At 41.9% G+C, this 144,179-nt stretch overlaps 2 protein-coding genes across 2 annotated transcripts; one reads left to right on the forward strand and one right to left on the reverse strand.

Annotated features, from left to right (window-relative positions):
• Nucleotides 1-23,768: 23,768 nt before the first annotated feature.
• On the reverse strand, nucleotides 23,769-93,679 carry FAM120B (family with sequence similarity 120B). Its single transcript, XM_050895027.1, has 12 exons — nucleotides 93,432-93,679; nucleotides 92,069-92,239; nucleotides 90,541-91,586; nucleotides 87,095-87,275; nucleotides 80,863-80,958; nucleotides 74,474-74,646; nucleotides 70,282-70,374; nucleotides 51,311-51,517; nucleotides 47,278-47,386; nucleotides 45,892-46,005; nucleotides 41,700-41,757; nucleotides 23,769-23,820 (listed from the first exon to the last, which is right to left on the reverse strand). The coding sequence occupies exons 3-12, from the start codon at nucleotides 91,558-91,560 to the stop codon at nucleotides 23,769-23,771; spliced, it is 2,103 nt and encodes a 700-aa protein (XP_050750984.1). The 5' UTR covers nucleotides 91,561-91,586; nucleotides 92,069-92,239; nucleotides 93,432-93,679.
• An 8,787-nt stretch (nucleotides 93,680-102,466) lies between these two features.
• On the forward strand, nucleotides 102,467-110,564 carry DLL1 (delta like canonical Notch ligand 1). Its single transcript, XM_050893911.1, has 11 exons — nucleotides 102,467-102,614; nucleotides 102,837-103,148; nucleotides 103,411-103,471; nucleotides 103,732-103,989; nucleotides 106,444-106,504; nucleotides 106,989-107,119; nucleotides 107,265-107,434; nucleotides 107,573-107,789; nucleotides 108,511-109,303; nucleotides 109,423-109,537; nucleotides 109,929-110,564. Exons 1-11 carry the CDS (start codon nucleotides 102,555-102,557, stop codon nucleotides 109,932-109,934), a joined length of 2,184 nt encoding a protein of 727 aa, XP_050749868.1. The 5' UTR covers nucleotides 102,467-102,554; the 3' UTR covers nucleotides 109,935-110,564.
• Nucleotides 110,565-144,179: the final 33,615 nt, after the last annotated feature.

The following is a 144,179-nucleotide window of genomic DNA, read 5'->3' on the forward strand; positions in this document are numbered from 1 at the left end:
ATGCGACCTCTCTGTTGCTCAAAGGGATTCCCAGTTAACCAAGCAGCAAGAAGAACAATGGGAGCAGCACCCTTTTGACTTGCATGGTTTTCATCTTTCTTTTGCTTCCCTTGGATTTTCTAAGGCAGGCTGTGAATACTGAAGTGTCACCACTTGCACTTAAAGACTTTGCAGGTGATAGCGCGATGCTTGTTCACACCAATATGAGAGGAACCCCACAGCAGGAAGTCAGCTCTTTCAGACCTCTTTAGAAATGTGTGATAATCTTATAGTGCATCAACACTTTCTCCCTCCCCTCTCTCCCAGCCTCTCATTTCTCTTAAACAAGGCTATGTTAGTCTCTACATTTTGATGCTGCTGCTGACATAGCTCTTCTTTCTCTAAATTTGCTGGTTCACACCTCACTATCCCATATCGTTGCACTATTCAGTGCTTTGGGGACAGGTTTATGTATTCAGTCTACACCTAGCCTGCTGTGTTGCACTCTTCATGATGCTTTTTTCCACATGCTTTGGAAAAGACACATTTGGTGATAGATATGCAGGTCTTTTTATTTCTCTTTCTTTTTTTCTTCTCTTCTTCCCCCTTGTGCCTTGCCTTCTCTATAAGAATTGGTCCATATTTAAATTTTGCACTTATGCATCACATTCCTCCTGTTCTTACTATGTTCAAAGCCAGTCAGATTTATTTTTTTTTTTAACACAAACAGCTTTTTTTTAACTGAGCACCCCAATTCTGAACAGTTTTCCAGGAAAGGAAAGCCCCAGGTTCAAGTCCCTCTATGAAGTGACTTAATGGCAATTTGAATGTGAATCCACATCCCATAGGAGCACGCTTACCACCAAAATTATGTTTGTTCTAAGTATGTATTATTTGTTTTAATTACTAATCCACCAAATAACCTTTGAGAGATTGTTTTATCTTCATGTGCAATAAAGCTGAAGGATTTGAGAATAGTTTCCTGGCCAGCTCTATTTATATCATTGTAGTATCTGAGTGTCTCTCAGAGGTTGATTACTTTGCTCATGCAATCCTGCAAACAAGGCAGTAACACATCAACTTGGGTTTAGAGTTGGGCAATAAAGACGCAGAGGACAGGTAAAGCAATTTTCCCAAGGTCACACTCAAAATAGGAATGTGCTCCACCACGAGACTCTCTTTTATGCCAGACTAATACTTTATCTCCAAACTCATCATTTTTAGTTAAGTACCTAGCAATATTTATGCCATCACCTGATAGCAGAGCACTGAGACTTACTGAACGTTTCATTAAAGCTGTGTATAAACACTAAATTCTCACAGTGTCCATCTGGAGTAGCAGTCACTATTTTGTCTCCTCTGCAGGTTGTGACACTGGAGGACATATGGGAAAGACGACATAACCAAAACTGTGCTGAGAATCAGCAGGGAAAGTCCTGTCATCGTCCCTGTCCCCCCCACATGCACACACTGGGTTCCCTGTAGAGGACACCAGGTTCCCAGGCTGCTTTTCATTTGGTTTAAACATTGGATGCTAATACTTTTGTGTACCTTATTAATCCTGGTGAAGATCAGCATTTCCCTCTTTGGTGCAACTGAGGTGTGTTAAAACCCACCAGGATTTACACACCACATGTGGGCCTCTTTCTTTTAAGAAGCTCAGCTGTAAAAATAATTCTCATCACACATTACAAGGTTGACTGTGGTGTTAAACACAGCAGACATTTGGTGAGGTGTACTCCTGGACAGGACCAAGTAAGCACGCCAAGAAACGGTTCTCTCATTCAAACAGAGGCCACCAAAATGGTTTTTGAATAAGAACTCACTGGTTTTTCTTCACCCTTTCATCTTGTCAGGAAATCTCTGTGAACTTCCCTCCTCTCCATTTGCCTTCCTTCCCCTTTCTCTGCTGTCATTTACCAGCCGGGCTATTTTCTTCAAAGTACCCTCTAAATGTCACAACCACCAAACAACCACAGCAAATAATGGAAATGCCCTAGTAACCCTTCCCAAAGCACTTATATACCAACGCTGAATAATTTGACCTGCTCTCATTCTTGGGAGCATATTTCACGGCAGTGGCAGAGGAAAGAGAACGGGTTTAAGATTTCGTTCCCTTTTCTCTTGGTTCTCTTCTGATGTAAGCCAGCTCTACAAACATGAAGTAGAAAAACCCTACTGCCCAAACCAGACGCCCCTCGGAAGGAGTGTGCCAGCTAATACAGAATGAGGAACATTCCCATTTTGAGTGCTGTTGCACATGCTTCACCGTGTCCCCCTGATTATAAGAAAATTACTTAAAAGTCCTCAGGGACCTCTAAAAAAAAAATCCGTAACAATAAAGGGCTTGGGTATAGCGAAGATGTGCACATTTGAACACAGGATTTCACCTGGGAGAAACAGTCTGTAATACAGGATTTCAGGCAGAAATGCAACTCTTACTTCAGTTTTTAAAAAACAGGAGTTTTTCAAAGTGCCGTGAAAACTGTTCTTTGGCTGATTCTTTCTAATGTATCAAAAGACACTTGCTTGAAAGACCCACACAAGTAGGCATTTAACCATGTTAAAATATATTAAGATACCCTACTTGACTAATCTTGGGATTTCTATACAATTTCATTCAGTGTTGGTTAAAGGTCTCATCTCCCAAATGACTTATTTCTATCTGTTTCTTTGATCACTGATAAATATGAATTTCATGGTATTTTGTATTCAAGATGTGCCTGAAGCAATATCCTCAAACCAGCTCCTACCCAAGATCAGAAAACAAATATCTAAGTCAGCGCTTAAGCTTTGAAGATGATCTTATTGCAGTCCCAGCAAGACCTCTGGATCTAATCTAGATCAGGGCTTTGGTCGCTGCCCCCTTTCTCTTTTACAGGGACAGAACAATACTGACTGTATTGTCTTTCTAACAATAGTTTTCCCTCCTTCCCTTCAGGCCTTTCACTGTACCTAATTTGCCTTACCCTAAACAAGCAACGCTGACCTTATCTTCCATCACTAGAGAGACACTTCAAACCTAACCCGAGTTACTCACTCTGGCTTACAGGTCCGGAGTGAACAGAAGTGTTCAATTCAGCTCTCAGAGGTGTGGGTTTAGCAACACACTTATCTGCTCACACATAAGCTCCTTCTGAACTGCTTCGCATCTACAGAAAGCAAAACAGCAGCACTGACAGTGCAGCCAAACCAAAGTCTAGGTGCTTCCCTGGACATGGCTGGAGTACACAAGTGAAGGAAATTCAAAAGAAAGATCCCCTCCACAAATTAAGCTACCTATGCAACTAGGTAATGAAGACAAAAATCGTTTCTGGATCCCAGCTGTGAAACTTGAGGACTGACTTAACCCTCCTGCCTGCAGACCCATTTCCAGGCCTGCACTGGAAACTCCTCTCAGACCAGCTACGGCAGCCAGGAGTTGGAGAATATTCCTTCTTCTACCATTGTGATTTTGCCAGGAAAAGCCCCTGTTTAGATACACCTAAATGAGCAGAAGGATTCATTGCTACTTCTGCTCAGAAAACAAGCAGGATCGATACCGGACAGAGGATGTGACGGCCGGTAGCTGGAGGGCTTGCCAACACGGTTTGGGGAATAACTACTCCAAGATCCCCTCTGAAGCACAGACAAAGCCTTGTTCTCCTCGCTGTGCAGTTGCAGGAGCTATCTGCCTCCCTGACACCACGTGGCAGTATATTCCTCTGGTTAATTAGAAGCATCATAAGCAGGAGATGTTTGTACACCCAGTCAGCCCCCTCTGTGTCTTACACAACTACTAAGGAGACAAATTGGTCTTGTGGTTGATGGCACTGGCCCGTCTTGCCAGAAATGTGTTGCTGCAATACCCACGATACTCGTGTGCTGTAGCCCTTCATCCCTCGTCTGTCAAGTTTGTGGCAAGGACGATCTGGGCATGTGTGGTGCCCAGTACGACATGGCTCCCCTATCAGCTGTTGTTTCTGAACGCTTCCACAAACAGTTGCTAATGATAAGAGATCCTTTGTCCTCAACTGTATAAAAATAAGCAAACAGTTAAAAGTTTTAAATGCTCAGCTCTGGCTTTTGTTGAAACAATGGCAAAATGGTCAGTGGAGTTTGAAGGAAGGAGGCTCAAGTTCTTCAGCAGTGCCCTCACTCAGCTACCAACACTGCCTCCTCCACTTTCATTGCAGCCTCTTTGACTGCAGGGAGCTCTTCACTCAACCATTAATATACTGAAGGTCATAATTTCCTAACCTGCCCTGTTGGCTTCCCCGTGGGATTTACAAACTCGCTCCTTCTGGTGATCTGATTTCCATGTGTATGAGATGAGGTGAGAGCATGGCCATTTCAAAGCCTCGGAAATGGACCTCCATCACTGGGATGCTGAAGGAGGGCATCAGCATGAGAATGTTATCCTAACACCTTGGCAATAATGGGAGCCCTCACACAAATGTTTATTCAGAGGCAGAGGGATGGCCTAGCTGGGCAGCATTTTATTTTTCACTCCTAGGAGTGTGAAAGGAGGACATGTAAAGAAATTTACAACTTGTAATTCCCCTCCTGAGACCTAAAAGTTGCTACAAAGTTGTGGAAAAACAAAAGGCTTTTAAGACGAGGGAGGGAATTTGCTGCTTACAGTGAGCTTAAACCTCCAGCTTGTTCTTCTGACTGTTTGGGCAAAACCTAGACAAAAAGCTGATGTCAGTAGAAGATGGATCAGAAAAGAGCAACAGGATTTTACCCAGTACGTGGCTTTCAAAATCAAATAAGATCCTTCTTGTTTGTGGCTGGGAACGCTCAGCAGCCTGATACGGCATGGCCGCAGAGCTGTGCAAGGGGTGAGAGATCTAACAGGAAATCAGCAAATCTGGTCGAGTAATGAAAGTTACCATCTGCCTAGCAAAAGCTGTGAGTACTTATCTGGAGCTCTTGAAAGAGCACATGGCATATTAATTGGTGTCAGACACTAATGAAAGGCTAGCCCAGTGATTACTGCTGAACCAAAGCAGTGGCTGCTCCTGCTGCTGCTCAGCGCACGGTGCAGGAGAATGCAGAGAAGGGTCTTGTGTTTGGGTCCAGCCTGACCTGGTGTCCCAGGAGCTGCCTTCAGCTTCCAATAGCCCCTCTCTCTCCTGTCTTCCTTCTGTAACAAGAGCAGGGCACATGGCTTTTCACACTAACATATCACACCTTTCTCCTGGATGAGTACACACATAGGATATTTCTAAACATTTTTTCCAACTTTAGGAGAGTTTTGCAAAAAAACCAAGCCTCTTCTGCCCCCACATCCCTTAGGAGACCATCCTGTAAGTATATTTGACATACGTAGAATGACAGCCAAATATAATTAGAACAAACTGTATCTAGACAGGTGTATTTCAAACCCAGAAAGCCAATTGTATTTTTCTGACCTGAACACTTGTGTGTCCTAAGCGTCCTTGGCCATGGAACTTCAGCCCATTCCTCTGTACTGAGCAGGGCTTTCACTTCGGAAAGATGATAAATTGCTGTGCCCTGGTGGAGATTAAAAGCAGGTAAACAGACAGCATGGCCTTGACCTATTTCTCATACATTTCACACAGGTGAGTTCACCCAGTTTCTAAAGTTTACCCACCTGTCAATGATAAGCAGTTTACATTAGTTTCCTGTTTTAACCACCAGCCTCTGGCTACCTTGTGTTACAGGGTCACGCTTCTCTACTCCAGATCAGTAAGTCTGTCCCACGAGCGTGCTTCTGACCAAAACTGGACCAGCTGAGGAGGAACTGAAGTAACAGGCCTAGCACAACAGCTTGATCTGATTGCCCAGCCTTTTAGGACAACTGAATGAGATGAACGTACTCATCTGGACATCAGAAGATGGTGGCACCTACTTCTAACTTGTGTTAATGTGACTAGGACTAACATGAGCAAGGCCACTTTTATAGAGCAATGTGTTGGCAAGTGACAATTTATTATTATATTTAGTTTTCAAAATGAAAGTATCCCACTTTGTTAAGTCTACAGGCATGAGTGTCCGTGTTCAGATGTTGCAGCAGACTATTTTCTAGTCAATATAGCATATATTTTCACTTCATGAAGCAAACCAGCTTGGTAGGTCAAAAGCTTTTGGTACGGCATTTGTGTCCCATAGATGGTAACACTTACAGACTTCCTTATTCGGAAGAGCAACAGGTCCCAGAGAGGGATTTCCAGTGAACTGGCAGAGCTCCGGGGCTCTGCAACAAGTCCTCTCTCCCTCTCCTCCAAAATAAGACTGCAGGAAGGCAGTCTGGTTTCATCCTAACACTGTCTCTCTGAGCTGCCCATTTCTAATGGTCAAAGGAAAACCAGCACTTCCCAAGGGCAGATTCAGGTCTCAAGTGAGCTGAATAACCCTCTGGAAGAGACTGTCTTTCCTCTATCTTGAGCAGAAGCGAAGGGTACAATGAGGCTAACTGGGGTAACACTCACCTCAGGCAACCAAGCCACCGAAAATCAGGCTTCTAGCTCCTGTCAGCACTTTAGGCTCCCTTTACAGTCAGAGACAAAACAGGCACCTGCGGGGACAATTTTCCCACCTATTTTAGGAGGGGCTGAACTGCCTTCTGAAAATACCTGTTGCATCCTGACTGGCAAGCGGAGGAAGACAGAATATCAGTTTGGATCTGCAGCAGCCCAGCTTTCAGACAGCTAATGCTGGGTGAGCGCCCTTAGGCATCATAGGTTAGAGGCCTCCAGCTAGTTGACAGGAATCTGGGCCAAATACTTTTGTCAGCTTCAGAGAGGAGTTTCACATTTTCAATATTGAAACCCTTCTAAAAAGAATCAGAAAAAAATATCAGAAGAGACTAGATCATATTGCAGGCTATTTATTGGACACTTATATTTTAAAATTGAATCATCTTCAGCTATGTGACGGCAAAACAAGAGCAATCAGAAACAGCTGCAATGATTTTAGTCAAAGGACTAAACCTTCCAGCCTGGACTAAGATCTTGCATACACGCTGGTCACTCTGGCTAGTGCTATACTCACCAGCATCTTGGAAGATCAGATGATAAGCTTGCACATCCACATGGAATTTTCCGCAACAGCCACAGGCAAAACTTATTTCAGTGATCCAACCTCAAACTTCCTATCAAGGCATTTCAATTCCCGTATTACTGAAGACAGAGCACAGCTGGCTACTGCTTTTGAGGGCAGTAAAACTGCATGGAAAATTCAGGTTGTAGATTTAAAATACTCAAATAATTATAACTAGAAGCCCCAAGACCCTCCAAGTTCCATGCCTGACTAGCAAGAATCACATGCAAACAACTGATAGTGAACCTAAGAAGCATTATACATTCTCTGCAATGTTATAAAGAAGCATTCCTGATTTCTTTATAAATTATCAAGCTCAGCCCATATCTGAAGATAGTGTCGGGCAACCTGAACGGATAGTCTGATCTGGTACAGCAAATCCCACTTTGTTTTGATTTCAGCCTCTTTTTTTCCACCACCAATAGTTAATGTTTGATATGCAGGGCACTGGGATAATTATCACTGCATCTGTTTTCTCTATTACAGACTGCATTTTTAGCCATGTAATCACTTACAATTGGATGGAGGATTCTCGGAGTGTGTTTACCAAAGAAGTATATTGAGAGGCATCTGTTTCATTTAGTCTGGAATGAAAAAAATAAAAAGTCAAAATTGAATACTTACCCTGGAGCAATGCTGAAATTATGCTACATACTGAAGTCCAGGCTACTGCTCTATTAAAGCAATTTTTAATGCCTCCTTGTTAAATCTGCTAACCTTTCCTGCACCAGACATGCCCAGATTTCCTAAGCATCCTTGCCAATCCTAGGAAGCAACTGATGCTAACCAAGAATAGAATGCAGCAAAATTTAATTCCAAGAGTAAAACCAGCTTGTATTTTGCACTGTTATAATAAGCAAACTCTAATTAAGTGTACTAAGCAAAGCCCTGGCTTGCAGAAGCTCTGCACAGACTACAAAAGCTCTGAAGGGCAGGAGATGCTTTATTTGACAGCTTCTGCTAAAGAAAATAAAAATAAATACTTATATGGAACATTCACATAACCCCTTGCTCATTTCAGAGTCTGTGGTTTGCAGATCACTGCAGACAAACTGAAATTGCAATACTTGGCTAAGTGAATTCCCACATATCTGTCTCGAAGTCTTGTTGTTCTTTGAAGACGGAGGAAGTTTCAAGTATTAAAACCATCTTTAAAATCTTTATGAGACAGTGTGACAAGGTACTTTGTGCTTGTAGGGAGGTGGAAAACCAAAGATCTGTAATTTTTTCCAGCTTTTCTTATGCTACTAATAAAACACCCTTGTACATGGAGATACTCTCCTCTCACCCATCTATTCTCCTCTCACCTCTCATCTCCCTCCCAGTTCCTGGCAGAGTAGCCAGTAGGGAAGGACCTTGGGCTGCAGAGCAGAGACATCCATTATTTGAGAGATGACACTTCACAGGTCTTGGGCATGTCTCAGCTGTGCCCCACGCTACACCATTTAGCCTGCTTGTAGAGGTCCCTAGATCCAAAACCCGAAGGATCAGGTGGACTAAGTTAAAAACATCTCTTCCACTAGGGACACTCAGCCCTTACCTACCTGCATATGTCTTGTTGCACTTCTTTGATACTGTGATAAACTACTTCTTTCCATAGCTGCCTCCCAGAAGCAAACTACCAAACAGGTTTCTGATTGCTAACATTTAATTATCCAATCCAGAGGTTGCTTTGCATGGGTTTTGCATTTGCATTAAAGCTCTGGGATGTATGGTGACTTCCAACAGGATCTGGAACGAACTATCTATCTATCTATCTATCTATCGACTCAGAGCTAGGAGTGTTAACTGGTGTTAATAAAACACTGCATAATATTTCAATATTTAGAAAACCCAACAGCATGAGGTGAGATTTAAATAAAAGCACATGTTTCAAAGTCATAAAAATGACCGTCAAAGATTGACTTCTCGTTACTCTCTCAGCTGGCTGCTGTCAGTGTGAAGAACTAAGCAATTCCATTTTGTAATGCCATGTAAATTATACCGCTGTGTTGTGATACATCAATTAAGTTCTTTGAATAAATTAATCAGAAAATTCTGTAAGGATGCTTCTTTGCTTTCTAAAGGGAAAAAATAATAAACCCAAACACAAACTCAGGCTTTGTGTTTATCTGGTGGTTTGTTTTCCTCTGGAGTTAATTCATGGGTTGAAATCTCCATGCATATATATTCACACATGTAAATAAGGAATGAAAAGCTTCACATTCTGTGTGAAAGGCCTCAAAACACTTCTCATAATTCAACTTAATAGATGTTAGCAACATGCCAACTAAATAAAGTGCCTTACACACATTTAGATGAAGCATCAGTTTTGCAGCTGACTGTCTACTGCTCCATTATTTCTACTAATTACATATTTATCTGCCTTAAGGAGCAGTTTTACTATTGATTCAACTAGAAACAGCTTGCACAAAGCCAAAAATAAAGCAGCATTATGAAGTCAGAATTTTACATGCAAATACAGGACCCAGTTAGCAGAGTATAAAGCAGCAATCATGTAACTTCACTACGAGCTGCACCACCTCGTCACACAACCAAAATTGTCTCATCTCAGGTTTTAACATGAAAGCAGACAAGATGGTTAAAATCAGATGAACTTATGAATGTAACTATGAACATGTGAATGTCCGCTGGTTAGTGTAAACACATCAGTGCTACACAAAAGAACAAGAGTCAGATTCACAAATGTGGAGTATCATCGAAGCTCTCATCATGGCATGAAGAGCTTGAGTCCTTTGTAAGGGAGTAATGCTGTGTTTTGAACAGAACCTAATTTGTCAAAAACTAATAGACTCTTCTCTCTGCTTTAGCACACACAGAATGAGCTGAGATCAAATCTTGGTTATGCCTGAGTTTTGCTGTAGCATGACCTATGTTAAAACATAAGAGTCAACACCTTTCCTACCTAATCCTTGATTGCTTCATCAAACTTAAATCCTGACTTTTAATTTAAATCCTGAATTTCATTTATTTAAATTAAATCATGATTTTTAATGCTTACAGCTTCTCAGGAGTGGCTCTGGCTATCTAAGGAAATGAGTGCAATGTTTATCTGTTGCAGAAAACTCTCAGATGCTGGTTTTGCTTACCCATCTCCAGGTATAATGTGCTTTCATTAACTAATAAAAGGTGCATCCTACCCCTTCTCTCCCCCAAACAATGATACAAAACAAAAAAAATTGAAACAAGGAAGCTTCATCAAATGTCATGGATCCAAATCTCACCTGGCATGGCCCAAAACACTGATGCTGGAAGTCTATGGAGTTGCACTGATTTATGCAAACAAAGAGCCTAGATGCTGAACTGCTGCAATGGCATGCCCATCCTCAAAATCGGTCCCTGTAAGGTTCTCCAAAACTCAAAGCCCACAAGCGAACATCACAGCCAGGTCAGGCAGCAAAAGTTGAGGTCTTGCTGGTGACGAGACAGCGGGAGGCTACCTTAGAGTGTGTTTTTCTTTCCTTTTTTTTTTTTTTTAATAATTAATTTATGTGTTTAGGGATTTTGGCATCTAGCATATGAAGGGTATGTGTGTGATTACTGTATGCAAAGGGAGAAAAGGTATATATTGTATATAGGTGCTGAAAGTGTATGCATGCATGAGTGAGTAAATGTCCATACACGTTATATATTTTCAAGGGAACACAGAAGTGTTCCTTTTGGAATAATGAACAGAGCACTAGTTGATGGGGGGGACGGAAAAGTCTCCTCATCCCCTTGCAAAACCAAGCATCGTCTGTACTGCATTCTGGCAAATAATAAGCATTAATGCCCTTAAACAATGTGTGCTTGAAGAAAAAGGATGGATGCATTGAGGGAGGGGAGGTTTGTAAATATTGCCCGCAAATCATTCAGTACTTCTTTCACAGTGCAGTATTAAAGCCAGACTAAATTAGCAGTCCACTTCCCCCGCTCTCCTTCCCACTCAAGTCATGTCTGTTTACCCTCAGTAATGACAAAACGTAGACAACTGTCTGCTAGGACTGTGGTGACATTGGCACACACATACCAGACAAGCAGAATGTTGTGGGAAACAGAGATTGAAGCATCTTGATATACGAGAAACAATTATCATGGGAATTGTTGTTTCTCAATGCAACAGCTATAATAAATAGTTGCCATATGCTAAGCACAGATGCCTCCTTGAAAAGCAGCTCTGTGATGGCACAGCCCATGTTCTCCAGAGTCCCAGGCTTTGATGAAATGATTGGCTTTTTGCAAGCAGAACTGCTGCCCCAAGGAAAGGTATCTCAGGCCACTGAAGAGCTTAGGGGAAAAAAAGGCTCAGTAACAGCTTTGTGTTTTGCTGGTGGGTTTTGCTGGGGAATCTGAAGCCGATCCCTTCAATCCGGAGAGAGAAACTGGGATGCCTCTTGGTAACATGGATTTCATCTCTGTTTGATTCTCAAAAAACAGATAAATGGAGAGGCACAGAAAACTTAAAGAGCCCAGACCCCAGACCATTAAATGTCTGAAGGCACCTAACTACCAGATTTCAGTGAGAGTTAGAAGGGTAGATCTTCTGAAAAAAAAAAAGTAAAAAAAAAAAATCTTATCTGTATCATTATGCATCAAAAACTTTTAACCCCCCCCGCCTCTGTATTCTTCAAGGTTTTACAGCACTCAGCAGTCTCAACCCTTGCACCATGCTACAAGCAACTATTAATAATTTCTACTTCTTCACTTGTCCTAAAATGGGATTACAGTCTCAATCTGAGCATCTAGGTCTTATTGTAAGAGAAACATCAGGTTAACACTCAGGACTCCACTGCCAGCACACACGAGAACTCACACTCCAGCAGGTCCGCTAAGTGAGAAAACTGGATGAAAATCTAAACCTGCCAATGATCTGTGTGTGTGTGTGTCACTTTAAGAACATGGCAGGGCATATATTTGGAAAGCCAGCTGTAAACCCTTTAGATAGGCTTTGGAAAAGCCAACCCATCATGCACAGCAGATGCTGGCTTCATAAATGTCACAGAAGGCAATGATGTAACCTGCTGTACTGTTTGGCTGACATAATTTATGTGTGCTATCATACAGCATGCTAATAGTTTTTAAAATACATTTTTTAAAAGTGTGAACCAAATTAATAAAACACATTACAAAAATCTTGGCTAGTTTTTCATTTCTCATATGATTAACACATGACTGTGATTAACAACTACGAGAAATTTCCAATAACTTTTCAAATTTTTCATTCATACAGTCCCTTTTAATCAGAAAGTTTCTTTTATCTGAATTCAGCTGTATGCTTTGTTAAGAACTGTAACATCAACAATACCAGGAACTTCCTCATTATTATCCTGTTTATGCCAAGGATTCTGATTGCTACCCCCGACTCCCATCCCAAATTTAAAGGAAAATGGAAAACTGTTAAGGAAAATTAAACCCTGCCGAGTGGTTGCTATGCATTTTGAATAGCCCTTTTGTGCATGTATTATACATACATACATACTACATGAACCTTTTATTGGCTAAATTTGTATCTAGTGTATGTTTATTAAACAGCCCAAAAAAAAGCCACTGTTAAGAGGCTGCCTGTTTTCAGCTTTTGCTGCATTTGCAGCAACACTTACAAGATAGCTGAATAAAGGACAAATGTTCAAGTGTTAAAGATTCTTTTTTTAGCATATGAAGACTTTACAGCTTCACACTTGGAGTTCTCAGAAACTCCCCTGTTTCCAGGATCTTTTTGGGCTCCTACTGAAACCTTTGAAACTATTTTTTTAAAAGCCGACCTATTGGTCATTAAAAAAAAACCAACAGGATTTTTCTCACCAGCCTTGCTATTAGCCTATTAAAGATATTGTACAACAATGACAATATCAATGTACAAGCTGTTTTAACTCTGTGAATTCCACAGCACCATTTTATCTGAGGGATGTATAGACTCAGACCCCACTGCTGCACCTGGCTGCTGACAGAGCAGCCTTTTCACTCTCTCAGAGCTGAAGAGAAGGAATGAAATTCAATACTGGCACCAGAGTCTGCTTTAATTTAGACCTAGGATTGGAGGCATTTTGCAGTCCTTACTTAAACCTTCTCACAACGTTTGCACTGAAATCACGGGAAGCACCAGCTGGAGTAAGGACCCCTTTGGATTCAGCCTGTAGGTAATGCCGTGCAAAACAAACTTGTTGCTGAAATGAGGCTGCCCTTGGCTAGTGTGGCACAAGGAAGCAGTTTAGCCTAACAAGTGCTACCCAACAGTTTAGGTCAATACATGCAGGAGAGAACTGAAACCACGTGAGGAAGACAGAGAAGCGAAGTCCAGTTACTCCAAACTGGAATTTAGCTGCAATGTGCAAGTTGGCACTTGACAGCTGTGAAAAGTACCAGGAGACATTCAGTAAGAAGAAAGAGTCAGGATGCTGGCTTTACAGTTTATTTGAAAGAGAAGTTCAGGCACATCAAACAGTATCTATGATGGACCTGAACTGTGTTCGCAGAGGGCAGGAAGCTTTCCTCCTCTTTTAGTCCATGCTCATTAAGGAGGGCAATTTCCTTCTGCTTCCTCTGGATGAGAAGGCTTGTTCTGGAGATATTTGCAAGTGAAAAATCTGACACTCAGATGATGGGAAGGGTTAGAAAACAGTAGCTGATGGAGTTAATGACAAGAGGTATATGCTCCTGAATGTTAAAACATGGTGTGTCTAAGAGGAGTGACACAAAACACTCTACAGAATAGATCAAGTTGAACAGAATGGCATTAATCTCCTGAGTTACACATTTTGCCAACCCTTTCTACCAGGAACCCTGCCCTAGCCTCCCTGTATAGATCCTCCCAGCTGAACTATCAATACATCACAGTACGCTTCAGGAGCTAAGAGTTAAAGCTTTTAGAAAATATGCAGCTCCAAACAATTTCCTCATTTCTTCTTACAAGCTAAGGTTGAAGCGCTTTTACAAGCACAGTTATGATACACTGCCTGCAAGGACTTCTCCAGGAATCCCTGAGCTTGGATGCTAAACGTAAGACAGTGTCTCCACCATTTCTCAACACCAGCAATGACAGACGTGCTTGGAGCACACCCTGCTCCCCGTGTCCTCCAAGCTGCAGCAGCAGTGAGGCAAGACAGCCATCACACCCATGTCTCACCAGCCTGTGGCTGCCATGAAAGGGACAAGTATGTGTGGCACCAACATGTCCTGCTATGGTCTGGCAATGGAAATACTGAGGGACCGAAGAGCCAAAAAAAGACAACTGCAAAATTGCTAAGGATGTTACTCTTCACTGTTGCCATAGTGCTTCTCTACAGCCAAACAATTTTGACATTTATTCCATCATCTGTAAGCACCTCAGATGATTTATTTCGGGTGTAACATCTGTATTTTCTTGTGGAGGTAAGATCTTAAATATTGTTGCACACCTTACTGGCAGCAGTTATCTTACAGCACTGCTCTGAATGGGGGTTATCACAGCCATCCACAAGCAACAGCTCCGCTCACGTCGCTCACTCGGCTTGCAGGGCCCGAGAGGAGGATGGTGGTTGTTTCTGACTCTCCCTTTCTTTCACCTCTTCTGCCCCAATGACTAATTTCTGATGGGCAGTTCAGCCTCCGGGGAGCACGTCTCAGCCTGCTGGGCCTGGCGGCTATTGTTAGCTCTGCTTTCTGACACGTCTAATTCAGGACAGTCTCTTAAGCTTGCATCTGGAGTGTCAAGAGTTCCTGTAGAGGGATCTTCATCTAATCTCCTCTGGGATAGTCTTAAGTGCCTTGTTTTCCCTTTTCCTCTTGCTTGGGCTTTGTCCTTTTTGATTTGCATGCCGGCTAAATTCTCAAGTTGACAGCAGTTACTGAGAATCTGGAGGTAACTTCAAGTATCTCTTTCACAGGGAGAAATTCCTCCTATTTTCCTCAGCTCTACTTTGCATAGACTGAGTACTTGCCTTGGCTAATTACCTTAATTGTTCTGCTCAAAGACAGATACGGTATCTCTGTTTGACTCAAGTTTTCCAAGGCATTAAAAAAAAAAAAGGCAAGAATAACCAATGTTTTCAAGCACGAAGTGCATGTTTTAAATAGGACAAAACCTCACATTTGAAGATCTATGTCCATGTTCATTGTACCTCACTACATCTTCAAAGGAGATAAGCCGTTTGAAAAAGTGACCTTCACATCAGATTCCTAAATGCACACATCAGCAGATAAGAAAGTGCCCAAAGCATCAAGGAATCACAACTGCAATGAAGTCACTAGGAGGTGATGGAATATTACTGCACAGAGATAAGAGCCTGATGTTCAACAATCATTTTAAGCCAAGTTTACTGAAAAAAGAAGGTTTGTTCAATAATTTTCTGCATGTTTGCTTATCTTCATGTACGCTCAGCTCTCTTAATGGCCTTTGAGTTAATTAGCCAGTTTCCACCAAGTTTGATGGAGGTTGAAATTGCACTCCAAGATATTAAATTCCTGCAAGTTGCATGAAAATGGACACCTGGGTTGAGGAAGGTGGTTCTGTTTGTGCCCTTATTGAAGACAAGTCTTTAGCAGAAGCTAAACCTTACTAGGTGCAAGAAATCTGTATGGAAGACATTATGAATGTCTCAGTCACAGGGAAAACCCTCAACTAGAGCCAACACTTTATTAAACACCAGATTATACAAACACAAAGCAGAAATCCCGCAGAGATCATGCTTCTCCAGTTCCTCTACTCTTGCCATGGAACTTCTCGTCTTAAATTTTTAACAAATTTTCTTAGGTGGATGATTCTCAGCTTTCCCTGTCTTGGTCATTATGGGCCATTTAAAACATCCAAATCAAAGGAGAAATACAAAAAGTATTGTACAGGCAGTCAATCTACCCTATTAATCAGATTATTTAGTCTGTCACCACTTGTATGTTTGTCTGCTCCTTCCACTTACCACCTAAATGCAGGTAATCAAAGAAAGGTGAGTGGGAGAACTGTGCTAACAGTGATCTGCACGGGCAATTGCTTTCTGAGGGTAATATGTATTTCATTTATGGCACTACCAAATACTGCTGGCTACAGCTGATCGGGGCATTTGCAGCCACATGAAATTTAGCCAAATATGTTGTTTTGCTAAGGATGAAATGCTTCCCAGGAACATATCCGTTTCAACAATTTTCTGGTCCAGATCCGTCTAGTCACTTCTTATTACAGAGAGAGTGGAGAATGAACTGAAAGGTTTGAGTTTTCAAGGCTATATATATGAAAAACCAGTAACAAGGGAGTTATCCATCTGGTTCTGAAGGGGAGCCAGAAAAATAATAGTCGTATTAGAGATTTATGTGAGTTGAATAACACAAAGCATTGAATGAAAGCAATCTGTTCTGAGAGGAACCCATCTTTGCATTATTTTGCTGTTGTATCTTACTGAGTTATTGAATTCTGCCCTTTTGCTAAAATTTCACACCCTCTGCTTGGTTAAGAAAAGTCAGGGACAGTGTAAAGAATATCTGTATTCTTCCTCCTGTTACTGTTTGAGTGCTCACCGAAGTGGAAATACAGCACTTTTTAATCAATGACTCTGGGTAGCATTTGAAGGGCCAAATTTTGAGTTAGGGTGGATTTATCTGTATGAATCAGCAGACTTTTCATCATCTCTATGGTTTGGTTGTTGTTACAGAACTTATCTATGTGGTTTAGCAGTTTGATGATAAATTACTACTGTCAATCTGGTTAGCTTTTCCAAGATGGTCACCAAATAAATGAAAACTGAGTACCACAATATCAGTTTTCATTATACATATGCTCATTTTGTTTATGTTTACATGGTGGTGAACTTTGCTGCTGCCTCCAATACATCCATCTTTTATTGCAGATTTGAAATATTAGTGTTATATCAATGAAAGTAAGCAGTGAAGAGAGGAGGAGTGAACATCTTTGAAACAACACAGAAAACGCACACACTTCACACAATTTCAGAAGACCAAGCTCTAACCTAAAGCCACATCTGAACACGCATTTGCAAATGCTCTTCTGAAAGCTGCCTAAATCTGCAACCAGATTCTGTTTCAGGATATTACCAAAGGCTTGAACAAAACCAAAGCATCACAGATTCAGGATTATGAGAAGTATGAATAACCATGGCCAAAAATAGGTCTTTTGGGATGTCTTGTGTCAAAGGAGTAAGGCAACAATGGCTGAGAAGGGAGAAACTTCTAGGAAAACAAAGAAACAGGATCCAAGGAGTACCCCAAAACTTAAAAAACCCAGCCCCCAAAACACGCCCCCCCCCCCCCAATACTTGAAAATACAAAGGACTAGTAATCGCCTGTAAAATGTAATACATTATGTGCTGATACGCAAGTAAGGTATATTGCAAAGAACCAGGATCGTTGCCATTTTCAATAGAGAAACTGTGGCTGCAAGAGTTCATTAATTACTGGTGGTGTTGCTATTTGTAATTTAAAGCAAAGGCAGCCAAAATAACCGCGCTGAAGAATACCAGATGGATAATCCAAATTCTGAATATTCTGCAGGAAAAAACCCTTTGTATACCAAGTGATCTTTGCATTTATCAGAAAGTGTCTTTGTTAATCCAGATATGATAGCGACTTTTATCTCAAAACAAGAGTGGTTCTATCGAAAAAGAAAAAATGTAAACCAATAAATAATATTTCAACTGAGAAACAAAACCTTTGGAGCCCGAAAGACCAGGTTTGAAGGAGACACTAGGTACATATCAGCCAGGGTGACAAAGGGAAAACAGATCACATATCCAGACAACTTGTTGACGGATATGCTTGCCAAAGATAATTTAGTGCTGAACACAGAGCTGAAAGCAACCAAGTAAAAAATCAATAGGCATCCAAGTGGTGCCGTGTAGAGTAGTTTTACAGAGGACAGCAGACATCAAAGTATGCAGTGAGAGTGAGCTGTGGCCTTTTCAGTCCTCAGAACTGAATTAAGTGAAACGCACATGGCTTCTTCATACAATGCTAACAGGATAGAAGGAAGACTTAAGCCCATCAGCAAGAACAGAGCAACGGATAAACCTCTTTGACTAAGACTTAGTTTATTTAGTCAGATGGGGAAAAAAAACGATCCACCAAAGCCCCCCTGAAACCATCACTATCCCATCTGTCTGTGCTATTAACAAAGACTTGTCCAAAGGCTGAGTGGTGTTAACAAGGCATCTCTGCTCATTTGAACTATACGAAGGTGCAGAAAGTCATAAAGTTAATACATTGTTAAACATTTACCAGACAATAACAACAAAAGGTAGTGAGAAATCCAAGAGGATCCACTACCAGCATTTATTTCAAGGACACAACTGCAGGCCACGAAATCCAAATAAGAGACAATTTTTTCTCTTGTCCCATCAGCAAGTCAAACCTCATCAAATTCTTGCTTAAAAGATGGTGTGCATGTGTGTGTAAATCACAAAGGTAAAGTACATCACATCTTTATTCAACTGTGATCCTCTCTTTCTTCCTAACCAGAGACTGCCACAAGAAAACAGGACTTCTTAAAGTACTATTAAAGAAGAAAGATGTGCACTATACTGCATGCTCAAACAACGGGTAAAATTCAGCAGTAATATAGATCTTGGCTAATGCATGAGAAAGTCAGAAAACAGAGACAAAACATCACTCACTGACAGTAATATAATAGCGTGCTCCCGCGGGACTAACGCATGCAGAGTACTGATTGGCCTGCATGTCTTCTTGGGATGCAATGCTGTTAGTGTTTTTTCAGACAAAGGAAAACTGGGAGCCCTAGAGCTCATGCAAAGAAAATGCCATTATCAATATAACTTTTCAGTATTTGGACAACCCTGGGAGCTTTCATCAGGCTTCTTTCAGAAATTACAAGAATTCACATGCCATCTGTTTGTCCCTAAAAGTGCAACAACTGATGCCATTATCAACTCTTCTCTGCCAAAAGGGATGAAATCGACTCCAGCCAGCTTCCCCCATGCAAAGATTGCTTATTCCAGCATGAACTGCATGCTAACTATTAAGCAGGAATTTGGAGATGATTCCTGCAATGTGAACCCACTCTGCTGGATCCAACAAGTTATGGCTGGACAACTGATGCCAAAGGGAATTTGGACATTCAGTGGATGCCTGAATCATCATCACCCAAAACTGTCTTGAAGCTTATGAGTTACAGATGTGTTATGTCCATTCCTGCCAAACTGATGAATGCTTATGCATTAGTAATGGATTCAAATGCACAAAGATATGCAAGTTCCAAGCCATACCAACTAAATGACTGATGGTGGAAAGGAACAGAGTTTGCAAGATCACTTCAGTGAAGATTTGGCAGAGAAAGATGAAAAAGAGAATAATCATGTTATACAAGACCTGTGAAGTAAATTTCTGATATGCTTCCACAGGGGGAAAATATCATGTTGTTTATTGATGGTATATTTAAACTTATCGGTTCCCTACTTGTGTTCAGAGTCTCTTTTTTACCCACAAACTACACACTCACATAAAGTGAGGATCGTCATCAAAAACATGCTTAGCAGCACCGAACTACCCCACTGAGAAAGTTATCACATCCAAACAAAGTCTAGAGGTAGCAACACCTGCAAGGAGCTTCGTAAGAATTTTGACCACAGGAACCATCAGCAAGAGGAACACCTGACCTTGGCTCACCAGCTGTTGGCTGGACCAGACACTCACTTGTACTTTGTAAGATCTCAAATGGCTTCTTTTGGCAGGTGATCCAGCTGCTAAAAATGGGCAAACTGTCCTTACTAAATGGGAGAATAGACTTCAAATGGAGACAATAAGCTAGTGCTAACACAGAAAAAAAGTGATCCTGCTCTCTCCCTGCCCTGGCTGCTTAATTCCATCCTTGGTGGTACCATGTCCTGCCTACTGATACAAGGGTTTGCGTAGTCATGTAATGAACTAGACTGGGGGAAATGGATCCAGCTACACCCCACCCCGCCTCTCCCAACTCCAGCTGAATCTGCTCCAGTTCATCATTAGGCTAGGAAAAGAAAAGTATGGTGAAAGGAAGAGAATAGTACAAGGGTGAGAACAAGCAGCCAGAAGCAGAGGAAGTGTGGAACTACTGCTTTTATCAACACTGATAACTTATACCGGCTTAAAGTATTTATCTGACTACAACCCTGGGATCTTCCAAATAGCATCTCATTTCAGCTTATATACTACCACTCCATAATCCTGTCATCACTGCCTGAAGCTGGTCAAAACACTGCAAGGGAAGAGTTTTTTGGAAAAGAGAGTTTCTTTTTCAAAAACTAAACTCAAGGCTTTCTTCAGGTGTGAAAAGGACTGAATACCTGAAGACTACTCCTGCACATTTAGATCCAGCGTGATCCTCACCCCAAAATACATCTTGCCTCATTGCCCTTGACAAGCACTACTTCCCGATTAACAAGCACCAAAAGTCTAAATCAGAGAACATCCTACTGGGAAGATGACTGAAGAGACTGAGGAGGAAAACCCAGAATAAACTTGGGAAAGCCAAAACCAAATAAATCAATCACACTTATTCAGAGATCAACCTAGCTGACTAACTTAGTTTCAGCACTCCCCTCCCAAGTTACCGAAGCGATAGCCATTACCCATTCCCCTCTTTTCTTGCATGCCAAGCACAGTTTGTTGTCCAGGTCTGATAGCGTGCAAAACCTGTGCAGGTCTCTCACCTCCAGTGGGAAAAAACAAGCAGTCTTCACACAGCTCTAGATCACTCATTTTTGCTCACCAACGGTGTCAGCAACAAGTCCCAGCTTGAAAGCTTTAAGCCAGGATTTTAAAGTAAATGTTTTTCTGTCCATCAGCCCCTATCCCCAGGATGCTTTGATATTTACATTGCTATGAAAAAAACCTCCATTTATCTTACCCTTTTCATTTTGTTCATTTTGGCTCAACTTCTTAGCTTCAAGTCACTTGTTATTGAAGTGGATTGACTTTTGTAATTGAAATATTTTAAACACATTATACTAAATATTTTATTTTAAAAACTAACCATAATCTGCCATATTTTATCACAATGTAATATGCCTTTTAATATTGCATTTTTATGTATTTTAATATAAAAAGCATAAAGAAACTGACATGACTGAAATAAGAATTTCAACCTTACTGAAATAAAAATATTCAATCAATCTGAAGGAATAGAAAGTGGCGTATCTCTCCTACGACCAATATAAACACTTTTGCCTTCCACATTGATTCTGAAAATAAGCATCCATAACATTCATTTCCCATGTACTTCCCACCCCTGAAGACGCTGACTGTGGAGCAGCTGCAGCAGGTACCCCAGACCTGTGTCTGCTGACTCAGTGGTATGGCTGCTGCTGATGATCCTTTGGACAAAGTACACAGCCTGCAGTGCTCTCCCTGAGCTGCAGCTCACTAGTAACAATTTTACTTGTACTTTTTCGTGAAATTGATTGTTGGGCCAAAACTTTTGCATTCAGCACCAGTCCTCTGGCACCTGCATACTCATTTGCTTCACCTGAATCCGAAGTTTCTTTGAGATCAGTGGTTTTTTACATGTGAAACCAACTCAGGCTAATTCAGATGATGATGTTAACCTTCTCAGTGTTCAGGTGATGAAAGAGGTCTCATTTCAACCTAATGACTCAAACCCACTTTTGCTGCAAAAGTCTCTTATCCCAGGCAGCCTACAAGACTGCCTGAAAAACTCTTGGAGCTCTGAGAGTCATTCTCTTTCCCTCATACCCCTCTCCAGGCATTTGCATCAGTGCTGAAAATAACACCAGAAACAACAAGAAATTCCTACTCGAGGGAGGGACCGCGCATCCGGGAGGGAGGCAGGTAATGCAGTTCCCTCCTTCTCCCCGGCAGATCCTCCCCTCGACGGGAGCACACACGAAAGGTTTTATGAAAGTGACATATGTCTAATTGGCTGAAAGGTAATATTCAAAGGCCCGCCACTCCTCTCTGAGCTCAGGGACTGCAGCTGGCAGAGTGTTAAATCAGTTAACAGTTGGGCCCATTACTGCGCTGCACCACTGCTGCTGCTGCTGCTGTTACCGGGGCTGCTGCCCAGTTTGGCTCATTGAGCTCCACAGTCAATGGAGAAGGCATCTCTATTGTGCACCTCAAAGCATGCTCACAGCCCCTGAAAGAGAAACAGGCCCCAAACTACTGGGGCAGATCGTATGACAGGATTACTTGCTTGTTGTTCCTCTTTCTTTCTTTTTTTCTTCTTTAAAGGACTTCTATTGGACTACAGGAAGGAATTACGTGAGGGGGAGACCGTATTACATAGTGACAGCTGGAAAACTGGGGATTGCAGACTAGTAACAGAGCTGGGTTCCTTCTGTGCCGGCTGGACACCTACCTAAGGCATCTTTTAATTAATTTGTGCACAGAGTGATCTCCAGAATCCAGGCAGCACAGAGCAAATCCTCACGCAACTGATGTTAGTGGCAGCCTGCTCCCTGCACTGTGGCGAGGACAGGATTTTTGCACAAAAGCACACACAACGGCCCTGCTTTGCAAACCTTAGAGCACAGCAGTGCAAGCAAGTATTTATTGTTCTTACAGGATCCAACCATCCAGATTCAGGAAATGTGTTAAAGCTGTGATTAAGCAGAGCTCTGAATGCCTAACACTCCAGCCACAGCAGAGATCAGGTTCTTGGCTGCTAAAAATCAGTATTTCTCTAAGGGTGTCAATAGACATCGACCGGCTGAGGAACTTCCCTAGCAGCTGACAGTGCTTCTGTAACCAGTTCTGATACCCCTGTCTAACAAACATCAAACAGGCAATTTATATCCACCCCTCCGCTTTTTGCAAGCCAAAGCTATGTGTACACATCTCAGAAGCCTGTATATGTGCTGGCAATAAAACATCTACAGTTTGCCTTCCAGTGCTGTAGACAGGCACAGCACCAGGGACCTCCACCACCGCTTAAGATGAGGACAGTAACTGTTACATAGCTACCCATGAAGGCAGCAAGGGCATCGCTATCCGGAATTTCAACATGACCCTTGGCTGCCACACTCTCCTAGAAATGCGCAGACATTACAAATTTCTGGTAAAGTACATGCATATGCCTCATCTCACCTTGTTAGTAACATCTCAAAGCTTTGAAACCCTTTAATTTACCATTCTCACTGTTCAAATACCACTCAGTAAAGCCACATTGTAATCTATCTTCTCAGCCACATGTAGAAATCAGTGCAACCATTTAATCAGAGTCTAAAAACTGCACAAAATATGCAGTCCTGTTGTGCGTAAAAATAGCACTTTCAGTTGGGAACTGCAAATCCTGCTGGAGGCTGGGCAGATGGTGGCTCATGCTACCAGTTTTCCTTCACGTTTTTTGATTGAGGGAAAACCAAGTTGTCAAATCTTAAAGCAAAGTGTTAAATTCTGCATTGTTTTGATTCAAAATGCATAGTAGTCCAGGCCTGTAAAGCCAGCAAAACCCCCAAGCTCTATGACATTCTTGGAGGGGAGAAAAGATTGGCCCAATTTTCATCTACGTACTGGCACATTTGCACCATTCTGGCAACAAACAGGGACGCCAAAGTGGGTTTAAAAGCAGACTGGCACCAAACGAGTTGCCACAAGAGAGGGTATAAATTTAGAGCGCTCAGGCTCCATTGTGGTAATTGTGATAAACTGCAGATAAATGCTTTTATCAAAACCACAATAAAGGCAAGGTAAGAGACCCGGCTTGCCACTCGACAAAAGCACAGCGCACTACCTCACACGCGCCACGGAATAAGACCCAACACTCAGGCACTCACCACAAAGCAGATGAGGCAATGTAAATCCCCACCCTTGCTGGCCTTGCGGTAATTTGTTCATGTACTCATCCCCGGGGTGAATAAAACCAGCCTGTTGTGCCAGAACATCCTGAAATAGCAACATATGCTGAAGTTGTACGTTATTATTAACACCTAGGATTATGTCAGTATGTATCATATCTTATCCAGCTCTACCACACACGTCATGTAGTCTCTGAGCACACAGCATTATTGTACTATTTAGTCATTTAATTAAAACAATAATTGATGTATAGGGTGAAAAATAAAAAGCCCTTTTTCTGAAGAGCTTACAAGTTAGCCTTATGAAAAGATGGTATAGATATCTGACAGGATGCATTAAAAAATGGGAAGAGGATTTTTGTGCTAGGAACAGAAGAAAAGAGTATTTTAGAAACATGAGAAGCAAGGGGAGCTGGCAGAAAAGCCAGCCAGAGTACGACTGACTGGCCAGGCTACAGGTATGATTGACAGAGGACTGTGGTAGGAAACAGAAAGGATAGGCTGGAGGAGAGAAAGGCTAAAAAGTTCACTTCTGCTACGTAGGGACTGCAAAGGGACAACGTATCTGAGAAAAGATTTTGGGAAAACAGGAAAGAGGCAAGGCTGGACAGAAGGGAAGGGAGAGAAATGGAAGGATGATGGGAGAGTCTTCGACCCCGAGGCTGGGGCTGAGAGATCACATGAGTGACTGCTGTCATCCAGGGACCAAAACCCCAGGGTCAGCAGGGAAAACACTGAGGAATACCAACACAGAAAACGAGAGACCAAGACATTTCACAACTTCAGAGCATTTAACACTACCGAGCATTCAGACTTTCCGCATCCTAAAGGCCGTCACTTTTTACCCTAGCTATCGTGGTCAGCTTCACCAACAAAATTAATTTATCAGACGCTGCTCTATTCCCTTCACATATAAGATAGAAAGAACTACAGGACACAGTCTACTTGGCCCTCATGTCTGGTATGCAGCTCCTGTTGGCACCATGGCTGAGCTGGGGCTCTTGGTGTGTAATGAAGGGCAATATGGTCTAGTGATCTCAGCAGGCGAGGGCTGGGAGGTGGGCATGCCGCGCTTCTCGTGCCAGCTCTCACACTTTGCTTCTCCCTCTTTAAAATGGGAATACCACCTGCCAGCCCCACAGGCTTGTCATGAGGATTGATTAACGTCTGTAGACATTTTTAAGAGAGGGGGAAAGCTCACCAGACAGAGCTGCAAAAAGGCTGTGTGCGGGCAAACGGTTTTATTATCACTGCTACAGCTTAACACCGCTTTCACTCCACAAACTGAGGCCTACACCATAAAGGAATGGTTACATTTGGATTCAGTTATGTCTGAAAGATTTGTGGCTGTCAGGCACAACTACAACACACAGCAATTACAGAACGAGCGACTCTTAACCAAGGGAGAAGTTGCCCATCTCTTGCCTTTTGCTTGGCTCCAAAACTCCCTCTGTAGCCTTGCACATCTTCAGGGCTATAGGTGTTTCTGTGCGATGCCAGTCACTGTTTCATCACACAAACTTTCTAACCACCACCAGATGTGCTCCCTCGACCCTGGGCTCCCATCGGAAAGTGTGCCTGCCCCTACATCCGAGCCTGTAATGCCAACAGTTTGTCAATCACGGGCACGTTAGCTCTGCTGTACCCCTCTACATTTGCCCTCAAACTCGTAACTTTAATTTTGACTGCGCTCTGCCCGCAAGTCGAGGGAAAAGGCAGGGACGGGGTAACCCGTACCACAGCAGGGCTGCCATTCCGGAGCACAGATAAAAGTGAAACCTGAGCGGAAAATGTTTGCGGTGCCACTGGCAATCAAGGGCCGGGTTGTCCCAGCAACGGGAACACTTCATCAGCTCAGCTAACAGATGGTCAGTGAGCAACAGGCAGCATATGTTCCAATAAGCACTGACATCAGCACAGATGGAGGGTGGGCAGGAGGCTGGCCCTGAAACATAACCTGACATTTCCTTCTCATTTGGTGCTGCATTGTTATAACTCACACAGGAAGATTAGCAGGGAAAAGTGAATAGCATTAGGGAATCTGCTCAGGAACCGATTACTAACACTTCACTGCAGTTTTAGATTTTTACTTAACCAGAGTGCAACATTGTTAACAACATTCAGGGGCAGAAAAGGAAAATGCAGTGGGTTTTAACGATGGGGCTTTATTTTCATCACAGGCAGGTTTTCCCAAGAACACTAATTAACAGATTGCCACCTTCTAGGACTCTAGATCTCCAGTTCCACTGATTTCTACGGCTTTTTCTTTTACTCCTTCCATCCCTCCCCCAACAGAATGCACCCAAATACCCCACAGGATTAAATAAAGCCCCACAACACATTGTCACAAAGGGTATAACTTTCCTCAGCCCACAAATAAACTTTAATGGTTGCTACAAAAGACAGAAAAACAGCCACAGAAGGGGAAAAAAAAAAATCAAGCAAATATCCCTGCTGATGAGCATTCAATAAAAACTAGGAATCAAAGGAGACTATAGACCTTGGAAATCAACAACAGATTGATCTGGGACACAGGGAATCAGCATGCAAACAGGTTACACACAAGCTGTATATTTATAGACTTGCATTGAGGATAATGGGAAAGCATACTGGACGGCTCCAAAATGCCTCTTTGTGACAGACAGCAAGATGTCAAGTAGATACATCCAAATGATGTAAGCATACAGCTGTATCACAGGCAAATATTAAAGAAATGCAACATGTGCAGCAACAACCTTCTGTTACCTCGTGAAATACCTTTAGAAGTCTTTTCCTCCGCTAACGCGTGGGAAAGTTTAGCAGGCACCTCCCTTCAATGCTAATGGGACTTGTATGTACATCCATCTCTTGTGTGAGCAGAAGAACAGACCCTCCAGTGAAGCCAGTCTACAGTCCTGGGGGACTGCCAAGCTGTTTTGGGGATGGCAAACCCTTCCACCTCTGTTCCTTGTGCCTTTCTTTGGAGAGTATGAATTTGATCAGAGGTTTGCAGTCTGGATAACCTCCTGCACACCCTGCTATTAGTCACACAGTTTCTTCTCTGAAGCTTTATGCAGATACTATGCAATCCTATAGCCCATTCACATAAGGATCTCCTGCCCTTCTTCAAGCTATAATCTCTCTGAGAGGTGAATATCGTCAGCCCTCTTTTAGCAAAGAGCAGCACAGGGAGTCAACTGCCGATATTTTCAAGTGGCTTCTAGTTTTGCACACCTTGGTATCTGGCCTCCACATTACAGAGTCCACACATTCAGTGGCCACCCACTACAGCAATCAGTGCCCAATGGATCTAAGCTTCATAGAGACTTCTAAAGATGGCAGGCTGTGCTCCAGCAGATGACAATGGGTGTCACAAGACATTGGTAGGTCTTGACCAAGGTCACAGAGTTAGTAAATGACAGGTCTAGGAAGGTGCAGGGGAATTAATCAGGTTTCCTAACTCTTTCCCATATCCTACTGATTAGACAGAATCCTCTTACAGCAGACCAAATTAGATACTCATCAACTCTGAAAACATGTGTTCAATGAGAACTCCCTAACAAACGATGTATGTCAGTGAGCGGATAGACAATCACACACAAACTGCAGGTTACTGCATAAGTAGCAAGGTGTCCCAAGCACGTGCTCTTGTTGCTCACTTCCAGAGGCAAGCACTGTAACTCTAGTAAAGCCATTTAAGAACACTTTTAACCTGAAAAGACCGAGTAGCTGAACCTTTTTTGATTCATTTCAAGCACAAGGATGTCAGACTGCTGAGAGGTGCCCATTTTATGCTCCGGGCTGCTTTATGCTTTATGCCATCAATGACTTTTAGTGTATCAAAAAGGCAATCTGCAAGTCTGGGATTGTGCTGTCGGAAGCCCACCTCTTTCAGTGCTGTTTGGGGGACGCTCTACCAGTCATAGGGGATGTTTTGTTCCTTTCCTCCACCACACGTAAGCAAAGCTTGTACATACATACTAGTTTGGTGCAGCCTCACTGTCCTGATTACACCAAAGACTTTGTATTTCAAACATCACCATTTAGTTCTTTGGCAAATCTTCACCGAGGTTAAAGCAGCACAGATCTTTTATGATCAACGGTCTTCTTACATGGAAGTTGAAGATGGTCAAAGATACACAAAGTCAAAATGAAAAATTCAAAGCATGTGTTTTAATTGTGGTAATTAACACTGACTGTTTACAAAACAACTGCAGGGTGAGCACATACAGCCAGTGTCTGCCAGTTACTGCCAAAGGACATATGGAATGACATTTAACAAATGAAGCCTTTCAGGATCCAGAAGGATTGGTCTGGTTTTGTATAATGTGCTCTTTATCAGAAAAAATATCTTCTGCATCTCTATTTGCACTACATATGTTCCAAAATACGAGGCAAGTAGGGCACTGGGATTAGATATCCAACAAGACAGGCACTGAGCATGCCATTTCTCCCCATGTATATATCTGTATGAGACAGAGTCTGGACAGAGGTAATTTCTCTAGTAAAACCAGCAGCCCAAGGCCGTTAACATTGCCTAGATCTCCAGAAGACTCCTGCCTCCATGTACATCCATTGAAGAATCAACCTGGCCAAGGTACCTGAGCATTCCCTTCCAGTGATTCAGTTCTCTGGAGCAGTACGGATAAGGGCTTGGACAGATTACTAATCTGAGCAAGGAACAGAAAGAGAGGAGATTGCTTCCACCTCTCCTTCACTCTCCAACTTCCTGATCCTCAGAATGAGCAGGACATTCATGCTTATTGAAATAAAGGTTCTATGTCTCTCTTGTTCACTGCCTTCATTCTGACTCACTGCAGCCATCATTCATAACGTGAGGCACACACTTGTCAAAGGTTAACCTATATTGCTGATGACACTAAACTGGGTGGTGAGATGGACATGTCAGAAAGGAGAGACATCTTACAGAAAGACCTGGACAGGCTGGAAGAGTGGGCTAGCAAGAACAGTATGAAGTTTAACAAAGACAAGAGCAAAGTCCTGCGCCTGGGACAATATAACCACAGTGCCCAGTACAGGCCAGGATCTGTGTGGCTGGGGAGCAGCCTTGCTGAAAGGGACCTGGGCGTCCTGGTGGACAACAAGCTGAACAGCAGTCAGCAGTATGCTGCTGCAGCAACAAAGGCAAATCGGATCCTGGGCTGCATCTGCAAGTGCATTGCCAGCAGACACAGAGACATGATCGTCCCACTGTACTCAGCACTTGTCAGGCCACACCTGGAGTACTGTGGCCAGTTCTGGTCTCCATAATTCAAGAAAGACACTGACAGACTGGAGAGGGTCCAAAGGAGGCCATGAAGATCAACAAAGGGCTGGAGAACCTGCACTATGAGGAAAGACTGAAGGAGTTATGTCTTTTCTCCCTGGAGAAGAGAAGGCTCAGGGGCGACCTCATCACAGTATTCCAGTACTTAAAGGGCAGCTACAAAGAGGATGGAAGCTCTCTCTTCACAAGGAGCCACATGGAGAAGACAAGGGGCAACAGGTACAAGTTGCACCAGGAGAGGTTTCATCTTGATATAAGAAAGACATTCTTTACAGTGAGAACAATCATTCACTGAAACAACCTCCCCAGGTATGTGGTAGGGTCCTCACCACTGGAGGTCTTCAAGATGTGATTGGACAGGGTGCTAGATAATCTCATCTAGGCTCCCTTTCCCATGAAAAGTTGGGCCAGATGATCTTTCAAGGCCCCTTCCAACCTGGGCTGTTCTATGATTCTGTATCTCACACGGCTTAAAAAAAAAAAAAAAAGTTTTACAAAATGCTTTTGGGAAGAGAGGCTGGGTTCACCTTAATGTGGAGCAAGTCCTTCCACTAAAAGGAAGGTCCTGTGTTCCCTCACCTGCTCCCAGCTACCAGTTTCTGCCTCTCCTTCGTGCTGGCACTAGCTTTTGTGCAGCCACAGCAGACGGATCGAGTAACTGATCAAAAACTATTTATTTTTATTTTCTTGAGCAGGTTAGCTTTTCAGTCAAGCCAACTCCCTGACTTTGTAAATAAGGCATGAGCAAAGCAAGTCTGTGGACAGTAGTTTTCAATTTGCTATAAAGCAGTCCACTGGAAATTTTCAGGACAGACGACAGTAATATCAGTTGACTTCAACTTCTGTGGACATGTAGCCACAAAGGTGTCCAAGAATTAAGTGGCAGCCACTGGGCAATGTGGGTCTTGTCTTGAATTTTAACCATTGAAGCTGCAAAGTACTAGCACAGGCAGGACCTACAGCAGATGTGCTATACCTACAAGTAAAATCTCTGACAGGGCAGAGAAAGAAACCAGGGCATTAAAAGTCAGTTCACTGGGGGCATTAAAAGTCAGTTCACTGGGGGCTTCCTGAACATTTGCCTTTGGGACATGGAGAGCAGGGGCCATAAAATACAGACAAATCCTTACTGAGAGCAGATCCTGGAGCCTATGAAAGAGCACGGCAAATGGTGTAGTTGCGTCACCTAACGTCCCTATCAATATGAGGGCTTCAGTGATACGTTAAAGCGTTGCAAACAGAAAGACCCCAGCAAAATTCGCTCTGAGGAAGCATAAACAGAGCAGTTCTAACGAGGCTCATGCAATGTTAGGAGCATATTTGTGCAGGGACTGGCAGTGTTTTACAAGCAATTGCAGGTGCCTGATCTTAATGCTAGCAACCGCTTCTTTTTGTCTGTACTGTAGCCAGGACTTGTGAGCGTGAGAGAGATTGAATGCTTTGTAATGAAGGTATATTGTAACATTTCTCTCCAGGTGGCACTTTGTTAACAACAATTAGATCCTGATTGATCTTTGAAGGGCTAATTCTTATGTGGTTTGCAAGGGTCCTACAAGGAGCAAGTGTTGAGTGGGGGCACTTTAAAAGTATTAGTGAGAAAAAAAAGAAGAATAGTGCCATAAGAAATTTGCAATACAATGCCCAAGCCTCCTTTGCACCCCATAGTAATTTGTTCTTATTCCTGTTATTATCCCCTCGGGCACTAATGGTCACTTTATTAATTAGTTGAAAATTGCATTCTAGGTCAAATGGCAGCTTTTTTCCCTCCCATTGTTGCAAATTGCTAGTGGTATGGCCCAGTAAATGGCAGCGTTACTGCAAAATGGGAAAGATCCTTTGCTTTTCAAGATAAAGCCCATGGACCAGCTGCACTTTCCATGACATTTCTAAGCAGAGCATTTCCCCAGGCCTGCTTTTAAGCAGTTAGAAATTAAACAGAACTCACTGTCATTGTTAAGATTACTAATCATAGGCTGTTACTGTATTTGCTCTCACTCTCCTCACCCTCCCCCCCCCATTTTAATTCTAGCCGAGCCTGTTTTCTAAGGTGCATCTCTGCAGTGCTTAGCCCCATTTTTCAGGAAAGTAGGCAGCGTGTTTAGGTGCCTTCGTTTCTGGTGCTCTAATGGAAATACTTTAGAGACATCTGCTTTAGCAGAAGAGGACAGATGCTTAGCAATTTCTGAGAAATAAGTCCTGTCTGTGGCATCTGAAGTTAGAGACTCGAAAATTACAAATCGCTCTTGAAAATATTTGCTGGCTACTGAATGTAGAAATAGAGCAAACCACAGTCCCAGAAAACAAAATGGGAAATTACAGATTTTGTGAAAATTTTTCGTAAAGAAAACTCCTACTGAGGACAATAGATGTTTAGCCTTTAAACCAGAGGATCAGCCCACCAGAAGTGAACATCAAAGCAGTCTATTTTCCATTAACTACTTTCTGCAGCCTACTGTGCTGGATGCAATCTGTCATGCGAGTTTGTAGTCCAGCAGTCAGGAAAGCTACCAGAAGTCAGAAGGCCTGGGCTAATTTCCCAGCACTGTCAGCCTAACACATCTAAAAGGGTGCAGTTAATCTGAAGACAGTTGCACAAGCCATCCAAGACAAAACATAGCCCTTAATTTCTATTTTTCAAGCAATTCTGCCCTAATCTTCTTCTGTAAAGTTACCTTTACACTGATTTATCTCCTTTTCTGGTGGGCCCAATTCAAACCCAACAGAATTCAGGGAAAAAAACCCTCCCTCTGGCCCTTCAGAGATTTAACTGAAGTCATAAAAAGAGTGAGGAAACTTTTTGTATGGGAGAAAAATGCTAGAGAGTCTCTTACAGAAACTTCACACATGCTACCCTCACACACCTAGAAGTACAACTGTTTTGGGGTTGAAACTATTCCCTCTCGAAGGATAGATCATATCCAGCACACGGAAAGGCAAACACATCTTATCCTCCAGCAGGCTGGGCACTCATCCTCTCAAAATCTAAATGCTGCAGGCTGGCACCAGCTGTAGCCCCTAGTGAGCATTGCACGGGGCAGTTAACAACCCCCTGAATCACTGCACTCCTGGAGCACAAGCAACAGAAGAGAAGCTTCCCCCCACCCCCAATCCTAATTTCTAAAACAACAAGCTATCAGCCTTGCTAGGTTGGGCTCGCTCTACAGACAGATGGGGGTGTTTATCAGGGAGAGGGATGGTGGACTGATTAAGCAATAACACATTAGTGTAAACAAATGCACAATGACAAATTTGGGATTTATTTCATACTCCCAACAAGTAAGTGTTAGGACGCACAAACTGGCTCCTATTAGCACTTAATACTTTTTTCTTTGATGCTATTTTTTAACTTGCTTGGAGCAAAAGTTTCTTACAGCACTATTTGTTGCCAAGAATTAATATAGTAATCAGTAATGCAAAGAAGTAAAAGAATTCCCTCCTCAAAATAAAAGGAGGATGAATTTGCAGGTTATTAATTACTTCTTTTGTTTGACCACTTCAGGAAATCATTCAAAACGTAACCTTTATGTAAAGTATAAACCACAATCGCTGTCTAGACTTGCAGAGGAGTCACACACAGTTACAAAATGAGCCTAGATATGCAGATAGTCAATTAAAAAAAATACAACTGCATGAAGTCTATTGCAAACATGATGGAAGTACAGTATGCCCTAGGTTTCTGAATTGTTTTTAAAACCTTGAAGTTTTGGTCTAGATGCACTAGCCACCTTCTTAATGCTCTGTGCTGCTGTGCATCAACTGTGTAGCTGCTCTCCCTCTTTTGTTTGGAAACGCAACGTTGCTAGTGGATTTTTTTGAACCTCTCCTATTTGCTCCTTTGTGGAGTTTCCCCTCTGCATAGGGAAGGTAGAGTAGAATAAATCACACCTACAAAATGAAGGCTTTGTTAAAGACAGAAGTATTGCAATTTGCCCAAAGATGGTTAAGATTCTGAGTCAGCCTTATCACTATATTTAAATGCAGTGATCTTTCATATGCGTATTACATAACAAGAGGTCTAGCTTTATCACCAGCATGCCTCAAACCTGGATAAACTTTACTCAAATTGAAAACCCTCCAGCAGAATGTAGATCAGAAGGACTAAAGGGTCTGATGGGTAATTAAACCAGAGGGCGAAGATGATTATCAAAAGGCAGCACATTATACGCTTACATCCTTTTAGATGAGCTACATCATCATCACAAATGAAAATTAAAGTATTCTCAGAAAGTAAATACAGAGCCTGCTGGGCCTCTGCTATTAACAAACAAACAAACAAACCTTTGACTAAAATAAAGCTGGATCTGATAAAGCTAACTCCTGAACAGTTACCTTGACTTAAATTTTCCAAATGCCATAAACGACATGGAAGTTTCTCATCATTTTTCTAAAAATTATGATTGCTTTCACTGAACAATGACTTTTTGAGCTACCTACAGTGTATTTAGAAATCACATCTGACATCAGAACAGCTCTTATAGTATAGTTTTGCTCTTTTGAGTCCAAAGGCCAGCTGCATACTTGGCTACCTGATTTTTGAGACAAGGGGCATCATGCTCTATTAAAAAGCCTTCAGTTATCAAGCATTTTCAGAGGGATTATATCCAGGATTGGTTTCTGTGCCTAGTATTTCGTCTTCTGGCATGAAAAAGAGAAGATTAATACATTTGAAATATCAATGTATTTTATATCAAAATTCATGCCTAGATTAAGAATATTAACATTGAATATATCCCTTCTCACCTATGTGACCACTACTAATAATAGGTCATTCAATAAGTGATCTAATGACTAACTGTGGGAGAATAAAAAGAACCAACACAAAGATAAAAGCCTAAAAATATTAAATGTTGTATGCATCTGTCGTATTCTATGTCTCTTCCTTGCTTCCCTAGACTGTGTAATTTTCAGGTTTGTGATTGTATCAGATTAGCAAATCAAGTCCTTTGTCTCTGAAGGACTGGTGAGCAGTAGTTGCAAACATAATCAATGAGGAGAGTAGAGTCTTTTGGTGATGCTTATTGATGAAACACAATTTTGATATCAAATATAAACACAAATATGAACAGTGCAGAATGCAACACTGTGTGACTGAAATTCTGCAGTCAGAGCAGTTCTTTGGCCCCAATTAAATGTCTGCCTCCCTATTTGTAGTATATAGAGATATGGGAGACAGAACTTGAAATTACTACAGCTGAAGGCCTGCCTGCACTCTGATTTCAAGTGTGTTAGAGAGTTTTCAGTTGTGCACTACCATAACTCCTGCTCGTGCAATGAGCAGCACTCAATACAAGATGAGGGCCAGTACTGGGTTTTGATTCCGTACCTGAACAAACAAATATTCAAGACTGTAGGGGTAGGGTTTCTTAATACAATAAAGATGTATTTTCCCAGTTGGCGCAAGCAAAACCAAACATTAGTCCTTAATTTTGTAGTAAGATTAAATGACACATTTAGGCTGGTGAGTACTCAGAATACCCTGCCAGCTGCCTCTTTGTCTTTTACAGACAACTCTTCAACTCATCATGTGTTGTCTCAACTACAGACCCCTAAGAGAACTACACACTTCCAGGTAAAAAATCCTAGCCAAGACACTGTAGGTTAAACTTAACACCTAATGTCCTACCTAGAACTTGAAAAGCAGTACAAGCCAGCAGAACTCTAGGAATATCAGTTGCAAGAACATATTCTTTAATAAATGAGCTTCCATGTTCTGAACCAGCTTCACATTTGTGGTGTGTAACATTGAAACACGGTGTAGTCAGTAGCCTGATTATGGGTGAGAAAGGTCTGGATGTCAGCTGCAAGGTCTAGGAAAGCAATGAATGCAAGGTCCTGATTGTACAGAGATACACAAAGACACTTTGCTGGTTGTAGCTGTTTTCACTCTTTCAAGCTGTTTTCAGCAGCAAGTAATCCCACAGGCCATATCTATTGTTTTGACACTCTCCAATTACTATGGTAGTTACAACCAAACTTTCTGACCACCTGTGCTGTCAGGGCCTCAAAGCCCACTGTCACGGAGCAGCAAGGGGGGGCTGCTCCACAAGGGAAGGCAAGCCAGCAGCTGACTGGCAACGCAGGTAGGGCAGTGACCTCCCTGGTGAGGGTGCAGTCCCACTGTACCTGAACAAGAGCAGAGCAGGCCTGATGATGGTAACCAGGTTCACACAACAGTCCTGTGATCACTGGACAAGTCTATGGCGATGAGGGATGTCCCAGGTCAAACCAGGAAGTCAAATCAGCAAAGCAAGGGCAGAATCAGCAAGGTGCCAGGCTGGACACAGGCATACCTGCAAAGTAGATTAGGCAAGGACCTGGGCTTAAATGCAGCTCTTAAGCCAAGGGGCAGAGGCCTCCCGTGAGACTTTTCACAGCTCTCTCACACAGGTCTTTCTCACACACCAGCTGGATCCAAGGTCACCCAGCTGCAGGCAGCCAAACCCCTTTGGGGCCAGGAGGAGAGCCTGGTAGAGCATTCAGGGTGCAGACAGCCATGTGGCTGTCAGGCACCTCTGCACCTGGGACACTAGGAAATACCAGAGCTTCTATACTCACCATCACTGAGCCCTGTCCTGAGCAACCTCAGCAAGTCTGAGTGACCTACATTCAGGAGCAACCTTACCAGGTCATCAAAATCTAAGAGGGCAGGTTCACCAGACTCACAAAACGTCATGGTATCCCTACACTCTCAAGCACGATATGCCTACGTGGCACAAACAAGCCAAGGTTTCTGCTTATTTACTGGGCTTACCATGCTTCTATATCACCAAAACATACTCTCTAAGAAGGGGACTCTGCATCACAGAGGAATCCTAGGGAAGGAGCACATACTAGCCTGCCTCCCAGCTTAGCCGACAAGAGGGAGCCAATGTTTAAACGTGAACACGTAAACTTTTGATCTTCTTCCCCAACATTTAATTAAAGACCATCTTGCAAAATAATACCATGTGTTTGATTATCCTTATAACTTTGCCCAGACAGCATGGCACAAAAAGATTTGTAGAGCTTTAGCACTGCTGTTCCCCTCCACCTCAGCGCAGCGCTTGCTATGGTAGCAAAGCAATTAAAACTGTAGTTTCCTGTTTTATAAAACAGGCATAACCTATATGTTTTGATACTTACAGTGCCACAGCATCATTAAGATTAACTCAGTCTTTCAGTGTTTTCTGCAGTCCAAATTCAGGTTCCCAGTGTGATGGTGTCACAAATGAGCAAAGTAATGTAAGATGAAGGATACATAACAAGAGGAAAGTTGACAACTGTCTTCCTGTTGGTCATTCTTTCTCTCACAATGACCATGTCACGATTTCTGTTGAGTCATGGTTGATTAAGTTATTGATGTTAATGAATGTTCTCCGAATCCCCTTCCAGAAGGGGAATAAATAAAGCTAATAAATAAATCCACAATTTCAGTGAACATTTGATGAAAGGCAGCTAGCCGGTGCACAGGCTAGAGAAGTCAGTAAGCAATATAGCCAAACAAGAAATAAGAATGCTTTTCTTCACAAACATAGGTTCCTTCACTTCAAATCCACATGTCTGTTTTTCCTCTGTCCTGTACCCATTCAAAGTAACCCTGTATTCCACATATTAAGGAAACCCTATTAGACTGGAATTTTTAAGGTCATGTTCTTGTATATGATTTCCTTCTACAGTCCATAAGCTTTATGGTACTCTGACCAATTTAAAGTTCAGTGAGACAGGAAAGTAGCACCTCCATGTTTTGACTTCATGCTTCTGCTTTTGCTCTATGATTCCTGGTGGGAAAAAAAAATCTTTCGGCTTGGAAATAATAATAAGCAGCTTCTGCTTATGGTCTAACATTAGGAGGAAAAAAAACCTCACAGAGAAGCTAACAATTCTTCAGTAGTCAGGGTAATTATTACCAACAATTCATAACATACCAGAACTAGCACAGCAAAACTCCCACTCTAACTGTATTTAACTTTGTTTATTGAGGCCAACAGAAATCTTTTCTCATATCAAAGCCTGAAGGGGGAATTACCAACAAATCCTGGCACACAGTTACATTCTTTTCAAATACACTATTATACAATATGAGATTCCTGAAACTAGAGAACTTTCCATAAAACTCAGACCACATTATTCCAAAAGGTTTGGGAGAAAAAAAAAAAAAAAAAAAAAGTGGTAGTACAATTACAGTCAGTGACAAATCAATAGAAAAAGGACGCAGGAATGCCCCTATTATGACAGGATCCCTGGAACACAAATCAGACACTGTGTTGTGTAAAAATTGTGTCTGTTCAAACTTTTAATAGAACTAGAAATCCGGTATTGCTGCCAATTTATTTGTTTAGCTGGACTGTTGCTACATGCAGAGTATGAAAGAATATATTTATTGGGTTACAAACAGAAAAATACATGTGAGGAAATTATAGTATTGAGCTGCGTATGTCTGAGAATACTACTCACTTTGACATAACATGTATACTAAATAGGAACTAACTTCCACTGAAAGTTGACTCAAAGGAGTTACCAACACAAGGCTTAAGAAACATTAACTGAACAATAATGGATTAAAACCAAAAGAGTTTAAATCGGTAATCATTGTACCATAAAGATAAGTGCAATTTGTACAATAGCTATAGTACTTCTTCTGAAAATAGATTTCAAAATTAGAGCTAAATTTTCTCTTTCAAATATAAAAATAATGCTTTTTCCTTGTGCTAAACACTTCTAAAGACATCTAATTTCATGTGTACTTATGTACTATTCTAAAAATACACATATCTCCAAAGTAGTAATAAAGTCCGTGTGATGAATAACAGACCAGTGAAAATTAACACAGGAGATACCTGACTGACCTATGTGTACTCTCTTCATTTACTTAGATCTCTTGGGACTACCTTATGAGTATGGAGTGAAATCATGGTGTCACTAATATCTGCAAAAGATGCACCAATGATGTTAACAGGGAAAAAATTTTACTCTGTGTCCTTCAAACAACTGCCACTTAGGAAAAAAAAAAAAGAATGCATTCAAAATGTCTGTTAGTTTCCCCTTGATTTAGAATTTCCTCCAAAGTTATACTGGCCAGAGGCTCACACTGACACCTTTACTTTGAGGCTAAAGACAGATGTAAGGTCTGGCATAAACCTTAAATGTTTCATAAATGACTCACTACATATGGAGGAGAATTCTAGGTATTCAGAAGAGGACTATGCATTTGACTCAGCTCTGAAAGGCCCCCAAATAATAGGATATTAAAGCTGTAGCAGTCTTGTACATAGAAACTAATTTAATAACTTTCCGGAATGTTTTAGCTACCCTTTTCTCATTCTCTGAGACTGAGGAACTATGAAAGTCAGCCACATGACAGAAAAGTGACATTTTTTAACCATCATATGATTGTAAACACTTTAGAAGTACCCTTTTTTGTCTGAGACTGGGCACTTTCACCCTCATATAGCATAAAGGTTTAACAGAAGAGGCGTAATAGTCTTCACAACAGAATCAGGTGAATTAATTGAATTTTTGCAGCCTTCTTCAACACCGAGGACTGGCCTCTACTTTTTAGACATAATTTTTAATGATCATTTTTCATAACTGTGTCAACAAGGTTTTTGTAAAGTGCTCCAAACAATACTATCTGGAACCTAAATTACATAATAATTGTTTTACAACATTCCATAATTTACTTCTCTAAGCTATAGGCTAGAAAAAAAAGTATACAAAATAAAATGGAACTGAAAATGAGGCATAATAAATTTGTGATTAGAGCTTTCCCACCACCATGTTTGAAATACTGATGAAATTTTTATGATCTTCAGCATACAGCACTTCATAAAAATGTATCTTGTTCTCTTATCCATTTTCATCCACTTCCAGTAATGAGTAGGGTCACCTGGGTGATCTAAAAGACAAACAGTTGTGAGGAGCCAAATAAGACACATGAACATCAACACTGAAACAATTTTAGAAGTTACGGCCTGTTGCAGGGTAAGATTTTGTGATCTGTATTATGCAGGTGATTAAACTACCATAATGATGCATTCTGGGTTTAGTGATGTCGTGGTTTAACCCCAGTCAGCAACTCAGCACCACGCAGCCGCTTCCCCCTTCCCCCTCCCAGTGCGGTGAGGAGGAGGAAAAGAGAAAAAAAAGTAAAAACTCGTGGGTTGAGATAAGAACAGTTTAATAACTAAAGTAAAATATAATACTAACAATAGTAATAATGAAATATAATAATAATAATAGTAATGAAAAGGAATATAACAAAAAAGGAAGGGGGGGAAGGAAAAAAACCTGTGATGCACAATGCAATTGCTCACCACCCGCTGACCGATGCCCAGTTAGGTCCCGAGCCGCGATCTGCCCCGCCCAGCCAACTCCCCCCTATTTATATACTGGGCATGATGTTCCATGGTATGGAATATCCCTTTGGCTAGTTCGGGTCAGCTGCCCCGGCTCTGCTCCCTCCCAGCTCTTGCACACCTGCTTGCTGGCAGAGCATGGGAGACTGAAAAGTCCTTGGCTTAAGATAGGCGCTACTTAGCAACAACTAAAACATCGGAGTGTTATCAACATCAGTCTCACACTAAATCCAAAACCCAGCACTGTACCAGCTACTAAAAAGAAAGTTAACTCTGTCCCAGCCGAAACCAGGACAAGTGATCTATGTATTAATTATCCAGATCAGCATTTATGTTTTGAACCTTAAGTTCTGCAAGTCTTAATGCAAGCATTAGGTTTTATAGCGTCTGCTACTCTCTGTTAGTATGAGTCATCAGATATAAATTTAATTTTCAAATGCTTACAAAAATAAATAATCCTGGCAGTAATACAATAAGAAGCCTAAGACTGAGATACAGTTTCTGTATCCGTAAAATCTAGAATGATGAGTATGAGAACTACACTAACAAGATACTAATCAATATTCTTCAAAACAAAAAAGAAAAATAATCCAAAAGAGTGGATTTGCCAACATGATAAACATTAAGGCCACAGTTCTCCACGTAAATACAATGTTTTGTCCATGTGCAACACCACTGACTTCACTGTTTGGAATAGTCATCATCCTCAATAACTAAATATGCTCTTACGAAAATCTGCAAACTGTATCAGATTTCAAAACTTGCTCTTAACATTTTGCCTCTATCTTTGGATATCCTCTTTTTCTGCTGCTCACTCTTTTTTGAGAGCAGGAACAGGACATCACGCTTTCATTTTTCTTTCATCATATACTTCCCGTATAAGAAGAAGAGAGGTTATTATATAACTTCATGTATTGAAAATGCTGAAGTATAAACCTAAAGATACTGTGATTCCAGAGCACATGAACAGATGAAAACCCATCAGTTCCATAAACATCCACTTGAGCCAACCCCATTCAAAGATTGCTAGAAACCTAAGAAAAGCATGAAATTGTTGAAGATTACATAGATGGAGACAATTTTCAATTACGTTGAGACGCAGATCAGTAAAGAGATAAACACGGTTCTAAGTGTGTCACCCACTTTCTATGTGACATAAGTGTTGTTGACACTTTTTTCCCCTGGTACAATTTTTACACTTGATGATTTAAAATGGGATTTCTACGTAACTGCCTAGTTTTTTTTGCCTGAAGACAGTAATTAAGTAAAGTACCTCTGATTATTTTTAACTGAATGGGTATGCAAATGGAAGACATAAGAAAGTTGTTGTAATCTCTAAAACAGTTTCTTAAAAAACACAAGTAATGACTTGAAGAGGGGCTTTTGTGGTACCGATTTACCAATATATGATCCTATGGTGCTGTTAAAAATTGCATGTGCTCTGTTATTTTACATTTTTAGTACTATTTATATTAACTCTATTTAAAATGAACTAATTTTATAATTAAAGAAATACATACATCACTGAAAATTAATCACAAAGTGAAATATATCAATTTTTAAGAAATAATTCTGAAGATGAGTGTTTAAATTAGAATTCTGGACAGGAAAAAATACTTAGTTCTCATAAGTACTATTTATTACAGAAGTAAAGCATGACAGATTCTTTCTCTCCTCAGCAGTGATGTGGTTCACTCCGCACAGTCAGCTGAGATGATAGACAGAAAAAGTTGCTTAACTAGAAGTGCCAAAAGTAATAGCAATTTTTGGCTCTTGTAAGAAAGCGCTGCATTTTACAGGAAGGTCATTTTGTTTCACTGGTAGATGATATTTACATCAGTGATGTCATGTTTCAAACTTTTCAACAGGTTTCAGTAACAATGGTATAACCCTTAAGATAAAGATATAATCCACAATTAAGACACAAACCACAATTCAGCATGAATATGCCACATTATTCATGGTGAGAAAACTCTTGTACTATACACAACTATAACAAAAATATGCAAAACTTAATAGTTTAAGTCTTAAAACTTATAGTCAGGAATATCTAACGATGTTGTAAAAACACTTCAGACTTTCCCGTGTCAAACAGACAAAACTATATAGCTATACTGGGATGCTACTGTGCTTCAGCTGGTTCCTTTAACTTAAGTTTTAGTGATTCCGGTCTTATAGCAAGCTTAGACGTAACATGACAAGTGATTTAACAAGCTGAATAGCCTCAGCTTTGAGTGATTTCCTCCACAGTCACGTGGTTCAGTTACTCTGTAAAGTTCATAAAAAGAGGCTTCCATAGACAAAAATTATCTCAATGGTAACTATTCCATCATCTCAGTTTGCTACCTGTACACATGTATTCTTCACCGAGGAGGAAGGTGGAATCTTCTCCTCCGGTCTGGATGTCCCAATCCATATTCTCTACCTGGAGGGAGTAGGAGAGGAATTAAATACTTTTTATTAACATTAAAGCAGGAAAACAAGAGCTTATTCAGATAGTCTGCAAGAAAAATTACATTTATACATATTTTGAAAAAAGAACATGTCCCTTTCCAGTTAGTGTATAATTACGGCTAGTATTTTGAGATGTTGGAGGATAAAGTCTGTGGCGGCATTGCTGCTCTTAAAGCTCTTGGGCCACTGTAACTTTTAAATCTAGTCCAATTAACGGGTTGGGATAGTGAATCATACAGGTCATACACTGTGGTTGGTAGATCAGACTGTATGAATTCAGGAAAGGAAAATACACTATTTAGAACCAGACATAAGCTATATTAACAAACATTTTCATACTGGTTTAAATGTGCCTGTGTAAAATACTGCTTTAGTTATAGATTCCTATAAGCAAAGTAGTACTCAAACTGTAAATTAAATCTTTTTTTCAGCACTGAAGTTCTACCAAGTCCCACCTACATTACAGTTCAATCAAAATCCTATTAATCAGAAACATGCTTGAACACAGAGTACACAACACGAGTGTGGAAGCCTTGATTAAATACCTAGCAAATGAAAACTTGCTACAAACTCAGATCCTTCAGTATAGTTGTATTATGTTCAGCTACATGGTTTACAGTGTGCTAAGGCTGAAGTGAATGTGTCCTTTTGATGCAATTACATTCCATGAAGAAATGGGACTCTGGATAATTCCCTTTTGTCCTGGACAAAAGAGTTTCTCTTGAGTGAGACATACCTCCAACAATTCTATTTTTTCCATATCTTTCCTTGACACTCATCTTTCCTTTCCCCTGAAAAACTGCTTTCAATTTTCCATAAAAGCTTTTCTCCAAGACATTGTTTTTAAAGAAAAATAAATCACTTTTGAAAAAGTGATATTTTCTAAGTTGAATTCTTTAAAGCTGCCCATTTCCCTTTTTCTCTTCTTTTCCAATACAGAGACGGAAGAAAAACAAGGCAAAGGTGGATGGAAACAAAGAAAGCAAAACTATTTTTTTGGAGAGAACATAATTTTCTTAGGCAGAATATAGTTGACCCTCAAATCCAACAACTTCTAAATGCCAGTATGAAATTGTCAAACGCTTCACTATTTCCCCATCTCACTGTTTATGATTCTGGTGGTAGATGACTGGTAGCTGAAATTATCATCCATTACTTCTAGCTCTCTGACAGCTCTTACTCATTATGTCCTCATCTGTCCCCTGGGTCCATCATACAGAGAGTCCTGATGTTTACCTTATCACCGGCAGAAATTCTACATCCTTGCCAATACCTTTCACTATTTCTAATGTATTAGGATATCCTTGATTTCAACCATTCATGTAGCTGTTATAATCAGTCCCATAGACACTCTCTCCCCTATCTCCTTCCCTTATCTTCAGCTCACTTTTCAGACAGGTTTTCAAATACTAGTATGAGAACCATTGTCCAAATCACTGAAATTTTAAAATATAGCTATAAAAGTATGTAAGACAATGCATAGATATGGTTAGACTTACGTTTTTATTCTCTTTTTTTGCTATCTTTTGTATGTTGATTTAGATGAGGTGGTAATTTGTATGCTACGACAAACAATCTCAGTGTTTATCAGCTGGACTGCTGAAGAGAGTGACAAAGACACATGATTCTCAATAGTGATTTCCATAGTTCTTAGTGCTCAGTTTATTTTCAGCTATTTGTAGAATGAGGTAACAATTTGATTCAAAACAATGTATTAGTGGTCTTAACTCCTAATTAATGAAGTTTTGTCTACCAATAGGCTATATGGCATGTGGTCTGATGTTTCAGCCACGAACCTAGAATCCGTAAAGTCATACTTTATTACAGACATCTATGCTGCCTCAGGCAAGATTTTTAAACTCAAAGCACACAGATTATGAAGTGCTGCAATGCAAAGTTTTACATCTCAATAACAGAAGCCTCATCTTAGCTTTAAATTAGATACCTACGATCTGTTTAACAAGCATCAGAATAGACAGACACTCAGAATGGCATACACAAAAGTCAGCATGCTAAATAGGAAGTCTTCTAAATTAACAAACAAGAAACACTAAGGGAAAATCTACCTCTCTGTGAGGCTTAGATGTCCCGCTCTCAGTTACATGGATGCACTCTCCATTTGTGACACACAGCCAAGAAATTTATGAAGAGAACTTAAAATAAATAAATAAAATCAAACCAAAACAAAAAACCCCCAAACCCCCTGAAAACCCAAAAAACCCACAGCTGAATTCCCTTCTCTCAAAATACAGCTAGAGGATGAGATGTTAATTACAACAGATCAGTGGTTAGTATTCACCATAAAATGAGGGATGCTTAAGTTCAATTCTTGTTCTGCCTGAGGGGATTCAAACCATCATCTCAGAGAAATACCAGTGCTTCTTAGGTTTATGCTTTCTGGGTGGAGGCACTCTTTCCTCCACTGTTGAAGTTGAGACATTGTCATGGAATTCTTAAACATTAACTGATAAGAGAGAGCAAAGGCCGCCTAATCATTAGGTACGCTCCTGACACAGAAGATATGGGTCCTGTGGTTACTGTTCCATTACTTTTTAATGCATTTAATACAATGATTTATATATAATATGCAACAGCAAGAACCATAACAGTATAACATGGGAAGGTATATAAAGGATGGGATAGAGAGATATCAGTAATATTACTAGGAAGTTTTATTACGTAAGCTATCATGGAACACAAAATCGCTACTTTTTTGTTCTTTTTTCTCTCTCTTTGGTGAGACACACACATATAGCAGAGACAACAGCTACATAATGAAGCAACCCAAATACCTGTCTTAATATTAGAAAGCTTAGGAAAAAGAAACTTTGTCAAAATGAGTCATCTTGGCAGATCAGTTTAAAAGGAGCTCTAAAACATCGCAGGTCTCTTTTGTAAGGACATATATATTTTTCAAATAAATCCATTTTACTTGTAACAGAGGCAATTTAACTGCACTTATGGGATCATGTTTTAAGAGCGTCCTGAGGGTAGTAAATAGGGCTAATGTAGAGGAAGTCAAGATGTTTTAATAATGCTACTGAAACACATTTATAGCACAGTTCACCACAGTTACTGTGGAACATACTTTGTGGAATACATCTAGTCGTAAGATCTCTGGAGCTGGTCAGAGATGACCTGACCCCTGAATAGCAGGCTTCTTGAGATGGTCACGGTAACAATGACCAGTTTTGGTTCTGCTTACAGTCAGCATACACACTCTGTATTTTAGCTTTACATTTTACATACATGATCAATCAATCTTATCTGTGAATCAGATGATAGTATCTCACTCTCAAGCATACAACAGTGTCAGCTGAAACACATTAAAGACTTTACTGTATTTATTTATTTTTTATCCTCCCTAATCACATCATCAATCTTCTTTGAAAACCTCACCTGGAAACACAGAACAAATTTAGGTTCTGCAGACTTAATAAAATAATTGCTCTTTCTTAGACACTTCCCTTCCATTTTCTTTAATCTATGTGTAGATGCTTTAATTCATAATAATGAGGAAGTAAAACTGAATTATGTCAGCTCAACAGTGTCATCCACAGTAATGCTTCATTGAAATGCCTGTTCTGTTCAAGAAGTGAGATTGGTGAATGACTTAAATTTAATGCCAAGACAAGACAGAACTTGGATTTGTATTACTTAGGCAATGATCTAGAAGCTGAGACCCTGATCAGAAAATCACTTAAGAGTGTGTTTAACTTTATTCACATGCTTCAGTGTTTTGTTGAAGTACAAACTAAGATCTGCAGCTAAAGACTTCAGACAGACATTTCTGTGCAGCTGTGTCCATTTGTTTTAGAACTATTACAATTTTAAACACAGTTCAGCTGAGACCAAGCATGGAAAGTTTGAATACCACATGAAAACTTTTTTCCCAGAACACTGTGAGTAAAAGACGACTCCAGATTATAATGCTACACGCTACCTCATCTTGCAGAGTTAGTTTTTGCTAATGGTAGTACACAACTATAACTGATACAAGTTTTGTTACTGACTGCTGTGCCCACAGGGTATCTGCATATAGACACAGAGCTGTTATATTGCTGACAGAGACGATTCCACACACACACGTGCACATATTTTTTACCTTGTGGATGAGGATTTCTCCATAGGAACCCCCTCATCTGGTTATGATATGGAGGAATAAAAGAACTTCTGTGTGTTTGTTGGAACCTGGGATTAAATTCTCTTTGTTGTGTTCCTGAAAAACAGTATTTACTAAGCAACACTGACTGTATATAAGATTAAGTGAAGAAAAAGAGAGACACCATATTCTTTTTCGGGAAACAACATTTCTTAGTTTTATGCCAAAATACTTATGCACAATTACGATTTTTCCAAACTGAAGTCAGCCTAATAAGCATGGTTCTTGTCCTTGTTTCCATCTATGCACATCATGATTACAAGCTGTTAACAAGTGTATTTAGAAACCAGATCAAAATTTTATGACACAGATTTGGAGACTGCAGTCATTAAAACAAAACAGAAATCTCTGTCCAAATTGGAATCACAAATCACAATTAAAATGATTAAGTACAGCGCTCAAGCAATAGCAGATGCTAACAAGGTCTGGTATCATAAATCACCAACAGATACCCTTAGTTTTGAATGTCCAGCACCAGTATGGTGTAGTACCACATCAGAAGTATTGCTGTCACATAATGCAAAGTACTGAACTAGTAGAAAATCATTCTGTCTGTTGCAATTTGCTCAAGGAATTTTGAAGGGGTAATTTTTATCCTCACAAACATTATAACTGATCAGGTATTAAGCAGGTAATAAACATAATACCAGCATAAACACTGACATTCAGTGTGAATTATTTCAAAGTCTCAAAAGCCTCAACGTTCAGGCTGATCTGTAAATGATGCTGAAAACCTTTTAGATGTTTTTTTCCCTGAAGGTCAGGCAGATAAGGTGGCGAAAACAAATGTCTTTAGTAAACAAAGCCATAAAGTTGGGGAAAAAAAAAGCAAGGTCTTAGGCAAAAAAGCGCCATCCTCCAGGTTGCCCAAAAGCTTTCTTGTATTTTGAACTGTACCAGTCAGTCCAATAAGGAGTATTCTCTCTTCAAGGCCTGACTCAGACCTTCAACTATCAATGTTAAAATAGCTCCCCTGACGGAAAGGAAGAAAAAAACTCTGAGTCATCTAATTCCTCCTATAAAAATAACTTTAGTCGCTGAGTAAATAGCAGTGATGTTTCTGTAATGAATGGTATTTTATTTACTGCATGTATCTCACTAACTATGTAGCTAGATGGAAATACTATTTTATCCAAACTTGGGTAATCAAATTCAAATGAATTCCTAAAAACAGGAAATATTTTCTTAGACCTCTCCTTTGGTTTCTTGGAGAAAGACCTTACAATTTAGTTAGCTTGATGGGCTGTCTATGTAAATGCTGCTGCTGTTGAAGGATAATTGAGCTCATCAATATATTGACTTTATTGAGAAAATTAACACAATGCCAACCTGTGATAAATCCATTCCCTCTTGGTCTGCTCTGTATTGTTCTTTTCTTCGCCATGCAAACCTTGCAAATGAAAGACTTCAGATTCTGGAAGGGTGTATACAAAGACTCCTGCAGACAATAGGGTTAAAAATCAGTGACTGTTCTGCTTTTCTCTCTTCAGGTGTAGCACAAATCAATCACATATACAACAACTAAAAGAATTTTCTTAGCCCACACTCATATGAAGGTGGTAGATCTGGTTCGCATTTTTTCAGGAAACAAAGTTCAAACATTTCATATTAAAAGTAGATCCTTGGAGGGATGAGTAGGGGTGCAGAAGGAACGTTTTCCCCTTTCTCAGTGAAGTTTGTTTTTCTTCTCTGCTCACATCTGTAAATCACTTGCTTTCCTCTTCTATTACCTTGCACCTGTAGCTATACTTAACTAGACTTCTACCAGCAATACCTCAAGCAGAGATGGTTAAAGCCTCCAGATAAGGACTGATGAACTCATGGAAAACACACCAGTGAAAATCGAAGTATCTTAATCTCATACATTAGAAACAAAACTTAACACAATAGTAATACATCAGCCCCAACTCCTGACTGATAAAACATAACCAAGTCTAAAGAGAGATGGGGAATTAAATAAAAATGTTTACCTTGTGGTGTGATGAAAAGTTCTACTGTCAAAAGGACAAGCTGAAGCTATTTAAAGACGCAATACTAAGAGATGTGATATATCCTCAACTTTCACTGATTTCAGTGAGCTTTGAAGAAGTGTCAGATCTTAGAATCTTTTTCTTTTTTATTGATTTGTACTGGGCATGTGGGCAGTAGTACACGTTGAAAAGAATTATGAAAAGACAGATTTTAGAGCAATAGCGTAATTTGTGATTTTCATAAAACTGAACTGATTTTTACAGGATGACAATTCCTTTTTGTAACCACCAAGGCAGAGGGGGAGCAGGAAGGACGGGAGAGGATTACAGGACAAGGTAAAAATCCAATAGGTGGCAAGACTGCAACAACTAGAGAGGTTTCTTAAATCAGAGGTAGAGTCTGAATCCCTGAACCCTCCCGCGAACTTCCCTAGCACATTTTTTGAGTTAACAAACCTCTTTATAGAGCCTTAAGCAAAACCCACAGATTTCCCCCCCCCAAACTGACTACAGTCTGTGAAGAACACCCACTAATGGGAAAAACCTTTCATTGTATTCTTGGGAGAATAAATTCAGAATGTGTTTATGAAGGTTGGATGAAAGGCATGATCAGAAAAGGACAAAACATATCACTTATGCTGACCCCATTAGGTAATTTGGTTTTAATTTAAAAAAATTGATCATGAACATACTCATTAGTGAGACGCACAATAAAAAGGCTAATAAAGTGATAATATCATTGCCTCACTGCTTTATGAGACTATTATATCCAATTTTCTGTGTGGATAAACAAACTAATATGATTACTGTTATGAAAAACAGAGAACTAGCATAATATGAGCTTAGCATATTTTTTTAAAAAAGCAAGATGGCTCTATTTTTGATTCTTATCAGAAGCTTTCCATTTTTTATCTTTAACAGCTGCTAGGCTACAAAGAGCTGAGCTACACAAAAACTTGCCCAAAAATATATCAACTGCATTTAATTTATACATTTTCTTCTTTTGGTACAAGAATCTGTGGGAAGCAAACCCTAAAATGTTCAAGATTTCTGGTATACATGCAAATATTTAACCAAGATTGTATTTCTACTGTAATTTTCATAAAGCTATTAACTGTATTTAAGCCCATCATAATCAAAACAACACTGATTCTGAGATCTCCTGAACTCCCTAAAGTAAGGTAACTCTCCAGATCATGGAGAAGGGACCTTAGGAGTTAGGAGACAAGCACTGGACACCAAAAGGAGTAACTTTTTCCCATTAACAAAACATCCCACGTAGAATAACTTTTTTCTGAATACAATGCTGTCACTATCATCAGATTAGATTTATGGTGCTCAAGGGTAGATTGTTAACAAACAAGTGCTGAAAGATCTTGGCTTCCAGCAGTACATTAAGCTCTGCCAGGAACTAAGTACCGGTTTTATTTATTAAAGTTGGACTTATAATAATAGGAGAAACCAATCACATATGCTTGTTGCCTTGCCAGTGTCCCCAGCTAAACTGGCATCTCTTGGCAATTCTCCCAAAAACAGATTCTTGCCTCAAACTGATAAGCTGGAAAGCTATTTTATTAGTCTGGGAGCTATCTCTGCCATATATGTACCATAAATTCGTATCTAAAAAAGAAAAAGATATTCAAACTACTCTAAAAATTCACAGGGCTAGACTATTTTTCCCCACAACAGAACAGTTTATCTGGGGTTTGTTTAAACTAGAGTATCAGGTTTTTAAAAACCCTAACCTAGATATTTTAGTTGATCAAGCAAATTTCCAACTCTGTTCTAGGGATCTAAGCATCTTCCTTCATCTTTCTTCTAAGACAGGTTAAAATATAACTTTAACCTGACCACATCAAGATTTTCAAATATTAGCTAAAACATGCTACCTAACACATTTAAAAATACCTCTCAGCCAATATAAAATTTGTACAGATTTAGATACATATTGTAAAAGTTATTCACTAACCTGAATTCTACCTAAATGGAAAAGAAGTATCAATTTCACATAGATCTGTATAGTTTTACATTTTCCCATTTGTTCTTTAGACACTCTATTGTTCTGCAAAAGTCCTACACGAAAAACTGGATGAACCACTGGCCCAATCCAAAATCTACTGAAATCAACGGATCAATTAATGGGAACCACAGGATTTGGATAGAGCCTATAGTCCTAATCATATGATTGGTTCCATATGGAAAGGATTATCGTCCTCCTCCATGCTGAAAACACATACATTCCACCCACCCACACACGTTCCACTCATCACTCCAGATTAGGATGGTACGTAACTGGACACAAAATTAGAAAAGAAAACTAATTATACAACAACTGATATTGAATGCACGAGATTAAAATAATTCAAAACCGAAATCTTTTCTCTCTGTAATCACTTTTATTTATTTTAACCTCAAGTGATATATGTAACAGCAGATAAAAACATTTCAAAGGTAACATTTTCAAAAGTAATTAAACAATACAGGATTTTCAGTTCCACATTGAAAAGAGACACATTAATCAAAGGTCTTAAGAGCTATCTACACAGATGAGTACCAAACTACCCAAGCATCCCTCCACATATTCTGCGCTGGTGGGGCACGAGCCAGGTCTGGTCCGAGGCTTCACTAGTGCATTAATACAGGCTTGCACCCAGACCCTACCTCTGAGCCTGGACATGATGCCACCCTAATGCACCAGATATGGCCCATACCCAGCAAGACTCTGCTGATATCTCTCTGCTCTTGCCTGGGCAGACATGTTTTAAGTCATACTGGTTTTTTGGTAACATAGCATTCAAATTGTACAAATCCCCAGCTTCTGAAAAGTGGGATTGAGAACTACATAAGTACTTAGAGGTACAGGAAGGTACTTGGTGAGATTCTAAAAAAAACCCTATATATATACCTTCCTCTGATTTCCAGTTCCTCTTTGAATTCACCAAACCTTCATCTCAAACTTTAGGTTCCTTAATACCTTTAAAAATATCACTCTTAAACATTCTAAAAATTATACTCAGTATGCTTATTTAAAGACATTCTCAATACATTGCCTAAAATCTTACAAGAAAAAGATCTCATTAGTATCTTAGTACTAGAAAACCATTACAGGCATTTTCATTTTTTGAAATTGACAACCATTTTGACACTTCCTTATATTATTTTCTGAGTAAGGGAAACAAAAATAAAGGTAAAATTATAGCTTCCTTCATAGTCTCAGTATTTCTACCTTCTCAGGTTTTTTTTGGCGGAGAGGATGAAAAAGGAATAAGCAAGAGAGGAAAAATACAAAGAAAGGGGACCAACGTAAACATGAATATTAAAACAACAACCAACCATGGACAGGTACATTTTTCAAATAATACAGAACTGTCTAAGAGGATGCGATTACTCACATTGCCTTCCAAAAGGTCTTCCAAAGAGCAACCTCGGTGCGACTGCTGGTATTTCTCTTGAAAAAGTTTTCCATCAAACACTTCCCAAGGCATCAAATCATCCATTCTGAATGGAAAGCCACAGGCACTATTGGCCATGAGCAAAGTTGTAAGGCCACGAACAAAGACAGCGCCAAGATGTACAGCTCTGGAGTCCACTTGCGCAAGCTGTTAACACATACACACACACACACAAAAAAAAGGTAGGCCTCACAAATCAGGAAATATAATATAAGCAATCTTACCATCACATATAACCATGCGAAAGCAGATCAAATGATAAACAGTGCCAAAGCTGTGACAACGATGGTCCTCTACTGCACAGTAGAATTCATCAAAGGATTCTGTATCAAGTTTTATTCAATAAAGTGAAAGAAGGGAAGTTTGTTTTAACAAATACAGCATCTCACTCAGGTTTTTAAGAGAGATACATTGAAAATGAAAATGGAAAGACAAAATAAATGGCTATTCTCCATAATATTTCTCAAGCATTAGCAGTTCCCCAGAAAGAATTCTGTTAGTGGAATGCAAAACATGAACTGGGAGTATAAAATGACGTGTACAGTGATCCATTGACCTTCCACAGTTTGATCAACTGGGAAATGTTACAGCACTTAGAGATCATTTAAATTACAAGATTTGACACAATAAAGTTTATTGTGCCCAGGCTTTTATTTTAAACACTCTAAAATTTCCTCTGACTGTAGTCTGAAAGTTAAATTATTTCACTTCAACATGGATGTCTCCAGAAGAAATACTGGAATGGTATGACAACATCCAGAAAATGCAAAATGAGAAACTCAGCAAGACAATTAAAACTCATGGCCAAAATAAACTTGACGGGTGAATTTAACATCCTGCTGTGGCACAGCATAGCAAACTATAAAAGCCTTGAATCCAATACAGGGAAAACTGTGATTTTAAGTATTGTGTAAACAGTACAAAGCTCCTCAGTGGGGAATGCCTTTTCCACAGTCTGTACCGAAGCAGTCTGTCAGGACCAGGAGGGATTCATAACAGCGTGGCCATCAATACTGTAATCCGTGGCAGCTGTTGTACCCTTACAGTACAGTTTTCCTTACAGTATAAGTTATACCAGGAATGGAATAGCATCCAAAATAGTCCAGAACAGAAAGGACAAAAATGTGGCTCAAATTTGTCTTAGCCCTAGCTCCTGAAGAGCTGTGAATTGTTTGTTTGGAATGCAATGGAAATGGTTGGCCCATTATTACTAACAATAACAACACCTTGCATCTTGAAAGATCCCCCAAAGACTTAAAGGTATGCACATACACCATCAGTGCCGTATTTAAAAAAATGACAAGTAATAGCAGACAACATGAAATGTTGTACTAATGGATCAGAACTTTTTCCTCCCTAAGGTCCACATAACAAAACCAGGGAACCTTTACTTCTTCCAAGAGAGACATACACAATAAATCATTTGGAGACTATAGCTAGAAACTGATCAAGGACTTAGGTTTTCTGTATTATTATGCAATGAGCTGAAGTCTGTTGCATAATTTGACTACATGAAACTGGCTTCTGTGATAGGGTTCCCCCTAACCACAGACAAGGGGCAGCACGGTTCTGTTAAGTCAACCTGAAGTTATGAGGTGTACCTCCACTGGCTGTTTTTTCTACAGTGCGAAAGCAAAAGAAGATCTAGAGATGACGATGCAGGCAAAAGGTACCAGGCAGGGTGGTCCAGAGCACTCTGGGAAGGACTTCTGCCTCTAGTGATTCCTGGAAAGGCATCAAGCTGGCCACGAGGGCACTGACCCAACATGACACTCAATACTTGAAATTCACCCGATACAGACAACTGAAGACAACCACTGACATCCAGACAAATGCAGACAACACAAGCTAATTTGAGCAGTCATTTAGAAAATGAAAGGCCCATCCTTTTCTGACTGTGACACTTCATACTTGAGTAAGGGAAACCACCTTCTCCCCTCCCTTTAAAATAAAAGTATTTTCAGTATGGGATCAGGCTATTGAGTTTCAGGAAGTTATTGCCTCCAGATGTAAGTTAGCATTTTGCCAGCTGAGACTAGTAACTACATGCACACTCATAACTCTCTTGCTCTGGCAATTAAAGCAGGTTTTTGCAAACCATTTAACAATGCTGAAAGGTACTTGAAAGAGGAATGTGGTTTAAGTGAACCAGTATTATTTGTACTAAAGTAGACTGCAAGAGTGCACACAGCTAGTTATCATGTTGCAGCTGAGAGATTCTTACATTGCACTAACCAGATTGTTTCTGATCACCTGATCAAATCTTAAGACCCGCTAAGGAAATGAGTCCACATCATGACAAGCTTTAAAATGGAATCTGCTTGGTTTCTGATCACAAAGTAAGACTTCATGAGTGGGAAGCACAAAGAGTAAGAAATGCTGGGAATCCTCAGAACTCCCTTTTTTTGTAAACTAATCCAGCTAGGGAATTCTTTCAGAATTTATGCACTCTCGTCTTGTTCTCAACACAACAATAAATTGAACTTTAACTTCAATAAAACACTTCAGAGCACTTTGACAAGTGGTAAAGTTTTCCTCTTAAGCTATAAGGAAAACAGACATGTGAAACTACAATTAGCAGTAGAGGCCAAGAGTGACACTTGCACACCAACCATCTGAACCAAACTTGGCCAAATTTATATCAATATGATTTATACCACCAATAGTCTCTTCATTATACATCCGTACAAAACCAGACTGAAATTCCCTGTCATATAAATCAGTATCTTCTGTCACTGAATTATCAGTAAGTACTGATAATGTCAAAAGATTTAATTCCTGAAAACAAACTTTCATGAAGAATAATGAAAACAAGTATTTAAGATGCTGAAAAGAGTAAATGCTGTCATCTGCAGCAAGCAATTTCCCATCTTCTAACTTAACAGCTGTGTACTATATGACTATTAATTCATACCTTTTTGTCATTTATTGACAAAGATGCTTTTACTGTCCTTTTTAATCCCACTGGTACCAAGGACGTAAAACAGCTGTTAGAACAGATTACTAATACTATATGTGGATGCTGGATGCCATCTGGGCCATAAATCTTAAAATAAAGCTTTGGTATCTTTATTTTATTCTGAAAACTCTAAGTATATACCCAACACAAATATGTGATTAACCCAACTTTGTTGAGTGACGTTATTCAAGTTAGTGCAAAACAAATGCATATGTATTTGCAGAACAAGTGTCTAAATGAGAATTTGAAAAATTTTGCTTTTGATGGTGACGCACAAAATAGTAAAATATAGAAGAGGACTTTGAATGCCGTCTCAAGCTGGAGATCAGTGTAGTACCATCATTGATGCTAGTTGTTACTTCTGCCTAAGTGAGTATGAAGTCTGAGCCACCAATACAACCCTAGCTGGGCACTTTTCAACTACACTTGAGACATACTGGTTAAAAAGATAAAATAATGTTGCTGGTGACAGGTTTTACAGGTAGAACACTTCACTGTCTAGGGATATCAATCCAGAACTTTCCTAAAGCACTAAAGTATCGGGGGGGGGTGGGTGGATATCAGGTAAGGCTTGTTTTTTTAATGGAAATCAATATTGGCAAGACCAAGGCAAGAACTATCAACAGTGATTTCTTTATTTTAATAAGACAGGAAATATACTCACTGAAGGGTAGTTTCTATTTTCCACGTCTGGCAATGAAAAACAAAGAAAATGAAAGCCCAGTGAGTCTATAACAATGAGCCTGTGCACATGGCAAACCACAGACTTGCTTTGCCATGGGAATGCTCACAACTGCTTGGTGTCTGCAATGCAAAGACGTCACGATGAGGAGAAGTGGAAAATTCCAAAAGAAAAGAAGGCTTGCCTTCCAGGGCATTACACCCTAGAGATTACTTGTTATTGGAAATTGTGTCTGTTCTGTTTACTATTTTTATAAACTCAGGACCCCAGTGAATCATGCGAGATACACCCCTGTGATTCCACTCCTGCTACTCCTACCACCAGCTGATGACATTTGTGTGAGAGAGACAGGGAGTGCGTGAGAACTGCTCCTCCTGCACCAGCTGCCTGCGCTGTGCCCCTGCTGCTGCTCCTGCCAACAGCAGCTCCCCACCCTCTCAGCGTTTGGGGAAAAAGATTACTTTTCCTATTTGCCAGCATTAACTGAAGACTGAGAAAAGAACTCAAAGTTCATAGTCCTCTAGTACCATCGCAGCAGAGATTACTGATAACTGTGCTCAGAAGGCCTGAGCTGAACTGGGCAAGCCCACTTGAAAAGAGTGAGAGAAGTGCTACAGCACTCACATCACTAATGTATAATGTTTTTTTCTAACAAATTGAGAAATGTCTTTGCTAGAAGAGCCATCATCATAGACTTATCTCATATCATGCCTTTTTCTGCTCTAGAAACACAGGGCTTTAGCCTGTGGACCACAAGTTCAGGCTGATCTCTGTGCTTGTGTGCATCCTCATTGACCACAGGAAGAGGCTTTGCAAGAAGGAAAGTGTTTGCTCACAGGAGCAGTTTGCAAATCTAGACCCAGAGACTGTATATCCTGCTGAAGAGTTTTTACTTACAGGAAGAAAAATACATGGATCTTGTATATGAAATGCAAATTTCCAGTTCAAATTACATCTCATTAAATAATTATAAAAAAATAATCAGGATGTAAAAATAACTTTATGTTTTAAGAAAATACTACTAGTCCTCTGAGTCTTCTTTGTGGATTCACAAGTGATTTTTTGATAGAAGCATAAACTTTATCCTATGCACTTTGAAAGCTGCACAACCTATTTTCAGGAACATACTAAAAAACCCACAACTCCTTCACCACTCTACTCTATGGAGTTTAGGGAGTTCAAATTCTGTTAAAAGGATTAATAGGTTCTACTGCACTTGAAATGTGAGGGCAAGTATCTGAACACACCAGATGTCAGCAGACACAAATGAAGGCCAGAACCGTCCCCACCGGCAAAGCCACCTCACTATCTTCATTTCTAGAAACCAAGGAGAAAGGTAAAGATATGATAATAATTTTACAGTTCTTTACTTGTGCTACTTTACATGTCATCTGTATCTCAATGCACTAAATACTACATTTCATTTAACAACTGGTTCCTTTAGTAGGATTTTCAACAACATTCTGGGGACACACTTTTTCAATGAAAAAAATTTCTATTACTAATTGTTACTTAGGTTAAAGTTGTTCTTATGCATTTAATTTTTTTCCTGATCTGTTGCCTTCTTCCTGTGGTTGAGCTGAATACAGAAGATATGACTATGGCTAACATTTTGAAATATAAATTTAAAAAGAAATAACTTAAAAATTACATAAGGCATTTTCCCCCCCTCCCCACCCACCCTCAAAAGGACATACCTGTTTCTGTTACGAAAAGGAAAACACAACACTCAAGGACAGGTTAGTATTTGCTAATTTCTAGTTCAAATTAATCAACTGAAGAACAATAATTAAAAATCAATGAAATTTTACCCAAGCAATAAACTGCTGGAATTCAAGTGATGGCGATCAAAATCTGAGTACTTTCCTAGTTTAACCAGTTCTTTTTAGATCCATTTAGAACTCAGTCTGTACGTTATCAGTATACTACTTCTTACACTACCTCCCCCAAACCCACCTGTATCTTAAATGATCAGATATTTAACCATAGGCAATTTATGCTTGAGCAATAAAGGAAGCAGGTAGATCCTATCTCAGGAACTTGTCATTAAAACAGTAAGGCTTAGCTTTGCCTGGGAGATGTAAGGCACTCTGTGTTCCAAATATAAAGAGACAAACTGTCAACTGATGACAACTTCACCAAAGTTAAACACTCTGCAATGGAAAGTATCACTAAACAAATTCTTTCAACCAAGAGACAGAGTGCTTTCTTGAATTCCAGATCTTCCTGTCTTCAGCCATTAGTATAAATTCCCATGGTGAGTTGTCAAAAGATGCTAAAACCCCTGCGCACTGGAACTATATGCTCTGTTCTTGAGCAAAGATAACCTAAACTGGTGCAATGGTGATAAATTTAAGGAGTGTTATCCTACAGAGATGGGCTGGTGAAACAGTAGGTTTACTTGGCATCAGTCAGCTTTAAGCAATAGGCTGCTGGGAGTGTAGTACATCACCTGCTTCCTCGACCTGTCAAACTGAGGGGGGAGAGGAGCACCAGTATTTTGAAAACACGACTAAGGTTTATTCTGATAAAAGATTATGGCTTAAATTAAGCTCTTCCTGCTTAAACAAGGTATGTGCAAAGGAAAATGGGGATTGAAAAGAGATCCTATGAGGGCATCTGCTGCAACAGAAACTAGAAAAACCAGTTTTTAAACACTTCTAAGGCTTCGCAGTAAATATTTAGCAGTAAACAACTCAGCTGTTTAGTGTTTATATGTTGAGGAAAGTTTATTTACCGGGTTTTATCAGGAGTTTGATGTAAAATGATACCTCTCTGTGGAACAACACTGTTATTTACATTAAGCCAAAAACTCCAATGAAGTCAACCTAAAAAAAGCTTCAAAATTGCTTTTACCTTTAAGCACCCTACAAAATAATAACACAGAAGTACTACTGCTAACCAATCCGCAACCAGATAAAAATCTCCTTCCAGTAAAAAAATTGCTTCTCATGTCTTGTTTAATTTTCAAAAATACTGGCCTTTATCAGAGTTCTTAATCATATGGTCCTGCAAGGTCCTGCACATGGGTTGGGGCAATCCCAAGCACAAATACAGGCTGGGCGATGAGTGGATTGAGAGCAGCCCTGCGGAGAAGGACTTAGGGGTATTAGTGGATGAAAAACTGAATATGAGCCAGCAATGTGTGCCCGCAGCCCAGAAAGCCAGTCGCATCCTGGGCTGCGTCAAAGTGCTGACAGCAGGTCGAGGGAGGTGATTCTCCCCCTCTACTCTGCTCTCCTGAGACCCCACCTGGAGTACTGTGTTCACCTCTGGGCCCCCAGTGTAAGAAAGACATGGACCTGCTCGAGCGGGTCCAGAGGAGGGCCACGAAGATGATCAGGGGGCTGGAGCACCTCCCCTGTGAGGACAGGCTGAGAGAGTTGAGGTTGTTTAGCCTGGAGAAGAGAACAGCGGCCTTCCAGTACTTAAAGGGGGCCTACAGGAAAGATGGGGAGGGACTCGTTATCAGGGAGTGTAGTGATAGGACAAGGGGTAACAGTCTTAAACTGAAAGAGGGTAGATTTAGACTAGATATTAGGAAGAAATTATTTACTGTGAGGGTGGTGAGACACTGGAACAGGTTGCCCAGAGAAGTTATGGATGCCTCCTCACTGGAAGTGTTCAAGGCCAGGTTGGATGGGGCTTTGAGCAACCTGGTCTAGTGGAAGGTGTCCCTGCCCACGGCAGGGGGGTTGGAACTAGATGATCTTTAAGGTCCCTTCCAACTCAAACCATTCTATGATTCAATGATACCGACAACAAAACCCAGCATAAATGACGTTTCTGTGATGATGAATATCACCACTTAAAAAGTTTAGCCCCTTCAGCTTATTTGTACACAGTTATGTAATGGACAGCACACTAGCACCTGCAAAAAAGATTAAAATAACATTACTTTTCTTATTTTAGCTACAACTGCTCAACTCTGATCTAAATGATTACTGGGCTAATGACAGTCCATAATACATGTGTATTTACAGAACAGTCACATAAATTTTGAGTTATAGTCATCAGGCAAACCATCTGACTGTAGCCCAGCCAGCAGCCACATCCTTTCTATAAAAGTGAATGGATTCATTAGGATTTTAATTTTTACTGTCTTAAATACATGCTCATGTTTTTGGTGACATACTTATCTTTGAACCTCCTCACCTTTCCCTCATACAGATAATATTGGATTTATTTGGTAGCAAAATATATTGTATTTGTTTGGGACTCTGAAAGCTCTCATGATCACATTTTCTGTCCTTTTTTTTTTTCTTCATACATTATTTAAATGTTGTGGAATTATGAGAAGGGGAAGTATTGGTAGCTCCATCTGCTTTGCAACTAATAAAGTTTGTCCCTGATGGGGGACAAACTGCTGACAGACTCCTGGTACATCTGCATCAGGAACTGATGGGCTCCTGTATGTGCTATGTCACTGGCATCTGAAATGGTTCAGTAATTATTTGAAATTCTTTCCCATGCCTGTAGCAATGTCTCCCTCTCTCATGGATGCCCTAATAATGTGATGTCACATTAAAGCTTCCTCCTGTTGGGCAATTTAGAGTGCCTTCCCCTTCTCCCCAGCTGTCTATTTAAAACAATCGGCAGTAACTTATTTCTCTCAGAGACTCCTACATCTCTGTCAAACGCGGCTGAAATTAGCCAACATATTCAAAATTTATTAGGCGACACAGAGAAATTAAAAAATGTACAAAAGGTCACTTCCCTCTCTTAGTTCCAGTAACTTTCCATTGTAAGCCTTCAAAGAAAAACTTCTTCCACCCCCTTACTTTCTGACATTCACTATGTATTTCTGTATTCTACTCTACACTGACTAGCTCCTTTATCAGAGTCTTTAAAATGAGGGGCTTCAATTGCCACTACCTGCATCTTGACAAAACTCCTGATCTAAAATCCTTATCCACACCTTACCCCAGCCCTTTCCCTTTGTTTAATCATAGGACTGGTCCATGGAACAAAGTTTTAGGAGTAAAAATTCTGCGCCCAACACAACTACTCAGCAGAGTGTGCTTGGCTACCTTTGCTAATGCAGTGTGTCCTTTCACAGCCGCAGACTATATTGGCCAATGATAGCTCGTTAGGCACGCAACTGCTCAGTGTGCTGCTGTCTGGTGGCCTATCTTGTGGACATTTTTTGCAGTCTACTGTGAAACCATTGCCGTGGATTAAGACATCATTGTGACTACAAAGAAATTTTGATAGCTGGCAGTTCACTGCTAAAACTGTCCAAGGCTTAATTAGCCAAGCTTAAAAACTAGTTTTGTTTTTTTTCTCCCCAGAGTCAGAGTAGATGTTCAAGATCTATTTAATTGTCCTAATGTATGATCATTCCCTCTCTTAAGCTGTTTTGAGTATATACTTTTTAAGGGCCTGATCTATTTCCCACTGAAACCAACAGAAAGACCAGTGAACTTCAGCAGAATTAGATGAGGCAAAATTTAGTATGTCTGAAGCTCTGCAGCTTCCAGAAACATTATGAGAACTGTTACTAATGTCATGTCTGGTATATAAGCTCTTCAAATAAAATTGTCATTGAACCAAGATGGTTAGTATACAGAATTCCAGGAGAACAAATACTGTTTGCCAGTGCAGTATAGGTTTTGTTGTTGTTTTTTTTTTCTCCTAGGGTTTCTTTGTATTGCAAAGCAGCTGCACAATAAGATTGTTGATACTACTGTTCACCTTTTGAAGTGATATGGTCCAGGGTAAACAGTTCTGGCTAAGGAATTTTCCAGGTGTTAAGTCCACAGGCTGAGGAAGAAAAAGAACTGGTCTGCTTCTATTTCATGACAATCCCGAGGTCCAAGACAAATCGAACCATGAATTAACGCAGCAGTATCTCAGATGACCTATAAAAGGAACTGCCAACCTGCAACCTGTGATCAGGTATGTTCAAGATACTAGGAACTGATTTGTAATTAAGCTGCAATAGAGTATCCAGTTCCAGAACACCTATTTCTTTTGGAATGGAAAACTGCCATACACGGCTTGAAAGTTGCTACCTTTTGGCCCAAGAACATCAACCCCATGCTGTAGTTTAGATGAACACATACAGTGAAATTAAAGAATCCTTGTTTGGTGCACACAGCTGTTGCATAAAGATGGTCTTCTGAGCTATTCAAGAACTGACTACAAATAAAGGTTTTAAAGAAAATAACATTACTTACATGCAATATTCTACACTTACTTGTATCAGCACTATGTCAGAGCAACCTGAATATAAGTAGAGCAACAGTTTATGTGAGAGTAACTTGGCCATTTTTAAAGGTGTACTTAACATGGAGAAGAATGCTGTTTAAAAGAAAATGTATGCTCTGTAATAAGCCAAACTTTGGGATCTCAGCACTTCAGCCAGCACTGGACTCTGCAGGCGCTTTGCTGATGAAATAAGCATTCACCGACATTCCAGCCTCAGGAACTGATCACAACCATTTTAAAACAAAAGGTACCTATTTTTTTTGGCACAAGGTGCTGTGCCAAAATAAACTTCCTGCAGAATCACTACGCTTGCAGCCTCCTAGAATCGAAAGACATTACTTGCCATTGTTGCTAGACTGAAGTAGGCCTCTGTTGTATTGAAGCCTCAGTGTACAAACACAACATACAATTGTATAATTTTGCTAAAAGGTAAATAACATGAGCAGACTGAGGAATGGTTTTTCAAAAGTGTATTGGCATAGCTCTGTTTTTATTAAATTCAGTAGTAAAGCTCTCATTGACTTTAGTAGGAACTTATGGAACCTCAGTCCTAGCATAGAAATATTTTCTGCCAAGATGTATTTCTGTATCCTATACGCAGAAAACAAACAGAAAACTATTGCTAAATAGGAAACGGTATTTAGGTATTCATTAACTGCCCTTGCTAAAACCAATAACATACACAGTTTCATATTTGGCAAGGAACTGAATGTCTCTTCTTTTAAACCTATCAGGGAATATACAGCAGCCTAGCTGGATGTAATATACCTTTTTAGTTAATGTGCATATGCTTCCTACTAGTGCTGGTGCGACACTAGACACATTGATTAGATTCTTAAACAATTAACCAAATCTCCCCATAAATCACTGATTTTGTTTGGAGGTAACACACAACCACCTCTACACATCCGGTGTTTATTGTCCGTGTGTGTTGTTTCCTCACTTGTAACACTGGGATAGAATTGTCCTAATGAGCGATGATGTCTTGAGGTGCTAAGACATAACGCTGGTAAGGGATGTTGTAATGTACATGTATCACTTTTCTCTTAACACAGCTCCATTTCTTTATAAAAAGCTCCTTTAACCTTGTCTCAGCTATTGTTCAGTGAACATCAAATGAAGTAATCCCACAATAAAGGTGAAGGGGAGGAGAATATACATGCGACATCAATATTAATGTTAAGAATACATTAAAAATTCACATTTATACAGCACTTTTGGCTAAAGAACTTCTGTTATTGAGACTACTGGTGCATGAGTGTTACAAGTAAGAACTAAAATACGAGAAAGAACTGAACAATTTGACCAAAGTCATAGAGGAAGCAACAGATAGGAATTGGACACCGTCTTGACTTTTAACCCCTGGACAATGATAACGTCAATCAAGAATACACTTGAAAAGAAAGGCAACAAATCAGTTCTTGGTTAGCCTGGCTGTTTCTGATATCTTCAAGATGAACATTTCTACTACAGTAATTTGAAAAATTCCAGTACATCCTACAAAGCACTGTAACCATATGTCTAAAGGCTGTTTTATCTTCTTTCTCCAACCACCTATAAATGGCTCATTAGGTCATTTCAGAAAACTTTTTTGCTTCTCTGAAGTTACACATAGCCATCTGCCTCTACAGGGAAAGCCTAGACAGATGTGCAGCTTGCATCCCTGCTCAGGCGTGACAGGGGCATGTAGGTCGGTGCAGGCAGCCCTAAGCAGATGACAGGCAGGTGCCACCGCTTCCTGATGGCACGCTTCCTTCCCTCCCTGGCTCCAGCCCCTGCACGTCACCTGCCCTGTGGGGACACAAGTCAGCCCTTAAAGGCAATGGAGAGCAACCCCACCTATGCCATGCAAACACCACCTCCAACCCTCATGTACTGCTTGTTCCTTCTAACATACAATATGCAAGGAAGTGAAAACTATTTATCTCATGAGTAAACGTACACTTTGACCAACACAAACTTGGCAGGAAAATGTCAATTGATAACAGAAATCATTATTTTCCCTCTCTGTAATAAGTTATCTCCAACTTTTCCAAAGCTATCAGTTTGCTTAATATTTTGGGAGGGCTTTATTACCCTCACTACCAATAACTACGTTTCACTTTCTGCAATATTATTAGGCATGGATTAAAAATTAATAGTAATTTTGTTATCTGAAATTCCAGAACATCCTGAAAAATTCTTTATGCTATATAAAGTCTAAAAGCAATTTATAACTGAAACATTGCTGCTATTTCCTTGCTGTTGAAACCTTGGTAATAATGAGCTACAGGGCAGTAAAGGGGAAAACTCACAGAAAAGCAGAGCAAACTTACACAATTATGGAGAAAAAAGCAAGATCGTCTTCCACAAAGGAATACAAATCCTCTCTTTTAAGGCCCTTGCTCAAAATCTTGCTCAAGATTTTCTCCATAAGCAAACTGAATCCAACTAAATGAATGCATTTTTCTCAGAAGGTAGAAGAGCTGATCTAGTCATGCTGGGGTTTGTATTTGTGCCAGTGACACATAACAGAATTCACAGTTATGTGAATTCTGATACTACAGCTTATGTCAAATGTAAAAAATGTTCAGGGAAATAGACTCTAATACTACTAATAAATATACCAAATTTGGTAAAGAAGAAAATGGGGGAGAACGAGGCAGAACAGCAATCTTGTCTGGAAGTTGACTATGTTAGCCTAAGAAAATTTTTTTTTTATATGTTTATGAACCAACAGCAAAAGAGAAAGGTGAGCCAGTTGTCCATGCAACAGGACCAAGAAAACTTCAATTTTTTCAGGACTTCAAAAGATGCTTATGAAAATAGCAACAGATTTAGAGATGGGAGTTTCAAAAAATGCTGAAAGCAGTGAGTAACTTCAGCTCCTGAGGTATAATTGTATTTGCACTAATGCTTGATCCATGCAAGTGCAATACTTCACTCTCAGTAACAGAATGGGGAAGCCATACCCACCACTTCAAAGTCATTAGAGAAAATAAATAGGTTCTGCAGTACAAAGGCAGCACACTGAACTAGGCATGCAGGCCCGAGAGGCCAAAACACAGTTATTAAGAGAAAAACAGAGTACAGACGTCTGATTTAATATAAGCAGGCTCATTTAATGCAACCTTCTCTTGATTAATCATGTAATTTTTTTTTTTTAATGTTTAAAACCAAAACTAACTACATGAAGACTTGAACTGTTTCTATTTGGACTAGTTCATTTAAGACTATCTTGAGGACATGAGAAGAAAGTTGTATTTCTGAGGTTGAACAGGGACTGAACCAATTTCAGCTTGAAATCACATCCCATACTGCTGCGCTTTTGTTCCAGATTAGCCCAGAACATTGAGAAAACCTAAAGACTGCAGATGAGAGAATGGGCTGGGAAGCAATGCCAAGATCAGTAAACCACCTCAATCCCCCCATTCCCCACCCCCTGCCAGTTACAATCTCACCTATCATTTTAAAAATACTTTTGACAGATGCAAATTTTGTGGGAGTATAAACCCTGATTCAGTAAAGCATTTGGGAATGCACTCAAATTCCACTTTAGTTAATACTAACGTACATCACAGAAGCAAGTCCTAAGTATGTAAGAGAGATTTCTCTGTGAGATCTTTACAATATTCTTACTTGTATTTTATGTTTTACGCAATCCAATTAGATTTCAAGCAAATATTTATTAGGAAACAGTCACACAGACACAATAAACATACACTCCCTGGGGGAGAAAGGATTTTTTTTTAAACAATTACATTTTGAAAAATATAGATAGCTCACAAAGGCTGTTTGGAGTCTGTCTGAAAAGTATCACATCTAATGGTGTTGACAAACGTAGCTTGGCTTGCCAAATAGGTCAGAAGATTGAAATTCTGGAACGTTCAGAATCTGGGTATTATTTATGCTTTTCTGTCCGCATGGCAAGGGAGAAAGAATACTGAGTTTAAAAATACAGAATAGATTTAGCAACATCTTTCTGAAATTTGAGGGACCCTAACCAAGATACCTACACACTGCTCTAAAACATACTGCTTTTTTTCATGAATGTGGCTAAGTATCCCTCAGGAAAATATTCAGAGAAAAGTATCTTGTGAAATATTGGTATAATACTATTACCAAGCTAATTTTGCTTCCATGACATTGTACAACGGAAAATATTCGAAGGTTCCATGCAACTACAATTCTTGCTAAAGCTATTTCTGCCTGTCAAACTAGTTAACTAGTTTCCTGAGTATTTTTTTTTATTATTCCAAAAGCTAATTAAGGAATACTTAATATGTATTTTGTGAAAGTTCATTTGCAATCAAATTGCAAAGACTCTCTGGAGCTTATAATTCAAGATCTAAAATGACTGTGCTCACTTTGTATCAGTAATACTTTTTAAATAACTGAAAGCATTTGAAAAAGTGAAGGAATACACTTCAGCGCTTGACTTTCTTATACCTCATACACAGCCAAACTGTTCCTTTTACAAGTGGAACAAAAGACGTTATTACTCCAAAGCAGATATTCTGGCATAACTGGATATTTTATGGCAAAGTTATTTACAGTTTAACCCAGCAGGCAGCAAAACACCACACAGCCGTTCACTCACTCCCCCCCAGTGGGAGGGGCAGAGAATTGGGAAAAAAGGTAAAACTCGTGGGTTGAGATAAAGACAGTTTAATAGGACAGAAAAGGAAGGGGAAAAAAATAATAATGATAAAAGAATATACAAAACAAGTGATGCACAATGCAATTGCTCACCACCTGCTGACCGATGCCCAGCCAGTCCCCGAGCAGCAGGCCACCACCCCCCGGCCAACTCCCCCCAGTTTTATTGTTCAGCATGACATCATATGGTATGGAACATCCCTTTGGCCAGTCTGGGTCAGCTGTCCTGGCTGTGTCCCCTCCCAGCCTCTTGTGCACCCCCAGTCTCCTCGCTGGCAGGGCAGTATGAGAAGCTGAAAAGTCCTAGGCTTAGTGTAAGCACTGCTCAGCAACAATTAAAACATCACTGTGTTATCAATATTATTCTCATCCTAAATCCAAAACACAGCACTATACCAGCTACTAGGAAGAAAATTAACTCTATCCCAGCCAAAACCAGGACAGCTATAAAGAGCTTGCAAATGCCATAAATTCCAGCAGTGATGTTTATGTCCACCCATGCATCTGCTACTAACTTTGAGTTCGTATTTTCTGACATACATTTCACTTTTAAAAGCATTTAACAGGACCCAGATTTCATCTACCAATTTCCAGGTGTATTTCCTTTTTAACCAAACTTTCCCGTCTCATCTTTGGCCACAACTTTCAGAAAAGATGTGATTCACAACTTTACACCTCCAATACAAATTTTTCATATATTCACATATTTAGAGAAATCGTAGAAAAAAATGTATTTGTGTTTATAAGTCATTATGGCCTCTCCTGTTTGGGCAGTATTTTACATGCATTACAGGTGAAAGATGATCTATAATTGCACTTGTAAACAACCAGGGCCAGCACAATATAAGAAACAAGACTGCAAGCATGACTGCTGGTGCCTCTTTTTCTCTACAATGGCCTCAAAGTTAGACTGATGGCTCTCTGGGCTTTTTGCCAAAACTGCACACCAGATTAAAATAGAAAGAAAGGAAATAGGCAACCTGGGGTCCAAAATTTAATTCTGACCTTATGTATAAGCTCTATAGGAGGCTTGGGCAAAGCAGAATGTTCATCTACCATATAAGGGGGGCACAAGGAAACTAGAAAAAAAACTTATGAGAAAAAGAATGTATAAAATCTCTTCTCTAGCGTGTGCACATTTTGGTGTTTTGAAACCATCGATCTTGAAACATAATCAAATCTTCATGTATAAACATCATGTTATTCTCAGAAAGTAACATTTAATGTGCATTTCAGTTGTATGTCCACAGCCCACTTTCTTTCAGCATGAGATAAACTATATTTTTTATGGCTTTAACCCCCTTTATTCAAACCATGGACATTTCTGTTTCATAAATTTGTGGGTTTATGGATCTCATTAACTATGAAATACAGATAGCATATCAGAAAGCAGATTTGAAAGTGAAGGCTGAAAAGTTCTCTTCATCCTATCAGAACAGGCTCTATTTACATTTTCTCTCATACTTCACAGTGGAAGTTAATTTTTGTTCTGTTAAAACATGCTAATAGACTCCTTTACAGAAACAGAGCAATTTTTTAAAATCAAATCAGTGTTCTTCACAGAACTGTTTACAAGGAGTAAACATTTTTTCTACATTTAAAATAATAATAGTGTTAAGTCCGAAATTGCAAATGAGCAAACATTTTCATAAAATTTTGCAGATGCTGACTAAGTTTACCATAACTTCCTTGAAAGCTCTGTTATTAAGTTGTTTCTAGGGATCACGTTCAACTTCTCAGTGGAGAAGAAACTGTATAGTAAACAGATTAAACTCTATTCCTCTGTTTTCCTACTATAAAACCCATATATTAATTAGCTGTGTACTAGTGTAATTCATTGCACTTGAATCCTTCCATTTTAAACACAAATACCTAAAAAATTAAGCTGTTAAATACCTATTGATACCCTATTTACTAACTATTAAAATAACAGCATAACTCAATTTTGTAAAACTACTAAATAAACATAGTAATGAGTAAAAACAGTTTAAGCTATTCTGAAATGGAATTTTGAAAATGACATGCTTGAATTACAATGCTCAGAAAGCTTGCTTTATTGATCATTATTTTTAGAATGTAGTAAGATATTCTAACAAGATATTCTATTAGTTTAGTCTCCTGCCCTCCCAAGAGAAAATTCACGGGACATTAACAACTTCATCTACACATCACATTTCAGAAGCACAGAAACGAGAAACAGACCATTTTTTACTCTTCCTGTGAAGTGAGATTAACCTCATATGAATCTTCAAATTGATCCTGCTGTTACCACAAAATTACAGGTGGCTTATATATGAAGAAAAAAAAGTATTTTTATGGCAATTAATACAACATAACATCTTCTCTTAATATAGCTTGACAAGTCAGAGATACACAACAAACTGAGAAACAGCAACTATCTTCCACTCGGAGATCCAGGTCATCAAAACACAGGAAGGGAGGTTAATTTGAAGGCAACGGGGGAAAGTTTTGAAACTGTTATTCACCTATTCACAACCTCAGAAGGGAAAGAGGCCAAAATCTTTCCTCACTATTCTCTTCAGAGGGTTTTATTCTGGCTCAAACTACTACCAAAGGCACTACCATGACTTTCAATAGAATAAGACAAGGAAGTGCTCTACAGAGTAGCCTGATACAAAAATTTCAACTGCATTATATGAATCTTTTGTTGGTTTTTAGCACAGCAGAAGGCATTATCTGTCAGTGCATTAAGTGCTTACATAAGCAGCAGAGTGATGTAACTTTGGAAAGTACCCGCCAATAGCACGCATAAGTCGATTCCAACAACATACTGTCCACTTCATAGCATGATACATGATGCAGTGTAAGACCAGCTTCATGTTTCATGTACTTCTATGTCAGCAATGGAAGAGCAGACAATACCTGATCTGCCATAAGCTTTGTGGGAAAGTTACAAAATTTTGTGAACAACTTTGAATTAGTATAATGACTGCTGATAAGTAGTATACATAGATTAATATTACGTGTTTGGATGCAACACTCAAATTTATAATTTCATAGAACCACAACACAAATGAATCACACAAAGACATCTAATTTAAACAGAATAAACTTCCAAGCACTTTAGAAACTTACATAATAGTACCTGTAAGTGCACCTATAAACAAATTGTTTCAACACTTCTTGCTTATGCTTAGCTTCCTCTATGCTTTTACTGAATGACTGCCACAACAGACTTGATAAAATAATGATACTCTCAATGTTAAGTGCAACGCTGTGCAATAATGTCTTCAACAGAAATAAATCCTATATTTTTGCTGTTTTCCATATTGCCTTCATCTCATTGCTTCCTTATTGTTACACAGATCTAACACTTGATCAGCTGCAGAACAAATTTGTGATTAATTCAGAAAAAAACTGATAGGAGGCTGGACTTTATCTGTTATAATGAATCAAATAATGAAACTGGAATCACACCGGTTTTCTTATTTTGGTCCCTGTGCACTAGAAACAAATGGATAGTAACAGGAGTGGTTGGTTTACCTTGCTATCAGCAAAAAGTACTTTTAAAACTCTAACATGGACTGTTCAAAGTAACAGAGAATTTATCGGAAATATAAGCAAGATTTTCAGAGTGAAGATACGTTAAGGTTCCAACCATTTCTAACCCTTTCCTCCTTACTTTTTCCGTAAACCCACAACTCAAATAGCCATTGACATGTGCCACCTGTACTGTACACTGCTAATACTTTGAATACAATCTCAAGCTATGAGATTGAAAATACTCTCGTATAATTAGATATGCAAGAACAACTATTCAGATAGTTCTACTGCAATAACTATCTAGGAACCTGCTTTTCCACATGTGGATTCAAGAAGATAGGAAAGCAAAAAACCAGAGTTGCACAGAGTATATAAAAAATTTAAAAAGAACTCCTGAATCATTACAGAACAGTGTGATCCAAAAGGTCTTCACTACAGTGGGCCACATTAGGTAAAGACATTTTTTCTGGTTAGGTTTATGTTATGTTTATGTTATCCCACAAGCAGTAATACTAAACTTTATTTAACGTAGTGATCTTCATACAACTTATGTCCCAAAACACTATCCTCCTCAGGAAAAAAGAATGAAGCAATGTTGCAAGACAGGATTCACCATTACAAATCTTCCATCAGCTGGAAGTCTGGAAGCCAAGTCAGGAAGCAATTTGAGACTAATTCGCTCACCCTTGGACTGCAACCACTAGAAAATGTCCTTTCTATTTATTTATTTATTTTTTTTTCCCACGATTAACAAATGTAAGTATTCACATGAACTGTAGCACATTAAAAGCCTACATATTTACCACAACCCTCAGCTCCCATATCCGAAAAAACTTAATGTAGAAGAATTTTCCCAAAAAATATTTATCCCAAAGTTTTCATGAACATTTTATGTTACTCAATTATTCCAGTCCATACCTGCAAACCTGCCAGTTGAGCAGCTGACTTCCCTTTGAGGCAGAGAATGAGTGCCACAAATGCATTTAAGTCCTCCAGAGAGAGGCTACTGACCTAAAACAGATGACAAAATAAACACATTATCTGAAGGCTCTGAAGAGGAACTTTCTGAAAATTGACTCTTCTTGCTCAAGCACATCAAACTTAAATCAATGACCTCATGAAGTTACAACCACCATGAATGCATCCTCTAGGAAAAGACACTTAAAGGGAACAAAATACTTACTGTCACAACTTGAATGAAGTGCGTACCCCAATACCTGTGTATAGTGTATATACATGGATTTCCACACAGCAAACAAAATGCCCACCCTTCATGTATTCCCTTCTCCTCTTCCCCTGGAGTTTCTTAATAACAGGAAATTTCTTCATCTCCATACCACTAAGCATAGTAAAAAAAATAGATTTAAAAAAATATATAAATTGCTTTATAATCAAGACCCAGAATAAAAACCACCTCAATGAGCCACAGATGTGATGCCCATTAGGATTTCTGTCAAATGCTTACATGGTTATCTGTTGGAAACTTTAAAAATAAACTAAAATATTTCAATTACCTATTTTAAGCTAAATTTCAGGATTTAACAAAACATATTTGGATTCTTTTAGTTTTTTAGGCTACATATTGAAGTGGGAAGAACTCTAAAACCATAAGAAAACGAAACCTAAAATGTTCAAGTGGGAAAACATGAAGAAAAATTCTAAATTCATGTAACAGTTCACTCTAATACTTCTATCAAAAAAGGGAGAATAGGGGCGCTTACTGTTGTGAAAAAGTATTCTGAGATTCTATAGAGGCACATGGTCACCAGTGCCTCTAAAACAGCTGCGCTGATTCCCTGACAGTACCAGTCAAGTTCTGATCACTTGCTTCCTCTTATAAGAGCACTATAGATTATACATGTGCACCAAGACCAAATAACTGTTATGAATGTTGAGGCTATAAAGAGGGCTCCAAGTGAGATCCATAAAGCATTACAATTCTTTATCAATTGGAACTTGAGGGAAGGTTTCTCTTGCGAAGTGTGGAAATGTGCATTGTGGGCTTACACGACAGTTAAAAGGGTCCCTAAAACTCTGCATTGCCTTTCTTTTAACAGCTTGATTTTGGGGGAATGTTGTGTACATCCCATTTCAATCCATTAAGAGTTTCTATTAAGGCTATTAAAAAATCAAAAAGTGACAGAAAAAATGAAGGAAAGAAAAATTAACTAAAAAGTATTGATGTAAATCAATAGAAAAAGAAAAAAAAACCACTAAGAAGCCGTCTATAATTACTTCATTCATTTATTTGCTTAGGAGGAGTAACCCATTCTTTCCTCCCCAAGATAAAAATTATTGAACCACTATTGAGAATTTTTTTATTGTTTTTAAATCAGGCCTTGCCGCTTGTCCCGCTGTAAAATACTTTCCCCTCTACGATGCTGTTAAAACTTGCATAAAGCACAAGAATGTGAGGGATATCAGAAAAGTTTTAAGCTTTCAAAATGCTCCTTGGTATTCATAACTCCACCTGGTGCTAAGATCTGATAATGGCCCTATTTTACCCTGCATTTCAAGTCAGGTGTCACCTTTGTGTAGGTGGCAACAAGAGAGGTTTACTAAATCTGCACATTTTATACATTGCAGTAACGGAAAAAGTGACTTTCGTCTACAAAACAATTCTTACTTGCACAGTTTTGTCCTAAGAAAAGTAAGTCAAAGATTGCTTGCAAGTACAACAGCAAGGAAATGCCCCTAACAGAGCAGATCAGCCAAAATGCTTACAAATATCAAAACACTTCTTCAGAGAAATATTTTACTCAGTAACTGAACTTGGTGAGTTATCACACTTCCATTGTCAGATTTCTTCCAAAACTGCAGGAGCTTGAAAGAGAAACTTCCTCTTTCTTTGGAGGCTCCACAGTTTGATATTTGAACTCATTCACTCCTTTCCCCAACTTTAAAGACAGACCTATTATTTTGTAATTTTTTCACTATTTTTGTTCTTAATTTGGAGGATATTGGAAAAGTACTCTCACTGAAAAGATTACTCTTCAAATCGACACTTTCTTTACATAGTTAAGATTTGCTTATTGGAAATTTTTTCTCACTTAAAAAAAAAAAATGCATCTGAGGTTTTCATTAAATACTTGCACATAAATTTTGAGGAAGCCAGATGGGTTGGTCAGTATGCTGGTTCCTGCAAAAACCTAAGTTTTAGGTTAGATTAAATGATAAGTAATAACATTTTAAAGTAGTTTATTTCTCCCTCATATGAGCTGAAGGAAATGATGTTAGCCTGCTTCAAGACAACCTACAATTGCTCAACTTAAATCACCTTTGGTGTAACAATCCACCTTCCCTCTCTAATACAAATGTAAGACTAAATTGTAAAGACACGAATTAGGCCACAGTTAGACTAGCATTGTTTTCTCAGCTATAAAACAAATGGAAGCAGTATGGCCAGCTCAAAGCATGGCTGCTGACACTCTTGCTCTCATGTTTTCCTCGTAAACGCCCCAAGAAAACAAATGGACAATATCAGAGAACTAACCAAAGTTTAAAACAACTCAGCAATGAAAAACATTTTAATCCAAATCAGCTCCCTAGTCTGGTTCACAGGGTAGATTGTATCAGTGCAACTCAGAGGGCAGAAGAGAATCAGGAAAACAGGACAGATGTTGAGAAACTGGCACTGCCATGAAAAACCTGCCATCAAACTAAGCCCTTTGCATGATCTCTCTGCTATTATTCTTGTTGAAAACATGAGCTGCAAAACTGTTTTCATCTCTATTTTTAATATTAGCCATTGAATAATAAGTTCGGAAAACCATATCCCTAACAAGCATTTTTTTTCCGTTTTATTAATATGCTGTGATCAAGGCTCAGTAAATCCACATTTCTGTAAGTGTTCTGTCCTATTACTCCTCTTCTTAATCCCACTAAAAAAACCCTTCTCAAATAATTTACTAATTATGCTGTGAAAGGGTGTACAGGATAGCACAATAAATAATTAAACAGTGAGAACAGATAAATAAATGTAACTGTGAGTTCATATCCAAATATGAAAAACACTTAAAGTGTGTTAAAAGCTAAGTACATGATATGTATCTTGCTGAATTGAAACCGCAAGGCATAAAATGATGTTTATGAGTTTCATCTTCAAATAACTTTCCATTTATATTCTGCTATACAAAAATTAAAGAAAAAAAAAAGAGCTATATGGATCATTTGTATAATTCCCATACGTACTTCCTCAATGTATCATATAAGTTTGAGCAAACATGTATGAAGGAAAAAGAAAGGAAAAGCCAGGGAGAACTTGTTTTCATGTATCACACACTAGTATAAATATGTTACTGAGGAAAGGGAACTCTGAAAAAGCAAAACAAAAGACAAAATGCAGTTCAGCATAAGTAAAAGTGCAACAGAGCTTATCAGATTAGATAAAGGCATTATAATTTTCTCATCCTCAGAGAGGAAAATCTGCTTGTGAGATCAGCATTTGAAAGGTGGCAAGTACAGACAATATATTAAATACCTAAGAGAAATGTAAATAATGAAGCAATATTGTATTTAATCTTATGTTCCTTTTTATTACAATTAAGGTAGTCTGCAGGCTGCCAAATGTTTGGAATTATAACAGAACTGCTACCTAATGATCCTCTATTACTCAGAATTTAATGAGGAGAGCCATATCCTCAATTCTGGCTTGAAACTGAGTAGATTGACAAGACGGTGTGGAAAAAGTAGTGAAAGCTGACTAAATATTTATATTGTCTGTTCACATAGCCTGCATAGTCACCTGAGGGAATGTCTTCCTTTGACAACACAAAGGAAACACAAAAAGAGAAGCTTTAATTTGCAAACAGGTCCCAAAAAGCGGGGGAAATCCCTCAGTTTATACTCTCTCTGTTAAACTGCCCAGGGGCTTTGTCATGGGCATGTGAGAGTTATGATTAACTGCTAAAAAACCTCAAGTGTTTCTTGAACAGGATGATGCATGTTAAATAGAGTAATTAAAAATACTGTAATGCAGTACTATTATATTTGATCAACTATGCCTACAGTAAAGATTAAGAGAAAAATCCAGCACAAGCTAGCAAGAAACAGTTTATTAGTCAATCACATCAGCGCTGACAGCTGAAGAAAAAGCAACTGTCCCAGTTACCTGCATCATAAGATAGACCAGCAAGCAGCAGAATGCTGCAACAGGTGCTTCTAGAGCTTGGAGCTCTTCCATCCCATTCTGAAGGTGAAAGCATGCCAGAAATGTACTATACCGTTGCTTTTCCACGTCAGGTCCTTTGGCAAACCACAGTGTTTTCAAATTAGGTGTTCCACCTACAAAAGAAATGCATTATTTTATCTCGGCAGCAACAAGATAAAACATGCCTACCTCATTACAATCTGAAAGGAAACAACTGATCTGCTCTTGGCACTTGCAAGGACCACAGAGTTGAAAATAAAATGTATTTGACAAAACTTGGCATTTGAAAAAAAAAATTAACAAAAAAAATTAAGGCCTGTAATTTAAACAAATTGTATTGAATACAGGCATGTTTAAGCAGAGTGGACTGAATTCAATTGTTACAACAATATAGACAACTTTGAGACAGCAGGCTTTTACCTTTTGCAAGAACAAAGTTTGCCTACAAGTGTGTTCTTTCCCTTAGGGATTCACAGCATTAAATGCAGTTAGCTTCAGCATAAAATAGCGATTCAGCAGAAAAGAGCCATATCTGTTTCTTCTCTCTCCTAGAGCTAGCATATCAGGGGTCCTTGAAGGATCCTCACATTGCGTCCCTTATAATCACCTGTTTTAATGAACAAACTGGTCACCTATGCTATTTGCTGGCAAACACACATTCTCCACAAAACACTGTGCTGGTATGACCCCTCTGCAGTAAGTTCCAGTTTGGGAACAAAACCCAAGGCTATCTGGTACTTTGCGCTCCCTAGGCTACTGTATGAAATGCTGTTGCAAACACACACAAAAGAACTGTCATCAGTTATGTATAAGGTATCTTTCCAGACTTTCTATAGTATCATTCACCCTGGTCTCTAAATCCTTAATAATTACCCCATGTTGCCATCTCCCAACTTGTGACACATGAATTAATGTAAAATTTGCTCCCCATTTAAATTACATTTAATCTATTATCAAAATAAACACTAACGCACATGAAATAACAGAACAGCTAACTGGTTATGCCTAAGAATTCCAATTAAAGCCAGGATCCTCCCATAAAGTACTGCTGCTTCTGTAGTTAAATAAAACGAGGTGTGAATTTTAAATGTGGACTAATTAAGCTACATTTGGTAACACCTTTTCCTTTTTTGTGTGACATGCAGCAGCTGTAGTCCAGTTAGGAACACTGGGTGATAATAAATGGTTAAAGTGACAAGGTGCTGAAATCTACATAGATGATGTTTATTTAGCCAAGAAAGCCCATTAACCAAATGGTACTAATTCATTGGAGAAGGGGAAACTAGAAGAGAACTTAGTATTTTCTTTCATCATCTCCCTGATGGATGTTTCTTTTACTATTTTTAAGACTAACTCTCCCGCCAAGAGTTTTAACCATGTAAAGAACTACCATCATACAATCTGTAAGTTTCTAACCTTATTTTGTAGGGAAATATATATATTAAGAAAAAATACCAGTTGCTTGATTGGAGTTAGAAATGCAGGTTAGTGATAACACAAATACTGGCAGCGAGTGGGCCAGTACAGACAGCACAGTAAGACTCAGATTAGTGGTTTTGATACTGGTAATTGCTGCCTTAAGGAAAAAAAAAAAACCAGCAGAGGCCAACTTCCAGGAAGAAAAGCAAATATAACAAGCATAAAACAAAAAAAAAAAAAGCCAACTTTTCCTACCAAGGCTAAGCAACTTTAATGTGTGAGACAATTTTTACATGGGTAAACTCAAATAGTTTTGACGGCTTCTGCTTTCCAGAAGGTTCCCAATCAGCTGCATATGAAGAGATATGCCAAGAATCAGTTAAAGGAAAGTACTCTTTCCATCTGTACAGTTTTTTTTTAAATGAATTGCATCCAGGGGTATACCTAATAATAGAAATCCTTCTTTCTTCAGAGTAAAACCATGAACTACATCAATAATCAAGATCACAGATCTATATTGAGAGAACGCAACAAAAAATTCAAGACATCTCTTCCATAAACAGTGTCTTACACTTTCAGAAACAACATCTACTTGTGCCTGGGAAAAAGAGGTACTGATAAATTATGAGTTATTTACTCTGGGAAAGAAAACTTGACACTATCTCCTTTTGGAACATACCAACCAAAAGCGTTATTTTTCTGAAAGGATCTCTTCTACAAGTAATTAAATTCCATGTAATACCCAAGAGCAATCCATTATAGTAACCCTTAAATGAAAGATAAGTAAAACAAAGAAACAAATACACTGAATACAAAGAAACAAATACAAGTTTAATGACTCTCCCATCACACATACAGTCAACAAAAGACATAAGATTCATATACAGTAGACCCCCAAAATTGTTCTCTGCTCTAGCTACATTCTCACTACATACTTTACAGCAATTAGAAAACATTGCTGAAAGAGAGCAATTTACTTTGATAGGGAGGAGAAATATTTTACTTTCTGAACACATCTAAATATTTACCAAATTAACCTTAAAAAAACCCGAAAACTGAGTAACAAAAGGGAAACAGAACAAAACATACATATATATATATATATGTGTGACATATCTTTACTGTAAAGATTAGTCATGAGAAAATTGTCTATCCTACTGGGGTCGTAGGAACCCCAAGTTCCTACGAACTACAGAGAGATACTCAAACACTGCATATGTTTATAGTTATTCCCAACGTGCACAAAACTGTGTGAAAACCGTATTCAGTACTACGTGAACTGTAGTCCTTGGGAACTCTAAGAGGAGCATCACAAAGACCTTCACGGAGGTCAAGAGGTAATACTTGCCTAAACACAAAAATGGACAACCAACAAGTTAAGAGAAAAAGCATTGATTGAATTCTTTTTTTCCTTTTTCCTTTTCAATCACACATTTAAAGACATTGTCATATAGAAAGCATCATGATAAACAAGAGCACTTCAAGGGAATACATAAATATTTATTTCATTTGTTTGAACTTCAATAACTGATTTATGAATATGCAATGCATGCAAAAGTTGTGGAATGCATTAATACTATGATATCGTTGGACTCAAGGCTTATACAAAGGTGATCCTCACATTTATACCAACTTAAAACATGTCATCATTGTGTATACAGATATAAATGTATAATATTAACTGTTCATGTATATCTGAAGTAATGACTACTGAAATTTCATTTTATAACACCAGTAATAGAACTTTAACACTTCATTTTACATGCTCATGTAAATACCAAGCAATATAAATAAGTTTATAAAAACGTACTTGCTAGGAACACTCAACATTAACTTGTCAACAACTGTGGCCAATTTTAAAGATGCCATAAACCCAAACGCCACTTAAATCTGACCATTAAAGAAGCATTCCAGAGACAGCATTTTGAACATAAGCATATTCATGACATATTCCTGTAAGATGCAATGATTAGAACACTGAAAGTACAGCCAAACTCCTGTGGTATGAAGCTACAATATCCTACACATTTTTCAGAAATAAAATGAAAAGCAGAATCCATACATTTCCAGTAGAAACTTTAAAACTTCCTCTGTTCCATATAAACTGCACACATATCAAATAGATCTGCTATGTTCACAAGATATGGATGTTAAACAGTATTTTCTTGGATCACAGATCTTCTAACAAAATTCATTTCTCAGAGACATTTTTTATCAATTTAAGTGCTGCTCTGTCAATGTGTGGGAAACATCATGATCACATTCATTCAACTGAAAGGAAACATTCCAGAAGGGAGAAAGAGAGACAGAGAATGCAAGCAAGTGCAGATGCTAATTCAGAAGACTGTCTCTCAAGAAAAATACATACACATAATACACACTATATTTTAAATATATTTTAATCTGTCATCTTATAGCCTTTAGGATTTGATATTTTGTTTTAAAAAAAAGCTAACATTCAATCTATCATGTGCAAGCTTTTCAGATACAAGACAGCTGTGCTGTTTTATACACACACAAAAAATCAGTGGGAATTCTACTTTTTTTTTTTAAGATCAATGAGAAATCTAAAATATTTATGGTTATGTGCATTACAGTTCAAAATTTATATCAAATATTCTTTCTTCAGACTTTTTAATCTAAATCAAATTCCATAGTCAGGATTTCCCATATATTCTCAGTATACTTCTAAAGTAGTTGTGATGATGAGGTTATAATTTTTTCCAAAAAAGATAAAACAAAGAACCTTCCCAGATTAATTGCACCTGGGATTTTTCAAATAGTTTCTGGTAAGGTTTTTTCTCTTTTTGAGTAACCTGATCTTGACTGACAGCTTTGAACTCTAACTTCCTACAACAACTTCTTTAAATTTAGCTCTAAATATGATCCCTGTCTGAAAAACGTGATGCGCTGTTGAGAACCTTATTTGGTGAATTAGAAAGTCATGCTGTGGAAAATAAAAGATGCATGAGCGAATGTAAGGCATACAAATATGGACTGCAAAAATTTTAGAAAAATATTTGTTCGCTGAAGGAATGACAACAGAGCACTAAAAATAAACACTAGAAGTCCTACTCCCCTTTTTTAATAGTCTGCTTGAACAGCCTTTCATTACTGAGTTAGTAAGGATTATGGCTGAGAAGATGCTGTTTTATAAACTCCTCTTATGTGGTTGCTATAAACAAACAAACACAGTGATTTTAAATCCTGTTTATTGTCAACATGAAGGTGGGTTCTATGTGTAGCATGTTTGCAGAGCAGTAGAACCAGAGTACATGAGATTAAGTGGATTCCTCTCCAGAAAGGGAGGAAGGTACTATACTATCTGGGAAGGAAAATTTCACAACAGTAAATACAGTATATTTGCCATGCAAACTGAAATGTAACTACATAGGTATGGTTTATACTTCATTGAGTTTTGTTTGCTTGTTTTACAAATGCATGTTCCCAGACCATTGTATGCTGAAATAAAACAGTTGTACAGGACAGACCGATCAATTTTTACCCTGTATATTCATATCCATTTGGAAAATTTCACAGCAATTTCATTCTATCATCAAGTCAATTAGATAATCACTCTCCTAATATTGTATCAGGGGTACTGGACAGTGAAACTACTGTATATTAAATGAAACCTTGTTTGGACTTTGTCTATATAACTCATTTCTTTCCAAACAGTTCCTCTCAAAAGGATTTTGAAAAGGCTGATATCTAAAGAGCAACTGTTTTTCCTTCATCCTTGAATTTGAAGACTCTCATTAAATATATGAGTTTCAAATATGAAGATAAACATACAATCTTAGGATACTTTAAAAGAAAATTTACCTAGAAAATTAAAAACAACTAGGTTCTAAAGCAATCCCTAACTAACAAAAAACAACCAAAAAAAAAGTGCATGCATTTCAACTTCTTCTGAATCAGGATTTAGACCAGATCAGAACAAGGACTGCTACAGAAAGCGCTGGGTACTGAGGGAAGAAGCGCTGGTGTTACTCTCAAAAAGCTGAGTAGATAATTTTTCTTAACAAGGTATCAATGATATTGTATATCAATGGAACTAATTCATTTCATATGAAAGACTAAAAAAACCTCTGAGCTCCTGATCCACATGATAGCAGACGACCAGACAGAGAGAGCAAGCTGTGAGAGTAAAGATAGAGGGGTTATGACTACAATAGCATGGACAAATGAACGATTAGATTTTCCCTCTGAAATAACAAAATTGATACAGTACTGTTTACTTCCTATCCTAAACTTCTATTGCATGATACAATTTAGTGATAAAGAGATGGGCGTGATATACAGTGCCCAATCTTTTCTCTAAAGTGTATGATACTTCCTCGTAAATGTAACACGTTCCTCATAACACTAATTTCACCAAGAGTGTTCATGAATGTGTCCTTTACCAAAGGAAAGAAGATAAAAACACACAAACCACTTGACGCTTAAGACAGTAGAAACAGCTTCACAGAAACAGATAGCTTAATTATTTTTTTATTGAAAGCTGGATTCTCTTTTTGGGTTGTCACAGGTGATCTAAAAATGACCCTTATTTATATTCTCCGCCAGTCTCATTAACACATTCTCTCAAACAGCTTAATAGAAGGATTTTAATATGGCCCTACACACCACTTATCCTGGCCTCAGAGCAGTATTTAGAACCTCTAAGAAATCGTTTGCATTTTAGAACTGATGTTTGAATTAGCACTGGGTTTAACAAGACATAGTAATAACATGTAGCTCAAAGCTGAATCCTATTATAATTACACAGGGTAATTAAAAGCAATTACAGGCATGCAGCATTTCTACTTTAGCTCCTTGTTCTCCACAGTCATTTTGGATTCCATATCAAACATGTGATGATGGATTGTCTAACCTGACTTTAGTGATGTCATTATTTCAGTTCAGATTTAAACACATTTTTATTCTACCTGGAATAGAAGGTTGTACAGGTTGTATCAGCTCCGGCTGCTGGAGAGGATTTCCAAAATAGACAAACCACTCTTTTACCACAGGATAGGCTCCATCTAAAAAAGACAGAATTGGATCAGTAAGTCAAATGCAAGTATCGACACTAGTGTAAAAGTTGGTGATCAGGATTCTAAAGTAATAGAAGGCACTTCATAATGACTTGTTTGCTCAGCTTCTTTAAAAACAAACCAAGAAAAATTAGTTTTAGTATCTTCATGACAAATCATCAGAACAAATGAAGAGAGTTTGAATTGTGTACTATAAACATGAGCCTGGAGTTGGGAACTGCAGCCAAAAATGTAAGTGCAAGAGTCTGTGCAAAGCATTCTAAAACAGCTTTCAGCCAATTTTAGGCCTTCCCATTTCAAGGCAGTTCAGGAAGCTGGGGAAGCATCTGGCATAGCTTAGGGACCTACATGAGCTACCTCAGTTTCTCAGGGCTGTCACACTGCCACATATGCAGGCAGTCCTTAATATGATTCTCCTCCCAACTTGCCCTGACATTTCCTGTGTCAGGGTTTGAGACAAAATCTTTATAAGGAGGCCTTGATGGCTATTTGAAAGCTGACAGCAATGGAGTCATCCTACCATCAGATGCAGAGCTTTTACAGCCCATTGTTCCAGACCTTTTATCTAGTATAAAGGGATTGTTTATGCATAATAGCTCAAGTGGCTTCCTACCCGCTAACCTCAGCTCTGCCCTGCCCCCCAGTAAGAGTAGGGTGCCTCTTAAATTAAAAATTTCACTACTCGAGTTATGCATCTAACTACTTGATGCTTTAAAAAAAAAACAAAACCAAAACAAATGAAAACACCCTCAGAAAAAACTGAAGCATTTAAGAATTTTTGAAATGCAGTCTATGCAATTTCCAATAGTCAGCTCATAATCATTCCAATGCAAGTCTTCATAAAAAAACCCCTAGAATCATTATCATTGTTATAAATGGTACTTCTGCATTCTGTCCAGACTTTGCTTATGGTACCTATGTCATAGTGCCCTAAATTTCCACTGTCTGTAGTCTGGTAAACAGTATGAAGTAAACAGATTTAGCTAGTCCTCGGCACTTGGAATAGTGTTTTCAAATCTTTTCCAGGCAAATCTCAAAGCTTTTTTTTTTTTCCCCTTCCCTTGTCCCTTTCCAGATTCACAGAACTGCATCTCTAATTCCTTCCAGCTCTCACCCAGTGCTGAAGCCACTGTTCTTAAAAACTCCTGCCTTTTATCACTAATTCCGATCACCCTGCACTTTACTGCACAAGTATTTCTGATGCCACATTATGAACCCTAATCAAAAACTTCACCTAGCTGAAAACAAACCAAACAAATCTCTCTAACACTCCCCTTCCCTTCCCTCCACCACCCCAAAAAGTCTGGTCACATTAATTTCCTGATCTCGTTCATAGCTCAATGCTGCAAATGACTGTTGGCATGAATGAATGGGTAGTGTGCTATGGTGCAAGGGCAGAAATTCCTCAGATGGAGTTCTAGTGTCAGGGGTAAGAGGGGGAAAAGAACACGACAAAATCTGTTTTACAGCCCTGCTTCTTCTTCCTTACTTACCCATGGACCTGCAGCACAAACTCCCAATAAAGGTGAGGGACTGAAGAACCAACAGCTGGACTACGAGGGACAGCATTACACCTGGCTTGCCATGCTTCACTGTTCAAAAACTGATGACATTAACAATAAAATGAAAAATGCCTACACTGGCGAAAAAAAAAAAGCCTTAAACTGCACGTTCCAGTAGCTGAATAGTCTCACATCTTGATTACAAATCATTGCCTATGATAATGCTATTTCATGAACAAAACCCTCCAATTTAATATCCCAAAGTCACTTTCAGAAACATTCTGATGTTTTAGCATTCTGTTTTAAGATTTATTATGTAAATTACTCTGCTTTATTCAATCTATTCAGCTCGCTCAGCCTCCCAAATTTTAGCCTAGCTTAAGGAAGCAAACGTAGCACAATTAGGACATCTGTCTTATAATTAATTCATGGATGCACTGTTTCAACTAAATCTGACAGAGAAGAGATTTCAAATGTATTAAATTCCTAAACATTTTGTGAAACTGGTGACTCAGCTGACAGAGGGATCCTATCAGGGCACCAACTGAAAGAAAGGCAGGAAAGTCAAGTTAACTGTTGTATCCGAACGCACTGGATGGCAAATCAATACACAAGTAGCTATGGAAGAGCTAGAGCTGAATAAAAAGGTAGATGGGATTTGGGAGAGCAGGAGGCAATAGGGAACATACTTGAGAACACACCATATATTGCAGGAGGGAGTTGTCAGGGACATGGGGAGAAGTTAAGAGGATGCTAGGAAGAAGCGTGGAAATATAAAAGCTGTGCTGAGGGGAAGCTGGTGGGGAGAGTCACTCTTTATGAGTTCCACAACTCCCAGAAAAACTTATCAAAACATCTCTCGATTCCAAATGCTAGTGAAATACTATTTTTACATCACCCGCCGAGCTCAAGCACAGTAATAAGAGAATTCACTAGGAAACTTCTAGTTTTGTTCTTCTAATGTATGTGAATGTTGGTACAGGACGTAGCACCACATCAGCTGAGTGCTTTTCAATATTATAGTCCATTAGTAACAAAAGTATATTACTGTTCACATAAGTAGCCAAATAAATATAGCTGAAACCAAGGTCCGGCAAACTGACAGCACATTAACATACCAAGAACAACATGGAGACATGATTACTAAATGCCAACCCTCTCTGCATGGAAATACCTCTGAGAAAAAAATAGTAATTTTTCAAACTTTTTTCCCCACAATGCACATACAGAATATCACCAGTGAAATTAAAAAAATAGCAATTCCTTTGTTTAAATAGATTCTGAATGACCTGTAGAAGCACCGCTTAGGCAGCCTAAGGAAAATTTCACCTATGTGCAAAACACCAAAACACAAGACAATTGGAAACGCTGTTATGTGTGCTCCTCTACACCTGCAACAATGCCAGCCCTCTTGAGTGGTCACTGGTGATAACTGGCAAAAATTCTGCTAACGGACTGTTTTTGACAGTGTCAAAGCGAGGGTCAGTCTGGCCTGCTAATGTTAGAACTGGGAGTGATGCCAGGACTTCCAGGAGCTGGCCACGGGCTTAGGCTACATTACATAACCTCCTAATTGGCAACAGTCACGCAGGTGCAGGTATTTCCATGGACTGCACTAGTGCCAAAACCTGCCGGCTTTGTTCTGAACTCTTCACACACAAAAGAAAGAGCTTGGCTGGCCTATCAAGGTGCATTATTTACTGATATTTTCCCCTCCTTCTTGAATTTTTCCAATAGTACTGTTTTTCTAGGAAAGATGCTAAAAGTTGACAATTTATATATCCCTATATGCAATATTCCACGTAATGATCAGAAATAGCTCAATTAATTATAAAGATACTTTTAAAATACACAGGCAACAAATGCCATGTTATCAGGATCACCATCAACCCCCTATTTATTTTTGTAGGTTCAAAAATAAGGCTGTGATTCTAGCAACATTTCCATGAGTAAAGGTACGCACATGTTTACCATATACCAAACTATACCAGAGGCATAGCTTCATGAGCAATTCTTTCAGCAGCACTGCTTTTACAGGTGACCACTGATTTGCTCGCTCCCACTCCCTGCCACTCCCTCAGGCTGTTTCACCACAGCTGTTTGTGGCTACACAAAGAGTCAGATGGGGAAACAGAACCAGGTCAGCTACCTGACTGCAAGAAAAGGAGGGGAGAGAGAGAGGGGCTATTTTCAGTTGCTCAAACTAGGCCACCATGCAGCTACACAAACAGCTGCACCAGCACAACTGAAAGGTTGCACAGGGACTGAAATGAGTGGCTGTGCAAGAGAGTTACTTAAACTGGCACTGACAGCAAAAGAAACGCTTATCACACTATAGCTTCAGGCAAAGTGGCATGGTCTAGGTGGGTGATTTCAAAGGATATGACAACACCCAGCTCCTATGGATTCTTGGGTCTCTCAGGCACCCTTGGAAATCTCAACCTAGACATCAAAACTAACAGTTTCTTGTTTCAGGGTAGAGGAAACAGTTTACGTTATTGTTAACCTGTTCTTACTAAAACTGTAATGGCTGCTTTTACTAAATGTTGGCTGCTTTGCTATCCCTATTTAACAGTAAATAAGCAGATTTGCAAACTTCAAAGAGGTCAGTTTCCAACACAGGAATCTTGTAATTGAGGGATCTTAAGGAATAAAAAAGAGGATCTCTAACACATATATCTCCACTGCAAACTGGAACAGTGTAGAGTTAGCCAAGTTATCTTCAAAGGAGCGACATCAGCAACTGTATCACAATGGCAGCAGACTCCACATGGACTAATTTAATTGGTTGACTCCTTCCAATAAGCTCCTTTTTAATGCTAATCCAAAGTAATTCTACATTACACTACAACCTACATGCAGTGTAGGTTACTTCTTCCCATCCTACCCCTCATTGAATTACAAAAACCAATCAACTTGACCTCATCTGAAGGAAACTGGCAAAGGATTGTACTTTGTAAAGAACAAAACTTCCTTGTAGGTCTAGCAGCAAATTCATAAAAAATAATGCTTACATTTACTTATGAATTCCCATACAGACTCTGATTAATGATCTACACTCTTGACTTAGAAGCAACTATACACTGGAATAAAAAAACCAACCCATGAACTACTAGGAAGTGACATGGTTAAAGCAGTTAGAGGTCAACAGATGCACTAAAAATGCAGATTTAATAGGGGTGCGCATGCAGACACACTCTACCTACTTTTCTGGAAGGGTTAGGTGCACTATGATTTACTTTAGAAAATTATCTCTGGAATTTGAAGCATGAACCGAGAACAAATAATACATGTTATCTATGGTTTTATTCTAAAATCACTTTCTTAAAAGAAGGCCTCTTTCATGTTCAAATTTCATTTTCAATAAGATTCTAAATTAATGTTTCTGTATTTCAATTCTAATCTTCTTCATCTGAGTACTAAAACCACTGTAACACAAATGCAAATCTGCCTGCTACCCTGCCATCTTGCAGCAACAATTGTTAATTAGAAGTTTTGGTCTGGGTGTTTCTGAAAACATCAATGAATATCCTGCTGCTTAAAGGAATAAACAAAACCCAACCAAGTTATAATTGTCTACAAAATTTAGAGGCAGTAGGCCGAAAAATGAAAAATGACAGATGTGCATGATGACTGCTGAGATTTTTGTTACTCTCTCCAAATTACTATGTAAACTCTGATTCAGTTTTTCCTATTTTTTTTTCCTATTATGGCACAACTTTAACCTCTAGTTGCTGAAGGAAGTCAAGTACTTAATTACCTTTCTGTGCCTTTCTAAGCACATAGTTTAAATATTAGGTTTGATGGCAGTGCACTTTCATCAATAAAATATAAAGTGATTACCAAGGAGAAATCAACATATTAAAAAGAATAAAAGTTCAGTACATTTTTAATTTTCAACTCACTGCCTAAAAGACACTGTAAAGATAACATTTAACTAATAGAAAACTTAAGAACATAAAATCTGTCCAAGGATGTGAATAAAGAATTCTCTGTCTTAAAGCAGAAGAATGGAAGCACAGATATATATATACCTGCTACAAAATCTGTTTACACCACTGGATAAAGAAATCATATTTTCTTGCACTTTGATGAAAGAACTAATAATCACTGGCATGACCACTTGCATTTGTATTACTACAGTAACTATATTTGACTATCCACTGTTCTTAAAATTGCAGACTTAAAATCAACAGAAGATAAAACTGTAACAGTGCATTACTGTTTTGCAGAAGTGTATTACAACTCACTAATTTATCAGGAGCTACACTTATCAAAGCAACATAAGGTTTCAAATCCTCTCAAACTTTTAAAATCTTCTAAATGTCATTGTTTTGCTTGATCTTTTGATCCTTAACAACTTTCACAACTTCCCATTTAACAAGGAAAAAAAACCCAATTTTTAAAAATCTCTTTAAAAGCACTGAAATTGAACAGCATGTAGAAAAACTGCAATTTCATTGTCACATTTTCTCTTGATTCCTTAAGAAGTACACTTCAGCTGCCCACAGTTTTTATCCTAAATGCCATGCTGATGTAGCCACTGAAACAATGAATTCAAGATTTCGTATTTCAAAATTGAAAGTATACTTGAATAATGGTGTAAGTAGTTTAATCCTTACCTTTTCCAGATTCCAACAAGACAGAATAAATATGCTGACGAGCAGGGCGGTAGATAAGTGCCTGTCCAGGAATCTCTGTATCACATTCATCTTCCAAAGAGTTGCTGCACTCAATCTCTCCATTACTCAGGATATTGAAGATTGTATAATTTTCAGATTGGATATGCTGTTCTTTAGCTAACTGTTTGTTCAAAGAAGGAAGAAGGCATTATCTCCAAAATGAAGAAGGATCAAAAAGTAACAAAACATACTCACTGTTCTCTCTATCAGTGGAAATGGAGGGAATGGCCAGGGAGGGAACAAGTGCTTTTTCAAATAACACCAGTATAGTATACTTTCAGACATCTATCTTTCTGTGGACAGGAATCCCCAGGAAATCCATCATTGCCTTTCTCAGCCCCTCCTTGAATTCTTAAAACTTGGGGTTTTTAATGACAGTTTTTTAGACAGTAATTATTCTTAAAATGAATTCTGAATTCAGACATAGAAAAATGAGCTGCCCTCCTTCAGTCACCTGAAAACGTATCTTCCCTCTTGAAATAGTGAGTTAAGGCATGACAAAACCCAAACTTTTGATTTTATTGCAAGATGAGCTACATCAGACAGTTCCATTTCTTTCCTGAGCTCACTTTGCATAGTTTATATTGTGGCGAAATTAGAATACTTAACTTCATCACACTTTTACATTGCAATAGCTCTTCCCCAAGAAAAGAAACATAATCTACTCTAGTGAGGAAAACCAGGTTTGCAGGCTGTTGCTGAAAAGCAGAATCACAACATCACCCAGGCTGCATATTAACCACGCACTGGGTGCAGATACATCTGGCTACAGCAGCTGGCTACAAGCAGCCTCAGTACCAACAGGGACTGCTGGTCTGGAGCAGCTTAGATGCAGAAGCAACAAAGCTGCTCTCAGGCAGCACACAATTTCAACCAGTAACACTTGTAACCTGGACCGGCCAAGTGCAGAGCCAGACAGACTTTCTACTTCACAACCTCAGACCAAAACTATGGGGGTGTTCAAACAGCTGAGCGGAGCCAATTAGTTCCATGGGGTGCCATTAATAAATTCTCCTAGATCCATGCTGTATCATGAGCAGGTACTGAAGTTTCTCTGCTCTGCTTTCCTTACATGTGTCACGCTATCTGTATTATTCGGGTTGTGCCATCCGTGCAGCTATCTCAGCCTCCTTCACTGGGAATTACCAGACCACTGGCCAGAGCCAAATTCACCATTTCTGCAGAATTCCAGTATCTGCCAACCTGGAAACTCAGCAGGTCAAAGCTGCAGTCGATCATTGGGTCATTACTGATCAAAACTAATTCTACTGAAATGTCATACTTTCAGAAGAAATTCTCACATGAACATAAAATCAATGATAGGCTTCTGTGTACAATGCCAATCAACACAGCATTTCCTTATAGCAATAAATTAATGGTTGCCCTGGAAGAAATACTTCAGTATTCCTAATATACATAAACAATGTAATCCCCCAAATCTACTTTTGTATAAAACAAAAACAAAGAGCTAAGTATTTCTAAGCAAGATTTGAATGAAGCATTGAACTATTTCATACAAACCACTGTCACAGATACGAGATCATTTGAAAATACTGGTTTCTTGCAATTTGCCAATAATCTACACATCCTCATGTACTGAAAAAAATACAAGCTGATTTCAAAAGCATTGCTGTATTCAATGCTGTATCTTGAAAAATATTTCTGATTTACGCCTACAGTCAGCTAGAAAGTTATGCTCTTTTCTGAGAGAAGCAGCAACATGAGGCTATGTCCTCAAGGTTGGAACTGAGCTGTGTATGTCATTTACATGCAGTTCAGATTATGTGCAAGGTAAGCAGAACTACATATGGGTTTCAAAATACAAAGCAAAGCACACACATTACATATACAAATACTTAAACACCTGTAACAAAAACAAAAGACAAGTTAACATGTCTACATCTTTGACTGTAATTTCCTTGGCCCAGGGACTGGCTTAACATAGGATTTATGCAGCAACAGTGAGGCATTCTTCAATGGAGTTTCTAAACATTATTATTTTATTACAGTAATAGCTCAGCATGACGCTAGAGAACTGCAACTCTTCAAATGAAAGATCAAGCCAAGAAATAATGACCACTTGTCATGAAGACCGCATGGTACATTCTCTTGAGGAGTAAGGATATTACCACTATTGTCCTGGCCATAATCCAACCTAGATAATTACATTCTGGCCAATTTTGCCTTGCACTTTAAGCATAAACAGTATTTTTCAACACTTTATTAGGATGTAACGTTGTTTGTTTTTTTTAAATTATGTCTTCTATTTAGCTACTATAATCAAAAGTGATATGTATTGTATCTATGCGTGGTTAATAAAAAACCCCAAATATATCTGCAGTTTAGCTGAAATGTGCATTGCATAGGTTATAATGCAGTTTTAAAATGTTTTAGAGTCTTTTTAGAAAAGGAAAATGTAAATGATAGGATTACTTTAGAGTAATATGAGGAAACAGAAAAATAGTTTTAAAGAAAATGGTCAAGATAAGTAAGAGAGACAAAAAAAAAAGGGGGTCTCCATTTGAAGTCTATAGGTACCTAACAAAATAGGCAGTAACAGATGGCTAACATAGGGTCTAAAATACACTACCTCGTATAGATTTTTTTTTAATTAAATCTCAATATGGTATCTTAATTGCCATGAATTTACAGAATTGTACTCTAGACTTACTACTATTGCATAAACTCTGATGCAAGGTAGCTCCGTTTCTACTAGCCTAGCTAATATATCCAGTCTCTCAGAGTGACCCAGTCTGACGTACCATTTCTCACCCCAACACCAGTGCATCTCTGCCCATGTGGGAAGCCATAAGAGAAACTTGCTAGTGCAGCCCTGCCCTTTAAGGATTAACAAGCCACTCTAAGTACTTTTGGTTCATTCAGGGACAATGAATCTGAAGGATAATTAACCTGATCCAAAAATCATGAAATATAGATTTATAGGAAGTTTCCACATCTCCTCCACAAGAGCAATTTCAACTTCTGCATTCTTAGCACAGCTCCCTTTGGTACCTTGACTGCATGTGCCAGGCACAGCCAAGCAGACCACGAACCTTCTGTAGCTGACCTGTGGGTCCTCAAAGCAAAAAGCAAGTCATTACATCATGCAATACATGGGAAGTACATCTCTATGCCCAGCTATAGGCCTATACAGGAGCTGCTCCCCATTATTTGACCTGCTTGACGCTTCAAAAAGAGAGGAACCACTTTTAATTAAATGTGCTGCTTCTGCCCTCATCGTGATGCATGTAACAGTCCTAACCATGGCTGTACTTAACAGACAAAAGATTTTGCTCAAGCAAATTTAAATCAAGGGGTTCGGTGTACTCGTTACCACTTCCAGTCGTGGCAATAAAGTGACCATTAACCTTTAAAAAACAAGGTACCTGGAAGATTTCTTTATCTTGACACATGGCGCTCTGTGGTTGAAGGGAGAACATTTCACAATTTGTTACGTTGGGAGGAATCCATGGAGACTGCTGCCCGGGTAAAAGATAGGACTCCACTCCTCTGTGAAGTAATGTCTTGTCTGATCCCAAAGGTAGCATCTCTTCCAAGTGTTTCAGGCTGCTGTACGAGCATGGAACTTTTGAGATGTAATTTGCTACAGCTAGAAGTATGTTTGTTCTTCTATTGTAGCTGTTATTCTTGTGGGGACTGGTGACTAAACATTTATGCCAAAAGCCTTCCAACAAGCTTTCTGGAACAACATCATTACCAAGCAGGCAAGCAAAGAGAGGGAGGTGTGTCAAACTAAGACCCAATGCACGGCAAAGATCTTCTCGAGAGTACATAACAGTGATCAGCCTGTCCAAACGGAGCTTCTCAATGGAAAAGTAGGGGCATGTATTATAGATGAGGTAGTCACTATCTTGCCCGAGAATTCCTATGCAGTTATGTTGCAAACCATACGCAGCCACCTCAAAGTCTGCTTCTTGCAATGTGCATACTGTTTTTTGACCAAGCGACTTCAGGGCAAAACGTGTAAAAGTAGGCAAAGCTGAAGGAACAACGAACATTCCTCTCCCTGGTTGTTTCTTATGAGTCTTGATAAACTGAAATATTCTGGCTATTTCCTTGTTATTCTGCAACCTCCGTTTGATCCACTCATCTCTCTTTTTCTCTTCTACCACTCCATCAAAGTAAAACACCAACTTGATACCAGCTGCCATAAAAGCTTTAATAAAATCCTCTAGACTGGCAAGGTACTCCCGCCACTGGCCACCGCACACCCAGGATTCTGGTGTGTACCAGTATCTAACACAACTCATGGCATCTACTACGATAACAGGCGGGAAATCAGGATGATCGATGCGATGTTCTTCTGCCATCTCTCTCAGATCCACCGTTCTGCAGGCATCAGGGCAAACTCTTGCCACAAATCCCTGCAAACCTTTAATGCCCATGGCTGATCTCTGAAGCTCACAGCAGTCTGAAAGAAGAAAAATAAAAACGACATTCAAAAATGCAATACTGAGAAATGCAGTGAAATTCTACAATCAAAGAAAAGCAGCTTGGAAACTGAACAGTCAAGTTTCCTGCTTTTGCTGATAGCTTGTTGTGTTGTCCTGGCCTTTAAACAGTTTGAACCAGTTTTCTTCCCATCAACAAACTGGACGTAAGTGCCCATTCACTTTGCCTTTCACTTCTGCTTTTTATATCAGTGAAAACTGTAAATATCAAAAGGTTTTCATAAATAAGACTTTAAAAATTTCAGATTAATAGCGTAAAATATAGAAAAGTACGCATTGCTAGAAAACAAGTATAGATGTAATTAAAAGCTTTATAACATCTTAGCTGACAGTGTACAACACAGGAACTAATGGCTTGATTTTCACACTAAAAGTATATGAACATCTTTAATTGAAGTCAGGGGAAAAAAATACTGAATAACTTTGGAAATCAGTCTTGTACCTTGACTGTACAAATGGCTCGGTTACCATCTGAGTTTATAGAGTAGTCCATTGATACGGCATCAGCTGCAATACCTCTACTTCTGCAACAGTTTTGGTAGTATCAGTTCTGCTTTATCAGAAATTCAATCCATTTTACCATGCTGTCATTTGAAGACATAATTTTCAAGACCTGTTTAAAGAATTAGAGGTTTACCTATATTTTGTGAATCTACAAATCTGACTATCATTAATGGTGAAGTTAATATATTAAACGGGATTTCTAACATGCACAGCAATTTTGAACCAATCTATTTTAAAAGACACACATGCAAACATTAGCTAGAAATTAAATAATTAAAAATGGAATAAGCCTATTTTCAGTTTCAGAAATACCAAAAGATTGAAGAAGAGAGTCTCCAAATTCTGTGGCAGAACTTAATAGCGTGCCAAATGAATCAATTTACATGTTCCGTAGAGACAGAGTTGTGGGACAAAATTAAAACCACTGATGACCTCCATTTTTATTTCTAGAAGTCTCAATGCAAAGAAGTTTGGCACAGCCTCTGCAATAGATGTGCTCTTTCCTCTACTACAGCATCAACTTCCTCTACCACAGCACCATTTTATTTTAAAGGACCTTGCAATCAAAAATGGAGGTAACAAGCTCCATCAAGCTTTTTCTTCTTTATTCTCAGAAAATCTGTTCTGTTTTTATTTTGATTTTACTCAAAAGTCAAGCCCCTTCCCAGTTAAACAGTGAAGAAATTCACTATGTTTTAACTAAACAGGTACCATTTTTCCTGGTTTTCACACTGCTGATTTCTGACATTTCAATTACAGACTGTCTCAGGAGCTTTACATTACAATATACATGCTTACGGTATACAAAAAGAAAAAAAGGAAGTTGAATTCACAAAAGTATTGTGAATTGGCAGCTTTTAAAGGTATTCCTGAGTCCTCAGAGTTTAAATATCTAATACCCTCCAGATACAGTTTTTGAATACCATCCTCTTTAACCATAGAATGGTTTGGGTTGGAAGGGACCTTTAAAGGTCATCTAGTCCAAGCCCCCTGCAGTAAGCAAGGGCATCTTCAACTCTATCAGGTTGCTCAGAGCCCTGTCCAACCTGACCTTGAATGTTTCCAGGGATGGGGCATCTACCACCTCTTCGGGCAACCTGTGCCAGTGTTTCACCACTCTCATCGTAAAAAATTTCTTCCTTATATAATGCAATATGAAATACATACAAAATAAAGCTGAGAGCATACAGTAGACCTCATTGTTATAAAATCAGAAATAAATGTGTATGAATCTGCTTCATTGCTGCACACAGATACAAGATAGGGCACTGCTCTCTCTACGATGCTACTTCCAGTGTTACCTGGGTGCCCTTAAGACTCCAGCCATTTGCTTTTCCAGGAAAGCTGCACCTTTGATTCCGAACAGTTTGAGCACTGGTAGATTATCATTTTTTATTACTTTCCACGGAGACCTAGCAATGGGTGTGAAGGTCTTCATCTTTCAATCACTAACACACACGGTCAGACTAAATGATCTGAGGTCACTACACAGACGCAGCATGCCATGGCAGGTCTTACTTTTGCCAAAACGCATTGCGTCCAAGCAAGTTTTAGTTATGATTCAGTACAGATTCTGTCCGTAGTGGCTACACACCTGGAACAAGAAGTGTGGTAAACAACTTACTAGCTATACTGTAATAAATGGAATGAAACATTTTCCCACCTCCCCATACCTGTATTTGAGGCACTCCTATTGCCTAACAATTTAAGCAAGTCTACAATACAGAGATTATCAGAAAAAATTCCATTACCAGTACTAGTTTAGCTTAATCAATAGCGAGTTCACACTCAAACACATAAGCAACCACCTTGGCCACTACTAGCATTTTAATATTACTATCAAACACATTAACTGAAAGCATAATAAAAAATAAAGAGTTTATATTCTGTCAACCATCCTGTTTCACTACTAAACAGTAACAGTCATGTTACGGAAATCACTGTCTAATCCATCACAGTAGCAGAAAAGAGAACAAGTAAAATCTACTGACTTGAGAAGTACTTTCATCAGAGGCACCTCAATAAAGCTGGCAGAATCAGGACTAAAATGTTTTATCTTGTAATGCTAAGTTTCCTAAGAGTGGAAAACGTGCACATTCTGTGCAACAGATGAATAGTTTAAGCCTGGATGCTTATTTCTAATGTTACATGTGCGAAATGGAGATCTTGGGTTACCATAGGATCTCAACTGCACTACTATCAAATGCACGAGTCTGCAGGGGAAAAAGAAAGTTTTCTGCGCAAACTGAAATAATCAAAAACATTCCTCCCCCCACCCCGTTTTACACAGACACAAAAATTCAGAGATAACGCCTACAACAGCTGATGATACCACTAAACTTCATCTCATCAGCAAGCAACTACCACGATACAAGTTTTATTATGCCCATAGTAACTCGCAGCATTGCGAAGAGTTGTTAGCAGAAATATTCACAATAAACGCTCCAGCCCTCACAAGAGCCCTCCAGCCGAGGCCCACAAGCGCAAGGGACGAGGAGCAAAGTCCTCCACTTCTGACACGCAGCAGCGCACAGACAGGCCCGCAGCCCCCCACTGCCTTGAAGGGCCGGAGCCTGCCCTAGAGGCACAAGAGCGGGAGGCCGCCGGCAGGCAGGTGAGGGGCCGGCGGTATCTGCCCGGCGCTGAGGGGAGAGCCGAGGTCTGCACCGGGCGAGGTGTGAGGGCCGCTGCGTCCAGCCCCGGAAGGGCCGAGCCCCTCCCTCGGGAGACCGTGCGGCACCCGGGCCACGCTGCGAGCGAGAACCGGGGCTCCAGTCGCTCTCACCCCCGACAAGCCGCCGCCCCCGCGCAGCGTGGCCGTTAAACGGCCGCCCACCCCCTCCTAACGGCACCCCGGCACTGACCCGAGCCTGTGCTTCCGCTTCCCGCGGGGGCGGAGCTGCGCGTGCGCCCGGCGGCCGAGGCGGGCCGGGCCTGAGGTGACGGGGCTGTCGCCGTCCCCGTCCCTGCCCGCCTCTTGCCCTGCCCGCCGGTAGCGCCGTCCCTGCCCGCCCTGCCGGGGACCGCCGGCTGCAGCGGGCCCCTTCGCATGACAGCGGCGGGGGGCCGGGTTGGTTTGAACCGCGGCTGTCCCCGCCCGCGGCCCTGGTGTCCCTCGGCTTTGTACGGCCACAATGGGGCCGGAGGGGCCATTGTGCCCCCGAACAAATCTAGCCGGGGGGGGGGGGGGGGGGAACGGGACGTGGGGGAGATGAAAGCGTCAGGCACGGAAATTGCTTGAACCCCCCCACCCCCCCCCCCAGTCCTACGCTGGAGATTTATGTCGCCCCTTGGCTGCGCGGCCTGCTGAGCGGCGCTGGCCTTGGGTAAACAAAGCGGCCCACGGCAGCCTGGCGGGCGGCTCTAGCGGGACCCGGCCGGGAGCGGGGAGGGGGCCGAGTTTGCTTTGCTTTGCTCGGTAGTTGCCAGTGGAGGGGAGCCCCCGTTTCCCCGGGCGCACCCGCGCACAGCCCAGGATAACGGCCTGGCTGCAGGCGTGCCGGGAGCGCGACCCACTTCCACCCCGCCGGCAACAGGTGGGGACCTGAATAACTTCACATCTTTTCGGGGGGGGGGGGAAGAGGGACATGGGGGAGCCGACGGGAGGATTAGATCAGATGTTATTGCCAGTGAAAAATTAAACAGAGCGGTGCTCTGGGGAGCACAGATCAATATATTTGGTGACTCCGCATGCACAAAGCCTCACCATTGTAGCCGTGTCTGAATGCCTGTGAATAGGATGGAGCATATGTGGCCTGTCACCGCAGGTGCCCACATCTGTTCGTCTCCGGGCAGATGCTCTCAGAAAAGGGGAGAGCATTTCCAAAAGCTTGGGCCCGCCCCATCCATACCCATCCTCTTTCTCATAACCACCTTCTGCAGAGGAGTTTCTGCCCCCTTCTTCTCCCTTCTCCCCCCACCCCCCCGCCATCTTCCCCGCACATAGAAGTGGAAAGAAAGAAAAACGACGCAAATTGGAAGCGGCTCGGAAAGCCCTGGAAACGTACGATCAAACTGCTGCCCCCTCCCCCCGAAGTTTATTAGCAGCGGGTTCTGCGCCGCAGCCAGCGCACAATGCGCACGATGCGGACACCGCGCAAAGGGGGCTGCGGGCCACCGGGGAGCAGGAAAACCCTTCATGCATGAAACGCAGTGCAGGACAGCGGCACGCTGTGCTGGCCGTCTTAGGGAGAGAGCGGTCTGTGTAGCCACTGTCTGGAGTGGTAGTTTGCCGCTACTATTTAGAGTTCTGGCTTAAGACGATGATTATTAAAACCAGGGAAAAGAGAAGAGGGGGTTTCCATATGAGAACTGGTGAACGCAGCGAACGTTGCTGCCGAAGTTCGTAGCAGAAGGGAATCTTGCCAGCCATCCAGCGAAATCTCATAGCCGGAACGCAAAACATTTTTCTGAGAAATGCCGTCATGTTTTTTTATCCTGTGTACGTGATCTGAGCCCGATCGCTCGCCCTTCCCGCTCTGTGACATCCCCGCCAAGACAAGCCAGGCCTCAGCGCTGCACGGGGTTACGCCGGGCTTGCCTGACAGGGCGGATGGGGTGCTGGGGCACAGGGTAAATCTCAGGATCACGGGATATTTCAGCTTGGAAGGTCCTCAGAACGTCAGCTAGCACAAACGCGATCCGTGGTTCCTAGCGTGGCGAAGATCGTGAGTGCCCTTGGAGTTAAAGGGGGGCAAAGAGGCCAGTTCTCCAAATGCGGGGCTGAGCTGCTCCCCAGAGGGGCGCGGGCGGTGAGAGCATTTGAATCGCCGTGTCCCAGAGCAGAGACCGGGGGAGGCAGCGGGACCCGCCCGGCCCGGGGCACCCACGGGAAGTTTCGGGGGGGAGCCCGAGGGCCCGGGGGAGAGCAAGGCGGGGGGGAAGCCTCCTTCCCCCGGGCCCCTGATGTCCCCTCGTCCCCGGGAGGCCCCGCGGCAGAGCGGGCCAGCGTGCTCCCCGCGGCTCTGCCCGCCGGGCGGGCGGTGCGCACCCTCGCAGGGGTACGCAGCCCTTCACCCTTCCCGCTTCGGGAGCGACGACAGCTCAAGCACACGAGTGACCAATTTTATCCCTCGTAGTTTCCCACAAGCAAAATCCCGTCGGAAGCAAGCCAGGGAGCAAACCCAAACAAACAAGTAGCGCAGGAGAGCGGGGCGGGGGGGGGGGGGGGGGGGGGGCTCGCTTTCTCCTCGTGTGCGATCAGTAAAACACATATAGGGGCCACTTCGGGATTTGCCCAGGGAAGGGTTGGAGAGCAGCTGGCTGCGGTAATCTCCTCGGGAGACAAAGGAATGCCCCGTCCCAGGATCACAGGTAAACACACAACCATTGTCATGAAAATGAGGGGCTAGGATAGGGCCGGAGCAGATGATTTGCGATTTGAAAAAGGGGGCTGGGGGGGAGGGAAGGCCCAGAGCTGCTTATCTATCATCTGGCCTCGCTGTGTGCCAGCTGAGCCACGCGACTGCCCTTTCTTATTCTAATCAGCACATGCCTTTGCAACTTCGGGCTAACCTACACGCTAAACTTCTTAATCCCCCTCCCCGCGCACGGCAAGGCCGGCGGAGCGCCCCTCCGGCACCGCGGCACCTCCGCGCCCCTCGCCCCCCCCCCGCTTCGGGTCGGGGCGCCCGGCGGCGGGGCCCCGGGCAGCGCCAGCACCCCGGTCACGCCGCCGAGCCCGAGGCCGGCGGGGGAGCCAGAGCCCCGGCCCGGCGGCGCCCCGCCTGCCCTGCCCTCCCCTCCCCTCCCGCCCGGCCCGGCCCGGCCCGGGGGGACAGGTGAAGGGGGCGTGCGGGGAGGGCTGCGGCGGAGGGGCAGCCGCGCACACATACCTCCGTAGGGACTATAGACCTAATTAAAATATTATGCACACTCGGCTACACATAGCTCCACACGTACACGTCCCTCCGCCGACGCACCGTTCGCCATATGCCCGGAGCCCTCCGTCCCGGGAAAAATCACGGTTGCGCGCCAGCGATGGCAGCGCGTCGCCCTAATTAACAGTCGTCGTCCCCCTCTACCCCCCTTTTGAAGTGACTTTTCCCATAATCTGGCTCGCTTAGAAATAAAAGCTGCGGCTGATGGGGAGCTCTCGGCCGCGCTGCTGCGCGGCGGGACCGTAAATCCTCGCCGGGGCAGGAGAGGGGGGCCGGCGTTGCGGGAAGGGTATCAATCAGGGGCAGGGAGGGAGAGCACAATACCCCACCAGCCTCAGCGAGCCGCTGGCAGGCGGGGCCGGGCCCGCCGCGTCCCGGCCGTGCGGGGTCACCGCGTCCCGGCGGGGCCCTGGGCACCGCGCCCGCCCCCGGGGGGGTCCCGCCGCCGGCTCACCCCGGCGGGGCGGGCGCGGCCGGGCAGGGCGTCGGGCCGGTGACCGGCCGCCCGTCCGTCCGTCCCCGGCAGCGGGGGTCGGTAGCGGTGCGCGGGCGCGGTTAACACCGCGGGGGCGGCGCGGGGGGCGGCGGGGGGCGGCGGGCGAGCGCGGTGCGGAGACACGCGGTTGGGAGCGAAAAAGCGCCATTTGGTTGGGAGCAGATGGCTGGCTGGGGGGCTGATCGCGTCTAAAGGCGTGTCATCCCCCTTCAGCGAGAATCCCTAAGGGCTCCCCTTGTCTTCGAAATCAATGAAAATTAAAGTGCAGAGAATGGATGAATAGTTAGACCTCGAGTCCCTCCTTTGTTCGCCTCAGCTACTGGTGGGCAGGAGTTAAACTACAACAGCCTCCTATAGAAACACTTAAGTTAAACAGTCTCCCCGTTAGCCCAGCATCTGAAAGAGAGAGGGAGAGGGGGGAAAAAAGCAGAAAAAGGAGCTTTCTGCTTGATTTCCCCAATACAGAATCGCGTGGCATAAATTAAGCCGGAGAAGAATGAGCGCCGTGGGCAGGATCCTGCCGGCTCTCACGGCGCCTTTCAGTCACGCTCAGCAGCGGTAATCGAGAAATCTGTGCCACGTCAATTTAACAAATACCCGGTACCGAAGGGGGGTTGTTAAGGATTTGGGGGCAAGTTTTTTCGGGTCTCTCTTTTTTTTTTTTTTCTTCCCCCTATCGCTAGGTTAAAGCCCTCGCGCGTGTAACTTTTTATTTCCAGTTTTTTAAGCAAGGGGATGCTAATGGACCAACTTTCTATCTCTCGTAGATTAAAAGATCCGCGGTGATATATCACTTCTCGCCTCCACCGACGGGCTACCCCCAAATTTCAAGACAGATATTGCCCCCCGCCCCACTCGCTTAGTAAACCCGATACGAAGTGATTCCCCCCCCCCCCCCCCTTTCCCCGGGATAACGCCGCAGCAAAGTTTGCGAAGCAGCGGCAAGCCACTTGAAAAGATGTTGACGCTAGGTGGCAAAAGTAATGTACAGTTACAGCCGGCGTTGCTGCGGGGCGCGCCCCCCCGCTCCCCGCTGCAGAGGCCGGGCACCGCGGGGGCGGGCGGCCCATCCTCCGGGGACCCGCCGCCGGCTCCGCTCCCTCCCGGCCGCCTTCCCTGCGCCCTCGCACGGTGCCTGCGGGATCGCTGCTCCCCTCTCTGCCCAGATATAACTCCGGGGCAAAAAAAAAAACCCACCCAAACATTCCTGTACATTTAAGCTTTCGCTTAAGCGTCGAGGGGCGGGGAGAGGGGAGAAGAAGAGTACCTGGATGTAGATGGCCCGTTCGATGTACAAAATTAGATGTAAAGGACGCACGCGTTGAGCGGCGAATCGTTGCAAAAGTCTGGATGCTTGTTTAAGTCCCGAGGGTACCTGCCTGGTTTTGGGGTAGGTGCCACAAACCCCCAGTAAATGAACGTGGGCAGCTACAGTCCTAGAACAGTCAAGAAGAGCTGGGCTGAATGAACTCATTAGTGATTTTCTTTTAATTGGTACTACCAATTTTACTTCAAGAAGTCTTTAAGATTTTTTTTTTTCTAGCGCATTGTAAGATAATTTGTGATCAAGACATCTGCTTCAATGAAAGTCACATTTTGCCATGCAAATGCACGTTTCAACCCAATAAAGTCGCCATAATAAGGCTTTTAGCACGGCATACCTACAGTGAGGTTATTGTAGCCAAATCCTCTCCTTTCGCACACAAGCTTAATCTGTGCTGAAATGATCTGTTACAATTAAAATGACATTTACAGAGACAGTTACACCTTGCATCCTAATGAATCCGCCTGCGCCTACCGAAGGTGTTTAAACAGAGGGCCCGAACAAAGTGGAAAACCCCGCTTCGAGTGACATGCCAGAGTCGCCCTCCAACTTTTATCCCCCGCTTCCATCCATCATTAAGAAACTGCTCAAATGGTAATCATCTCTATCCCTCTTTCACCGCACCAGTAAACTCCTTTCCATGTTTTTAAGGTCAAAACAAAAGTTCTAGCGTCTGATGGATATGTAAAAAAATAATAAGGTGACGGTTGGTATAAAGTTGGGTTGGTTGGGGGTTTTTTTTGTTGTTTTTTTTTTTTTTTTCTTACGGTGGGGGGAAGTGCTGGAAGGGATTTCTTTAAAAAATGTGCGGACATTGTTGTAGAGGCAGTAGCGTGCGCCGAGGGGAGCTCTTTCTCTCCCTCGCATTGTGCAGGGAGCAGGTGCTGTCTACATTACCATACAGCTGAGAGCACAAAGAGCTAACTGATTCAGCCCTCACACAATAACAAACGGCCTTAATGACAGCCACGCGAACGACACACACCAAACTCACTTTTTACTAAGCTGAAGGAGGAAAAAAGAGAGAGAGAGAGGGAGAGGTTGCTGGTGATGATGATAATAATCATAGAGGGGTGCGGGACCCGGGCGGAGCGGGTGGCTCTCTCCGGCAGCGGTGGCGGCGGGGACGGGACCCGCGGAGCCCCGCAGACGGGTCCCCTCCACGGGTCCCCTCCGCGAACACGCCGGCGCCCTCCCCCGCCGCCGGGACCCCCGGGGACCCCCACCCTCCCTCCCTCCCTCCCTCCGCCAGCGGGATGAGCGCTGTGAGCGGAGCCGAGGGAAGAGCGAGCTCCGGCTCGGCTCCCGCAAATTCATTGCCCCCCTCCCCAGTTATCCCGGTTATGCCAGGGGAAATGCGGTGTGAATTTCAAGGGATCAGCTTCCCCTCGTTGCGGCTGGCTGGCTCCGACCTCCCTCGTCCCTTTAAAGCCGAAGATGCCCCTTGGAAGTGGTCGTGATCACCGAGTTACTTTTTGGGGGCACGGCAGTTGCTTTGCACGTTGCAAGAGGTGATTACAGCCCGCCGTCCCCGGGGTTGTTTTCTCGCCGGAGCGTGTTGCGCTGCCTCTCTCCGGTGCAGAGGGGGTGTTACCCTCTCCCCGGAGCAGAAGGGGAATTCTTGCGGTTACCAAATTTGCAGGAATGTAAATGAGCACGTTTTGTGAGCGCGGAGGGGAGGGGGAGGAGAGTTGCACATTTTACAGCTCACTGACCATTTGGCGATCCATTGAGAGGAGGGTTTGGAAAAGTGGCTCCTTTGTGACAGCTCTAGCCAGATTGGGGGGCTGCTCATTTGCATCTCATTAGGCATGCAGGCGGCCGGCGGGATATAAGGGAGGCAGGCGCCCAAGGAGAGGCAGATCCTTAGCGCTTCACCCTCGGAGAGAGCCGCCGAGCCGCGGCGCAGAGCAGAGCAGAGCAGGCACCCCCCTCCCCCGTAGGAGCACACCCGGACACGCTCAGTGCGCCGCTATTGAGACACGAGCTTATTTTTGTTGGCTGGGATTCCTCTAAAAACAAAAGTAAGCCCACAACAAGGAAAGAGAGCTTCGCTTCTTTTGCAAAAAAAAAAAAAAAGAGAGAGAAAAAGGAAAAAAGGGGATCAAGGCTCCGACGTGACCTGCCTGCCGCCGCTGCCGTTTGACACCCACCAGCCCCGACGTGCGCAGGGCGAGCGCAGCCGCGCAGAGCCGCGCAGAGTCGCTCCCGCATCTCACCGCACCGGGAATTATCGCCGCTGCCGCCGCGTCCGCCGCTGCCTCTGCAGGGATTTCCAGATCGCCGATTTTTAATCTTCCTTGGGAAGCCTTTTCTCTGCCTCTGTTGGGAATTAAGTTGCTTTTATTTTTTTATTTTTATTTTTATTTTTTCTTCCTGGAGAAAAAGAGGAGCACCGTGGATTGGGAAAGAAAAAGAGTTTAGCAGATTAATCTTAACCTTTTTTTTTTTTCTTTTTTTTTCCTTTCTTTTTCTTTTGCCATCCGAAAGAGCTGTCAGTCGCCGACAGGCTACATCTAGAGGTATCGACAGAGGGGAAAAAAAAGTCAGAGACACTCCTGAAAGAAGGAGACCGTGACACTAACTCTTCCAGCTTTGCTGGGGCGAGCGGCTTTGGCCGCTGTATTTTTTTTTTTTCCCTTCCCCCGAGAGACACTTTCCCCTTTCCCCTCTAACGAGAAGACAAGGGGGAGGAAAGCGAGGGCACCAGAGCTGCCCCTCCAAAATGGGAGGTCGGTTCCTGCTGGCGCTCGCCCTCCTCTCGGTGCTGCTGAGCCGCTGCCAGGTAAGTGCCCTCGGGGCGGGGGGCAGAAATAATCCGCGGCGGTCCCTGCACCGGGGGGTCCCGCGGGGGTGCCGAGGACTGTTGCTGCCTGTTGCAGCCGGGAGAAGCGGGGAGGGGCGTCGGGGAGGGGGGTGTCAGTCCCGCTGGTGCCCGGCGGGGCTGGGGTCGGGCCGGGGGAGCGGGCTGCTCGGCGGGCTGACGGCCGCTGTCCCCGCCCCGCAGGTCGGCTGCTCCGGCGTCTTCGAGCTGAAGCTGCAGGAGTTTGTCAATAAGAAGGGGCTGCTCAGCAACCGCAACTGCTGCCGCGGGGGCGGCCCCGGCGGCGGCGGGCTGCAGCAGTGCGACTGCAAGACCTTCTTCCGCGTCTGCCTCAAGCACTACCAGGCCAGCGTCTCCCCCGAGCCGCCCTGCACCTACGGCAGCGCCATCACCCCCGTCCTCGGCGCCAACTCCTTCAGCGTCCCCGACGGCGCGGGCGGCGCCGACCCCGCCTTCAGCAACCCCATCCGCTTCCCCTTCGGCTTCACCTGGCCCGTAAGTGTGTGTGTGTGTGTGGGGGGGTTGCGGCGCGGGAGGGGGCGGCCCACATCCCATCCCGTCCCATCCCGTCCCGTCCCGTCCCATCCCACACACCCGGGCCACCCCAGCTGGGCGAGCGCCTTTCCAAGGGGCCGCCGATCTCCCGCGGGTGTCTGGGGGAGACTGCTAACTCCTGGGGGGCTGGGGGCACTGCCCCCCTGGCTCTGCCTGCTCTCACGCTCTCCCGGTGGATTGCCTCTGCTCCTTCTTTCCCCAGGGCACCTTCTCGCTCATCATTGAGGCTCTGCATACAGACTCTCCTGACGACCTCACCACAGGTAACTGTCCCGAAAGAGACTCTTCCCCGGAATAATCCCAGCCCTGTGGCCCCACTGGGCCCCTCTCTTTGCGGTCTGCAGCGCGTTCCCCCCATCCCATCCCTGCTCCTCTTCGGGAGACCATGGGAAGAGAGGCCAACCTGCTGGCAGGCAGCCCTGTCATCCTGCCTCTGCGGTTCCCCTCCCACCAGAGACCCCCAGCTGAGCCCCTGCCTGCTTCGGGCTCCCTAATCACGCCTCTCCTCTCCACTTTCACACAGAAAACCCCGAGCGCCTCATCAGCCGCCTGGCCACCCAGAGGCACTTGGCGGTGGGTGAAGAGTGGTCCCAGGACCTGCACAGCAGCGGCCGCACCGACCTCAAGTACTCCTATCGCTTCGTGTGCGACGAGCACTACTACGGAGAAGGCTGCTCCGTCTTCTGCCGCCCCCGGGATGATGCCTTTGGTCACTTCACTTGCGGAGAGCGTGGCGAGAAAGTCTGCAACCCGGGCTGGAAAGGCCAGTACTGCACTGAGCGTGAGTGTCCACCTTCTTGTCTCCCTGGGCACCGGTTGCAGCTGTGTCCCCTGAGCTCTTGGGGGGGCGTTTCTCTTGACATCAGGCCCCACGGGAGAAGGGGAACCAAGCTACAGTGGGTGGAGGTTTGGTGCTGTGTACTGGCTTTACTGGTTCAAGGGACGGGAGGTCCTCAGCATTGCCACAGAAAGTTAATGCAGACAGCCCCTTCTCAAGCTAATAAAACGTCAGTGCCAACATTACACTCTTACTCATGTGCTATCAAATCTGACAGCAAAATGTTCAGCAGTTGCTTGAGGGTTTATTAAAATATATCAGGACTACTTTTTATACCTAGCCACCCCTTCAATCATGGTACATTGATATCATCATCTACAGGGTACATGGCTTCAGGAGAGGGAGCTAGGCTTTGGCAACATCCATGCAGCAGGCCTATTGGTAGGCTTGTTATGGTCTGATGGCTTCCCACCTTGTATTGAGAAAAGTGGCCTCTTTCTCTGTGGCCTCATTCTCTGTGGCCTCTAGACCGTACATTTCTCATTTGGGGTACTCATAAACTGCCACTAACAAAGATTGTTGCACCTAGAGCCACAAGACCATTCAACTTCTTCCCCATCTCTCTTCCGTGCCATTGCCATGATCATTACTACTAATAAAGTAGTGAGGGACGTGAGTTTTAAAATACGCCTGAGCTTGAAGTTGTTGAGGAATGTGGTGTGTTGATACAGCAGGAAAAGCTGGGACAGTAAGCAGATCACGAAGTTGATAGTCAGGGATGTCAGATACCTGCAGCTTTGTACACGATTACCACCCTTTGTAGATACATAGCAGTGTACACCCAAACATGCACACAGAGCTTCTGCTGCAGCATGTGATGGCATTCTCTGTTTGTGTGTATACACGGATCTGAAGTACGCTGGCAGATGACGTACTGGGTGAGTGCTCCTCTCCAGTCATCAAAGGGCCAGGCAGGCAGGGAGAAAACAGTTACAGGCTGTAAAGCAGCCTCTCGATTTTCTTCTTGTTGTGTTTTTGTTTTTCTTAAAGCCCACCTACACTGTGGTCTCAGCTGAGCTGCCATCAAATGAGCCCAGATTGATTATTCACACTGTTAGTGACTGCTAGGACGCTTTTAGCAGTTCACGGTACAATGTTGCACAATAAACAGCAGGCAGAGGGGCTCGTGTTTCCTTTGATAGTGTTTTAAATGGGAACTACAACCTTTCCTATGATCAAAAGTGCCCAGCCCAGTTGTGTCAAGGGGTGGGGAAAAAGGAAGCATTTTGATAATGAGCTCTTTCGGGGCTGTCAGCACTTTTGGATGCCTGTACATCACTGCTTTTCCTATAGCAAAGTAGAAGGCTGTCTGTCTTTCTTGACTCGTTACGTACGCTCTTTGCTCCGCTTTCCCTCTCAGAAAAAAACAGCTTATAACAGCGACGCAAACCTACTAGGCGGGGGAGATGTGTTTATGTGTGCATGCAAAAAGAATGTTTTGCCGTTAGCGAGCGGAGCTGCCAGTCGCAGATTGCTTCCCGTCGCCTTGCCCCCAGCTCCATTCTTTCCAACTTGGAGGCGATCTGATTATCAGCACCGATTCTTTCTTTTTCTTCCCACCCCCTTCCCCTCGCATGCCATTGTCTCCGGCTGGCTTTGTTGAATTAAAACTTTGCAGTGCCTGCTTAATGAGTTCCATAACCAGGCGAAGTAATGAGCAGAAGTCCCTTTTTTCCCTTCCCTCATCCTCCCTCCCGCTGGCCCGCTTACCTCTTTTACCAGGGCTGCACCCACCCGCCCGCCCCTTTTCGGAGCGGGGCGGGGGCGGGGGGGGGGAGAAGGAGGGAGGAAGAACTTTAGACTTATTTATTTGAATAAGAAAAAAAAAAAAAGTTTTTTTGCAGCGAAATCACGCGCGTGCCATAGATTAGCTGTGGGCAGGGATAGGCTGCCCGGCCGCCGGCCGCCGGCCCCATTGGCTCCGGGACCGGGGTATTGTTGCAGTGGGGCAGCTGCTGGGAGAGAATAGACAATAGAGCAGCTGTCTTGCACTGGCACCCTGCACACCAGCTGTCCACTCTTATCTGCACACACACTTTCGGGGGATATTAAGAGGTGGAGCTGTGTGCATAGAATTGGAAAAAAGGACTTCTGACCCTCACTGGGAAGGGAAGGGGGGTGAGGGGCTGTGGGGAAGGGAGCAATTGTGAGCCCTCTTTTGTCTGTGTGCAACTGTATTAAGAAGAATGCTCATCCCCGGCGATAAGTAAAGTGCCCAGTTACGGGGCGAGATCAATACTCCTGCAGACTCCAGAGATTAACTCAGCTGCGCTTAACTGCCCCGACCTAGTAAAAGGGGCTCGCTCCCCACCCGCAAGGTGCTCTCGGGATCGGACTTGTAAAAGGAAGGCGTTCGGCCCCAGTGCTGATGTCTCTCCCTGCTTGGTTTGTTTACAGCGATTTGTTTGCCTGGATGCGATGAGCAACACGGCTTTTGCGACAAACCTGGGGAATGCAAGTAAGTTTTCCGCTCCCCTCCTGCTCCCTTCTTTGTCTTTAACGTTGATGCTCTGGTGTTAAGTAAGCCATTGGTCATTTGAAGGGTCAGTTTAAATGCCTTTCTTCATATTAGATGGTAATTTGAGAAATCCACATGATGCCAGATCAAAGTATTAATCTACAAGTCAAACATCAGTGCCATTAATATTGACCTAATGAGTTTACAGTGCTGTGTGTAAGGTTTAGCTGTTTGTTATTAGAGTAAACAAATTAACTACCTGGAACCATGGCTTTATCTAAGGAAGTGGAAGAAATAGCTGAGACCGATGAAAACTGATGCTACAGATGGACTTGGTGACTTTCTCACATGAAGGATCACTGAGGGCTTTTAGGAAACTTGATCCCTGGCATCAGTGTGTTTGCAGAGTTTGCGATAGGGTTTCCAACTGCGAGAAGTCTAAATCTGACGAGACTTTGTTGTTGTTTTTTTTTTTTTTTTTCAGATGCAGAGTGGGTTGGCAGGGGCGATATTGTGATGAGTGCATCCGATACCCAGGCTGCCTTCATGGTACCTGTCAGCAGCCGTGGCAGTGCAACTGCCAGGAAGGCTGGGGTGGCCTTTTCTGCAACCAGGGTGAGTTCTCAGTCCTTGCCTGAGCGTCTGTTTTAAAACGCAGAAAGCAAGTGGCTATTTCCAGCTCACCCACTCTGTGCTAGCCTTGCAAAGTAGTGAGTATCTATCTTGACTGCCCTCTTTTTAAAAAAAAAATCTTTTACAGACCTGAACTACTGCACCCACCACAAGCCCTGCAAGAATGGTGCCACATGCACCAACACTGGTCAGGGGAGCTACACTTGTTCTTGCCGACCCGGGTACACAGGCTCCGACTGTGAGATTGAAATCAATGAATGTGACGCCAACCCTTGCAAGAATGGTGGAAGCTGCACTGTAAGTTTAAGTTGCTTGTGCCATCTGAAACCCCAAGGGAGGAGTTAATGTCAGTTTTCCTGATTTTCAAAATCCCTTTTTGGATTTCAAAGCAACTTCAGATAAATATTTTGACCATTTCTCATTTCTTCCCCCCAGGATCTCGAGAACAGCTATTCCTGTACCTGCCCCCCGGGCTTCTATGGTAAAAACTGTGAGCTGAGCGCAATGACTTGTGCTGACGGACCATGCTTCAATGGTGGGCGATGCACCGACAACCCTGATGGGGGATACAGCTGCCGCTGCCCACTGGGTTATTCTGGGTTCAACTGTGAAAAGAAAATCGATTACTGCAGTTCCAGCCCTTGTGCTAATGGTAAGGCCAAACATGCTACAGTGACCTTCTAAAAGGAGACCATCCAGTTACTTTGGCTTCTGATCTGGAGTTCATAACAAGGTCCACTGATCGATCATGGTCCATGTCATGTCAATAGTTGACTTGGTGGAGGAACTGTACTTAAAAAGTAATGGTGTGGTTTGGGCCACTGCTTCAGACCGCATTTTCTCAAGGGGTGACTGTGGCCAGATAACTTGGCCTGAAGCTTCATGCATAAAAATGTGGAGGATTATACTTGCAAATGTTTTGCAAAGACTCTTTGAGGTCTGTGGATGCAAAATGCCATACAAGTGCTAAATATTATTACTTGTAATCTAGTAACAGTAATCTTCCTGTTTTGATTAAACTAGTGAAGACTTTCTTTACTGCAGTCCTCCTCATTCATTGCCACTCAAGCTCTGTAACATGAGATTGTGGTGTTAACCTGAGCTGGACTAGCTTTGTTGTCCAAGCTGAGTGCAATGTTAAAAAGGGAATAGGATAGAGAATGAAAAATAGATCCGATGATTAACAAATATCTTCCTTAAAAAAACCCTGTACTTTTTATGGCGGATCAGACTTGGCAAAGGTTGAGCAAACCTCTCAAAAAGAAAGCTTTTCTCAGCTGCCTGTTTTGACGGTCATCCCGAGAGCAGCAGGTGGGAGGCTGTCGGGTCTGGCTGCCCACCACTCAGCGCTCGTCCCGCTTGATGTCTTGCAGGAGCCCAGTGCGTCGATCTGGGGAACTCCTACATATGCCAGTGCCAGGCTGGCTTCACTGGGAGACACTGTGATGATAACGTGGACGACTGCGCCTCCTTTCCCTGCGTCAACGGAGGGACCTGCCAGGATGGCGTCAACGACTATTCCTGCACCTGCCCCCCGGGATACAACGGGAAGAACTGCAGCACCCCGGTGAGCAGATGCGAACACAACCCCTGCCACAACGGGGCCACCTGCCATGAAAGAAACAACCGCTATGTCTGTGAGTGTGCCCGGGGGTACGGCGGGCTCAACTGCCAATTTTTGCTCCCCGAGCCGCCTCAGGGACCGGTCATCGTCGACTTCACCGAGAAGTACACGGAAGGCCAGAACACCCAGTTCCCCTGGATCGCCGTCTGCGCCGGGATTATTCTGGTCCTCATGCTGCTGCTGGGGTGTGCTGCTGTGGTCGTCTGCGTCAGGCTCAGGGTGCAGAAGAGGCACCACCAGCCTGATGCCTGCAGGAGCGAGACTGAGACCATGAACAACCTGGCGAACTGCCAGCGCGAGAAGGACATTTCCATAAGTGTCATTGGTGCCACTCAGATTAAAAACACGAATAAGAAAGTAGACTTTCACAGCGATAACTCTGATAAAAATGGTTACAAAGTCAGATACCCATCAGTGGATTACAATTTGGTGCATGAACTCAAGAACGAGGACTCTGTTAAAGAGGAGCACAGCAAATGTGAAGCCAAGTGTGAAACATATGATTCAGAGGCAGAGGAGAAAAGTGCAGTACAACTAAAGAGGTATCTCTCACATCTGAACGCGGGAGGCAGCTGGACTCTGAAGGGGGTGTGTGTGTGTCTCATAGGTAGCGTTAAGCAACAGCCATCTGACCTGTGTTGTCTCTTTTTGTCTTCAATAGTGATACTTCTGAAAGAAAACGACCAGATTCAGTATATTCCACTTCAAAGGACACAAAGTACCAGTCGGTGTATGTCATATCAGAAGAGAAAGACGAGTGCATCATAGCAACTGAGGTTAGTATACTGCCTGGCAGTTGGAACAGCAGAGAAAAGTCTCGGTGTGCAACCCTCATCTAACACACGTCAGGGCAGCTAAACTCTTTTCCATGGTGCCACAGCAATTCGTACGTGTTGAAATCCAGCCAGCTCGAGTTTGTCGTGCTGTGGATGTTGTAAAGACAAGCTCAGTGACTTACTGCTGTGGATGTTACGGGTATGACGACTTTTGCAGACAAGGGTACAATGATAGTGTGGTTGTGGTCTGTTGACCTACCCCTTGGTGTGCTTCATGCAGAGTCCGTTCTTGCCGGGTGTAAAGATAGTCCTGACCCTCTGCAGCCTTACAGCCCTCTTCTTAACTTTCCATTAACCTCACCTGATCACTGCTCATGTTTTCTCTCACCAGGTGTAAACCAGAGGTGATATGGCAAGGTGGTTGTTCAGAACAATTTCAGAGGAGACGTGCCCCGATGAATGCTGCTGAAAGAGGAATGGGAGATAGATTCCTTCACTGACTGCTGCTGAGAAACTAAATTCAGGCTTGAGCTGGTTCTCTACTGAAGTTAGCAAAGTGACTGCAAAATAAAGAAACAAGATGGACACCAGGCAAAGGTCTGTGTTCAAGGATTACTGTTGCACTGCCTTTTATGAATTTTATCATTGCACTATGGTCAGTTGCTTTTCTATATATATTTAAATGAATGGACTTAATTACTACATAAGAAGCATGCACTGCCTGAAGTGTATATTTTGGATTCTTATGAGCCAGTCTTTTCTTGAATTAGAGACACAAACACTGCCTTTATTGTCTTTTTTGATACTAAAATGTGTTTTTACTAGGTGAGAAAAAGTGTGTTATTTTTTTGAATCTGTAAAAATATTTTCATGATAATTGTAAAGCTTGAGTATTTTGTGATGTTCATTTTTTTATAATTTAAATTTTTTGGTAAATATGTACAAAGGCACTTCGGGTCTATGTGACTATATTTTTTTGTATATAAATGTATTTATGGAATATTGTGCAAATGTTATTTGAGTTTTTTTTACCGTTTTGTTAATGAAGAAATTCATTTTTAAAATATTTTTCCAAAATAAATATTATTAATGATAACCAGAGTGCTATGTTTATTCCATAACCGGTGATGAACTGACTGAACCTTGCAACGAGGCATCTGACAGGCTTCTGTGGACTCATGGGTGGATGGGGTAGGACCGAGACCTATCACAAAGACTAGGGAACAACTTGTTTTGGGTAGACCCCCCTCTTTCCCCTCCTAACCTTCTGAACTGTTGAGCCCACGGTTGTGCTCACTCTTCTCCCAAAGGTGAATGTCTGTCAAAACCTTGAGTAATGTTTGCTCAGTCATGTTGGGCTGTGTATATATAAACACATACGGCATCACTTCCCGAGGAAGAGCAACGCGAGTGTGCTCCGTCGCAATCCAGACGTGGGGCTCGTCATGACTCAGCTCTTCATTTCTCGCAACCTCAAACACTTGCCGGAGTCCAGGGGAGTTTGGGACACCCAGCACATGCCAGCGGGGGCCCCCAGCTCAGGTCCTTGATGCGCACCCATGGGATGTGAGCTTCCCCCAGTCACACCCGCAGGGGGGTGGCACTTCCCTCTCCAGGAAAGGGTGACACTGAATTGTCTGGTGGCCACAACTCTCCTGGCTATGATACCTGTCCGAAGTATTAGTTGCATCTTCGGTTTCCACTCTGCCCCTGGTGCCTGCTGCCTTCTTATTGGGGCAGGGTGTGATCCCATCCCCTGGCTTGGCCCCGAATGCTCAGGCAATTTCCCCAATTTAGTTTGCCCTCACCAGCTCTCCTTCAGATTGTGCTGCCTGTTAATTAGCAGAGGCCCTTCAGAAACAGGCAAAGTGTTCTTCCACTTCAGCACAAAAAGGAAAATCTAGGAAATAATTTCCTTCTTGTTTCATTAAAGCTGAACCCCAATCATTGTGGGCCACCTCCCGCAGCTTTGGGGAGCTGATGAAAATCCTCTGTTCCCATTCACTTCAGGGGAGGGAGATGCTATCCTAAACAGAAAGAGTGGGATAGCAGATATAATCAAGCAATTATCGCAGCTGGTGACCTATAACCATAAAGTATATATGGGCTCCTCTTGCTTTAGTGTACATAAGTACATGAACCACTAGAACTGTACTTTGGGGTGAGATCAATGGAAAACTCACACTGACTGCAGGGGCTTGTCCGTCTATAAGGCCTTCTCGCTAAGCCAAACCTTAGACAAGATCTACCAGGTCATTTCTCATGAAGTGACCCGACAGGGTCATCCTCTTCATTTATCCCAAAGTGTCTTTTTAGGAAAAGTTTTCATGAGGAGAGTTATGTGAGGTATTAAAAACCAGCCTGTCAGTGATGATCTGAACAGCATTTTCAATCTGAGCAGTAACATAACGACCTGCCAATAACCAGTCAATGCATCATATATTAAATGAGGCATGACGGCCTGTATTGCATCAGGTGTTCAGAGCAACATAATCTCACAGACTGGACAAACAAGTGAGCCTTGGTAAGTTTTATTGCCATCTCTGTTGCTGATTTGCTCTTCAACCTTGGGCAAATCACTTTATTTCTCTCTGTTTCCTCTTCTTCCCAAGTTTTTTGGAGCAGGCTTGTCTCTTATGATGTTCTGCACTTTGCACAGTCAGTGCCATGGTCTCAGCTGGGCCCTTTTAACGCTGCTTCTGTAGAAATAGCAGTAACGAATGGAAGGTCATTGATGGCTGAGTGCCTCTATAACGTCAGGTCTTTAGTGCTACAGCAAGTACTACTTTAATATGGTGTCAGGTAAAGGTCTGGAAAAGCACACAGCTCCTCGCTCTTGTAAAGAGGCACAGCATCAGCATCTACTTAACTTCGCTTAAAAATAAAACAGCTTCGGAAAGCTCAGTTTGTCCAAGTGTGCTAATTACTAGAAGTGCTGAGCTTGGTGAGCGAAGGAAAACTTACTGTGGGCAAAGAGAAGGGCACGGTCTTGTCCTTCTGAAGCACCTTCTGAAATGATGGCTACACAGATGAGCCCAACGGCTTCTTCCGTTTCTGTCTTGAGCAGGGTTGGGGCTACTGCCACATGCAGGATTTATTTCTTGTACAGAATTACTAAGTTCCCCATACCTAAGTGTGTGTGTATACAGGGGCTCTCGGTGACCAGAGCAGGTTGAGGCGTGCAGTGTGGAGCACTGCATTCACGCTCCTCACCTTTAGCACCTGGGCCTTTTTGGGGAAAAAAATGGCTGATCTGGGCAGGGGGTGGAACTTGTGCGTGTGTTTGCATGAGAGAGAGCAGGTGGCACATGCAGGTGCCGAGCCATGCGTGCAGGTGCTGCACACCACGGGCAAGGGGCAGCGAAGGTGCCTGCCTGCCTGGGCCCTGCCAGGGCAGCGCTCGCCCGAGGATGGGAGCTCTGCTGCCAAAAAGTGGCAGGAACCTCCCTATCAGCAGGGTCTCTGAAAGGCCTCCTCGTTCTAAAACAAGAGGAGAGCCTGCCTGGGGAGGCCGTTTAGCCGGGACAGCTGAGAATTCAGGGCCTGATCCAAAGCCCATTAAAATTAATGGAAATGCTCCAACGAGCTGCAGTGACACATGGCACCGTGCCCCTCCTGACACAGCACATCTCTGGCTTTCCCCGGGGAAGCTGCACGTACCGATGCAGTCAGTGCATGTCCCCATGGGTGGGGGACGCGAAAGCCCGTGGCCGCTCTAGGCAGGTCTGCCCCCCGAGTGGCTTGTCCCCCCGGTGCTAGCCCACGTGCTGTGCCAGGACCTTGGGGGCCTGGGGTCCCTCCTCAGGCCGTCGCTGCGGCACCGTCCCTTCATGCCCCCACCTCGACCTGCAACATCTCCTCCCCTCTGCCCTGCAGCAGCGAGGGAGGGCTTGGCCTCGTTCGGTGCCAGGTCTCAACAGGGTGGCCGGAGAGGGCACCCCTCAGCCCACACCTCTGCTTGCAAACCTGTTTCTCTGTGGCAAGTGGTATTTGCAGGGTTGGCATGGACAGGACATGTCAGGAACTTAGGGGCACTGAAACAGCAGGAGAGGTTAGCTGCAGGGAGGTATTAGCTGCCCTGTTTGTGGAAGGGGACTTTTTAAGCAGGGTGTGTCACAGCTTTCGAAACATAGGAAGCTTTGGGTTCAGACAGCCTGTCATTTAATTGCAAGACATGGGTTTATAAATTGCTTTAAATTGATATTTGTGCTTACTTTGTACACAGTGCAGGAGGACAGCTTGGGTGTCAGGAAACTTGGGTACTATTCCTGGCTCCACCACAGACCTGATGTGTAACCTTGGGAGAGGAAGGATGGTCTTGTGGTCAAGGCGCTGCGGAGGGACTCAGGAGGGCCCCCTTCTATTTCCAGTGCTCCCTCCAGACTTCCTGTGCAACCTTGGACCTGTGTCACTTAATCTTTCCAGGACCTTAGGAAAATGGGGGCCTCCTGGTTGTGCTAACAGGGAGAAGGTCGTTTGTGCTTGTGAGAGGATGCCGCGGTGGTGCGGAATGTTAAAATACCCTCCAAGGCGAGTAAGGCTATTTCCTATCTCTGCATGTCAGATTGCTTGTCTGCGAGGTGGCGAGCTATTGTTGCAAAGCACTTTCAGGTGTTTGCATGGAATAAAGACCCCTATCACAACTGAAACATCCATCAGCTCAGAGAGGATATGCAAACCCTGCACTGGCAGCAAGGAGGCAAACTGGCGGGGGGAGGGAGGCAGCTGCGGTGGTGTAAGTGTGTGCGCAGTGTGTGCAGGGGGGACGTGAGGCAGCTGTGTGCCCACGGCCCAGAAAGGGTGCCCCACACGGCAGTGTTAACGTGGGGGGCCACAGCGCCATCAGCCTCCTCTCACAGATCAGCACCTGCAATCAAGGTCTGTAGCCGGCTCTCTGCTGTAGCAGGCTTTCTTCCAGCAAAACCATTTTGCAGGTAGAGATGCAGATTGAACTCGGTTTGAGACTGTGAGGGACAGGGAGGAAAGCTGCAGATATGACACAGGTGGGAATTCTCCACTGACAGACCCCGGGAAACCTCCTTATTGTTATGGCTTAACATCCAAAGTCATATATTTCAAAGAAAATGACCTAAGAACTACTTCTGGGCCAAATCCCAAACTGAGTAGCAATCGCTCATGATGCTTGACATCTACTTGTGTGAGATGAATGAGGAGCCTCTCTGTTTCCTTCCCTCCTCGGGAGCCACTTTTTTCACCTGGCTGTTAAGACCTGGCTTTCTGCCTGTGTCTCTGCTACCTACTATGCAAGTCAGAGAAATCAAGAGCCTGGCCGGAAAAGACCCAATGATGTGCACTACAAGGCAGATTTTCAGATGAAACATGGGGCCTACTGTCGTGAAAACGTGACGGCTGATCCTGCTGCTCGCAGTGAGGCAGAGGTGGCCGACAGACCCACTGCTGTGCGGGGGCTGCTGCCAGGTCAGCGGGGCAGGGAGGTGGGGGAGATGGGGCTGGAGGTCACAGCATCCTCGTGACAGGTTGGCTATTTTTGTTAGGAAGAAACATCCCTGGTCTTTTCTCCTGCTGCTGTGGCCAAAACCAGCACAGGCCTCATCTCCTGCACCACTAAAGTCAACACGGCTGGGGCTGCTCTCTGGCCCTGCAGCCAGTCGGTACGGATTGGTCTGTATCCATAGCGTTAAACTGCCTTACTCTCCCAAACCGTCTGCTTACATCCACACCGCCTGTGGGGGACAGCTCCTGCTTTGTGCCTAGGAACAGCCTGGGATACTGCTAACTGCAAGGGCAAAAGCATGGCAGCGACCACTGTAGCAATGCAATGATACAGATGATTGCGCTCCAGAGACCAGGAGCTGCTTAATTTCCCAGCATAGGTGTATCCAGAGCATCTTAGTTAGTGCCATGTTCAGGAGTGCCTTACTCCTTGGCATAGACGAGGAACACTGTGTCAGCTGTGGGGGTAACTGGGAGGGTCAGTGCAGACTCATGTCACCTGCTAGGGGCAACTATATAAACTGGCATTGCTTACTTTAAAGCCTGCTCTGTGCATGGGTTTTAGATGACCAGGGTGATTTTTTTCATGGTATAAAACTATACCAGCTGAATGGCCAGTCTGGATGCAGCTACATTGAAAGAAAGGTCACATACATCAGTGCAGATACCTTCCCTTGTTTATTTATCTAAACCACGCTAGTAAAAGCAACTTTATACCACTGTGTTCTCCAGAGCATGGCTGTGCGGCTGTAAAGACGCAGGTATAATTCAGAAAATACGTGGCTGTTCGGACAAGGCTCGAGCGCTTACAGCTGTGCAGGCTCAGGACTGCTAGTTAGTGCGTCTATCTCTGTGGGGTCATTTTCCCAGGGTGCTGAAGGCTGAGCAGGAGAAAGGATCAGGACGGGGGTGTCCTGTGTTCTCTTTCGTAACATGAAATGGGAACTTTGTGAGGACAGCACTTTCTGTGGGAAAGGAAAGAGCAGATAGACAACTCTGACCAGCCCTTAGTGTGGGGAAGACACGTGCTGCAGAGCCGTTTCTGCACCCAACTCCCACAACTTGCCAGGATGTTCATGCTGGAGGTAGTTGACGATAATTTCTCATCAGAATTTTTACCTAGCAGAAAATTATGTTTTTCCACAACACTTCAAAATTGGTATTTTTATGAAGGAGATTTTCAATGGGGAAGCTGTTTTTCAGCTATGGTAAACTGAAATACCCTCTTGAAAAGCTCTTATGAGTTTCACTTTCTTTGTGAAGCAAGATAGCAAAATGACAAGTAAGTGCTTCCCGGCAGACAGCAAATTAGCTGAAAACTTCCTTTCTTTTTCTTTTTCTTTTTTTTTCCCAAGAATAGAATTGATCTGGGAATTTTATCTCATTAAAAAGTTGCATATTTTACTTTTGATTTTGCTTTAGAATGTGAACATCTTTAAAGATAAGTTCTCCCTCTCATCCCATTATCTGGCCCTAAGTAGCACTTTAGTGGCCTGAGGAAGGTTTTATTTAACACAAGCAAACTGTGGGATTTGGTAATATGTCAGAAAATACTTTTAATGGTAACCTGCACAAGGAAAAACTGGTATCCTCAAGAATAACTAATTACATGAGGCACAAAACATTATGAGATATGAACTCCTAGCATAAAAAGCTAATACTTTACCATTAATATAAATAAATTAAACCTCTTCAGAACATTTTCAACAGGCATAGAGTCAAAATACCTCATCTACATTTAAAATAAAAATTGTACGGAGGAGAATCAGGCCTCCAACACTTGGACCCAAGTTCCGCATCCAAGACAATTTGGCTATTACTTCTGTGCTTTCCTTTTCAAGGCACTAAGAGATTTTCCTTTACGAGGTTTTCCATATATGCAAGTGTGGGCGTTTACAAAGGCCACCTGTCTGAAAAATGTAAGCCCCTCGCTTCGGTCTGGTTTTACCTTGGTTTGAATCAAAGAGCCCGTGGAATTCTCCATTGCCCTGCAGTGGTGATGGTTTGGCACAGCTGCTGCTGCTGCCGCTGCGATTGCAGGCGTCTTTGGAAAAGTCAGATACCCGGCGCTCTTGCTCAAAGTGAGCGGGATTGTTCAGAGCAAAAAAACGAACGTGGAACGACTACATATCGTGCTTGTTGCAGCCTGTATCTTAATTTTCTTTCTTTCTTTCTGCATCAGTTTAAAGAAAGGAACCATGAAAAATGTATGATGTTGTGTAAGTTCTTCTAATTGACTTCAGGAAGTGTTATCTGGAATGGCAGTTGTGAGCACACAAACTCAGCAGACTTATCTGCGTTATCTAATTACCAGACTATAAAGTTCTGCTGACATTTCCTTTTGATAAACACAATACACTGCTTTCTTTATCTATCTGTATTAAAGAAACAATGTTCTCCTAAATCCAGCCCCATGCATGCTTTTTACTAAAACAACGTTATAAACCCCAAGACTAACAGAAATGTTGCCACAACTTCAACAGTCCTAAATGAAAACAGTGGCTTTCAGTGACAAACATTATCTAACAGTGGTAGGAAACCACTACAAATCTCAATGTTTAAACTGTGAATAAGCATGAAACAGATTTGACAGATATTTATTAAGCAAAAAGAGAGAGCTGGAAAAAGAAAAAGGAAACAAAGAGCAGCAATATTACAGGTATGCTTGCATTTCTTCACTGCTGCTGCTGTGTTTAACTACGTGCAGAAATATAGAATCATAGAATCATTTAGGTTGGAAAAGACCCTTAAGATCATCGAGTCCAACTGTAAATCTAACACTGCCAAGTCCACCACTAAACCATGTCCCTAAGCACCACATCTACATGTCTTTTATATTATATATTAGTGTTTACCGTAAGGTTTTCAAACTAGGATTGCCAGAGCCGGCTGGACTTTCAGAGCTCCCTTCTGCATGTGGACAGGAGGGTTTTGGATGATTGTGGAAAGCAGGACTTCCCACACCAAGCTTTGGTGCTGGAAGCCTGCAGGTAATGGATATAAAGGAAAGGTGCCTCTAAACAATGCTTGTTGCTGTTTGATCATCTCCTCTGTTTTCTTCTGCTACGCGAGAAGAGGTTTGAGTGCCTCCTGCACTGGGAAGGGAAGGGGCAAGAGGCAGCCAGGGGCTGTTGCAGGAAGAGGTAAGGCAGGACATCGTTTTGCCTGGGGAACCCCGCTCCTCTGGACGGCAGTAGGGAGCCGGGGGGGTCACAGAGCCGTGCTGGTGGGGGAAGACAGGTGAGGAACCTCCTCGCCAGCTCCACCGGGGACCCTGGCTGGGCTTGATCTGAGCAGGGAGATGGAGGCTCTGACAGAAGACAAAACTGACACAGAAACGTTATAACACCTGTAGGACTGAAATGCCAGCTTGTAAGCCCTCTGAGTTTCCATTTGCCTCAGTGAGAATTAGGCATAGGGGGCCCGTGGTGGCTGGGAATCCTTTGGCACTTGTACACACCCCACAGTCACTGTGTGCCCCTGCCCCTGTGACCAATTAACCAGGGTGTACCAAAGATTAGAGGCCGCACAAGTATTCAGCAAAAGATATGGGATGTTCAGGGCTTTTTAAACCTACATTTAGAATAAAGAAAGAACCCACAAGTGAAAAAGAAAAGCTGCGATACCACGCTGGGGTAAGCTGTAAACACACGTTGTAGATCAAACGTAGCCACCAAGTTCTGGGGATGTTCCAAAAAGCACTTTTCTATCAAATAGAAAAGATACCCATTTCTGTCAGAAATGCTAAAGGAAGTGTTAATGATGGGAATAAATAACAGGTGCTGGGAGCAGCTGTTACTGATTAATGACTTGTCTTTTTTTAAATAGGTTTTCTGTTGGGGGAATCAGAAGTTTTCAGTAATGGTCCATTGTCAGACATTCAAGGAATGTTTTTTCTTTTTTCTAATAAAGTGCTCCCCCATTATTTCTAAGGCAAAACAGATTCAAGAATCAAGCTAAATTAATATTTGAGTTTCAGGCCATCAATTGTTGATGAAAATCCAAACTATAATGCTTCTCAATTGCACAAATGACTCGCTTTCTTTCCTTTCTTTCTTTCTTTCTCTCTGCTCTTTTCCATCTTGTGTTCTCTCACTCTTTCTGTTTTTTTTCTCTCTTTACCTCTCCATCTCCCTCTTGCTGTTTACCTGAGGTATCTGGAGACGCTGGTTCCAATGCTGTGTATATTTGGCCCTGAAGTTGTCTTTTTATAAGCATATAAGGGATGATGAGATTGAATGTTACAAGAAAGACTGGCACTGTTGCCATTTTTCAATGATGAAGTAATTTAAAAGTCATTGAGGACGGCTCAGTGAAAACATCTGCTCTGTGCCTTGGGGCCATCAGAGAAACAAACAAAATAGTGTGATGGAAAACAGTATGGAAAATACAGTAATAATTATAATTAATTTTTATTTAATAATTTAATTTTTATATGCATCTAAAACCACTTCAGAAACAATGGCAAGTACCATAATATCCCATTTTTCAGCACAAAAATGAAGTCACAGGGGCCGCTATCCTGGCCCCTTTGAAGTCAATGGCAATGCTGGTATTGACTCAGATGGAGCTAGGATTTCTTACAGAAATTGAGGTCACCTGAGATTGCCTTTCCAGTAGTCTAAAGCCCCATCTCCCTGCATCCTAAAATAGACAGAAAGCCACAGTCAGTTCCCGTCTCTGCCTTTCAAAACTGGTAAGCTCAAAATTGAATGGACTGCAGGTGACGAGGCATATGGAAAGGCTTCCATGTCATGATAAAATGCTAGGGTTTCCTTACTAAAGGGTAGGTAAAGATGGAACATGACAATACATGGAACAGTGAATTGGCTTCTCCTACTTGCTTGCTGGAAAAGGCCAAAATAAGAGGACTTGAAACTACAACGTGTAGTTCACCAGTGGAATTTAGTGCCTATGAACAGCTTTGATGTCATTTCAAGAGCTTAGCATGCTTTAGAAAAGCATTGTTGTTCATATCAATAGTGAGGATCTCTACAGCTACATTAGAGATGATAAGTAATAGAATACAAGCCTTAATATGCTGAAGCATAACATTACCGTACCTGGGACATGTCATGTGTAACATACTCTTCCAAGGCTAGTTGCTGTCCTTACTGTTCATTAAAAATCTTTGCCTCTTTCTTTTAAAGTGACTATTTAAAACCATCACCAAAGACAAGATGCAGTATTAAATAAACACAGTGATCTGTTCTGGTTTAGAGACAGAGCCTAAGTGAAGAGTTGAGATTTGCTTCCCTGCTGTCTGGCAGTTTTCAGAAACTCTGAGTTATCTTCATCTGATCTTGGTTTTTCATTCATCTGAAGATAATGTTAAAAATAATGCTATCATGCTATGACTTCCATGTACCGAGCTCCTTAATTATCTTTGCTCATACAAGGAAAACACACTTATTTTGCAACGGAGCCGTAACTGGGGTAGAACGCAGCACTATTCTGTACAACACCGGTTACCTATGACAGTTTTGAAGAGAAAAGCAGATATAACTGTAAATATGAGGGGAAGAGAAGGTTATGGTTAGGCAGAAGGTAATGGTTCTCACCGACATGGGTGACAAGGGCCATTAGCTTATGGTCTATGAGGATAAATCAGCTCCTGTTCTGCGTTGTGCACAGCGGTACCCACCAAGTGTGGTTTCAGGCGGAGCAGTGCCACTCACTGCATCACCGCTGCTGCCTCCTGAGCCCTGCGACATCAGGGCTGTGTGTGGAGCAGTCCCACTGCAAACCTAGTGCTGTCTTGTGCCCTCAGCCCATTTGCAAGATGTAGAGATTGTAGTTCAAGGTAGCACACACACATGGCTATGGTCCCAAGCAATTCTAGAGCATCCATGCACAGCAGTCTCTCGTTATCATCCACCCACTGTATTTCTCATCAGTAACCACATCTAAGATTTTTTTTTTCAGCTGACATGACCGAAACAAAAAGTTTCTCTACGTTTAGATTTGCTGATTGTTATGAACAAGCCACTTCACAGTGGTTCCACGAAAACATCCGGGACTAAAACAGTTCTGAGAACATGAAGTGCCAACCCTAATGGATCTGTTTGGTTTTGCATGCTAGTCATGACCATCTCTGACTGGTTTAAAGATTTCAAGAAGTATTCCCTCTGCCCAAAGAAATCCATTCCACAGTTTTCAGCATCCCTCTCTGACAACCAGGATTTCAAATCCCTTTATCTGGAGACAAACAGAAAGAGTGTGCTTGTGGTGAATAATTTGAGCTGATATTCTTGCCAGCTGTTAAGGGACACATGCGAAAAAAAAAAAAGTCAGTGACATCTGGTCAGCACTGATATTTCCTAACAGAAGTATTTGTTTCGGGGTGGGGAAGGGGCAGTGGGGGTAAAGAGAAATACCGTCTCCATGCACCCCTTTACCCTCTTTTGAAAAGTGAAAGCGATAACATTGACCACAGCAACTGGAACAAAAATTGCGACTTACATCATGGGGAAACAGTGACATTACATTAGCCCGTATTACACAATGGTTGAGCAGTTGCTTTCACACACTAAGCTTTCAACTTTAACTTTTTTTTTCCCCTTAAGCTACACAATGGATTTTTTTGCTGAGTTGGAAAATATCAGGAGACAGGCAGAAAGCCTTCCTTTTGTTCCTTCATCCTGCCGAGCACCTCATCATAAAGATTTTTTCCCTTCTGTTCTGTTTTGCTTTCCCAACTTCCTTTCCCCTTTTCACCCTCCCCCACTTTTTTGTCAAATAAATGTCACTAATTAACAGCATGACTTCTTCCACTAAATTGTAAAACCACCTCCTTTAACTTCATGAAGGTGATAACACTGCATCCTGGTTTGTTCTTGGGAAGTAGACTTGTAAACTACCTCCTAAGTGCTTTGCTTCAAGTGATGGTTTTCTTGGGCCTCAGACTGGAAGACAAGTTGACTTTAGTTCAAGAGTAACTTCAGCTCTCTCCTTCTCTTTTGGGCCTTTTCACGGAAGTACACCCAGCTCAAGTCAGTAGATAATAGAAATCCCAGAATGGAAACGCATAAAAAAAGTTGTTTCCTGGGGTCAACAAAGGACAGGAAAAGAGCCAACAATTACTTAAATAAACAGTATTCAGAGAAACAGAAAAAAAACCCCAACCAAAAAACATGCCTGTACAAACTGAGTTACATATGAGGGAAGCAAAGGTTTAAAGCAACCCAGTGCTCATTCTGCTGAAGTTCAATACTGTTAGGAAAAGGAAATCAAAACCAAATAAAATTTGGAGGGAACTTACTCTCAGAAAAACATCTTTTTTCCCCATTTTCTCACCTCACAATAATACTCTGCTCTTTTATATAACACTTTTCATCTTAAGAGCAGGAATGACTGCAGGGTGGACCTTTCCTGGCGATTAATGACTAGCTGAAGGTTAACGATTTTCTGCTGCATCTCAAACCAACAGCTTCTCCTGACTTGTCAGTAACTCTTCAAAAATAATCCCTACATCTCAGCCATTACTGCTTATTAAGATTAGGAATAGAAGAGTGGTAGAATAATTGTGAGTTTTGTACCGTATAGTTATCTTAGAAGAAGCATGTCAGGAAAGAAAGTAGAGAGATGAATAATGTCTTTAAGCTGCAAGAGAAAGATGCAACGTGGGGAGTTCAGTATTTGCTTACTAATGACTACTACTTACTGTCAACATGGCAAAAATCAGCCATACTAGCAATTGCTCTAGGCATTTCTGGATTCTCAGAGAAACCATAGGGCACCTGCAGGGGAGAACAGGCAAGCAAATTTGCCCTGCTGGGAGAAAATGCTTTGCCTTCATATCCAGAATGCTCAAGGAAAAATCCAGGCTTGACCATAAGCAGATGATCTGTGAATTCAAAGTGTGGGAAGCCATTTGCTGCCCAGCACTGGCTCAGCTGGCAGAAGCAGCCATCCTCTGAGAGTTTCCTGGCTGGTAAAATTTAATGTTCTTTTGCAGAAATCAGTGTGAAGGCAGGAGACAGGAGTCAGGACTCTGAGAAATCTGTGAGAATGGTGGGTCTGGCCCTTCTCGAGTCCCTCCATAAGGAAGGACATGTGAGGACGCACTATTTGTTTTCTTCATTCCTTTGTGCTGTGCCTCCTACATTTCCCCCTGTGCTTGGGTGTTAGAGACTGGCTCTCTGCCCACAAGGTGGGTGAGGTGCTCTGAGACAACCCCTCTGATATGATAGACCTAGAGTCTCCACTAAAGGAAAGAGCCCTAAATCTCTTGAATAGCTACTTCCAGAAACACAAAACCTATCAGAACACATCAGGATCAGCTGAGACACTCAATTCTATCTAATCTGCTTCTTCCTAATTGTAATCTCTTCTCGGAAATGTGAATTCAAACGGGTAAGACATTTAAGGCCAAGTGAGAAGAGGTCTACTTGTGCCTCCAGTTTGCTATGGTGCCACTTTTTACTTTGTGAAGCCTTGTGGATGAAATTCATGTCTTGCAGAAGATCAGTAAAAAGCCATAGGTCCTTAGCATTTAAGTCCTCAAAACAAGACTTCACTGGCACACTGGTTTGTTCTGGCTGTATGTGCAGAGGCTGTCTTTGCTCTATTAGAAAAACCCCGTGCACTCTGAATCAACATCAAAAGGTCCAAGAAAAAGTCCCCCTTGACTCTAGTATTTGGAATGACCTCTTTTTTTAAAATTTATTTATTAAAACACCTAGAAATAAAGGAATGAAGCAATAAAACTAATGAGAATACTTCAGTTAGGGAGACACTATCTATATCTGTATCTATACCCATATCTGTCTCCAGACATGCAAACACATACCACACACATGACCATATTCTGTTTCTATTAACTTCTCTAAGATTTTTTTTTTTATTTAATGAAACTGAATTGTTCCTTCAAATATTTTTGAGACTGTCTAATCTCTAACAAGTTAATTCCTGAGGCATCTAGTGGAAGCTATTATCTTCCTCAGGGCTCCCCTGCCTAGCGTTTATTTTCGGAGAAGGGTGCTCTCACAGTCAGAAGGGTCTGGCACTCCTGGATCATAGTTCTCACACTGCCAAGAAATGAGGACAAGAGTCTGGGCTAACTGCTTTGCTCCAATGTCCCCATCTCCAAAAAGGGAATTGTTGCACTTCTACTTCTTGCGGTGTTGTGGATGCATCCCTGAACATTAGCACTTCAATTATTGCCTCCAAAACAAAGTAGAAATAACAATGGGATCACTTCTTTGAGGAACCAAGTGGCAACCTCACAGAGACTGCAAACAGCCCTTCAGAGAGCACACAGCACTCCAAGTACAGTATAATCAGCACTTCAGGTGCAATGGCTTGGGAAGAAAAGGGTTGCATAATTAGGTGAGTATAAGTGGTGAGGTTCAGTGGTGAGTGGCAGTGAAAGCCTTTTGGATTATGAGTTCTTTGAGAGCAGTCAGAACTATTTATTTAAATTATTGATCTTGTGTGGTTGAATTTCAATGTTATTGTCACTGAAGCAGCATTGAATTATAGAGTGTCACAGGTCGACTGAATGTGACAGCAGAGTTAGCAGGTGATCTGAAGGACAAGAAACACTGCTGCAGTAGAGTAACGAAAATGAAGCTAGTCACATCAGGAAGGTTGCTCAGAACTGAACTTAACTTTATGAGGATCAGTGTGAAAGGTGTGCTAACAACTAACCAAATATTAATCTTATTTACATGACTCATTCAGCTATAGCACCTTGAGTTGCCAGTGAAGGATCAGGTACTAACACACAATAAAGGCATAGGGCAGGATTGAAACAACCTCTTCCAGAACCTTATACAAGAGCTAAACAAGATTGAGGCACAAAGTGATTAATACAGAAACCCAGTTCCACATTGCTGGGGAGGCATCTAGCATCATTCAGCTTCTGAGCTTTGAATCACAAAGTTCCCTGAAATTCCCCCATTGCCACAGGAGCTTTACGATCCTGGGGGCAGGTACTTGCCTCCAGGCCAAGCTCATTGAACTGTGGAGACACCTATGCTCTGCCTGAGTACACTGACGGTGCTGATCTCTCGATATGTCTGGATCATGCTTGATGCACCCCAAGAGCATCGAGGCCCTTATGAAGTATGCTAGGTGTGGTGGAGCAGGTGACTGCTTACCTCACTGAGCACACAAAGACGGACAAAAAAAGTGAGCGCAGAAGGATGAAACGTATCATTTGCAGCCATAATAGTTTGCTGATCAACTGGCAGCAGCAAAAGTGATGCAAATGATCCTCTCAGCTGGGGAGTTAGGAAATTTGTGGGGGAGGAAGGTAAACATACTCCTACTCCTACTCCAGAAGAGAGTCCAGTTGAAGATGATGGCATTCATGCAAGTAGTACATCACTCATAATCTGTGATGGTCAAGCTGACAGCCAAAATTAAGTTGAAAAAGATTCTAGTTTAAGGAGTGAGGAAACAAACCCTACTTTGATGGAATTAAAGCCTGGCCTATCCAAACCGGAAACAGAAACAAACTCAGATGACTTCTGTGAAGTTCAGATGGCAAATTCTGAAGAATGAGAATGTGCTGAAAAAAAGCCTGCTGAGACAGTTTTTCAGTAATCTGGACTATACTATTACCATGAAAGCTCAGGAATGAAGTAGTTTTGCATAAGGAGCACATTAGGCCTGACCTTGCAGAACCTCACCAGCAACTGAGGATTAGCACTAACAGAGGCTATTTTGGGTCACAGAGGGTCTTCAACTGTGAGGTATTTCCCATTTTTCTGTTCCTCTTTTCCTCTTGATGCTTTCTGATCCTCAGCTGCAATGCAGAGAGCCTGACATGGCAGTGAGGTCAGCTTCAGCAGGTAAGATCAAAGTCCGAAGGCAGACGCAGCCCCACACTGTGCTCTCTGGCCAACGCTTTTTCATTAATGGAGGCACAATCCAATGATTGCTGCAATTCTTGGCACATACGCAGTCGTGGGACCAAATCCCTCCACACTGATTTTTGCAGAAACACAATGGGGATCTCTGCTCCTTGCTCTGGCCTGTCATCTTTTCAGTGATTGCAAGTAGCAAAAAAGAAAAGTGTGTGTGTGTGGAGAGAATACCGTATTTTACAGTAGGTGGATGGGGTCACGGTGCGTATGCATGGCCCCAGTGGCAGTGTGTAGTGTACGCCTGGAGCAATGTGCACTTACAATTAGTTGAATTTCACTGTGTTGGAGATGGAAGCTGACAGGCCACCACACAAAACCTCCCCGCAGCCAGACTCATGCTGAGATCCAGAGCGGAAAAGGATTTTAACTGAAAGGCTTTGAAGGCTTTAAATATGGAGGCAGTGAATTCATGCACTGTTTACCTTTGCAGGGCTGGCTTTGACTCTGTCTTTCATTTTTTTTTTAATGAACTAGGTGGTCTCATGTAATTCCCAACTACTGCAAAACTGCCAGTCCCCTAAACCCCATAGGTTATAAGTTATGAATATTCACTGAGGCTCACCCAAATTCTGAGGGGGTGACGATATTGCAGTATTTAGACAGAAACAGCTCAAAACAGGTATATCCTCACAGAACTGTCTGTTACAGGGGTGTAAGAGCTTCTGAACAAGCATGTGCTGGTGGCTCCACTGGAGCACTGAATTAAATGGACCAAAGGTCTGAGCCACTGTGGAAATTTCTCTGTTTCCAACTGAAATGGCATTCTTCCATTTCCAGTCTATTTATTCCAGTACTGATCTAATCTCTGAAAAGACCAAATTATGCAGAGGAAGGTCAGAGACCTCTCAGGTGCAATTCACCTCTGGATGATGTTTCTACCTGCCTCTGAACATTTTCTTCTGGTTTGTATTCTAAGAGATGAAGACTATCATATAACATACATGTATGTTTTAGTTTACCAGTTAATGCTATATGAATGACATTCCTCTTAATATAATTCTTCACCCTTCTTTGAATCACAAACCTTATATCCCACAGCATACTGTGGAGATTGGCTCATCGCACAAACTCTCCATCCCAGCTCTGCCTTTCTCTTCCTTGTCCATGGCAGGACATTCACCCCAGCTCTTTATCCATGGCAGCAAAATTCAGCTTGCACCTACCCTACTGGCAAACCTCTGAGCAAAATGAGCTTAACTTGGATTAAACAGAGAAAGGATCCTAGGGAGTACGAGACTCCAGCCAAAGGCCAGCTAGCTCAGTTGTCATAACATGCATCTCTCACTTGCAGTCCTCTAAGTGCTTGCTCTTCATCCTCCTGCCTAAGGACTGACTCAGGCTGAGGTGGAACCAGTGCTGTTAGACCATTACCTCTTCCTACGGCCTTCCAAATCATTTCAGCTAGCAGGAAGGCAACAGCTCCTTTCTAGATTTTGGAGATACCCTGAGTATTCCCACTCTTCAGACTCTGAGCTACAAGGGAATTCAGTGTGCACAGACAGCTTCGCTAGCGGTCGATGTTCATTGGTGTCCAGACTGAAGTTGCTAAAAGTTTCCAGGCACTTTATTTTCTTGACAGTAATATAGGGGATCACCAATGAAAACTGAAAAGGAATTTCTTCCATGCAGACACATCACTTATTTCTCTCCAACTCTAGAGAAATGGAGTAGAGGGTACATGTGCTGGTGAGGACCACTGCCAGCCTTCCACACAGATTGCCTCTAGCCTGATGATGGAAAGGGAATGGTGGGAGCTCACAAGGGTACCACATGAGAGAGCATCATGTCTGTTTCTTGCCCTACTTTGAGAATTGAGGTGTTGCTTTCCCTAGCACCCAGTCTGCCAAGTAACGGTGATGCTTGATGTGGGTGCTGAAAAGGACATTTGTGTATATGTGAAAGAGGAGCATGTATGGCAAAGACGTATTTGCACAAGGCATGACTTGCAAAACCCAGGTTCCTGCTAATCTTTTCAGGCTTCTTTTCTTCCTTGTCCCTATCCCATGCACCTATGTCTCATAGCTGTAATATCACACAATCTGCTCGTGAAGTGCAATGTCAGGAGCAGCTCATTCAGATGTCAGAAAATCCACTTGCAGCATGGATCCTTCCACCTGGAGAGTGCCTGATGGGACCTCACCCTCTTGTACTTCTGTGTGTATCCCTGAAAGGGGAAACAGATACTCACAAGGTGGATTTCCCACTTTGCGAGGCTTCATTTCACAGCTTTGCCAGCAGTTCTGACACCCTTCATCGCTTTCGCTCGTCTGCAGCGGCGTGCACAGATTTACCTTGTAGAAAATGTCACTGGCCAGCATCATCTGGGCAGACTTTGGAGCACCTGTTGGTGCCCCAGTTAGCCAGACCATCCTGGCATCTCTGATGTCCCATGGCAAAATCACTGTTCCCAGGAGGCATCTGAGGGAAACAAGGTGGCCATGGCTTAAAGTGTAATTGAAAGTCCCCCTCATAATATCCTCTTCCTAATACATTATCTCCTTACAATAGGGGAGGTATCAGCTGCTCAGAGAAACGCTGATAAAATTCATGATTAAAACCGTCCTCTCCAGGGCATTAGTTTTTATTAAGCTCTTGAAGTTCATCTTTTATTTCTTCCTTTATTATTTTAACATCTTAGATTCAGCTCACTTTGTCAGGTTCCCCCTCACATGAGCTTGTTTCATTAAAAACTTAAGTTCTTTGAAAATGTTATTAAAGTCCTTTGGACGTACCCGCATGTGAGTGGGCCCAGATGTCCTTCCACTGACATCAGTGGAAGCTGGACTTAGGCCTCCTTGCTCCTGTTTTGCAGGTGGAATTGTAACTATAGACCCTCAGGCCCCAGGGACTGGGCTCGGTAGCCTGATGGGTCCTTTCAGAGTCCCATGCTTGCACAAACACCCTTCCATGGGGCCACCAACAATGGTATCCACCTGCAATGCACTGCAGGCCTGGGGCCTTACTACCCCACATCCTCCCCAAGAAATCTGTGTTCTCAAGAGGTCTTCGCCACTTCAGAGAACTCCCCTTTGCCCTAAAGTCTTTTGTTGGTTCAAAGAGCAGATGTGGTGCAGGCAACAGCAGTGCCAGCTTCCCCCAGCGTCCCCCAGCACTCACCTGGAGGGAGCAGCTGAACAAGAGGAGGAGGTGGTTCAGCCCTACTGCTTTTTCCATTCTTTAGCCTTTTAGCTGAACTGGCCTCAAAAAAGTACCAATTACTGCCACTTGTAGCAATGGCCTTGATGATGGGGAGAGCTGTCAGCTGGGAAGTGGACTGACACAACCAGTTCATTTCACATAGGTCAGCAAACAGCCATCAGATTAAAATGATTTTTGTTCGCTATCGACCTGGGCTCGATTGGAACCAGTGACCCGGAGATGAAAGGCTCAGAAAGAAGGGTTTCTATTTTGTGTATGGTCACACATCACTTCTGTCTCCACCTCACTCATTTTCTTGTCCAAAACTCTTTCTTTTCTTTTTCTTTTCCCCACCCCAAAAATTATAAATCCATCCTCTACTCTTTTAATTGCAATGCACCATATGGGGATCTGTTGAGGTTTTGTTAAGGCTTCAGTAATCTATTAGTCATTCTCTCCTTTGTGTTACAAAAGATCTATCCTTCAAGAGGCATGTATTGATTTCAGCATTTCTGCAGCTTGTTTGAGTTTGGAGGGCACTTTGTGAAGTAAAGCAGAGCCTGGTTCGAAATCAACAATGATAGCAAAATAGCATTAACAGTATCAGGAACGATATTATAGAGAATTCAACATGCAAACTATACAAGGAAAAGTTAAATGAATAGGAAAGGAGATACACTGGTAGCCTAGATCTGCTTCTTGTGGGCATGTCCTGGTTTCGGCTGGGATAGAGTCAATTCTCTTCTTAGTAGCTGGTACAGTGTGTTTTGGATTTACTGTGAGAATACTGTTGATAACATGCTGATGTTTTAGTTGTTGCTAAGTAGCGCTTATCCTAAGTTAAGAATTTTTCATTTTCCCATGCTCTGCCAGCAAGCAGGTGTGCAAGAAGCTGGGAGGGAGCACAGCTGGGGCAGCTGACCCGAACTAGCCAAAGGGGTATTCCATACCATAGAGCATCATGCCCAGTATATAAACTGGGGAGAGTTGGCTGGGAGGAGGGGATTGCTGCTGGGGCATCGGTCAGTGGGTGGTGAGCAATTGCATTGTGCATCACTTGTCTTTTCTTGGGTTTTAGTTATTTTTTTTTTGTTTGGTTGTTTTTTTTTGTTATATTCCTATTCATTACAATTATTATTATTATAATATTTTATTATTATTATTGTTAGCATTATATTTTATTTTACTTTAGTTATTAAACCATTCTTATCTCAAGCCACGAGTTTTACTTTTTTTTTTTTTTTTATTATCCTCCCCATCCCACTGGGAGTGGGGAGGAGTGAGAGAATGGCTGCGTGGTGCTTAGCTGCTGGCTGGGGTTAAACCACAACAGAGAAATAAAGTAATGTTCTCTTGGGTCTGAGATTTTGCTATCCATTTTTAAAACATGGGCAACTATCTAATTCTATCTTTTCACACCCTTCTCTTTCATTTTTTGTTCCCTAGCCTCTCCCTACAACATACAAATGAAGCTTCTAACCTTTTTTTTTTGTTAGAAAAAAGGACACGTACTGGGAAATGAATATGCTTAACAAATTCTTTAGTGCTAATATATTGTTCCAGACCTTCTCCATTTATCCTTTGTTTGAGAGAGCTTCCTCTCATCTATGCTTGTGTTTAAGTCCCACTGTAATAATAGGAGTCTCAACATTCTCCTGAATTAGGATATTTGTTGCTTATGAATTTTGCAAGATGCTCACAAATCTTAGTTTCTTTTTAGCACATGGATAGTTTTTTCTTTCTATGCCAGGGACAAAACAAAGATGATATAAATGGGACTTGAGTAAAATTTTAGAGCTTATAAAAACAAGACCAATAAACACGTGGGGCTCTGTAATGGCTCTCCTTACCATGATCATGACATTAACACCCATTTTTTAAGGATGGCAAAGAATATCTACATAAAAAAGCTACATTCTCTCTTCTCCTAAATGAATAGTGCAAATATGGTAGCCCGCTACTTAAATCAATGTAATTTTCAGTCATTCAGAACAAGGCATTTTCCTAGGAACATATTCCCCTGTAAAATTCATTATCTGTGATAAACTATTCATTTTGATTAAACCTGTAATCCGTCCCCTAAAACACTGGTTATTATCATCCTTGCTACAGTTGAGCAGTATCATCATCATCCTCACCACCATCATTACCATATGAATCGCTGGTAATAACTGATTTTGTTGGGATAATTGCTTCTTTGTCATGTCTGCTGTTGCATTTCCAGCACATGGGTGATGGTTGAAGACCAGGAATGGGCAGTAGTTAATTCCTCCAGACACTTGTATTTAACCCACAGAAGTCTGCAGGCACCAGCCCTTATTCTGAAGCTTTTATCACTGACAAGCTGGAGCTTGCTAGCACTCGTCTTTGGGTCTTTAGAGGCAGAATTCTTGCTCTTTTTTGAGAGTGAGCCCTTTTCATTCAGGTAGTAATACTGAAAACATGGACCCAGAAGAATAGTCCTGGGAGGCACCTTTGGAGGTCATCAAGTCCATAGCACTGCACCAAGGCAGGATCTGCTCTACCTATGTGATGTATCTCCCTTCCTGAGAGATATTTTCTAATTGCTTCTTTAAGACCTTCAAGTGACTCAGATCCTACAATCACTCCCAGTGACCCAGTCGGGTGCTTCACTGTCATGACTGTCAGAAAGTTTTCCTAATGTCTGAATGAGCTCCTGACTTGTGGATAAAGAGAACAGGTTATCCTCTTCTTCTTTACTGGCAGCCTTTCACATATTTGAAGGCTCTCATCCTGGTGTCCCCCAGACTTTTCTGAATGTGGCCACCCCAAGTTGTTCAGCCTTCTCTCATCTTCTTTGGGCTTCCGCCAATTTCCGCGCATCTTGCTTCAACAGTGATACTCAAATTTGCACAGATTACCAATGGTGAGCTAAGTACAGGACTGTCATACACTGACAATACCTGCTGTAAAGTCAATATATGTTTATAACATATAAGATATATTATAGTATTATGTATATTTATGAAAATAGAATATATTCTTATGTTTATACAAGCCAAATTAATATAGCAGTGGCATCATTCATTAAGAGCATACAATAACTGCAGTCTGGCGCAGTCCCGGCATGGGGTTGGCAGCTGTGGCTTTACCAGTTGTTTTTCTTAGGAAGAACGCTATTCTGTCCTTGAAAAACTGCTAGGCTAAATCATGTTGCCTCTTTCCCTGGAGAATTCACTTCCAGCATTAGAAGATTTTGACCGCTGTTTTTGTCTAACTAGAATGAATTCTATAAACAAGATTGTTTCTGATGAATTGTACAGCAATATTTTTTGCTGAGAGGTCTCAGGCAATGGACTTTTGAGTGTTTTTTGCCCATCTCTCATGCACACAGGGTATACAGAATACATTATTGTATGGTGTGATGGCTGTGTAATACTCTGCTTGTTCAGTGAGTTAGCTGGACCCATGACAGCTCCAAACTGGAAGCTGTGGCTAGAGGGATGCTGAGCCTTTGCTATGAAGTCCTCCTGAGAGATGCAAGAGAAACCACCTTGGATCCATGCAGCACTAACAAACACAGCTGCATGGCCGCTAGAACCAAGTTTCCTTGGTTTTGACTAGGGTGGAAAGAGTTTGTGCTTGCCTGGAGTGTGGGCAGAGTGAGCTTGTGTCAGCCTACAAAGCTTTTTGCAGCCAAACCCTAAGACAGTGATGCAGAGTCTAGGTATTTCTTTAATATGTTCTGATTCATTTAAAAAACTCTGGCCCCTGGAGCTTTTCTGAAATACTGTCTAACCAGTTGTTTCCCAGCCTGAGCGCAGTACACCATCGGCCATCCAAGGAGCTGGTTTATGGAACAATCTTCCCTTTAGAGTGCATTCAGCTAAAAGGTGAATGTTTAAGGTACCTTGTGACTGACAGAAATGTGAATGGCTGTCACAAGTCTCTGATCCAGAAAGCCTGATAACTCCCACACTGAGAAAATCTCCAGACTTTGTCACTTCTTCTCCAACCAGTAGCTGGTTTGCAAGACCACAAAATCTGGTGCTGTTCAACAGAGTACTGATGCCTAAATAGAATGGGTCCACAAATAGGACTCTGTAATGCTACAGAAATATGAACAACAACAGAAGAGGCAGTGCACAGCACAACTAATGATGGAGTAGTTAAAGCTTGGAAAAGCGTTTATTGCTAGATGTTGTGCAATTCTCTGAAAATGTTACACATATCAACAAAGTCTCTTTATTACTGTGTTTAGTTCCTTTGCCGGCTTATTTTTAGGCACATCTTCTGTCTGCAAGATACTTCTGGGTAAACCAGGGATTGCATGGTATGTGCACAAAAGCAAATTGTGTGAATGCTGGTAAATGGAAATTGCAGAGTTTTGTTCAGCTTTCTTGACTATATCTGCTGCGAAAGGAAGTTCACTGTCTCTGGCTGCAGTATTAGGAATAGAAAATTATGCAATAATAATAATAATAATAATATAGCAGCAATTATACCACTTTTGCTCTTTCCTCATTGATTTGCAAGAATAGTTGGCTTCAACCCTTTGTATAATACTATGTTGTGTTGCAGTTTTTGGCTATAAGAGGCATTAGTGCTGGACAATGTGGTGACTCTTCTTAAAATCTAATAGCTTCCTCTCTAAGGACAGTAGTTTTATTTAAAATTTGGCAATGAGTTCCTGTACAGCATCTTGGCTCCTATATCACCTAATCCGTATTTTGGCATTGTTTCTATGAAGCTCAGACTCAGGGATTTGGTATCAGAGCCCAACATGTTTCTCCTCTCACTTTTCTCCCACTGCTCCCCACCAGCTAAACTGGAACAAGAAATAATGACATCCTACATGTTCCAAGTGAGGGGGGAAAAGGTGGCCTATGGTAGGACTGACAGGCCTTGTGCTGTGTAGAGATGAATTCTCACTGAGGGAAATATTTGACTTGCAAGTAGATACTGAAATTGTGTTTTCAAAACTCATGACTTTAAGGTATATGGGTGAAAATCAGAAATATTTATTCTATTTTCTTTTTGTTGTTGAGTTCATACTTGAGCATAGGGGAGAATATTTCTCCCAGGAACACTGTTTATTCAGTGCAGAGTAAGAACTTCTTTTACCTAGCAGGTGGCTCAAAATGCCTGGACTTCTCTCTCTGTTTAAGAAAGAGCTAACACCACGTGTGCTCTGATGCTCATTTCACACAGAATTATCCAGGGAAGCCAAGCCTATCTGCAGATTTACTTGGGGGTAAGAAGAAGGAGTGGCACTACCCTAAACCAGCCGTAGGCCCTGTCTCCCTCACACTGTTCTGCATTCAGGGGTTCCCAATGTCCATCAGCCCAAGCAGAGCAGTGCCTCCGGCCAGCTGTTGGGCCATTGCTCATGTGCGGTATGACTACAGTGTACCGACAGTCCTGCCGGTGACTGCACACCTACCATGTGCCACACATATCCATATTTCTGCCTGGGAATTCTTGAACTCGTTTTGGTACCTCCTCTGCATGCTCTTGCCAATGTGATGCAGTCATGAGAATGCAGTGGTGCAGCCTGCAGCTTTGGACTGAGGCTGCGTCAGAAGTTATCGACATGTTGGTATATATCTCCTTTCCTCTTGGAAAGAGGACTGCTTTGCACAGACTAACAAAGAGTTTGTTTGTGATTTCTTAGATTTCCTTTAGGGAGTCTATCACAGTGTTGACATGCTAAAAATGCAGTACATTTTTATATTTTTTCCGGCTAGAAGTGATATCTTAGTGTAACTGTGCACTTATCATAAGTAGAAAAAAAAAAGCATTGGCAAAATATTAAAAGCAGCAGTCAGAAATAATAAAATGTAGTGAAAAAGATAAAATTGATAACAAAGGATATAATAAGGGATGAAATGCAGAAAATTGATAAAGGAAAGCTAAAGTTGGGTAAATCTCTATCTGGAGTTGCTGAAGACAATGAACAGGAATTTTTTAACTACAGTAGGAACAAAAAATCTTAATGATATAAATATTAGCAGATGGAGATTACAAAAAAGGTTTCCCTGGATGTGGAAAAATAGGTATTTCACCACTATTCTTTTTCTTTTCTTGATGTACTTCTATTTTAAGAAGATCATAGAAGCTCCTTTCAGACACTGGGTTACTGGAAGGAAAGCAAGGCAACATCTTTCAGTGATAATAATTTATAAACCATCAGGGCTCAGTAACTTATACCCAGAAGTTCAGAAACCATTGACTGAGGAAATCTTCAGCTTGTTGACATTAATTTTCAATTCATCTCAGAGTACCAAGGATATTCCAGCTGTACAGAGTGCAAATGGCCTGCTGATATTCAAAGAGGACAGGTAGGATGACCCAAGTAACAGTGGCCCAATTAGCCTACCATTTATCTGAGGGGAAATAATGCTTAGACTGATATAGATTTTAATCAATAAAGAATTAGAAGATGGAAATATTTTTGGATTAATGACACTAAAGAAAGCTGATCTTGTCAATTAACTGCCAGCTCCTTCTTCAATGAGATTAAAAGTTCAACTTTTAAAGATAACTACAGAGATACAATATATTTCATACAGCATTTATGCTATGGGACACTAATTAAGACTAAAGTTCTTTAAAATATCACTAGATTATGTGATAATCTAGATTATCAGATACAGTATTAATAAAAAATAAATTATTGTTTATTATGTGATAAATAGATTAATAGCTAGATACTGGCCTGTATTGAAAAGAAGTTGTCCCTGGGTAATTATCTTTTGATAAGATTGTTCCTAGTGTGCTTGACAGCAGCCAGATGCCAGCCTCATCCTGCTCATCTTGGAGTAAAAAAAATGCCCTTCTAAATATACATTTACATATAAACATTAGTAGGATGGTTGAGGACACAGCCGTCACATGGAGCAATATGATCATGTGTCAGACAAACACAATGTGTTTAAAACTGCAAAATGGTGCACACTCAGGAGAAAGAAGGTGGGCCACTCCTTGAGAAAGTGGAGTTGCCTCCTGGAATATGGCAATTTTGGGGTGGGTTGGCACTCACAGTGGACAAGCTGCCTGAGCATGGCTATGGCAAACGGGTCAAAGCAATCCTTGGGTGCCTGCAAAGGATTAGCAAGTGAGAGTAAGCAATCCCCACTTAACAGCAAAGAAAGATCAAGAAAGTGGCTTCCAGTGAACACCCTAAGGAGTTCAACCAGTTTATATTGTCAAAAAAAATGACATAAAGACACAAAGATTGCAAAGAAATCTACATATTTTCACAAGATGAAAGTACCACGTTCAGGAAGGCTCTTTTACTCCACTAGAGCCATATCGGGCAAAAATGAACATTGAAGCCAGGCTCACTCAAATGAGAAACTAGGCACATGTTTTTGAAGACTGAAGGTCATTACAATACTGGCATGAACTACTACAGGAAGTAGTAGTTTCCCATTTTTTTATTTCATCTCATTAGGACAGGATGGGTGATCTGTTTTAATCAAGTACAGGTAATTAGGCTCAATATGGGAATAACTGGGCAAAATATGATGGCATATGGTATGCAGAAAGTCAGAGCAGATGATCTAACAATCCCTGTGGTCTTTGACTCTGTGAAATCATGAAATCTGTCCGATCAAATTTAGCGCTAGCAAAGTGCTGACCTCCAAATCCAGGCTTGGCGCAGGAGAATCTTTAACGTCTTTGGACCCAGGCAGATCAGCCTGCTGTTACTGCAGGCTTCACAAATCGATCCTGGAAATCCGTTAAACTCATGGAACTCATTGAAGTCATGGAACGTTGAACTTGGACAATATCAACCAACTGTGGATGGGTCTGGGGAAGCTGAAGAAGGTGGTAGGCAGCAGCAGATGTTTGCGGCTCAGCAGTGACTGTATACAGAGACAGTGGTAGGGCCAAATCTAGAAATCATCAGAATCAATGTTTCCACTTATATATATAGGAACAATTTAAATCCAGAGGAAGTGATACAGGGTTTAATATAAATACTATATGCATGCTGCACATGGAAGTTGATGGTGCATTCATTCTCACTCCATGGCTATTACCTGCTGAAAGCTCCTCTGTGAGATGTCAGACATATTGGGCTTTTAAATATTTAGCATATCATAAACTCATAGGTTGTAATGTCATCTTTGCTGTTATCTGTGAAACAGGTCCCAGTCTTTGACTACTAAAAAGCTGGGGGGAAAAATATAGAAAAACTAAAGAGCATTTAGGGTCTGACCCAAGCTAACAGGAGGCACAAACCACCAAATCCAGACTGACGTGCAGGCACATATCCTGCTCCCCTTAATGCTGCAGAGCAAATGGCCCTACGGCCTGTGGTGGCAACAGGACTGTCTCCTTGCATCCAAATGACACTCCAGCACGTGGTGTAGTGTTGAGTCAAGTTGCCCTCTCCAGGACTTGCCAGCAATGCTCCCTTCTTCATTTTTCATCCCAGGAATGTATTAAAACTAATCGAAGGCATCTCCTTTACTAGGCACTCTGTGTCTGTGCAGAAAAAAAATGAATGAGTTAAAGGTAGGGCATCGGCCACTATGTTGAATTTCCTGTCTTTTGTGGTCAGCCTATCTTACAACACCCAGTCATTATTTCCAGGCTGTAGCAGAGACCGATATAGATTTGTATTTATTAATGATTTTAGTGTATGTGGGGGCTAGTCACTTTTGTGTGCAGTTTTTTTTTTTTTTCCATGTTCTGTTGTTCTTGCTGCCGCAAACACTTGTGCCTGGAGAAAAAAAGAATTAAAACGGGGGAGAAAAATAGATCGGCCTCTGTCAATTGGCCTGTTCAGCAAAGAAGGAATAGATTTTACTCTAATCTGTACCATTAGCATAACAAGAGAAATGCTGGAGCAGTTGTTAATAACAGCAAAGAGGTTGTTTAAGTCAAGCATGTGTTTCAGCTCCACGGGCTGATTAATCTTGTCACCATTTTTTTTTTTTTTTTGTTCAGAAAACTTTTCACTGGAGGCAGAGGGGAAGGGAGGGGGAGGGAAAAAAAAAAGCCAAAAAAAAAAAGAGGCAGCAGAATAGCCACGTCCCCGCCTTCAAACCTGTCTCTGTGTCTACCCTTACTTCTGCCTGGATTAGTCGACATAAAGCTGTTTTCTACAGCCAGGGCCCTCAATGGCAAGTTAAATTCAGACAGATTGTGAGGAGTGGAGAACATGGGCCTGAGAAAAGGGACCCGGCTCCCGCCCTGACCCCGCTTTGTTCCCCCATCGTGGTCACCTGCCACCCCGCACAAAGGCCCACGCCGCCGCCGCTGCCGCTGCAGCCGCCGCTGCCGCCGCTGTGCTGCCCTGACCCGGCCTGGCCCCATTGGCTGCTGCCCCGCTGTTGCCGGGGAAGGAAGGCCGGAGAAGGCCGGGAAGAGGCCAGGGAAGGCCGGGAAAGGCCGGAGGAGGCTGGAGGAGGCCAGGAAGGCCGGGGAAGGCCAGGGGATCGGATCCCAGCAAACCCAGCCGCCCAGCTGGCCCTGCCACCTGGCACTGGCGCAGGGTGGCTGGGCGGAGGCCACGAGCTGATGCCTCGCGGGCGATGGGGAGGAGGTTACTCGTGGCCGTGAGGCCTTTAGCAAGTGCCTGGGCGGTGCACTGCTGCCAAGGTCGGGTGGCCGATCGCCCCTGGCGTGCTATCTCCTCCTCCAGTAACTCCCTCCCGATCTAAGTACAGGCCTCTCCTGCCTCTGCTTTGCTTTATTTTAATCTCTGTTTCGCATGGTGGGAGCTGTAGCTGCTTGGCTAAATTAAAAACAAACAAACAGTGGGTGAGTGAGAGCAGCCTCCAGCTCACGCTTGCTATCAAAACCTACCTGCACACGGCAGAAGTTTTTTTCTAGTTTGCAAACGGATCTGCTGACAATAATGCTGGAGGGAGGAGAAGAGACAACAGATCCTAGCCTAAATACTCTGCTCACCCTAATAAAGAAATTTTGTCCATACTTGTTCCTGCTGCTGAAACAAACAGGGGAAAAATATTTCTGCCTCCTTGCAATATTTCCTGATTCAAGAAAACATTTATACACATGCTTGTCTGTAAATGTGCCAGTGCTGCTTTTCATTCAGGAAAGCTACTGGCAGGCCTGAAGTTAGTTCTGGTTTATAACGCTGGTGAGGCTTGGGCCCCTTGTTGGCATCAGAGGGGCAGGGTGCGCCCACCACCTCTCGCAGGAGCCGTTCACTGACTTCAGGCAGACCACGAGGAGAGAGGAGTCAAACGAGGAGCGACAGAGTCCCTGTGACTGGCCTGAAATAGGAAAAAATATCCAGTGAGGCTCGTCGAAGCAATGTTATGCCATTAGTGTGCAATTCTCTTTCTGTTGAAAGCAGTGCTTTTGTGCCTCCTTACATCACACCTGGGGTTTGCTGTATTTTACTGAAGATCTCAGGAAGGTCATAGTGCCCTTCATAGTAGGTCTTACCTTGGTTCACCTTGTTGCAGGAAATAATAAACACACAGCTCCTCCTGCAAAAAACCTGTCAGTAAAGGATCCTGTATCCTAGTGGAAATAGCAAAGGATAGGGTGGTGCCTCAGGGAACTACAGACTCAGAAATAGTGGTAGGTTTGCAGCACTTGAGCTTCCACAGCCAACCTGGGAGGAATCTGTAGCTTGAAATCTGTCATTCAGAGCATTTGTATATTGTGATCCTGTTCAATGATTCTGTCGCAAGTCATGTTATCTGGCTGCTAGGATAATTTTATTGCTTTCCATCTATGGATATTAAATGTTTTATAAAAGTGGGTCACACACAGTTTGTACCTATGTATTCCTTCACACAGACACACTATCTTCCTTCTTTTTTTTTAAAGAAATCATGAATTTCTCCACACAGATCTGCCTGTGCAGATTTTGCAGCTGTCGTGGAGACCAGATGCTGTAAGTACAGAGGTCCAGCCCTAGGTACTCTCTTTGCTTCCCCAAGCTCATCCTGCCTTAGCGACAGAAAAGCTGCAAGTGAGTCACCCAGCCATGGTTTTCCTTCTGTTATCTGTTGCCTCTGGAAAAAGGATTTCAGAGTGCAGAGAGGAACTCAATCTTGGATTCAGCAATGCATTTTTAATGGTCTGAACCAACAGCAGCTTGGCAGATCTGTTATCTAACATCATACCTGGCTTAGCCTGTGAAGTGCCTTATTCTCACTAGCCTTTTACAGGCACAGAGAGAATGTCAAAGAGTTTTAAATCAGACTTCCTCATTTAAATTTATGATAACACTGAAAATGGACTTTAAATAACTAGCAAAAGTGTGAAGGCAAGATGAACTGGTGCCAAAGACAGTAGTACGTATGTATAGTAATTGTTCTTTATGTTCCCTCCATGCTGGTACTACAGTCGGCATTATTAGAGCAGACAGGGTAAAAATGCAGTTGAAATAACACGAGTCCCCACTTAAAATAGGAATCGCAGAGATAAAAAATAACACAATTTCCCCCTTCCTCAGAAGCCCTCTCCCCTGGAAAATGTAATACGGGTAATGCAAAATATAATACAAATGAGGCTAACAGGGGAACAGTAGTCAAATGTAGTCTTGTAAATGCTGCCTTGATATTTGCTTTGTCACCATGTGCTATATTGCACTGCCTGACAGTTCCTCAGGACTGGGCAGAAGAAGAGATGAGGATTTGGGAGGGCTTAGTTTTAAAAGCCTTCTTCACAAGTTCCATGGTTGTTTCCGCGCCCCCACCCACCCCGTCTCTCCAATATTTTGATCTGCTCTAAGATGGATTTAAAAAATCAGCTAATTATCATTATTGCTTCCAGAGTCAGCCACCTTGCTTGCTTTAACTATTACAAAATTGTGAAAGTACCTCTGAGGGAATTTAGGTATGATTCCATACATATTAAGTAGCCCCAAATTAATGAAAAGTTAAAAAGAAGAGGAAAAAAAGAGGATAAAATATGTATGAATGCATTTGGGGAGATAAAACATCACTCATGTCCTATGTATTTTAGGGAGAGATATTTACAATTCTTACGCAGATATAGAAATTACCATAAATACAGCTGTAAGTGATAACTATATTATTTGAAAGTCCACACTGTTACAAATAACCTGGGGGGAATGGGAGGGGCATATACACGTGAGAGATGTGGTGTCTATTTTAATTGCACCGATTCTCTATGCAAAGATTTATGTGAACAGAATTGACTTAAAAATTCAACCCCTAGGAACCTGGCCGTCTTTTAAGTGGGTTTTGGTCAGAAGGTACATAAAGGCAATAACTTTACAGAATTGTAAACATGGTTTTACTAGTAACATCTGTTGCGCTTTCTTTCTCCTTGCCCCATAGTGGGCTATTCTGAGCTGACACCAAGGATATTGTCGTGAGTTAAAAGTGGCTCTCTGGAGACCGGACCGTTCTGCGCTTACAGTCTCTTACTCTAAAAGTTCCCAGGAGAAGCGCTTGACACACTAACTGTTTGACAGAAGGACAAGGCAAGATGACAGCTTGGGACGCCTATGTCCATCAGAAGTCTCAGTCTGTATCCCACTAGCAGAGGGTATTTAAAGATCAGACACATAAATAATAGCATTCACACACATTTGGTTACAATGCTTAATAGCCGTATCAGGAATCAGGAGAAAAAACAATGCATCCTTTATAGTATTTTTAAAGGAATTAAAACTGCTAGTTAGGACATTTTTTGCTTTTTGTCTTTTTGTTTGTTTGTTTTTAAACCTCGAGTTTACTTAACACCAAACTGTCATTATTTTAACAGCAAAAAAACCCCCAACAAAAAAATCTGTTTCACTTTCCCACCCATTGCAAGCCCCGATGGTTTTCCTTCCAAAAATGGTCCAGCCTGTTTCTTTTTATTTTAATGGTTTGATGCATAGGAAAAGGGTTAACTGCATAACTCAATCACACAATATCTTAGATTACAGATAGCCTGCAAGAAAAGGTTTTGCAGCGTGGTAATAACTACCACTGCATCGTGGGAACAGGCTGTGGCAGACAATGATGGAATTGACAATGGTGCATACAAAGGCCACCTTTGGGAGAAACCATATCTCACAGCATGCTGGGAAAAGTGAGAAATAGTAGCAGATGCTGTCAGGACTATAAGCAACAGATGCCTCCTGGCCAGCGTTCAGCCAGTACAACCAGATCACACCATTCATAAGCAGGGAACATTTTTTTTTCTCCCTCTCTTTGTAGGAGGGAGGTAGCAAATACAAATATTGCAGAGGAATTAAAAACAGCAGATGGTGGCAGCAGGATTTGATGAGATCAGGGTCAGGTATGGGTATACATTTGGTAGTGGCATTAATCATCCTTTCCCTTTGGGAACTGAAAGTTCAGGCCACTAACACAGCATTAAATTGACCACCTTCAGGTTATGTTTTACTTACCCAGTCACCCTCAATACCCCCTTGTCATCCTCCCCCCACTTCAACAGCATGGCCGCATAGCTCTCCTGCACAAGGCTCTGGTAGATTTAAGAGAGTTTAAAAGAACATATGTTCAATATTTGGTTAATTCAATTTGTGCTTAAATCATTAATAAGCCAGCCAATCCCGAACAGGAAATGTTAAAAGCCTCCTATTAAACCCACTGCATTATCTCTCTCTCTCTCTCTCGTGCCAAGCTGGTTGTTTTCACCTACAAATGCTCTCTGTTTATTATCAGCTTGAATATATTTGGTCACCTTTCATCTTCCATCTATTGCTCGAGACATTTAGCTTATAGCTCCCATCATAAGAGCTCCAAAGGAAATGAGGAGGTAAATAATACAGCTCCCTTGCAAAAACAAAGTTGGAAGTGTAAATGAGCTTTCTTGCATGTGTTGCTCAGTGCGTTGGGTTCAATACAGTCAGATCATTAAAGGAATGTAAATGAACAGTTCGCTTCAGAAAGTGACACAGATTCCTTTTCAGAAGCTTGTTTCAGATTTTAGTTTTATTTTAAGAGTGGTCTGAACTCGTTACAGGTCTCTGTGTGAGGACTTGTCAAATCTCTGGGATATTTTTTCAAAACCAAAATGTATTTTCTCCCAGTCATTGCTCTATTACTGGATTGTTGAGTAAACAGGATGGTGATGAAGGCGTAATCGTTCTTCTGCTAGGGTTGTGGCTTTATTTGGCAATTAGGAGAACACAGTCCAGTAATTAGCCAATCTGCGTTCTAGCATTGTCTGTGATGTTGGTTTCCTCACCTTAGGTAGGTGATATTTTTTCCATTCCTCAGTTTTCTCTGTTGTGAAATAGAGATTTTCGTTATACCTGCATCAAAGGAGTATTGTGGATGCTTAAACAAATTATTCTTCATTTGCCCAGTGAGTTTGTGGAGTCTGAAAAACATGCCCAGTAAGCATGTTGTGTCAGATGCCAAAGCCTGACAGTTTGGTAGTTGTAATCTGAAACTTTGACACATAAAATGTAGGTTCTGAAATTCAAGGTGCAGGAGAGGTGAGAGCTGACTTCCCTTTATTGAATTTCTTTTTTGAAACTCTGGTCCTAGGCATGTGCAGTGTTCTGGGAAGACACCCAGCATTGCCCCAGCACCCTGACTTTCCAGGCCAGTGGACCTTTCTGGCCACCCAAAGCACTGATTGTCTAGAGACATAACAGGGAATCTGGCAACCAGCTGTGAGTCAAATCAGGTCCTCCAATCGAACCACTAGATTTTACTCTACATGATTTTGTAGATATTTGCTGTGTGGATGATAAACTTCTACATCCTCATTAGAGGTTTTTCTTTTAATTCTTACTCTAAAATTCACCCTAATTATCAGTGAGTTCGGATTTGGAGCATATTGTATCCATATGCTGGAGATAAACTGGAGATTAGGGAGGCACTATTTAATTTATTAATCTGTCCGTTGCATAAATACGCTGGGATGAGCAAGAATGAAGAAGATATTCTGTGGGCAGCAAGGGAAGAAAATATTTCCAGCCTCCTCGGCATAAGTTTTCCTTCTCCCAGATTGCTATCTCCAGCATCGTCAGATTCATTTGCCTCAGGGTCTATGGCTTGATCTTTCTCCTATTAAAGTCAGGTGACTCAGCACTACCAAAATGGTAAGAAGACTGGGCTTTCATTATTCAGTATACTCTTCTGTTGTAATTATTTAACAGACATGGGGGAAATTTGTGTGTTCAACAGGAGATTGCACTGGAGATAGACGTTACTTCCTACTTACTTTTGCACAGAGTACATGAAAAAGGAATTCTCTCAGTT

Source organism: Gymnogyps californianus, chromosome 3, assembly GCF_018139145.2.
Source record: "Gymnogyps californianus isolate 813 chromosome 3, ASM1813914v2, whole genome shotgun sequence".
NCBI classification, from domain to species: Eukaryota; Metazoa; Chordata; class Aves; order Accipitriformes; family Cathartidae; genus Gymnogyps; species Gymnogyps californianus.

What these genes read in the sequence shown, in the direction of transcription:
- FAM120B (XM_050895027.1), bottom strand. Translation starts at nt 91,560, where the DNA reads ATGGGCATTAAAGGTTTGCAGGGATTTGTGGCAAGAGTTTGCCCTGAT. An exon ending in AGGGAATGGATTTATCACAG is followed by an intron (nt 46,006 to 47,277) that starts GTTGGCATTGTG and finishes ACTGTTTTTCAG; the next exon opens with GAACACAACAAAGAGAATTT. An exon ending in GAGAAATCCTCATCCACAAG is followed by an intron (nt 41,758 to 45,891) that starts GTAAAAAATATG and finishes TACTCCCTCCAG; the next exon opens with GTAGAGAATATGGATTGGGA.
- DLL1 (XM_050893911.1), top strand. Translation starts at nt 102,555, where the DNA reads ATGGGAGGTCGGTTCCTGCTGGCGCTCGCCCTCCTCTCGGTGCTGCTG. An exon ending in TCCTGACGACCTCACCACAG is followed by an intron (nt 103,472 to 103,731) that starts GTAACTGTCCCG and finishes ACTTTCACACAG; the next exon opens with AAAACCCCGAGCGCCTCATC. An exon ending in TTCCAGCCCTTGTGCTAATG is followed by an intron (nt 107,790 to 108,510) that starts GTAAGGCCAAAC and finishes GATGTCTTGCAG; the next exon opens with GAGCCCAGTGCGTCGATCTG.